Genomic DNA, 127,555 nt, shown 5'->3' on the forward strand with positions numbered 1-127,555 from the left:
CGGTTCATCAAACAATAAAAAGAATAGAAAAAAATAAAATAACAAAAGAATCCAACGGTAGAAAAGAATACAGGAATCCACTATAACAGGCCAATTCTGTGTGCGCTTGTGTATATGATGCTCTCTGAGATATTATAACATAAAAGGTAGGTCATGAAATACCATGTACAAAATTATAGCATGTGTATAGAAAGGATGAGGGATTCATATGTGGGCTTGGGTGAGATAGCTCTGAAGGCTACAGGAAATGCTTGGGACAGTGGTGGTCTCTGAGAAGGGAACTCTGGACTTGGGGGGAAGTACCTGTGAAGGAGAGGGGACTCCTATGAAACAGACTTGCTGGGTGGGGAGGGGCTGTGAGAGGAGAGTTTTGAGAATGAGCTGGTGGCCCAGGGAAGCATGAGGTATGGAGGGGGGATGAAGCAGAGGTTATAGGAGTTTTCAGTGCACATTTATTTTCAAAATTTTAAAAGTAATGTGGCCTTATACCAGCTTCCCAGGTGGCTCAGACAGTAAAGAATCTGCCTACAATGTAGGAGACCTGGGTTCCATCCCTGAGTCGGGAAGATCCCCTGGAGAAGGGAATGGCTACGCACTCCAGTCTGCTCCAGGAAATGAAACAGTTTTCACTTTGATGTGTTTCCAGTTTTTTTTATATGTACCAGTGTCCACTGTTTGTTCCTGCTTTGGCATTTAACATGTATTTCACGTACATGTTTCGTGTGTATTACAAGTAATGAATGCTCCTAACAGCAATCATTTTAAATTCCTTCATAGCGTTACAAGTGGTGACACAGTAATTTATTTGAACAATAACTCCGTCATTTGTCACTCCCATAGATTTCATTACCTTTTTCAGTGTTGTGTGTACATGGCATTTCTTCTTTAAAGAAAATTCCTTAGTACGGCTCCCCAGACATGGAACCTATGTTGTGTTGCTAAGGAGAACTTGAGGAAGTTTCTCATAGACAGTGTGAGAATCGGGAGTGGGGTCTGGAGTACGGTGATTACAGCAAACTGAAAGCAAAGCGTAACCTAACTACACTGAAAAGTACAAGACTACGAAAGAAACTATAGAAGACACAAAGAAATGAAAAGACACCCAGTGTTCATAGATCTGAAAGTTTAATATTGTTAGCTACCCATGGGCTTCCCTGATGGCTCAGATGGTAAAGAATCTTCCTGCAATTGAGGAGACCCAGGTTTGATCCCTGAGTTGGGAAGATCCCTTGGAGAAGGAAATAGCAACCCACTCCAGAATTCTTGCCTGGAGATTTCCACGGACAGGGGAGTCTGGCAGACTACAATAGGGTCTCAAAGAGTCAGACACAACTTAGCAATTAACACACACACACACACACACATACACACACAAGTCACCTATACTACACAAAAGCAATCTACAGATTCAATGCAATTCCTATCAAAATATTTCTGCTTTTTTGCAGAAATAGAAAAATCCATTCTTGGGATCATATGGAATTTGAGGGGATTCTGAACAATTAAAATAACCTTGAAAAAGAAGAATAAAGTTGGAGGGCTCACACTTCCTGATTTCAAAACTTATTATAAAGCAGCAGTCATCCAAAAAGTGTGGTACTGGCATAATGACAGACTAGGAAGTCTTTTCAACAAATGGAGTTGGGAAAAACTGAATGTCCACATGCAAAAGAATTAAATCAGACCCTTACCTAAAACCATGTACAAGGAAATTAACTTCAAGTGGATTCAAGACCTAAAACTGTAAAATTCTTAGAAGAAAACATAGGAGGAAAGTTTCCTGACACTGGATTTGATCATAATATATTGGGTATGACACCAAAAACACAGGCAACAAAAGGAAAAGTAGATGAGCCAAATAAAAACTACATCAAACAAGACTTCTGCCCATCAAAGGGCACAATCCTCGCAGTTAAAACTATGAATTGGGGGAAATATTTGTCAACCATATATCTGATCATGAGTTAATGTCCAGAATATTTAAAGAACTCCTACAACTCAACAACAACAAAACCAACCAGATTTATTAATAGGCAAACGACCTGAATCGACATTTCTCCAGAGATAAAATACAGATAACCAACAAGCATATGAAAAGATGATCAACAATACTGATACATTAGAGACATGGAAATCCAACTACAATGAGCTATCACCTCACATCCTTCAGGATGACTACTATAAAATAAAAATAATATGTTGGTGAGCATGCAGAGAAATTGGAACACTTGTAAAATGGACTTATTAGGCCTGTAAAATGGTGCAGCCTCTGTGGAAAACAGTATGGTAGTTCCTCAAAAGAATTAAAATAGAATTACCATATGATCCAGCAATCCCACTTCTGGTACATACCCAAGAGAATTGAAAAGATATTTGCACACCTATGTTCATAGCAGCATCATTCACACTAGCCTAGAGGTGGAAACAACCCAAGTGTTCATCAAGGAACGAATAGATAAAGACAATGTAGCCTATACATATAATGGAATAGTATTTGGTCTTTTTTTTAATTTTTTATTTTAATTGGAGGCTAATTACTTTACATGAATATTGACAAAGCTATACATTGACATGAATCAGCTATGGGTGTACATGTGTTCCCCATCCTGAACCCCCCTCCCACCTCCCTCCGCATCCCATCCCCTGGGTCATCCCAGTGCACCAGCCCTGAGCACCCTGTCTCATGCATCGAACCTGGACTGGCGATCTGTTTCACATATGATAATAGTATTTGGTCTTAAAAAGGACTGAAATCCTGTCTCATACTACAACACAGATAAACCTCAGGTTCATTATCCTAAGGGAAATAAGCTGGTCATAATAAGACAGACACTGTATGATTCCAATTACCTGAGATATCCGAAGTACTCAAAGTCTGAAAACAGAATGCTGGTTACCAGGTGCTAGTGGGGAGGGGATGGGAAGTTGATTAATAGGAACAAAGTTGTAGTTTTGCAAGATAAAAATGTTCTAGAGCTCCATTGCACAAAAATGTGACTAGTCTTAACATCACTGAACTGTACGCTTAAAAGTGTACATTTATTTTAATTTGGTAAAAAGTGATAAATTTTATGTTAAGAGCACTTCTGACCACTTTTTTTTAAAATGAAAGCAAACTCAGAGATAAAAGCTCCATCTCTGAAATGAGGTGAGCTCAAGACAAAGATGAGATGAAACCCACACTCCCTTAAATGAGCTGATTCACAGTGTTTAGTGTAGTTGTTAGGAATAGTTGGGAAATGACTTCTGAGTAGCACTATAGAGCAGCTCAGAAAAGCATCCAGACTGAAATGTGCCATGCTCAAGCCAGTTACCCTTCTGGAGTCCAGGGGTGAAGTGAGTTAAAGTCGCTCAGTTGTGTCAGATTGCCTCTGTAGCCCACCAGGCTCCTCTGTCCATGGACCTCTCCAGGCCAGAATACTGGAGTGGGTAGCCTATTCCTTCTCCAGTGGCTCTTCCAGACCCAGGAATTGATCTGGGGTCTCCTGCATTGCAAATGGATTCTTTTCCAGCTGAACTACCAGGGAAGCTGGAGTCCCAGAGAAGGAGTTAGAGAAGGAATAGAGACCCCTGTCTTCTGGGTGGGTCACAGCCAAGCTTCCTTGGCCCCCCACCACCATCCAGGGTACTTTGGAATCTTCTGGGCTTTCTTAGGGGAGGAGAACTTCAGGAGCCAATAGATCCAGAGGGTGGTGCTCCCTGCCTCTTGGGAACTCTTTTTTCCGCAAAAGTGACCAACTGCCCTTGGAGCTTTAACTTGCCCTTGGGAGTCTGAGTCCACCAAGACTTTCAAAAGCCCGTACAACCTGATGGATATCTGGAGTGCAAGCCATCTGTGGGTGAGAAGCAGCTCTTTCTCTTTGGAGATGGCGCATCTTCTGGGAAGCTCACTTCCAACATCTGCTGGCCTCCCACTCAAGCATGCCTGGCCTCCTGGAAATTCAAGGACCTGCAGCCCTGCCACCCTGACCACGGGGCCTGGGACATTGTTCTGTTTTCCACGATCAACTGCCGGAGTCAAGGAGGAAGCAAGAGGCAGGAGGCTGGGCTGTGCAAACAGCAGTGGGCAGAAACTTCTGGAGGAAGCGAAGAGCCTTAGAACAGTGGCCGTGGTGACCTGGACTTCGAACCTGGATTCGGATGGAACGTCTTAAAGACTCAGAATATGGCTATCTTGGCAGTCTCTTGACCTTGAGAGACATTAATTGGGGTCTAGAGCTGCCAACCATAAAGGGAGGGCGTCCTCCCTTCAAAGCAAAACCCTCTGGTTCTCTCTGATCCCCTAGTCAGCCTGGGCTGCTGACCCGGAGCTCCAGGGCGCCGCCAGCGCACCTGCCGCGCTCACCTGCCCCGCCCGTACCTGCCTGGCACACCAGCACACGCATCTGCCCGCCCTCCTTGCCGCCGGCCTGCCGCCCAGGGCGTGTCGCCCAGTGGTCAGTCCAGCCCTCGAGAAGCTCTCTCGGTCGCCCGGAGCTGCGGCCAAGGGTCAGAAGGGCCCGAACCGCACCTGGAAAATGCGCCCCGTGGCTGCCGGTGAGTGCAATCCCCCACTGGAGGGAGGCGGGAAGGGGGGCCCCGGCACTGGAGAGTCGCCCCCTCGCCCTTCCTGGGACCTGCCACGCGGAGCCAGAGGTGGAGGCAGCACGAGGAGGGTCTTCTCTTCAGGGATCAGGGATGCGCGAAGCGAATCCAGCCACGGCGCGAGTGGGCTGAGGTTTCATCCGCCCTCCCGCCTGTCCCCACCGCCCTAGCGGCGTGCAGGGCGGAGAAAAGGGGGGAACCGCCTGGAAAGCAGGCGGTGGCTGAGCGCAGCTGGAGCGGAACCCAGTGAGCCCTTAGGCGGGAGGTGCTCAAGTGCCCCCTCGCTCCTGAGCGGGGAGGAGTCCGCCCGTGCCGGTCAGAGGCCGTTGTGAACTGCACTTGGGGTCCCTCCGGCTGAAGCCAGGGATCCTGAGCCACAGGTCCACCTGACGAACCCAGGGAATTATGAAAAGTGCAGAAACTGAGACTGTTTTAAGTCACGTGTCTGCGGGTGGCTGGGAAGTGGGGGCTCATTAACAAGGAAGGCCCCATTGTCCCTTTTATGACAGTTCCGGTAGCATCTTTTTATAAGACTCCCTACTCCCCACTCCTCACCTCCAAACTACTTGAGCCTGCAGAAGGTTTGGGGAAAAAAGTAGGAAAGACACTATTTCATCTCCTAGCACTCGTTTTCCCAACAGTGGCACTCTGGGGTCCATGTGAACCTCTGGTTCCTGCCACACATTCCCTTTCTAATCGATTTTGCTGTTTCTTCCGTAATCTGAGGAATCTAGATTCCTCCCAGAGCATGTCAACATAGTGGGAAGAAATGAAAAGATCAAAAGCGTTCTCCTGGACTCTCTAGAGGTCAGCCCTCCATCCCTGGGTGGCAGGCGATCTCCTTCCTCCCTGAGAGGCTTATGGTTGTGTGACCACACTGCAGAGAGTCCCACTCACTGCCTTTCTGCTCCATGCCCAACATGTAGGAAAGCCCAGTTTTAAGATTTTTATTGTATTTGTGTAAAATATCCGTGCTTTCTACAAAACCATTTTCCTACGAACAGTACTGCCTTGGTTAACTTGCATGGCTTGCTGGATAAATGTGAGGAGATGCACCTCTTTGCTTGGGAGAAAATATATCTCTTGGGGCACCGACTTTTATTACAGCTATTTTGGAAGAATTTTTTTCATTATTTCTACATTATATACTTGGGCTTTCCAGGTGGCGCTAGTGGTAAAGAATCTGGCTGTCAATGCCAGATACAAAAGAGGCGCTGGTTCAATCCCTAGGTCAGGAAGATTCCCCGGGAGGAGGAAATGGACCCCAGTCTAGCATTCTTGCCAGAAGAATTCCATGGACAGAGGAGCTTGGTGGGCTACAGTCCATGGGGTCACAAAAATTGGGACACGACCGAGCATCTGAGCACAACATATTATTTGGTATATACTTATCGTATGATTTTGCTGCTGACTTGGTGGAAAATAATTGAATATTATTAGATTGCTTTTCCCCCCACCTACTATTTTTTCACACGGAGTCCTTGTGATTCATTTGTGAGCTATGTGGTCCTTTCATGTCAAGCTTTGAGGTCACACCGAGTTTGCATTTATCTGGGTGTGGCTGCCAGAGAGAATACTCACAAAAGGTCAAGGCTATGCCACTTTTGATTTTGTGAGCTAAGGATCTGGCAATGTGTGGAAGTAGCATTTCCCTAGACACTTCAGTCAAGCCCCAGATTCGCCCCGGGTAGGGCTCTAGGAAGGACCTAGGAAGGACACTCAGACTGAAGGAGAGGGCAGCCACCTGGAGCAGTCATCCTAATTCCTTAAAAGTAAGGGCGCTGGCGTGTGAACTCTGAAAAGTGGGTTACCTTGCAAACCTGCCGAGATGCTCAGGTGTGACACTTCCCAGCCCTACTGCCAAAAAGCCTCATCGACAGGACTGTGCAGTTGTGGCCACTGGGGCTAGCAGGGCCTGGAGCCTCAAAGCTGCGAAATCCAAGTCTGGTTCACCCGCCCCTCAGCGCCCCCAGCCTCTCAAGGACAAGAAGTGCAGGTGTGGCTGCTCCCGGGTCCAGGGGATGTGGGTCCCTGTGGGGAGGCTGCCAGTGACAAACAGCATCCTCGTCCACTTGATGTGGAAGGAGTGTGCTCTTGTGGGTTCGGGATTGGATGGGCAGGGGGATCCTGAGACCCTCCTCACCAGTATCCTGCCTTAGTGTGCACTGGCTTTGTCCTCCAGCCTAAGTGGTCAGTGCCAGCCTGAAACACCCGAGAATCTGAGGGGGAGCGGCGAGGGTAGGGCATGCACACATGTGCCCTAACAGAGGGTCTCTGAGGAGGAAGTTCCAACTTCCTACCTGTGCCCAGGATGGCCTTTGCTCTAATGCTCACGGGTGACTGCTGGTGGAAGTGCTCAGGACATGTCTGTGGGCTGATGACAACTTTATTGCTTTTTGAGGAAAGGCCAGATCCTGGTCACAGAATCACAGAAGTTCCTGCACTCTGTGTACTTCCTCTGTCTCCTCCTCCACGTCTGAAGGTGCTAGAACTCTCCTGCTGGGGTAGACCTCCCCCTCCCTGCCCCCCGCACCGGGGCTGGTCTTAAGCCCCCACCTTTCCCAAGAGGAATCCTCAGCCATGCTCCCCACCGTGGCCCCAGGTGCTAGCTCCACCACCTGCCCGTGCCTCATCTTACCGTAAACTGGTCCCAATGCGTGCTGTGGGTCTGCCCTCCCTCCCCAGGAGGGATCTGGCTGCAGATCCTGGCTCCTCCCAGCCATTGTGGGAAATCTGGCCTGGGGGTCAGCAGCTGCACCCCTCCCCCAGAGTTCCAAGTTCATGATTCTCCACGTGAGGATGTCTGGGCTTTTATTCTCTCTTCATTATCTTCCCTGTCACTGCCACCGGTTTGTCCTTGTTCACCTGAGGACAAAACCATGCCTCCCTTCAGAGTGAGAAGGCATCAGAGAGGTGGCACCCCACTCCCTTTCAGTCTCCTCCAAACCAAACAGCAACCCTTCGCTCAAAGATCTCACGTGTGACATTGAGAAGATCTGAATAACCTCCGCTTTGCCAGTTTTCTTCAAGTACAACACTTGTTTGTGAATTGACACATGGAACACAGTGAACTATTGTTTTTGAACCTGAGACTCTGTTGACACCAAATCCATGTTTCCAGCAGTCGCATCACACGGTTCACTCAGGGTGCATCCAGCAGCCTGTTTGAAACACCCTGTGACCCTCGCACCATCCCAGGTGTGCAGCACAGACCTGGAGGGGAGACGTGGTGGGCAGCGATGATGGGCTGACCTGAGGGTGGATGCGCAGGCCACACCCAGGAGGCCACAGATCCGCACAGGGGCCATTGAAGGAACAGATGGCCAGGGGTCTGGAGGTGGGCACCGTGGGGGCAGAGGGACAAACTCACCCCCAGGGTGCAGATGGAGAGGGCAGCACGGCAGCGGGTCAGGCGGCTGGAGCTCAGAACAGACAAAGGGGTTTCCGGGACAGCATGCCGGCTTCCCCTGGCCTCTCACTGAGTTTTCTGTGGCTGGTTTTTCCAGCTTGGAGATGTCCCTATGCCAGGGACTGCAATGACCACACTGTCTCAGTCATTTTCCAGCAGGAAGCCTTCTCTGCATTATGCTCTAACCTTCTCAGAAACTGCATGGTTGGAAAAAAGAGGGACTTGATGTTGAAATTATGCACTTGAAAAAAGACTAAATGATCCAGGTGAGGCAGAGGGGCCCTGTTTCACCAGGTGATTACCTAAGCTAACCAGACACCCCCCCACAAGCACCTGCAACAATGATGGATATAACCTACCCCATGTTAGTACAGGTCGGTGGGGGAGGGGCAGGGGAGAAGGGAATCCCTAGGTACTAGGAAGGAAGAGGGAGCTGAGATCCGGGGCTCAACACGGCCAGACTGACAGAAGTTTGCATTTCATCATGGCCAGAGAAAGAGGATACCCAGGGCTGGGTTCTGGAGAGTTGGAAAGGGGGCTGGGGAATACCCACTGATCTCTGCTCAGGGCTCTGGGTGGGGAGTCACCAGCCCTCTGACACGGACTAGGTGTCCAGCCATTCAGTTCACCTCTGACACCCACCACCCACAGGAGGTGCCAGAGCCCAGGCGTTAAGGGCAGTGCCCTCTGCAAGCTGCCCTGTCTTCAGATGCCAGCCACAGGCTCAGGGGCCACCCACACTTCTGAGCAGCCGGCTACAAAGCAGGGTTCCCACAACTCCTGGGTGGGGTTAGGGGGAGGGGTTCTGTAATTTGCTGGAACGATTCACAGAAACACTGCAAGTACCACTATATTTGCGATTACAGTTTTATCCTTTAGGATGCAAATCAGGAGGACCTGCCAAATGCAGGGCTTCCCAGGTAGTGCAGTGGTAAAGAATCTTCCTGCAATGCAGGAGACACAGGTTCCATCCCTGGGTTGGGAAGATCCCCTGGAGAAGGGCATGGCAACCCACTCCAGTATTCTTGCCTAGAGAATCCCCATGGACAGAGGAGCCTGGCGGGCTACAGTCTGCATGGTCGAAAAGAGTAAGACATGACTGAGCAACTAAGCACAGCACAGTGTGTTTACTGGAGTGGGCATTTTGTCTAACTGGGAGTCAGGAAGCTGGTTAGCAATGATCAGGGGGCTTATGGCAATGGTTACAAAGGGGCTCAGTCAGCTTCAGAGGTGACCTTGATTCAGGGTTCTGCTTCCACTTCCGTGTGATCTGTGCAAAGCCTCGCACCTGTGGCCTGCAGCAGAACTCAACAACATTCTTCGCCAGGAACCGTGAGTGTCCCTCCAGCCTTGTCTGAGGATACTGACAATCTGGGGACCATTTCCAGTGTCACAGGGGTGACTGCGTGCTCACGGGTACCAGGTACCACCCTCAGCACTGGTGACACGGTAAACACACCAGGGTGCCTCCGCCACCCTCTGGGTTTCTGTTTGCTTCCAGGAGCTTCCTAAGTCCCATGGGCTGTGGAGGGAAGGGCCTTGTCTGTCCTTAGGCCAGGCGTCAGGGCCGCCTGATGAGCCCTTGATGTGAGCCCGTGAGGAAGCTCTGAGACCCAGCACAGCAGCAGATGGGAACCTCAGCCCAACCGCCTTCACATCCCACTCCTGTCACCCGCTCACGTCACCTGATCCTGTTCCCCTCAGCAGCTGTGCTCAGAAGCCGATGGGCTCCACTGAGTGGCCTCAGGCCCTCGCCAGCCCACCGTCCTGAGGAATTCCCCATGGGGCATTCTGCTAAGACTCAGGGGTGCCATCAGGAAGGCCTGGATGGGTTCAGGAGAGCAGGTGGGGGCACCCACATGCATCTTGTCATCTGTCTGTCCACAGGCACCCTGAAGGCAGTGTTCTTCATCTTCGCCTCCCTGTGTGCCTGGTACTCTGGGTACCTGCTGGCAGAACTCATCCCAGACGTGCACCTGTCCAGCGCCGTCTACAGCATCCAGAGCATTGGCAAGAGGCCTGTCCTCAAAGGTGGGTACCACGGTGGGGTCAAGGCAAGGACTTGCAGCCCTGCTGCAGCGGTGAGACTGGGCTGTGGTCTCTACTTCCATTTATGTTGATGAAAAAGAGGAGGAGGAGGAGGAAGAGGAAGAATCCTCTCCCATAGTTCCCACTCCATTGCCCTGCTCACACCCCATGAGACCCCAAGCAAGCCATGATGTTAGGAAAACAAGCTTTATATGTGGGATGCATTAAAAATTCACACTGGAATTGGGGATGAAGTGAAATTACAAAATATCCACTAAAAGTTACATTGGAAAATGTGTGAGACCCTGAAGTCATCATCTGTACCTTTTTCCACAATCTCATTGTAAACAGGTAGCTGATATATTTTTAACAGAAATAAATGATACAAAATTAATTTTCACACATATAAAGAGCCAGGTAATGATTTTAAAATGTTATAAAAAACCATTCCTTTTCAAACTTGATTACCTTTTGTGGCCAGAAAAAAAAAAAAAAAAAAAAAACAAGAACTTTTTATGTACTGACTATGACTGAAGTGTTTTTATTTTAAGTAGGATCTTTCACAGTGAATTTGCTTGTAATCAGATGGATTTTACTGCATGTGGATTATGGATGAGGCCAGTACCCTGGGGGAGACCCTGAGTGTTCAGGGAATGGATCTGCTTTCAAAAGGCTGACTTTCTCGTTTTCTCCGATTTTACACAAAATGGGAAGTCTGTTCTGGGTGAGGGCTTGCCTCCAGGAGCTGCCTCTAACCTGATCTTTTTATGCGGGCTAGTTCATGTGGTTTCTGATTCCCACCAGGGGAAAGGGGAGGCCCTGTCACCCTCCCTTGTGACAAAGCATGTCGAGTTATTGGGAACTGAAGGTGGTGCTGAAAGCCAGCAGCTGTGTCTTGGATCCTACTGGCTTGGAGCCTCAGCTCTGGGGGAACTCATGACTGCTCAGGAGTCTGGTGGACCCAGAGTGTGGAGATTGTATCTTGTGATTCGTAGTCTAATGCTCACATGTGTTGACTTAAAAAATACTCACAACCTAAAAGTTGAGAGTTATGTTTTATTTGGTGGGAAATTTTAGGACTTCAGGTCCAGGAGACAGCATCTCAAGTAGCTCTGAGAGAGAAACTCTGAGGAGGCAAGGGGAGGAGTCAGTATATATAGAAGTTTTGCAACAAAAGGCAGGTAGTCTGAACATCAAAAGATGATGGTTAATGAAAGAGAACCAGATATCCCAAGTTAAGGAATTTAGCACTCTTCTATGTATGGGAAGATGCAAGAATCTAGGTGCACTGAAATCATTCATGTGCATCTCAGCTCTCTGGGGCCAGTATCCTGTTTTGTGTCCTGAGTTCCTCAGAGCTCACCGTAGGAAGTGGCTTCATTCTGATGGCTGCTAGATGGCAGGTGTTCTTTCCTTCCTGAGTTCCCTCAGGGCTCACCGGCTCTCATAGGAGAGCTGCAATCGCTGATGACTGTAACATCCTTGTTTACTGATGTGGCAGGAAATATACCATTTCTTACATGGATAAAAGATAAAAAGGGGACAGCAACATCCATGGGGTCAGGCTGGCTTTGTGGCCACACTTAGTCTGGGCTGTTATCCACAGTGTGGCTGGGGGAATGATGCTCCCCAGGGCCAGGTGCCCCCTGGCCAGGTGCCACCTTCAGAGCCCCTCTGTGCCTGGCAGACAGGCGGGTAGAGGATGCTTTCCTGGCCTCAGGACCAGGTTCAAAGACAGAGCACAACTCCTGCAGGCCTCAGGGCCCTGGAATCCTCTGTTACTTTGGGCTCCGCACAGAGTTTGACCTACATTCCTCAGTCCCCGAGGCTACGGGCCACTGTGAGTGACACACCCACCCAGAATCAGCAGCAAAGGAAGATCACGTGGAGGTGTGAGGTCAGTGTCGGGCACTGAGCAAAACGAGCCTTGAAACTGGGGCTCTGAGCACTGAAACCCTATGGCCAAGGCCCCGGAATGAGACCATCTGCATCCACCACCGTGGGCTGCCACCCCTTCATCCTGGGTTGGCTTTTCCCACTTCATTACCTATTCTCTTAAAATGGCCCATTTCTTGACATAGCTGTGGAGGCCCTTGATCATGGCTTTGGAATTCCACGAAGTTGACCCTTCCCTTTGTAAATCCAGCTCTCCCTGGGTTCACACCATCTGTCAGTAGATTGGGTGTAGCCTCCCCACCATATCCGTGTGATTTTGCATGCACGGGCAAGTCCCGCTGACTTGGCTTATTTTCTAGAGCCAGTCTCCTCCTGCTCAAGAACCTCGGCAGTGGTTGGAATCTGCCTGGACAGCAGGTTTTCATCCTCTGGCCTCCCTGCCTCCCCCTGCTGCAGCCAGTGCAGCACGTAGGGATCAAAAGTGGTTAACACACAGTTTGGAAAAAGGAAACTAGAGACAGAATTAAAGTTTTAAAGATGGGACCAGGGGACTCATGACCTCTAGGATCAAGGGCCCTGCTGACCAATTCCACATCACTTTTTTTGAGCTCTTAGTATGCAGAAGTATCTGGTTTTTAGATAACATAAGGTTCCCATGCCCCTAATCAAGTCCCAGAGTTAGTGCTCTTCTCTGTGTTTTTATGTTACCTCCTAGTACCTTATCACACAGCCAGGGTCAGCAATCTTCACAGGAACATCGGAAGAACCATCAGTATTTCCGCAAGCAGCATTCTGAACTTGTGCTGACCCGGAATTCCAAGGTCCACACCATGTTTCTCCTTAGCTCAGCAAGGCATGACAAGCCCAACTAATCAGCCCGATGTACGTTTTCTTTAGATTATACTTAATTGCTCTATCTCACTTTTATTCTTTTCCCATGGTGTTCTTCTCATGACTTAGCCAGAGTGACAGGTGGCTGACTCTTAACCCCTGCATTTCCCCCTTTCTGTTTTTGTAGCAGAAGTTATGTCGATCTCACGACTTCTTTCTTCATCAGTTTTCAGAGGACTTTCATGTGCCTCTGAAGACTAAACAGAGGATTATAGTGAAACAACAAAGCATGTGTAATGTTTTAATGAGACCACCTCTGATACCTCTGATCCACTCAAGAGGACTCAATGATTTAAGGCCCTCTGCTATTCCTTGAAGTGTATCTGTTCCCGGTAGTAGTCTAAGAGAAGCATGCTGCATGCCAATGATTTTTGCTTGTTTAATATCTAGAGTAAGGTTGTCAGCCATATAGCCCTGCAAGTGTTGTCTAATATTTTCCCAGGTATGTTCAGATTGCTTATATTCCTGGGGGGGTCACACAGAAAGTAGTAATGTTCCAGTCACACTTTAAATGCATTTGTAATTAAAGATTTTGCACTTCTTCCCCTAAGAGTAGCACTGCAGGATGTAGGTTCCTTTCTACATCCACCAACCTGTTGTTAATCTCCTCATCTATATGAGTTTGGGCTCCCCAAGCGGAACTGGCATTTTTATGCCACTCCTGCACAAAAGTGATGGTTTGTACCGTCTGATGGAGAGCTACTCCCGCCACTGCCACTGTGGTGGTGATGGCAATAATGACCATTATGGCGGCAATGAGGAACCCAATGAAATGCTTGGATCTTTTCAAAATGGTATTTAGTACTGTGAGCAAAGTATGCATGGCAGGGGAGAGTTCCCAAGGCCTACTTTGAGTTACTGGCAGCCAGACTCCTAAACATCTGCACAACATCACATAGGAATGGTTAGAGTTGAATCAAGCAGGTATATAGTTTGCAATCCTGGCAGGTTAGGTCCCTTTCTGTCTTGTTAATAGTTATAGTGCCAGTCATAATCACATATGGATCCCAAACACAAGTTTGAGTATAAAACGTCCAGTTTGTTGATGTATTGAGTGACAGAATATAAATTGTGGAATGAGAATAATTTCCATCCCAAATTCGATATTTCTTCAGGCTTATGGCCGCCTTCCATATTTATGTTTGAGCCCTACCTGATTCGAGCTGTGGCTGTGGCGAAGACATGCCACTGCCATGCCAGATAATGGGATATTCTCAGTGTGTAGTAATAATAGTGTGATTGCACTCACATACATGCCAATGCAACTTCTTACAAGGATTGCAGGGTGAGTCACGGTGTAAGCAATTAAGAGACTGTATACCCCTCAGGGGACCAGTCCCAGACAATTCCATAGGCACCATTAAGTCAGATCACCCCCTCAGTCCCACGACTGTTATCCCAGTGTATTTGGTCTTGTCGGTTGGCCCATATGGGTCTGTTCTCACTTGGGTCTATCTGATGTGGTAGATTATTTTGATTAGTTTCTCGATATCCAAAGCTCAATCCAGAAAGCAAATACTGTTCAGCCATAGTGTGATTTCTGTTCAAAGAATTTACAGAAAGCCACGCCTGCATTGATAGATTAAGACAGCCCTGGTCAGCACCCAGGCAAACAGGCCAAGGGTCAAAACCCAAAGTACTATTGTAGGGGGTCCCCTTTTCCTTTTTATGAAGGGCAAACGCTTCTCTTCTGGACCAGGGATCCAGGAGGATTCATTAACATAAACAGGGATAGATCCTTCACCCCAATTAACAGGCCTTAGCAATGGGGGAATTAGGTACATAGGCTCAATAGGTATAATTCTTTGCTTCTGCCAAAGTCAGGGGTATACTCACTGCAATGGTTATCAGGGCAAACATAGCCATGATCAGTTTGCCTGGAGTCACTGATTGTTTCTGCTCGGTTTTACTCTAGGAGCTGGAATCCACACAGGTTCTAGACTTAGAACCTTGTATCTCCTGGGGAGATACAAGCAAAGGCTCTTCCCCCATGTAATTAATGTAATTAATTACAATGTAATTACAATGTAATTAATTCCCATGTAATTAACTTCCCCAGTGACAGCATTTGTTAGTGGATTTGCCACCAAATCACAGGCTTAGTTTTATTTGTGGATGTAGCCTGAAAATGTCACTCAGCTGCAGTTTCCATAGTTGTGCTGAAAGATTCAAAAACTGAGAGTAAATAAAGCTTTATTCAATATTGTTTATTGTCCTGTGGCATCTCCCCCTTTTTTTGTTTTTGCATCATATGTTTAAGTGATTGATTAGCCCTCTCCACTATGGCCTGTCCTTGTGGATTATAGGGAATGCCAGTAGAATGTTTTATAGACCAAATTTTAAGAAATTGTTGGAGTGCTCTACTGGTATAAGTAGGGCCGTTATTACTTTTTAGAGTTTTTGGTAGTTTTATAACAGCAAAACAAGCATATAAATGTCTTTGTACACATTTTGTAGGCTCACCAGATTGAGTAGTGGTCCATATAAATTGAGAGAATGTATCAATAGTCACATGTATGTAACAGAGATTACCAAAGGAAGATATATGAATTATATCCATTATAACTATGGGTTTCATATGGAACTATATGCCATTATTATATCAGTGGCTTAGTCACACATTTGATAATGTAAGGGACAACACTTTTTGAAACAGGCAATATAGAAAGCAATATAGTTAGCAGTAATAGTAAAATCATAAGTAAGAACTTAAGTCAAGAACTTTCATTAGGTATAGCTTAGTAACATCTCCAGGTCATCTGACTTAGTTTGTTAAATGACTATGGCCTGTTGTTAATTTGCTGGTTGTAGATCCTGGAGCATCTGATCTTCATTCAAAGACTGGTTACTGATATAATCTTTAGAAACAAACTTAGAGTGTCCTTTTAAATAACTTAATTAAACCTCTTAGCAGTGTAACATAACCACGAGGAACTAGCCTTCCAGGCTCATCTGTCCATGAATTCTCCAGTCAAGAGTACTAGAGTGGGTTGCCATTTCCTTCTCCAGGGGATCTTCCCAACCCAGGGATTGAACCCAGGTCTCCCGTATTGCAGGCAGACCTCTATCATCTGAGCCACCAGGGAAGCCCCCTTAGTAAATACAGATCTTATTATCAAAACTAGAACTGAAGATTCAGTGAAACAGATGTTATAGGCCTGACATCAGTTGGGTGGATATTTCTTTTAGAAATCCTCAGTATACTCTGAGATTTTTGTAAATGTCTGGAGATAGTCCTTTTTACCTTGATGAGGCTGTTCACAACCCAAATGTTTCCAGTTTCTGGAGGGACAAGGTAAAGAGAAAAGAGAAAATGTTTTAATTTTACCCACAGATGTAAGTGACTAAATTGTTTTAAGCCATCAGTGACTTGAGGAGAAGAGCTTTTTTATATCTGAAAACAAAAATGAGAAGCCAGTAATATGTCAGACAAAAAGTCATGAAAACTTTAGTCATATTTAGCAGTCTATTCAATCTCATGTAACCAATGCCTTTGTTCTGTGGTCCTTGCCTGATGACCAAGGACATCAGTAAAAACGATAGTCTGCAAGAAGTTTGTGAAGTTTTTTGTCAATGTCTGTATGACATGTCCAGCAAAGTGGATGACCCGATCACTGGAGATTGTAGAAAACACATTTTAACCTTTTTTTTTTTTTTCTATTGTGAGATATCAACCCTGAAGCCAGGAAAGGCTTTAGCTTATGAAATAAAAGTGAGGTTTGAAAGGGACCCAGGAAAAGCCAAGTGGCTGTCTTGGACTTCCCATAGCCCTGACTGTTTGGTTTATGCTGCTGCTGCTGCTAAGTCGCTTCAGTTGTGTCCGACTCTGTGTGACCCCATAGACAGCAGCCCACCAGGTTCCACCATCCCTGAGATTCTCCAGGCAAGAACACTGGAGTGAGTTGCCATTTCCTTCTCCAATGCATGAAAGTGAAAAGTGAAAGTGAAGTTGCTCAGTCATGTCCGACTCTTCGCGACCCCATGGACTGCAGCCTACCAAGCTCCTCCATCCATGGGATTTTCCAGGCAAGAGTACTGGAGTGGGTTGCCATTGGTTTATAACCATTGTTTATCCTTTTTAAATTTCCTGATGAGGGGTTAATTTTGTAGAAGTAGAATGATCTTTGTCCATGTATGCCATAGTCTCCATAGATCACTGTGAAATAACACTCATTCATTTTATCAAAGTAACAAAAGATTTTATAAGCAAGTATGTACTTTGGCCACCTCATGCGAAGAGTTGACTCATTGGAAAAGACTCTGATGCTGGGAGGGATTGGGGGCAGAAGGAAAAGGGGACAACAGAGGATGAGATGGCTGGATGGCATCACCGACTCAAAGGATGTGAGTTTGAGTGAACTCCAGGAGTTGGTGATGGAGGGAGGCCTGGCATGCTGCTATTCATGGGGTCGCAAAGAGTCGGACACGACAGAGTGACTGAACTGAACTGATGAATCACTTAAAGACAAAGAAATTTATGTAATCTGTTATCAAAAGCCATATTCCAAACTTTGTTTGGAAGAGAAAACCAAATTCCAGCTTGGTACCAGCTTATATTCACTGTAAAATAATAGCTTTTTTACTTAGTCAAAGTAACAATAAGACTTCAAAGGCAGTGTAATGTCTTAAGAAAATGTAGCATGCACAAAACTCTTCTTTCACTTGCTACAAACCTTTTTCACACTTTTTTGTATTCATCACTTCATTTATCTATTTAGCAAATAACCACCGGTAAGTTTAGGCTCACTTCTTTTTTAATAGACTGTAATTTTATTTTTCATACCTTTTTTTATTAAAAACATAAATCTCATTTTCCTTAAACCATGAACTGTCTTTTATATTAGCATTTTGTAGAATGGTGAACATAAATACCAGTTTTAATTTTTTCTTAACAGAGAACATCTCGGGATGGCACTAAACATATTTATTAATAATCTAAAATCTCTTTAGTTTCTCTGTTAGTGGTCAGTAATTAATGTTTCAAAATCTTAATTTGTTTGGAAATGACCTAGCTATTTAATAAACTTTTATCATTTAGTTTAGCACAATCCTAGAAATTTAAGTTACCCCAGTCCTCAGATTACTTTAGATAGACATTTCTATAATATAATTATTTTAGTAGAGTTTATCTAAAAGTTTTCATCTCATATATATTTGTATGTGTGTGTTATTTTTGAAGTTTCTTCACTCGAGTTACTTTCCTTGTCGACAAATTTAGTTTACATTAAGCCTAGGCACAATCAAAGTATTACACAATGTTGATGACTCAAGACATAATTAGCTTAACAAACAAAACATTAATGTTAGATAGTTAATATTGAATATTTCTCAGTTCATGTGAACCTGAAATTAAATAGAGCTCATTTATAAATTAACCTCATATTATCCTAAAACAAAGACACACACTGAGATACAGATAAATTTAGACAGACAGACAGAGATCTCATAGTTTTCCTCTTGAAATTTAAAATGTCTCTTTGCCTCTTCTTTTTTTTTTTCTTGGTTTGAGTTCTACCAATTTGTTCATGGCTGGAGTCCCAGATAGAATGGGCTGTGTATCCCAAGGACAAGATAAGAATTAACTTCAGGTTTTTTCCCAGGCCTGTTTTTGTTTCTCAGGCAGAATTGAAGTTCCAAAAAAGTATTTTAACAAGTCAACTTTTTCCTAATAGTACATGCAAGAAGAACCGGTTTTGCAATTTCAAAAAAGATTTTATTTTAACCAGTTTTCTCTGGAGTATAAAGAATATCCTGGCCACTCAGTGTCAAAAATGTCATCTCTCTTTTTTGTAGTCATAGTTTCATAGCTAAAAAATAAACCAAAGCGTGTTCAAATGGGCTCTAATGACAGGGGTGGCCTGACCGATAAGATGTTCCAGCAGGGATTGTCTCTCTGGAGCGGTGAGGTCTTCTCTTAAAGTAAAGAAAGCCTGTCCTTTAACCTCTATTTTCTCCCAGGCTCTTCTGTAGTGTCGCCTCACCTGTTCTATAGCCTGATCTTCCATAAGCACTTGATCTTGAGTTCTCCCCCAATTTCCACTGCCTATCAATTGATCTGAAGAGATGGGGATCTACCTGACTTGGTCATGAGCTTCCATTATCAAACGGGAACCCTCAGCTAGTCCCTGCACTATTCCCATGATGAAAGGAGAATTGACTCCATAATTCTGAACAGCTTGCTTAGGTTCCTTTAATATTTTGAATCTGCTTGTGTATAGCCTCACACACCCTACTAGGATTATTAGGATCTGTCCCAGGAGCTATCCGTTCATGTATTGTCAATGGAAATGCCCTAGCCATAACCTCCAAATCACCCCTCATGTCGAGCGCCAAAAAACCTTTCTGGAGGGGTGACAGAACTGCTGTCTGCCCTAAAGAAGCAAAAGCTTGAGCCACTCCAGCAGTTAAGACAAGAGGGGGAGGAAGAGGAGGCAGAGGAAATTCCTTTCTTAAACAAAGGCGAAAAGGAACTGCAGCTTGTTCTACCCCCTTGGGCTCTGTATATTCAGGTCCTCCCTCTGATGGGGTTTCACATTCATCCTCACTCCCTTCTGAGCGTTTAGGGGTCGGAAGAGGTTCCAAAGCAGATTTTCAGTGTCCAATTGACCTGATAGATGCAGGCAAGGGCACTCCCTTGCAAAGAAGTTTCTCTGATTCACTACCTACCTTCTCCCATGTTCCTAAATCTAAAGAAGGGAACCGCCAGCAATGTTTCTCAATGGTTGGTAAAAGCTCCAATAGCCGGCCCTCACTGATTTTTGTCCCCTCCTCCACCCCGCCGCCTCACCTCTTAAAAGCTGCCTTACAAGGCATATATACGGCGGGTATTGTTCCGAGCTTTTTGAATTTCCCATGCTTAACCCCGGTTTCAATGCCTGAGAGAGTGTTACTTACTGCAAAGGGGGATTTCCAGAGGCCTCACCCCACTCTTCCTCGGGACCCTGCTACGATTGTTTAACTTTAGTTTCCCTCTCGGGGATCCTTCACTTTCGATCCCCACATTGGGCACTACTTGCTGCGGCCAGAGCAGCAGGTGGGGATCGATGACCCAGCAATCCCACTGCTGGGCATACACACTGAGGAAACCAGAATTGAAAGAGACATGTGTACCCCAATGTTCATCGCAGCACTGTTTATAATAGCCAGGACATGGAAGCAACCTAGATGTCCATCAGCAGATGAATGGACAAGAAAGCTGTGGTACATATACACAATGGAGTATTACTCAGCCATTAAAAAGAATACATTTGAATCAGTTCTAATGAGGTGGGTGAAACTGGAGCCTATTATACAGAGTGAAGTAAGCCAGAAAGAAAAACACCAATACAGTATACTAACACATATATATGGAATTTAGAAAGAAGGTAACAATAACCCTGTATATGAGACAGCAAAAGAGACACTGATAGAACAGTGTCTTTGGATTCTGTGGAAGAGGGAGAGGGTGAGATGATTTGGGAGAATGGCATTGAAATATGTATAATATCATATATGAAACGAGTCGCCAGTCCGGGTTCGATGCACGATACTGGATGCTTGGGGCTGGTGCACTGGGACGACCCAGAGGGATGGTATGGGGAGGGAGGAGGGAGGAGGGTTCAGGATGGGGAACACGTGTATGCCTGTGGCGGATTCATTTCGATATATGGCAGAACCAATACCATATTGTAAAGTTTAAAAATAAAATAAAATTAAAAAAAAAACAAAAAACCCACTGTGACCTGAAACTATCATTGACCTAGACAAATATTAATCTTTTATATATAATGTTGTTAGCACATATTATTTTTATAACATTTTTTATACCCAGCATTTATATTTGGTAACATTCTCAACAGTATAAAATTATAAAAGCAACCAAATGCATATATTAAAAACAAGAATTTTATACTAATTACCATCACATTTGTGTATTTTACAATGTTTTTAAGGCATGACTGTGTCTCTAAATAATACAAAATTCACTAGGGGTAAAATAATTAATTTGAGTAGCTGGGCAGATAAATTACCAAACATTTTAGTTTTTTTTTAATTTACTTTAATATTCATTATGTTTTTATCATCTGTAAGTCCTTGCTGCTTTCTACTGAAAATTTTCCCAAAATTTTCTATTCTGTAAATATAGTTTAATAGGACTACAATAGCTAACCTTTGGCAACCTTGGTTATTTTGATTATTGAATAACATTTAGGAGATTTTGAAATTAACTTCATAACTGGTATCATATTATCATTGGACATTAATTTTAAACTTGTAGTTAAATGTATGGCTTATTTGCATTATAGTACTTTATTTTCTTAGCTAAATCTTGACATATAAATGTATGAATATAGTATTTTTTTTCTGTTATTTTTTCTTTCTGTTACCTTTTTACTTTGACCTAAAATTACACTAAAAACACCTAGACCAAAATTAAAAAAAAAAATAAAAAAGAAAGTGGTTAACGCACAGTTTGGAAAAAGGAAACTAGAGACAGAATTAAAGTTTTTTTAATTAATTTATTCATTTTAATTGGAGGCTAATTACTTTACAATATTGTAGTGGTTTCTGCCGTACATTGACATGAATCAGCCATGGGTGTAGATGTGTTCCCCATCCTGAACCCCCCTCCCACCTCTCTCCCCATCCCATCCCTCCCCTCAGGGTCATCCCAGTGCACCAGCCCTGAGCACCCTGTCTCATGCATCGAACCTGGACTGGTGATCTGTTTCACATAAGATAATTTACATGTTTCAATGCTATTCTCTCAAATCATCCTACCCTCGCCTTCTCCCAGAGTCCAAAAGACGGTTCTATACATCTGTGTCTCTTTTGCTGTCTCGTGTATAGGGTCATTGTTACCATCTTTCTAAATTCCATATATATGTGTTAGTATACTGTATTGGTGTTTTAAAGATGGGACCAGGGGACTCATGACCTCTAGGATCAAGAGCCCTGCTGACCGATTCCACATTGCTTTTATTGAGCTCTTGGTATGCAGAAAGTATCTGGTTTTTAGATAACATAAGGTTCCCATGCCTCCAGTCGCATCTCAGAGTTAATGCTCTTGTCTGTACTTTTATGTTACCTCCTAGTGCCAAGGGCATCACACAGCCGGGGGGCAGCAGTCTTCGCAGGAACATCAGAAGAACCATCAGTGTGTGCGTTCTGAACTTGTGCTGACCTGGCGTCCCAAGGTCCACACCATGTTCCTCCTTAGCTTAGCGAAGCATGACGACCCCAACTAATCAGCCCAATGTACTTTTTGTTTAGATTATCCTTAGTTGATATATCTGGCTTTTATTCTTTACCTATGCTGTTCTTCTCATGGCTTAGCCAGAGCGACAGGTAACTGACTATTAACCCTTGCATCCCCTTTCTCATATTTCACGGGGAGATTAGGACTTCGTGGAAGGTTCTGTGCTCACCTCCAGGACAGGACAGACACACAGTCTCCCTCCCCCTGAGGGGTAAGGCTTCCCATGTCTCTGCTCCTTGACACACTCCTTCCTTTCCTCCCTGTCAGGCTGTCCCCCAGCAGGCCTACAAGCCCTGCACTTGCCCAGTTTCAAGACCCAAGAAAGCACCCAGAGTCAGCAACACAGACATCATTGGTTTAATGGATGGGGGGCTTACACATTGGAAGCAGGGTCCTGGGGTGACACCCACACTCACTGTGCTGCCAAGAGAGCAGGTCCTGGTGGCAGGTTTTGCTCCCGGGGGAAGGGGGAGGTTATCAGTTACAGGGGACACTGAACCAGGTGGGCTCATCGGTTACCAGGGAAACCAGCAGAGAGGCAGGCCCCTCACTGCCCCTTTAATAAGAACTGTCACTAGGTGGGCCTGGGACAAGTGTCGTAGGAAGGAAGGTCAGGCAGGTGAGTGGATGGATGTGAGGCAAGCACTGGTGGAGCCAGGGAGGGACAGAGAGCAAGAGGACAGTCATTTTCAGTGGTCAGAACCTCTGGACTAGGAGTAGAGGTGACCTGCCATGGACCAGGCCGCCCTCACTTAATTAACTAATTAATTAAAAAAAATTTTTATTGGGAAAAAATACAGTGTAGCCTTAGTTTCTGCTGTACAGCAAAGTGAATCAGCCACATATATACATATATCCCTTCCTTGAATTACACTGAGTAGAGTTCCCTGTGCTCTACAGTTGGTTCTTATTAATTATCTATCTCATACATGTGTTTGTGCTCAGTCCCTCAGTCCTGTCCGACTCTTTGTGACCCCATGGACTGTAGCATGCCAGGCTTCTCTGTCCATCACCAACTCCCCGAGATTGCTCAAACCCATGTCCATTGAGTTGGTGATGCCATCCAATCTCATCCTCTGTCATCCCCTTCTCCTCTTGCCTTCAATCTTTCCCAGCATCAGGGTCTTTTCCAATGAGTCAGTTCTTCACATCAGGTGGCCAAAGGACTGGCATTTCAGCTTCAGCATCAGCCTTCCAATGAATATTCAGGACTGATTTCCTTGAGGATTGACTGGTTTGATCTCCTTGCAGTCCAAGGGACTCTCAAGAGTCTTTTCCAACACCACAGTTCAAAAGCATCAATACTTCAGCACTCAGCTTTCTTTATAGTCAAACTCTCACATCCATACTTGACTACTGGAAAAACTATAACTTTGACTAGACGGACATTTATCAGCAAAGTAATGCCTCTGCTTTTTAATAAGCTGTCTAGGTTGGTCATAGCTTTCCTTCCAAGGAGCAAGTGTCTTTCAATTCCATGCCTGCAGTCACCATCTGCAGTGATTTTTTATTTTGGAGCCCCCCAAAATAAAGTCTTTCACTGCTTCCATTGTTTCCCCATCTATTTGCCATGAAGTGATGGGACCGGATATCATGATCTTTGTTTTTTGAATGTTGAGTTTTAAGCCAGCTTTTTCACTCTCCTCTTTCACTTTCATCAAGAGGCTCTTTTTGTTCTTCTTTGCTTTCTGCCATAAGGGTGGTGTCATCTGCATATCTGAAGTTATTGATATTTCTCCCAGCAATCTTGATTCCAGCTTGTGCTTCATCCAGCCCGGCATTTCACATGATGTACTCTGTGTGTAAGTTAAATAAGCAGGGTAACAATATATAGCCTTGAGGTACTCCTTTCCCAAATCAGAATCAGTCTGTTGTTCCATGTCCTGTTCTAACTGTTGCTTCCTGACCTGCATACAGATTTCTCAGGAGGCAGGAAAGATGGTCTGGTATTCCCATCTCTTTAAGAATTTTCCACGGTTTGTGGTGATCCATACAGTCGGAGAAGGCAATGGCACCCCACTCCAGTACTCTTGAAAATCCCATGGACGGAGGAGCCTGGTAGGCTGCAGTCCATGGGGTCGCTAAGAGTTGGACACGACTGAGCGACTTCACTTTCACTTTTCACTTTCATGCATTGGAGAAGGAAATGGCAACCCACTCCAGTGTTCTTGCCTGGAGAATCCCAGGGACGGGGGAGCCTGGTGGGCTGCCGTCTCGGGTCGCACAGAGTCGGACACAACTGAAGCGACTTAGCAGCAGTAGCAGCATACAGTCAAAGGCTTTGGCATAGTCAATAAAACAAAAGTAGATGTTTTTCTGGAACTCTCTTGCTTTTTCAATGATCCAACGGATGTTGGCAATTTGATCTCTGATTCCTCTGCCTTTTCTAAATCCATCTTGAACATCGGGAAGTTCACAGTTCACATACTGTTGAAGCCTGGCTTGGAGAATTTTGAGCATTACTTTGATAGTGTGTGAGATGAGTGCAGTTGTGCGGTAGTTTGAACATTCTTTGGGATTGGAATGAAAACTGACCTTTTCCAGTCCTGTGGCCACTACTGAGTTTTCCAAATTTGCTGGCACATTGAGTGCAGCACTTTAACAGCATCATCTTTTAGGACCTGAAACAGCTCAGCTGGAATTCCATCACTTCCACTAGTTTTGTTCCTAGTGATGGTTCCTAAGGCCCACTTGACTTTACATTCTAGGATGTCTGGCTCCAGCTGTGTGATAACACCATCATGGTTATCTGGGTCATGAAGATCTTTTTTATACAGTTCTTCTGTGTATTCTTGCCACCTATTCTTAATATCTTCTGCTTCTGTCAGGTCCATATGATTTCTGTTCTTTGTTGAGCCCATCTTTGCATGAAATGTTCCTGTGGTATCTCTAATTTTCTTCAAGAGATCTCTAGTCTTTCCCATTCTATTGTTTTCTTCTATTTCTTTGCATCAATCACTGAAGGAGGCTTTCTTGTCTTTCCTTGCTCTTCTTTGGAACTCTGCATTCAGGTGGGTATATTTTTCTCCTTTGCCTTTAGCTTCTTTTTTCTCAGCTATTTTATATATACATTATTAATGTGTATCTTATACACAGTTGTGTATAAATGTCAATCCTAATCTCCTAATCCATCCTTTCCCCCACTTTCCTCCTTGCTCTCTCATTTTATTTATTTCTCCCTTTATCCCCACTTCCCTCTCCGACATCACCCACCGTCCCCCAGGCCTCTCATGCATCTCCTCCTTGCTCTCTCATTTTATTTATTTCTCCCTTTATCCCCACTTCCCTCTCCGACATCACCCAGCGTCCCCCAGGCCTCTCATGCATCTAATGACACCCTTCTGATGAACACCTACTTGCATGCCAGCTTGTCCTGTTTTGCAGGCGTGTATTTCGGTGCTGCAAGGACCTGGTTCTTGGTGTCACCCAGCGCCATGCCTGAGGCCCTATCTGGCTGTGGGTGCCTCTCCTCTGAGGCTGCTCAGGCTGCATGGTGCCTGGGGCTTGAGTCTTCGCATTTTCCTCCTCTTTCTCTTTTGGGAGTGGGGGACAGCTCCCCGTTGCCTCCAGCTTGTCACCACACAGAGGCTGTGTAGCAGACATCCCCACAGGTCTCGTGGACATGGCTGAAACCGTTTTTGGTATTTACATATCCAGGAGTGAAACCACAGCGTACCTGACTCAGTCGAGCCTGACAGCTTTCCAGAACTGGCTCCTGTCTCCCGCCGTCCTCAGCAACAGGCACAGTTCCCAGCTTCCCAAGTTTCCCAGTGGGACAGGCACAAAGCGGCAAGTTGCCGCTGTGACGAGCATTTCTCAGGCTTCCAATGACCTTTGGAACGTCAAGCCCAATTGAGACAACTACAGTCATCCCCCCATCTGTGGGAGATTGATTCCAGGAGCTCTGCAGATGCCAAAGTGCACAGATGCTCAGGTGCCTCATATAAAATGGCGCAATTTCTGCATGTTACCCACCCACATCCTCCTTTATACTTCATCTCTTTTTCTTTCACTTTTATTGTGATATAATTGATATATAGGTGGATTCTTTACCAGCTGAGCTACCAGGGAATCCCGTAATTGATATACAGCACTGGATATGTTTGGAGGCTTCTCTGGTGGTCAGTAGTAAAAAATCCACCTGGCAATGCAAGAGACATGGGTTCAGTCCCTGGGTCGGGAAGATCCCCTGGAGAAGGGCATGGCAACCCACTCCAGTATCCTTGCCTGGATAATCCCATGGACAGAGGAGCCTGGCGGGCTACAGTCCATGGGGTCTCAAACAGTTGGACATGACTGAGCGACTAAACAATCAAGTATAAGTTTAAGGTGTGTAGCATGATGACTAGACTTACATACATCATGCGATGGTTTGCACAAGTTAGTAAATATCCACCATCTCATATAAACACAAAGTTAAGGAAATAGAAAAAAAAATTGTGATGAGACCTCTGAGCATTTGCTGTCTTAACAACCCTCCTACATACTTTAAATCATAGCTAGGTTACATACAATGCCTAGTACAATGTAAATGATATGTCAATAGTTGTAAATACAATGTAAATGCTATGTAAAGCATTGCCTGCCAGATGCAAATTCAAGTTTTGCTTTTCGGGTCTTTCAGAAATTTTTAAAAATTTTTTCAGTTCCTGGTTGGTTGAGTCCAAGATGTGGAATCCACGGAGAGAGGAGGGAGGGCTGACCTTATTTTTCTTTCTGAGGGAGGAACCCCAACTCCCTGGTGCCCAAGCACGCTAGGCCATCATGCAGCTGTGCTTCTCAGAGAACTGCCAGCTCCCGCTTTCCTTCCTGCTCTCAGCTGGCAGCCTGCTGCTCCTGCCTCAGGCGCCTGTCATGCAGGGGCACGCAGAGGCCAGACCTGGGGCTCAAGCGCCTGTTGCTGCCAGAACCGAAAAAAGAAGGGCGAGGAGTGACTGCCCGCTACTTCAGTGTCACAGCTTATTTCTAGGAGAAATAAACTTTATATACACATATATATATATTTAATATATATGTATGAAAGTGAAAGTGTCAGGCACTGTTTGTGACCCCATGGACTATAGCCCACCAGGCTCCTCTGTCCAAGGGATTCTCCAGGTAAAAATTCTGGAGTGGGTTGCCATTTCCTTCTCCAGGGGATCTTCCCAACCCAGGGATCAAACTCAGGCCTCCCATACTACAGGCAGATTCTTTACCATCTCGGCCACCAAGGAAGCCCATAAATATGTACATATAATACATATTATATATAATATATAGTGTATATATTATATATAATACATTATATATAATATATACACTACAACATTAATATATTAATAAAGTATATTAATACTTTAATATATTTAATATACTATAATATACTATCATTGAATATACTATATATAGTATATATAATATATTTAATATAGTTGATATATGTAACATGTATTTAATATATATATCATATACTTAATATACTATATATAATTTAATATACTATACTAATATAATATACTTTAATATAGTATACTTTAATAAAGTATAATAATAAAGTATAATAATATTACTATATATAAGGCTCCACTGGTAGAAGTATATATTAATAGATACATATATTAATATATACTATGTATTAATATGTTATATAATATATTAATATATAATACATATTAATTATTATAATGTATATGTATACAGGCATACTGTAGTTCATGGGGTCACAAAGAGTCCAATATGACTTAGCAACTGAACAACAAATATGCATATATATATGTGTGTATATATACACACATATATATACACATATATATATATATGACTGAAGCACTTTGCCATACACCTGAAACTAACACAACATTGTAAATCAACTATGAGCTATTCTTCCATAAAAAGGAAACCACTCACTGCTATTTTCTCAACATAAAAATGTATTTGAATCTTACTGAAATCATATTAAATACATAAAACTGCATTTGATATGTTTGCAGGCACAGCCCTTAGCTGAATCATAAAAAGACAGGTTATTTTTAAAATCTTCCCAACATTTTTGCAAAACGGGCTCTCTTGCCTTATGGCCTTCTCCTTCCCTGTTACTCAGAAGTTGAATTCCTCACCTGAGTTTAACTTCTCTCTGCTTTCTGGGCTGCGTCATGGAATCCCTTATGGAGCAGGCCTGCTCAGGAGACAGCTAGCACAGGGTTAATGGCTGGGAACATGGTTGGTTACACCCAGGACATTGTTGATAACCATGGACCCTCAGAAGCAGCATGGGTGATGCTTTGCCCAGGTTCCCAAAGACGGGCTGCCTCTTTCACCCTGTGGGAAGATTTGTCCCACTTATTTGTGATGTTACCAGGCCCTGTTTGCTTCTGTTTTTCCAGCTGGCTTAAAAATAGAGTAAAATACCATTTCCGGTTCCACACCCTGCCTCCCATACTAATCTGCTCTCATTCTGTCTCCAAACTACCACTTCCACTGGGGGTCAGGAGGTACAGTGTCCCCATGACCTTGGGATATTTTAAGCAACACTGGGGCTGGGCCGTATTAGACCTTCCATCTTGCTGGTCACACCACAGCTGTCTGCTCGCCCAGCACTCAGTGCGGACAAGAGGGTTATGTAGCAGGGCACCTGACAGCATGGTGATGATGGCAGAGGGCCTGGAAATGTTGCCTTTCTCCAAGAGCAGGGGGAAGAGTAATCTCAAAGAAGTCCTGCCAAGAAGAGCAGGGTCCACTGAGCAAGTCTGTGTCCTCAGGAAGAGGAATGCAGGTGGCAGGCAGGATGAGTGTGGATCCCACTTTAGGAGTGTTCTCTCTAGACTGAGTACAGAGCTTCTTTGGCTTATCTTTTTGGGGGCTGTGCTGGGTCTTCATTGCTGCTCGTGAGCTTCCTCTAGTTGCAGCAAGTGGGGGCCTCTTATTGCAGTGACTTCTCTCCTTGTGGAGCACGGGCTATAGACATGCAAGCTTCAGTAATTGTGGCTTGCGGGTTCAGTAGTTGTAGCTACAGGCTTAGTTACTCCGTGAATGTAGGATCTTCCCAGAGGAGGGATCAAATCCGAGTCCCCTACATTGGCAGGCTGATTCTTAACCACTGGACCACCAGGGAAGTCCCGCTTCCTTGATTTACAATAGAGTTGCATCCCAATAAACCTATCATAAGTTGAAAATATCACAGGTCAAAAATGTATTTAATACACCTGAACATCCTAGCTTAGCCAAGTTTACCTTAACTGGGCACAGAACATGTACATTAGCCGACAGGTGGGCAAACTCATCTATCACAAAGTCTATTTATAATTGTGTTGGTTATCTCCTGTAATTTGCTGGGAAAAAAAAAAAAAAAACCAGAATGGCTGTCCACATACCGGTTATTCACCCTTGTGATCATGTCGTTGACTGGGAGGAGCTGTGACTGCCACTGTCCAGCATTACAAAGGCACTGGACCCCACAGCACTAGGTGGGACAGGATCGTGGTTGTTGTTCAGTCACTAAGTTGTGTCCACGTTCTGCGATCCCATGGACTGCAGCATGCCAGGTTCCTATGTCCTTTACTATCTCCCAGAGTTTGCTCAAACTCATGTCCATTGAGTCGGCAATGCTATCTAACCATCTCATCCTCTATCGTTCCCCTTCTCCTCCTGCCTTCAATCTTTCCCAGCACCAGGGTCTTTTCCAGTGAGTCAGCTCTTCACATCATGTGGCCAACGTATTGGAGCTTCAGCAATAGTCCTTCCAATGAATATTCGGATTCTTTACCACTGAGCCACCAGGGAAGCCCTGGGAAAGGATAGAAATTCACAATTCAAAGTATAGTTTTCTCTGAATTCATATTTCTTTCACACCATCATAAAGATGAACCATCATAAGTCAGGAACCAACTGTACATACTCAGGATATCAGCAAAGTCTGATATCAGACTTTAGGCAGTGTGTTAGTTACATTTTAAAATATTATGCTCAGTGTGTTTTTAGGTAAACTACCCCTGAATTCAAAGTAATGAGCATTATCATTAATTTTTTAAAAAACTAAAATAAATACACTTTCATGATCAAAACTGAGAAACATTGAGAAGATACTGTATTTATAGCACTTTCACATGTTAATAGTTGGACAACTTGCTTTAAATTTAGGTAACTGGAGATTAAGAAAAAATGTATTTAGTATATTATAATATATGAAAATGTAAGTGAGGTAACATATATGTTTATATATGTTATAGATAAACTGTTTATATATTGTTAATCCATGTTTTCCAACTTTGCAGATGTCCTCTGCAGGCATAGAAAAGTCCAGAAGAAAATATACCAAAAGAGAAAACAGTGATAATTACTTAGAATAATACATAAGACTTTTTCCCTTCTTTTTGCCTTTCTATTACTTTCAATTTTTTTCTTCAGAAATTAGATTAAAAAAGATAAAATCCCAAGGTCCTTTGTTATTACTAAAAGCAAACCAGAGCTGCTGTAGCACATGTACAGAAAGCCCTAACTTCAGGTTGCTCATCCCTTTTGTGGTGGGGGAACAGGTTCAGTGGCTCTGAGTTTTCTGCCAAAGTAAGTACAGGTTTCTGCCTCACCAAAGGGCCAGATGTCCATTCACTTGTTACCAAACCAAACCTTGATATGCTCACCTTCTCGCAGTAAAGCCAATCTGCTGACACTGGGTTTTACTGCAGGAAAAGTACAGCATTTATTCCAGGTGCAAAGCAAGGAGTCCAGGCAGCTAGTGCTCAAAAGACTAGAACTTCCTGATGGGTTTCAGGGAAGCATTTTTAAAGGCAACGTGAGGGAGAGAGCCTTAGAGTACATGATCAACTTGTGCACAGTTCTCTCATTGGCTGATAGCGAGGTAACAGGACAGGGTACCAGGGGTTAACGTAATCACTCCTGAGGCTCCAGTAGGTCTGGAATATACATGCTAATAATGGTCATTGGGTGGCTTCCCAGGTGGCACTAGTGGTAAAGAACCTGCTTGCCAGTGCAGGTAGATTAAGAGACGTGGGTTCAATTCCTGGGTAGGGAAGATCCCCTGGAGGAGGGCATGGCAGCCCACTCCAGTATTCTTGCCTGGAGAATCCCATGGACAGAGAAGCCTGGTGGGATGCAGTCCATAGGGTCACAAAGAGTCAGACACGACTGAAGCAACTTAAAACACACACAGTAGTCATTGGGTAGTTAACCTCTTCCTTTTGGTGGTGGTTTTAGAACCTGGAAAACAACGCAGTGATGTGCATGAGATACTGTTAGCCCTGCTGTGTACTTCAGGGAGGAACTAAAGATTCTGTCACTGCCATATAGCTGATTTACTGTTTGAATTGTTACCAATTCTCCTGGCCCAACTGCTACTTTTGTCACTACATAATCACATACCTTCAATCATTAATTCTTGAGTCAGGCTTTTGTGACTCTGGGGAGTCCTGGGAGACTGAGCTTTTCTACAGATGAGAGGCAGACAAAGGACTCTGGGGCCAGGAGGAGAGTGGGGATCTGGCCCAGGAAGACCCCATAGGGTCCTGCTCCTTACATATTTGTTCAACATGTTGATGGAGCAGCTGCTTGTGCTGCACACCCACTAGGTGCTGGGGGTGCCGTGAAAATAAACAGATGACATCCTGTCCTCATGGAGAAGCTTTTAAAAAAGAAACTATGGGGTGTTAAACAGTGATGAGAGCTAAGCAAAAGAAAATAAAACAGGGCAAGCTGGACGGTGCGAGGTGGGTTGAAGCTTTGGTTAGTGATGGGGGTAGTGCAAGTGAGGGGAAGAAAGGTGTGAAGAGCTAAGTGCGATGTTGGGGTGCACTCCCCCCAAGAATTCTGTGGCCTCCTGGGCACCAGGACTGGGCGTGGACCAGCATCCGCATGATCCCCAAGCAGCTCAGCCCTGGTCCAGCTCAGCCCCATGGCACTCAGCCATCACAGCACTCACGGGTAGTCCTGACTCCCCCAGCAGGGCCTCCCAGCCACCCTGCCGGCCGAGCTTTCATCCAGGTAGATGAAACAGAAGAGCGCTGCAGGGATCCATAAGGCAGCATGTCCCCACTCAAACTGGAGGAGTGGGAGCACTTTCTGATTTTCTTTTTTTTTTTTTTCTGGAGACTCAGGATTAAAATTTAAGCCCAGCACAAGACTCTGGGTTCTGTGGGTGATGACAGATAGCTGCACCTGTGAAAGGAGGGAGACACAAGTGATGGCAACAAGGCACCCAGTAGTGGGAGATGCAGGTAGTGCCAGGGCTGGCTGACCCCATCCTCCCTGACTACTGCCCTCTATTGCTGGGCAAGACATCTCTGGGGCCTGCCACCACTGACATAGCAGCCCAGGCAGAAAACCTCAGTGTCTCCAGCTTAAGGGAAAGGAGAGAGGTCAGCCAGGGCCAGAGTGGTGTTGTGGAGGCAATCTGAACATCGGTTGGAAAAGAATTTCCAGACACAGAGCATCTCAGAAGGGAGTGAGTTTATAGAGACCAAAGAGCAGAGATAATGTGGGTGCTGTGAGCTAGCAGGCTGATACCTCCAGACAGACCAGTGAAAGCCGACCCCTTTCGTGGATTAGTAGCCAATTTTTATAGCCTCAAAACAAAGAAAATTCGTGCTGGAAGGGTGGCATTAGTTGATTGGTTAGGGTGAGCACTGGAAAGGGCATTTTTGCCTAATATGGAGTCAGGAAGCCTGTTCATGAGGATCAAGGAGTGGCTTTTGGCAACGATGAGGTGACCTTGTTTCTAGGCTCTACTTCTGGCCTTGGTACAAGGTCTTGCACCTGTGGCCTGGGGGCAGGACTAACAGTGATCAGGAGTGTGTGTGTGTGTGTGTGTGTGTGTGTGTGTGTGTGTTTCAGGTATGTAAATTCAGAAGCTGGATAGATGTTCCACAGGCTACTGGTTGGTTCACCAGCATGCTTAACGATTAAGAGTGATTCCCAACTCCTTTTAAATGGTTCCACCTACTCAGCATCCCCTCCTTTTGCATATTTGCTATTTGAAGACAATATCAGGTTCAGTTAGCTTCACATCTTCCCACTTTTCCTCTACCACTACTGGCATGGGAGGCCATTCCCTCCTCTGGGGGATCTTCCCAAGCCAGGAATTCAGCTGAGGTCTCCTGTGTTGTAGGTGGATTCTTCACCATCTGAGCCACCTGAGAAGCCCTCTACCACTCCTGGGATTTGCCAATACGAAGTCCTGGGACAGACAAACTGCCATTCATGGCCAAGCAGTGGTTTCTCCTGATCAATACTGTGTGGTGCTAACTGTTACATTCTTGTTTGTTGCAGCCCCAACCCCAAAAAGGCAAAAATGTGACCACTGGTCCCCGTGTCCTGCAGACACCTACGCTTACCGGTTGCTCAGCGGGGGTGGCAGGGACAAATATGCCAAGATCTGCTTTGAGGATGAGATGTAAGTATCAGTGCGAGAAAAGAAAGCCTAGCTCCCCCGTGTGGTTGTTTGCCTTCTCTGAGGCTGAAAAGTGAAAATGAAAGTCGCTCGGTTGTGTCTGACTCTTCCTGACCCTATGGACTCCTCTGTCCATGAGATTCTCCAGGGAAGAATACTGGAGTGAGTTGCCATTTCCTTCTCCAGGGGATCTTCTCAACCCAGGGATTGAACCCAGGTCTCCCGCTTTGCAGGCAGAATCTGAAACTGACTAGGCAACAAGTCTGTCCCAGGAGAGAAAGGCATGTCCTGGACTTCAGCCAGAGGCTAGGGGCATCCGAGGGGAGCTGAGAAAGCCTGCTGTGCCCACGGTGGGGTGGGGACACATGGATTGTCTCTCGTGGTTTTATGTGTCACATGTTGAGCTTCCGTTTGACAGCAGTCAGCACAGAACTCAAGGCTTCCCTGGCGGCACTAGTGGTAAAGAACCTACCTGTCAATGTGGAAGATGTAAGAGATGTGGGAGTTCAGTCCCTGGATCAGGAAGATCCCCTAGAGAAGGATATGGCAACCCACTCCAGTATTCTTGCTGGAGAATCCCATGGACAGAGGAGCCTGGCAGGCTCCAGTCCATAGGATCAGAGTCAGACATAACTGAAGCAAGTAAGCACGCTTGCACACACACAGCACAAACTTCAGAATGTATTTTGCACTCTAGCCCTTCAAAATCAGGGAAACACCAAAACTCAGGACATAGCTGTCCTTGCATTTGGGTTTTGAGTCTCACCCTCCTGAATAAAGTCAGTGTCATCTCTCCCTGCAGCTCACACCACTTGCTCAACTCAGTCCAGGTTCCCTGCAACTGCCTTACCCTTAATAGCCCACTAATCCCTGGCACTTGGAACACGCCTAGCCCATCGTGTTCCATGGCTAGAGCTGCATAACAAAGTACACAGACAGTGCAGCTTAAGCAACAGACATTCATTCTCTCACACTCTGGAAGCCAAACCTCAAGATCAAGGTGTGGGCAGGGCTGGTTCCTTCTGGGGCTGCTAGGGAATGTCTGTCTCAGGTTCTCCCCTTGACTTGCAGATGCCATTTTCACCCTGGGTCTTCACGTCACCTTCCCTGCTTGTGTCTTGGTCCCAACTTCCCCTCTTTGAAAGGACACCGTTCATATTGGATTGCTGTTGTTGCTCAGTTGCTAAGTCATGTTCAATTTGTTGTGACCCCATGGACTGCAGCACACCAGGATCCCTGTTCTTCACTATCTCCTGGAGTTTGCTCAAACTCCTGTTCATTAAGTTGGTGATGCCATCCAACCATCTCATCCTCTGTCGCCCCCTTCTCCTCCTGCCTTCAATCTTTCCAGGCATCAGGGTCTTTTCCAATGAGTTGATTCTTCGCATGAGGTGGCCAAAGTATTAGAGCTTCAGCTTCAGCTTCAGCATCAGTTCTTCCAAAGAATATTCAGGGTTGATTTCCTTTAGGATTGACTGGTTTGATTTCCTTGCTGTCCAAGGGACTCTCAAGCATCTTCTCCAACACTACAATTTGAAAGCATTAATTCTTTGATGCTCCTCCTTCTTTATGGTCCAAATCTCACATCCATACATGATGATTGCTGGAAAAACTATAGCTTGGACTAGACGGACCTTTGTCAGCAAAATGATGTCTCTACTTTTTAATACACTATCTAGGTTTGTCATAACTTTTCTTCCAAGGGTCAAGTGTCTTTTAATTTCATGGCTGCAGTCACCATCCACAGTGATTTTGGAGCTCAAGAAAATAAAATCTGTCACTGTTTCCACATTGTCCCCTTCTATTTGCCATGAAGTGATAGGACCAGATTCTATGATCTTAGTTTTTGGAATACTGAGTTTTAAGCCAGCTTTTTCACTCTCCTCTTTCACCCTCATCAAGAGGCTGTTTCATATTGGATTAGGGTCACTCTAAAGAACTTGTTTTAAATGAGTCACCTCCTTAAAGGTCCTGTATCCAAATGAGGTCACATTCTGAGGTTCTTAGGATTAGTATAACATTTGACCTTTGAGGGAACACAGGGTAACCCACAACACCCAAATTAAGGATGGTTTGGGTGATTAAGTGATTACTGCAGATAAAAGAAACTGAGTGCTCCTAACCCTGAGCAGGAGGTCATTTGGAGTCATCCCATCAATTCCCCAAAAGCCAGGCCCACCCCCCTTCTTTGTTGGTTGCTTGTTGCCCAGAGCACTTGACTCATCCGCATTTTCCTCCCTCCATCTCAGTCACTTGTCTCTGCATATATCTCGTCCACCAGGAAGTGGGCAGCATGCTCAGAGAGGGGGTCAGATTCAGTTCCACATGCCTTACTCGGTCCTGGCATATCCTTTGTTCAGTATTTGTGAGTTGGGTAGAAATAGCCCCTCTACAGGTCCATCCCTTCTCCAAGCCCCATTCACTCTGCCAGTTTATTGACAAACGTTCATCCACCGATGAACCCCTGGGGGTGAGGCACTCAGTGGAGGGACCCTGACATGGAACATGTGGCTCCTGCCCAAGAAGCTGACATCACAGTTCAGGGTTCTCCACCTCAACCCCATGGACACAAGGGCCTGCTGGTTCTGTGTGGTGGGGGCCACACTGGGCATTGCAGGCTTGGCAGTTCCCCAAGCCTCCACGCACTGGATGCCATAGAGCCTTCCCCACTCCCTCTGGCTATGACAACAGCACTCATCCCAGATATTGTCACATGTCCCCAGGGTGGCATAATCCTACTCCCCACCCCATTAAGAACCACTGGTATGGAGAGAACAAGTTGGCAGAGGAGTAGGTGGACGTGGAGTACATCTCTCTCCACAGATACATCAGGAATACACCTTCAGACACAGAAGTGCATGTGGAACACCAGCTGAGAGCCAACAGGAGTACCTGACCTGTGGAAAAGAATATATAGAACCATGCAAAACTCAGTAGCATGAAGGAACTATGGGGGAAAACTGGAGTGTTAGTAGGACTGGACCTCAGCGGGTGGGGGACTGAAGCAGGGGTCTGATCCCCACATCAGGTTAGTTGTCTGAGTCAGAGGAGAGACATTTAGGGCTGAGAGTGAAAAAGCTGATCTGTGGCATCCTAAATGGAATGAGAATCAGACAGTCCTTGCCACAGCCATACATACCCTGGACAGGGACGCAGGTCCTCTGGAAGACACAGCGGCTAGGAGCTGGAGTTTAGGGATTGTGGAGCAATCCCAGGGGAAGGGCTACTGATGACTATGGAGAGACGGATTGAGGGGATGTGAGGTAAGAGATTGTGGAGAAAAGCTGGGCAGCCATAGGAGCAAGGCGAAACTGCTGAGTCACATGTAGTGGGTGGAGCCATCACCATAGGCTTTCTCTCCCCACACGCCAGCACTGGCAGCTGAACAATAGAGAGGCTGGCCTGTCAAACGCCTGATGCACTGAACTACAGAGCAGGACCCCACCCATGGTGTGCCTTTAAGTGCCTGATGCGCCGATTTACAGAGTAGGACCCCAGTCAGAGGGGCCCCCTCTGTGTGCCTGATGCACCAAACAACAGAGAAGGACCTCAGGGAAGGGAGCCCTCTAAGTGTCTGAATGGGCAGAGTTATGGAGAAACAATGGCCAAAGAGGCCTTCTGATCGCCAGCTACAAGAGGCTCTGATAGAGCCATAACTCCTGCGGTGGAGGCAGTCTGTGTCCCTGCACACTTGGTGCCGCCAGGGTCGCCTCAAGCCAAGCAGCTGCACTGCCTTCATGTTCAACTCTCACTGGGGCAGAGCTGCCACAGGCAAAAAAAAGTCTTTCATCCATGTGCACAGGGTCTCTTCGGTCGTGTCTGACTCTTTGTGGCCCTGTAGACTGCGGCCTGCCAGGCTTGTCTGTCAGGGAAGGGGTTCTCCAGGCAAGAATACTGGAATGTATTGACCAATACTGGTTGCCATACCCTTCTAGAGCACTGTGTTTCCTGCTGCCCTAGCCGCCAACTCCCCTGAGTTACCTGGTGCTGCCAGAACCCCTGAAACCCAGGCAGCTTCACGACCTCCACACCTGGCCCTCACAGGGGCAAACCCAAGTGCTCCAGGCAAGCCTCAGGAGCAAACCTCAGTGGATGACCCACATGCAGAGGTGGAAATAAAACCACAATTTAAACCCAGGGGCAGTATGGCTAAGGAAAAAGACCCAAAAACCTTCCCACCAGCTGTACAAGCTGCAGACAAAATCCACACAATCAACTAGGCAGACTCTGTCTATGAAATATATAAAAGGGCACTGAGAGCTCCCAGAGAAGAAAACGCACTAGTTCTGATAGCTGTGGACATCGAAGGCAAGAACACACAGGAGTAGGACCAGATTACAATCTGAGCTGCCCCCACAGCAGGTACAGAGATCAGCACAGTGTTGGAGGGCATTCTAGGGAGGTGAGGTGGACTGTGACTCCAAGCGAAGGAAAGGACTCTGACAGCAGTGACTCAAGAAAAAGGTTTATTATTCTTATGTTTTCACTTGTTCTGTAGATTTTTTGGATTTTTTTCCCCTTTTATCACCCCTCTGTTGGAGTTGTTGATTTTATCGGCACTATGAAATCTAATTAAGCTTTTGAGCTTTTTTTTCCCTTCAGTCACATTTTTTATTGTTGTTATAAACCTCTACCTCTGTGTTGGGCTTTTGCAGTTCTGTGGAGTTTTCCTTTTTTAAAAAAAAAAATTTCTTTTTTCTTTTCTCTTTTTTTAATTTAAAATTTTTTAAACCTGTTATTATTTTTTTCTACATTTATACATTTGTTTGGCTTTCTTACTGTTCTTTCCCCCTTTAAGTTAATCTTTAATGTATAAAAATTTTCTTCATCTACCTTGATTTAACTTTGCATATCTATTCTTTGTATTTTTATTTCTTTCCTTTCCTCTCAACATATTTGTTACTTTTCTTTTCATTGCTTTATTTCCCACTTGGCACCTTGCTTTAGTTTTGTTTTCCAGTTTGTGCTTTAGTTAGCTTTGTTCTTATAACTAGTAAATATAATTTGGTATTTCTTTGTTCGCTGGGTCAATCTACTGTACTTTATTTTCGTTGGACTGTTTTCTCTTTGCTCATGGGTGTATATGCATATGTGTATATTTCATTATTTTAATTATTATTTGCCGGTTTTCAGACTGCCATTTGTCTGTGGTTCATCTTTGGTTTCTTATTTTTGGATATTTGTTTTAATCTCACTTAATGCCATAACAAACCACTTGTGGAATCGTCATTCCTGAAAAGAGATCAAGCCCTGAGCCTTTGGAGTGGGAGCACTGACTCCAAGACCCTAGACTACCAGAGAACTAACTCTAAGGAGTATCAAATACTGGGAACTCACATAAAGGAAACCAGTTGAATACAAGACCTGGCATCACCCAACCACCAGTAGCACCCTGTGCAGGATGCCTCATCTAAACAAAACAAAACAAAAATACAAACCCAATCATCAACAGACAGGATTACCACCTAACTCAACCTTGACCATCAGAGGAAAAACAAACAAAAACTCAGCACAAATCTCACCCTAAAAGAAACTTACACAAACCACTGGACCAACCTTAGGAGGACAGAAACCAAAAGGAAGAAAGACTTCAATCTTGAAGCCTGGGAAAGTTCAGTTCAGTCACTCAGTCATGTCCGACTCTTTGCGACCCCATGAATTGCAGCATGCCAGGCCTCCCTGTCCATCACCAACTCCCAGAGTTCACTCAAACTCACATCCATCAAGTTAATGATGCCATCCAGCCATCTCATCCTCTGTCATCCCCTTCTCCTCCTGCCCCCAATCCCTCCCAGCATCAGAGTCTTTTCCAATGAGTCAGCTCTTTGCATGAGGTGGCCAAAGTATTGGAGTTTCAGCTTCAATATCATTCCTTCCAATGAACACCCAGGACTGATCTCCTTTAAGATGGACTGGTTGGATCTCCTTGCAGTCCAAGGGACCCTCAAGAGTCTTCTCCAACACCACAGTTCAAAAGCATCAATTCTTCGGTGCTCAGCTTTCTTCACAGTCCAACTCTCACATCCATACATGACCACTGGAAAAAGCATAGCCTTGGCTAGATGGGCCTTTGTTGGCAAAGTAATGTCTCTGCTTTTCAATATGCTATGTAGGTTGGTCATAACTTTCCTTCCAAGGAGTAAGTGTTTTTTAATTTCACAGCTGCGATCACCATCTGCAGTGATGTTGGAGCCCAAGAAAATAAAGTCTGACACTGTTTTCACTGTTTCCCCATCTATTTCCCATGAAGTGATGGGACCAGATGCCATGATCTTCGTTTCCTGAATGTTGAGCTTTAAGCCAACTTTTTTCTCTCCTCTTTAACTTTCATCAAGAATCTTTTGGGGAAAGGAGACCTCAAACATAGTAAGTTTAAAAAAAAATAATGAAAAAGCAGAGAAATACTACACAAATGAAAGAAAAAACTAGAAACACAGAAGTACAAATAAATGAAGAGGAAATAGGCAAACTACCTGAAAAATAATTGAGAGTAATGATAGTAAAGATGATCAAAACCCTTGAAAACAAAATGGACAAAATGTAAGAATCAACTAATAAAGACCTAGAAGAATTAAAGGATAAACATACAGAGACAAACAACACAATTACTGAAACTAAAAATACTCTAGAAGGAATCAATAGCAGAACATCTGAGGCAGAAGAATGAATCAGTGAGCTGGAAGATAAAATGGTGGAAATAATTTCTGAAGAAAAAAAGTAAAAAGAATGAACTGAGGATAGTCTCAGAGACCTCTGGGACAATATCAAATGCACTAACATTCAAAATATACAGATCCCAGAAGAAGAAGAGAAAAAGAAAGAGTATGAGAAAAATTTTGAGGAGATTATAGTTGAAAATTTCCCCAACATGGAAAAGGAAGTAGTCAACCAAGTCCAAGAGGCACAAAGAGTCCCATACAGGATAAACCCAAGGAGAAACACGCCAAGACACAAACTAATCAAACTAACAAAGACTAAACACAAAGAAAGAATATTAAAAGCAACAAGGGAGAAGCCACAAGTAACATACAAGGGAAATCCCGTACACTTAACGGTTGATCTTTCAGCAGAAACTCTGCAGGCCAGAAGGGAATGGCAGGATATAGTTAAAGTACTGAAAGGGAAAAATCTACAACCAAGACTACTGTACCCATCTAGGATCTCATTCAAAATTGATGGAGAAATAAAAAGCTTTTCAGACAAGCAAAAGTTAAGAGAATTCAGTACTACCAAACCAGCTTTACAACAAATGTTAAAATGGCTTATATAGTCAAGAAGTACAAGAAAAGAAAAAAGATCTACAAAATCAACTCCAAACAATTAAGAAAATAGCAATAGGAGCAAATATATCAATAATTACTTTAAATGTAAATGGATTAAATGCTCTAACCAAAAGACACAGACTGGCTGAATGGATACAAAAACAAAACTCATATATGTGCTGTCTACAAGAAACCCACTTCAGACCTAAAAAACACTTATAGACTGAAAGTGAAAGGATGCGAAAATATATTCCATGCAAATGAGAAGCAAAAGAAAGATGGAATAGCAATCTTCATATCAGACAACATAGACCTTAAAATAAATATTACAAGAGATAAGAAAGGACACTACATAATGATCAAGGGATCAATCCAAGAGGAAGACATAACAATTGTAAATATCTATGCACCCAACATAAGAGTACCTCAATACATAAGACAAAACACCAACAGACGTAAAAGGAGAAATTGACAATAACATAATAATAGTAAACTTTAACACCCCACTCACATGAATGGACAGATCATCAAAACAGAAAATTAATAAGGAAACACAAGTGTTAAATGACACATTTGATGAGATGGATCTCATTGATATCTTCAGGACATTACATCCAAATACAGAAGAATACACCTTCTTCTCAAGTGCACATGGAATATTCTCCAGGATAGACTACATCTTGGGTCACAAATCAAACTTCAGTAAATTTAAAAAAATTGAAATCATTTCAAACATCTTCTCTGACCACAACGCTATGAGACTAGATATCAATTACAAGAAAAAACCTGTAAGACACACAAACACATGGAGATTAAACAACATGTCTCTAAATTACCAACAGGTTTCTGAAGAAATCAAAAGGGAAATCAAAAAGTTTCTAGAAACAAATGACAATGAAAACACGACAGCACAAAACCTAAGGGGTGCAGCAAAAGCAGTTCTAAGAGGGAAGTTTATAGCAATACAATCCTACCTCAAGAAATAAGAAAAGCATCAAATAGACAACCTAACTTTACACCTAAAACAACTGGAAAAAGAAGAAGAAGAACAACAACAACAAAAAAAAAAACACCAAAATTAGTAGAAGGAAAGAAATCAAAAAATCCAACAGAAATAAATGAAAAACAAAAGAAAGAAACAGTAGTAAAGATTAATAAAACTGAAAGCTGGTTCTTTGAGAAGATAAACAAAATTGACAAACCTTTAGCCAGACTCATCAAGAATAAAAGAGAAAACAGTCAGATCAACAAAATTAGAAATGAAAAAGGAGAGGTTACAACAGACAATGCAGAAATACAAAGGATTATAAGAGACTATTATGAACAACTATATGGCAATAAAATGGATAACCTGAAAGAAATGGACAGATTCTTAGAAAAGTTGAATCTTCCAAGACTGAACCAGGAAGAGATAGAAATTATGAACAACCCAATTATAAGCATTGAAACTGAAGCTCTGATAAAAAAAAAATCTCCCAAAAAACAAATGCCTAGGACCAGATGGCTTCACAGGAGAATTCTATCAAACATTTAGAGAAGAGTTAATGCCTATCCTTCTAAAACTCTTTCAAAAAATGGCAGAAGAAGGGACACTTCCAAACTCATTCTACGAGGCCACCATCACCCTGATACCAAAATCAGACAAAGACAACACACAAAAAAAGAAAACTACAGGCCAATATCACTGATGAACATAGATGCAAAAACGCTCAGAAAAATTTTAACAAACAAAATTCAGCAATACATCAAAAAGCTCATACACCATGATCAAGATGGGTTTAGTCCAGGAATGCAAGGATTCTTCAATATATGCAAATCAATCAGTGTGATAAACCATATTAACTAGTTGAAAGATAAAAATCATATGATAATCTCAATAGATGCAGAAAAAGCCTTTGACAAAATTCAGCACCCGTTTATGATTAAAACTCTTCAAAAAATGGGCATAGAAGGAACCTACCTCAACATAGTAAAGGCCATATATAATAAGCCTACAGCAAATTTTATTCTCAATGGTGAAAAACTGAAAGCATTCCCCCTAAGATCTGAAACAAGACAAGAGGGTCCACTTTCACCACTATTATTCAACATAGTTGTGAAAGTCCTAGCTATAGAAATCAGAGAAGAAAAGGAAATAAAAGGAATCTAGATTGGAAAAGAAGAAGTAAAGCTCTCACTGTTTGCAGATGACATCAAACTGTACATAGAAAGCCCTAAAGATACTATCAGAAAATTGCTAGAGCTAACCAGTGAATTTAGCAAAGTAGCAGGATACAAAATCAATACACAGAAATCATTTGCATTTCTATATACTAACAATGAAAAATCAGAAAGAGAAATTAAGGAATCAATCCCATTCACCATTGCAACCAAAAAAAAAAAAAATTAAATATCTAGGGATAAACTTACTTAAGGAGACAAAAGAACTGTACACAGAAATTTATAAGACACTAATGAAAGAAATCAACGATGACATAAACAGATGGAGAGAGATATTCCATGTTCCTGGGTAGGAAGAATCAATATTGTGAAAATGACTATACTACCAAATGCAATCTACAGATTCAATCTGATCCCTGTCAAATTACCAAGGGCATTTTTCACAGAGTTAGAACAAAAAATTTCACAATTCATATGGAAGCACAAAAGACCCTGAATAGCCAAAGCAGTCTTCTTGAGAAAGAAGAATGGAGCTGAAGGAGTCATCCTTCCTGACTTCAGATTATACTACAAAGCTACAGTCATCAAGACTGTATGGTACTGGCACAAAAACAGAACTATAGACAAATGGAACAAGACAGAAAGCCCAGAAATAAACCCATGCACCTATGGGTACCTTATTTTTGACAAAGGGGGCAAGAATATACAATGGGGCAAAGACAGCCTCTTCAATAAATGGTGCTGGGAAAACTGGACAGCTCCATGTAAAAGAATGAAATTAGAACACTTCCTAAAACCATACACAAAGATAAACTCAAAATGGATTAAAGACCTAAATGTTAGACCAGAACTTTAAAACTCTTAGAGGAAAACATAGGAAGAACACTCGATGTCATATATCAAAGCAAGATCCTCTATGACACACCATCTAAAGTAATGGAAATAAAAACAAAGTAAACAAGTGGGACCTGATTAAACTTAAAAGCTTTTGCGCAACAAAGGAAACTATAAGCAAGGTGAAAAGACAGCCCTCAGAATGGGAGAAAATAATAGCAAATGAAACAACTGACAAAGGATTAATTTCCAAAATACACAAGCAGCTCATACAACTCAATACCAGAAACACAAATAACCCAATCAAAAAGTGGGAAAAAGACCTAAACAGACATTTATCCAAAGAAGACATACAGATGGCTAACAAACACATGAAAAGATGTTCAACATCACTCATTATTAGAGAAACGCAAGTCAGAACTACAATGAGATATCACCTCACACTAGTCAGAATGCTGCTGCTGCTAAGTCGCTTCAGTCGTGTCCGACTCTGTGCGACCCCATAGACGGCAGCCCACCAGGCTCCCATGTCCCTGGGATTCTCCAGGCAAGAACACTGGAGTGGGTTGCCATTTCCTTCTCCAATGCACCAGTCAGAATAGCCATCATCAAAAAATCTACAAACAATAAATGCTGGAGAGGGTGTGGAGAAAAGGGAATGCTCTTGCACTGTTGGTGGGATGTAAATTGATACAGCCACTATGGAAGAAGGTATGGAGATTACTTAAAAAACTAGGAATAAAACCACCATATGACCCAGCAATTCCACTCCTAGGCATATACCCTGAGGAAACCAAAATTGAAAAAGATACTTGTATCCCATTGTTCATTGAAGCATTATTTACAATAGCTAGAGCATGAAGCCACCTAGATGCCCATGGACAGACGAATGGACAAAGAAGTTGTGGTACATATACACATGGAATACTCAGTTTCAGTTCAATCCCTCAGTCATGTCCAACTCTTTACGACCCCATGAACTGCAGCACGCCAGGCCTCCCTGTCCAACACCAACTCCCAGTTTACCCAAACTCATGTCCATTAAGTCGGTGATGCCATCCAACAATCTCATCCTCTGCCGTCCCCTTCTCCCACCCTCAATCTTTCCCAGCATCAGGGTCTTTTCAAATGAGTCAGCTCTTCACATCAGGTGGCCAAAGTATGGGAGTTTCAGCTTCAACATCAGTCCTTCCAATGAACACCCAGGACTGATCTCTTTTAGGATGGACTGGTTAGATCTCCTTGCTGTCCAAGGGACTCTCAAGAGTCTTCTCCAACAGCACAGTTCAAAAGCATCAATTCTTTTGTTCTCGGCTTTATGGTCCAACTCTCACATCCATACATGACCTACTGGAAAAACCATAGCCTTGACTAGACAGACCTTTGTTAGCAAAGTAATGTCTCTGCTTTTGAATATGCCATCTAGGTTGGTCATAACTTTCCTTCCAAGGAATAAGCGTCTTTTAATTTCATGGATGCAATCACCATCTGCAGTGATTTTGGAGCCCAAAAATAAAGTCTGTCTCTGTTTCCACTGTTTCCCCATCTATTTGCCATGAAATGATGGAACCAGATGCCATGATCTTAGTTTTCCGAATGTTGAGCTTTAAGCCAACTTTTTCACTCTCTTCTTTCACTTTCATCAAGAGGCTCTTTAGTTCTTCTTCACTTTCTGCCATAAGGGTGGTGTCATCTGCATATCTGAAGTTATTGATATTTCTCCTGGAAATCTTGATTCCAGCTTGTGCTTCATCCAGCCCAGTGTTTCTTATGATGTACTCTGCATATACATTAAATAAGCATGATGAAATATACAGCCTTGATGTACTCCTTTTCCTATTTGGAACCAGTCTGTTGTCCCATGTCCAGTTCTACCTATTGCTTCCTGACCTGCATACAGGTTTCTCAAGAGGCAGGTCAGGTGGACTGGTATTCCCATCTCTTTCACAATTTTCCAGTTTATTGTGATCCACACAGTCAAAGGCTTTGGCATGGTCAATAAAGCAGAAATAGATGTTTTTCTGGAACTCTCTTGCTTTTTCCATGATCCAGCGGATGTTGGCAATTTGGTTTCTGGTTCCTCTGCTTTTTCTAAAACCAGCTTGAACAACTGGAAGTTCACAGTTCACGTACTGCTGAAGCCTGGCTTGGAGAATTTTGAGCATTACTTTACTAGCATGTGAGATGAGTGCAATTGTGCGGTAGTTTGAACATTCTTTGACATTGCCTTTCTTTGCGATGGGATGAAAACTGACTTTTTCCAGTCCTGTGGCCACTGCTGAGTTTTCCAAAATTGCTGACATATTGAGTGCAGCACTTTCACAGCATCATCTTTCAGGATTTGATATAGCTCCACTGGAATTCCATCACCTCCACTAGCTCTGTTCGTAGTGATGCTTCCTAAGGCCCATTTGACTTCACATTCCAGGATGTCTGGCTCTAGGTGAGTGATCACACCATCGTGATTATCTGGGTCTGAAGATCTTTTTTGTACAGTTCTTCCATGTATTCTTGCCACCTCCTCTTAATATCTTCTGCTTCTGTTAGGTTCATACCATTTTTGTTGTTTATTCAGCCCATCTTTGCATGAAATGTTCCCTTGGTATCTCTAATTTTCTTGAAGAGATCTCTAGTCTTTCCCATTCTATTGTTTCCTCTATTTATTTGCATTAATCACTGAGGAAGGCTTTCTTATCTTTCCTTGCTATTCTTTGGAACTCTGCATTCAAATGGGTATATCTTTCCTTTTATCCTTTGCTTTTCACTTTTCTTCTTTTCACAGCTATTTGTAAGGCTTCCTCAGACAGCCGTTTTGCTTTTTTGCATTTCTTTTTCTTGAGGATGGTCTTGATCCCTGTCTCCTGTACAATGTCACAAACCTCAGTCCATAGTTCATCAGGCACTCTGTCTATCAGATCTAGTCCCTTAAATCTATTTCTCACTTCCACTGTATAATCATAAGGGATTTGATTTAGGTCATACCTGAATGGTCTAGTGGTTTTCCCTACTTTCTTCAATTTCTGTCTGAATTTGGCAATAAGGAGTTCATGATCTGAGCCACAGTCATCTCCCAGTCTTGTTTTTGCTGACTGTATAGAGCTTCTCCATCTTTGGCTGCAAAGAATATAATCAATCTGATTTCAGTGTTGAACATCTCATGTATTACTCAGAATGGATATTACTCAGCCATAAAAAGGAACACATTTGAGCCAGTTCTGATGAGGTGGTGAACCTAGATCCTGTTATACAGAGTGAAGTGAGTCTGAAAGAGAAAGATAAATATCATATTCTGACACATACATACAAAATCTAGAAGAATGATACTGAAGAACTTATTTACAGGTTAGCAACAGACAACCAGACATATGGACATGGGGAGAGGGGAGGAGAGGGTGAGATGTACGGAAATAGTAACATGGAAATTTACAATACCATATGTAAAATAGACAGTGGATGGGAATTTGCTGTATGGCTCAAGAAACTCAAACAGGGGCTCTGTCTCAACCTAGGGGGGTTGGATGGGGATGGAGATGGGAAGGAGGTTCAAAAGGTAGAGGATATATGTATCTTTATGGCTGATTCATGGTGAGTTTTGAGAGAAAACAACAAAATTCTGTAAAGCAATTATCCTTCAATTAAAAAAAAGAAGAACCATTGGTATAGATGGAGAGAACAGAGTTTGCCAATGTCCATGGTAATACTTTAAACAGTACGTGAACTGTGAACTTCCAAATGTTCAAACTGGTTTTAGAAAAAGCAGAGGAACCAGAGATCAAATTGCCAACATTCGTTAGATTATCAAAAAAGCAAGAGAGTTCCAGAAAAATATCTATTTTTTCCTTGTTGACTATGCCAAAGCTTCTGACTGTGTGGATAACAACAAACTGTGGAAAATTCTGAGATGGGAGTACCAGACCACCTGACCTGCCTCTTGAGAAACCTATATGCAGGTCAGGAAGTTACAGTTAGAACTGGACATGGAAAAACAGACTGGTTCCAAATAGGAAAAGGAGTACGTCAAGGCTGTATACTGTCACTCTGCTTATTTAACTTATATACAGAGAACATCATAAGAAACACTGGGCTGGATGAAGCACAAGCTGGAATCAAGATTGCCTTGAGAAATATCAATAATCTCAGATATGCAGATGACACCACCCTTATGGCAGAAAACGAAGAACTAAAGAGCCTCTTGATGAAAGTGAAAGAAGAGAGTGAAAAAGTTGGCTTAAAGCTCAACATTCAGAAGACTAAGATCATGGCATCTGGTTCTATCACTTCATGGCAAATAGATAGGGAAACAGTGGAAACAGTGACAGACTTTATTTTGGGGGATCCAAAATCACTGCAGATGGTGACTGCAGTCAGGAAATTAAAAACACTTACTCCCTGGAAGAAAAGCTATGACCAACCTAGAGAGCATATTAAAAAGCAGAGACATTACTTTGCCAACAAAGGTCTGTCTAGTCAAAGCTATGGTTTTTCCAGTAGTCATGTATGGATGTGAGAGTTGGACCATGAAGAAAGCTGAGCACGGAAGAACTGATGCTTTTGAACTGTGGTGTTGGAGAAAACTTTGAGAGTCGCTTGGACAGCAAGGAGATCCAACCAGTCAATCTTAAAGGAAATCAGCCCTGAATATTCATCGTCAGGACTGATGTTGAAGCTGAAACTCCAATATTTTAGCCACCTGATGCAAAGAACTGACTCATTGGAAAAGGCCTTGATGCTGGGAAAAATTGAAGGCGGGAGGAGAGGGGGATGAAAGATGGTTGGATGGCATCACTAACTCAATGGACATGAGTTTGGGTAAACTCCAGGAGTTGGTGATGGACAGGGAGGCTTGGAATGCTACAGCCCATAGGGTCCCAAAGAGTCGGACATGACTGAGCAACTGAACTGGACTGAACTGATGGTAGTGCTGTATGGTAATTGTGTCAGTCCCTTGGACTGCAAGGAGATCAAACCAGTCAATCTTAAAGGAAATCAGTCCTGAATATTCATTGGAAGGACTAATGCTGATGCTGAAGGTAAAGCTTCGATACTTTGGCCACCTGATGGGAAGAACTAACTCACTGGAAAAGACTGATGCTGGGAAAGGCAGGAGGAGAAGGGAACAACAGAGGATGAGATGGTTGGATGGCATCACTGACTCGATGGACATAAATTTGAGCAAGCTCCTGGTGTTGGTGATGGACAGGGAAGCCTGGCGTGCTACAGTCTATGAGGTTGCAAAGAGTCAGAGTGGACACAACTGAGCGACTGAACTGAACCTAATTGATATAATTTCAGAGGTGATGGCCTAATGAACAGAATTGTCAGTGAGATAGGTTGAAAACTTAGCAGGATGCCTTGGAAAGGAAGCGGTAGGAAGACCTAGGAGTACTGGGCACAGGCGGTCAGGTCGCTTATCTAGAATCACATCATCAGAAGGGGGTTAGTCAAGCTCAGACCCCAGAGCCTGGGAGTCGCCTGCTCCACAGTGCCGGACGCCTTCTCCAGACCATGACGTAGGAGTATATCATCCTACCTGGTGGTACACACCACCTCACTTAAACATTAACTTCATATGACTCCCTCTGAGGTAGTTACCATTATGATTCCCATGATACTGACAAGAAAACGAGTCACAGAGAGGTGAAAGGTTCAATCACCTGCCCCTCATCACACAGCTGTTAGTGACAGGGCCAGGATTCCACCCTGGGGAGCATAGGATCTGCTGAGTGGACCACCTTAAATCCAGTAGTCTAAAGGAACCACTAAATCTTTCTATGAATGTGTAACACCCAAAGGTAGCTTGCCTGCTTCCAACAATTATTCTAGATGTTTTTCAAAATTCAATGCAGAATAAAGCAGGATAAGCAGAAATAAAAGCAAATTAAAAGGAACAGGAATAAATGCGGCCCAGATGCCAAGACACTTGTTTGTGGCTTTAGCATTGTATTTTCTCTTACTGACTCCTGGAACAGACAGTTCAGGTTGTAGAGACCTCATTGTCTTATATAGAAAAGATGCAGATTTGTGTAGAATGACAAGTATTTTGTTGGTTTTTTTTTTTTTTTTTTTTTTTTGATTTCCTTCAGCCCTACAAATGTCATGGTCTGGGCACCTGCAGGCACTCCTGCCCTGGGAACAGCCCCTCCAGCTGTCAGCAGAGCTCCCTGCTCACTCACATCCCTGCCTCTGATCAGCAAGATTATACCATACTCTCGTTTTCCTGTTTTATCTGCTGCCTTGCCCCAGTAGGTCAGCTCTCTTCTACTGTACCACACAATTTCTGTTCTCTTTCCTTGGGCTTCCCTTCTGACACAGATGGTAAAGAATCTACCTGCAATGCAGGACACCTGAGTTTGACCCCTGAGTTGGGAAGATCCCCTGGAGAAGGGAACTTGCCCCTTGGGAGCTTAGCTGTCTTCTATTGTATCACACAATTCCTGTCCTCTTTCCTTACCATTGTTCTGATTAAGTCACTATACTGTCATTGTGGTTTGAGCAAAATTCAGCCTTCACATGATTATAACTGTGAGCATAAAATTCAGAGACCTTTACTTGATTGGAATATTTTACCAAGTGAGAACCCAACTTCTGGCGAACAAGAGTACTTCCAGCTGGAAGTTGGTTAGGAGGTGTGGCTCCCAGTGCTCACGACTGGGTTTATAAATCTTGAATGAATAAGTGCCTTGTCTTCTAGTGTGATTTGTTACTAGAAACTTACATGTCTTTGTATTGCATGAGCTGACTTGTTCATAACTGCAAGGTCATGATGACATGAAGAAAGTGTAGGTTTTGTTTAAGGTCAAAGTGAGCATTGGGGGGGGCATCAGGAAGGTTTTAAGTTTTGGTTATGTGGCTGTGAGGGTCTGTCTCAGGATATATTCAAACTCTAGCCTCTAGTTTGGTTTTTTACTAATGGGATGAAGCAAATGTTCTTCATGACTGAAGCGTGTTGTGTACAATAATTACATTTTGTTTGTGGTTGGCTCTCTTGGTTTTCCATGAACTTAATGTCCATTTAATCCCTAAATTTCCTCCAGTTAAAATAAATCTCTCACATCAGGTATTTGCCAACTTCACCTTGTGAAGCTTCTGTTCCGCTCCAATCAGCCAGGTTGTCCTGAAGCCACTGTGTGTCTGTCATCCCAGGACCCTTCTCTAACACCACTCTGGATGACCTCTGTCTCCTCTGCAGTTGGAGCCCCTGTTTCCTGGATACAGTACCTTCTGCTTTCTTAGTTTTCACCCATGTTTTGCTGAAGCACACCTTCCAGTAACATCTTGAGAAAAGGGTACAAGGGGAGGTAATGTTTTTTTTAAAGATTCTTCATGTTTAAAGTGTATTCATTCCCACTCACAATCAACTGATAGTTTGGCTGAGTATAGACTTATTGATTACTGCATACTTACTACAGTGTTACTATATAAATGGGCTTCCCTGGTAGCTCAGCTGGTAAGGAATCCACCTGCAATGCAGGAGACCCCTCTTTGATTCTGAGGTCGGGACGATCCCCTGGAGAAGGGATAGGCTACCCATTCTAGTATTCATGGGCTTCCCTGCTGGCTTAGACAGTAAAGAATCTGCCTGCAATGCAGGAGACCTGGGTTCAATCCCTGGGTCGGGAAGAGCCCCTGGAGGAGGGCATGGCAACCCACTCCAGTATTCTTGCTTGGAGAATCCCATGGACAGAGGAGCCTTGCGGGCTACAATCTGTGGGATTGCAGAGTCGGACATGACTAAGCACAGCACAGCACAGCACTGTATAAATAGCATCCACTTTGAATCTTAAGTCATTGCCTGGAATTAAGCAACTGTCCCTCCAGCAACATTTGAGTGAGGTGACTGTGAGATTGCACTTCTCAGATTTCTAGTGGCAGGAAGTTCATTGAGGAAGAGTTCCAGCTGCTGCATTTTGAAATCCCTAGCAGGTTTGCTGGAGACCAGGCTTCCCCTGTCTGCTTCCAGCCAGTGATTGAGGACTATTACAGAAAAAAAAAAAAAAAAAAAAATGTTCATGACACTTTGTGAAAATGGCCAGTCAGACTTTATTCAAGGAAGTGATGGCAGTAGATGTGGGGACGACTGCCGTGAGGTCCTGCAGTGAAGGTGAGAAATAGGATTCAACTCCAGATACATCGTGGGCAAGAAGTGAGAGCCAAGAAACAGTGTGGAGACCATGGATGGAAGCCTACCAAGAGGAAGCACTGGCGATTAGGGCATTCTGGCTAAACAGGCTAACAAGATTCTTGCTAAAGGCGGGCCAGGGTGATCAGACATCACCTAAAGGCTAGGAGGATAAGGAAACTGATGGGGACATTTAACCACACCTTTAAACTGACTTAGCAGAATTCCTACTTAAATTGGACAATGTGAAGATAAACACCGAAGTTTATCCAAAAGTCAAGCCTAGTTTAAAAAGATTTCAGGGCAGGGCTTCCTTGGTGGCTCAGTGGTGGTAAAGAACCCACCTGGCAATGCAGGAGATGTTCAGTCACTCAGTCGTGTCCAACTCTTTGCGAGCCCATGAACTTCAGAATTGTAGGAGACACAGGTTCAAATCCCTGATCTGGGAGGATCCCACATGCTGCGGAGCAACTAAGTCCGAATTGATCCTGTGCTGTAGAGCCTGGGAGCCACAACAACTGAAGTCGGAGCTTCCTAGAACCCATGCTCCAGAGCAAGAGAAGCCACGGCAATGAAAAGCCCACACACCGAAACTAGAGAGTAGCTCCCACTCACCACAACTAGAGAAGAGTCTGCGCAGCAACCAAGACCCAGCATAGCCAAAAATTAAATAAATAAATAAATAAGATGATTTTTAAAATTTGAAAAAGAGCTTGGAGAGCTTGAATACATTTTGGCCAAAAAGATAATAACCCTTGTCAGAACCTAGAAGCAGGAAGCTCCATTCCTGGGAAACACAAGCTCAGCTGAAGACCAGATTGAGGTCTCAGATGTCCAGTGACCTTGCTGTAACCTCCTGAGACTGCCTAGTGGCCTGGGACATGTCCACCCCAGCTTTTCCTCCCCTTAGAGTCAGGCTTGAGTTGGGTCTGCCCACCATCCCTGTTATCTTCTCTATTTTCACAACAAAAATTCTTGGCATTTAGCTCGGTTTCGTTATCTGCTTCTCAGAGGGCTCAGATGAACACAACGAGAATGATTGCTTCCTCATAGTCTGTCCAACAAAGCATGTTGACCCATATTTTTATTTTTTTCCATTCCAAGAGAAGAACGTTCATCTCAGATAGTGTTTTACTCTCATTATTCTTGCTGTGAGTGAACCCAGGTGAATCCAGGGTCTTTTCATGCTAAAAACACCTAGCTGTATGTCAGCTCTCCCCCTCTATGTCTATGATCTGTGCTTGGTTGAATCCACTGATGTGGATCTGGCAGATACAAGGATCAGCTATGCAACTTCAGCACTTGGATTTGGGTATCCATGGCAAATCCTGGAACCAACTCTTTGCAGAGACTGAAGGAGAATGGTATGTCCTGTGAACTGTTCATATCTCTTGCCCATTTTATTACTATCATTGGGCTTCTAAAATTGATTTCTTTATGTATTAAGGTAGTTAGCCCTTTTGTGTTGTAAAACTGTTCTCCATACTTTGCTTTTTATTTTTTAGACATCTTTTTTAAACATGCTTACCATGAGTTCTTTGGTGGCTCAGATGGTAAAGAATCCACCTGCAATGCAGGAGAGCTGGTTCTGATCCCTGGGTTGGGAAGATCCCCTGGAGGAGGGAATGACAAGCCTCTCCAGTATTCTTGCCTGGAGAATTCCTATGGACAGAGGAGCCTTGTGGGCTACAGGCTATGGGGTCACAAAGAGTCAGGCATGACTGAGTGACTAAGCGCAGCACAACATGATTTAGTTTTGGCTTCCCAGGTAGCCCAGTGGTAAAGAATCCTCCTGCCAGTGCAGGAGCCACGAGAGACATGGGTTCAATCCCTGGGTCAGGAAGATCCTCTAGAGTAGGAAATGGCAACCCACTCCAACATTCTTGCCTGGGAAATCCCATGGACAGAGGAGTCCATGGGGCCACAAAGAATTGGACATGACTGAATGACTAAGCATGTCCATGCTGTAGTTAATATAGGACCTTTAGCAAAGCAAATACACCCCATATAGTGAAAGCAAAAGTTTAAATATTTGAAAAGCAATGAAAACAACCCAAGTATAAAAGCATCACACACACACACACACACACAAACACCCAAATATATCTCACATGTTAATAAGTGGCCTATAAACTGCCAAGAAGGCGATTCTTAGATTGAATCACAGCACAAAAATCCCAAATTATGCTGTATATTAAAAACATGTACATACAAAATAATTGAGATCACAGGGCAAACAACTACCCTGAAAACTGGAGAGACAGGCAGATTCATAGAATCACAGCTTACCTGGAGCAGAGAGCTCAGCTGGAGCCTGCATTAGGTAGGAACCCTTAAAGGTAAAATGACTAACTGCTGGAGATTGAGCTTGGACAAGCTTGAGAGATTAACTCCTTGAAGACAAGCCTTGGAGGAGCTCCTAGGCCTTCCTGAGTTTTTCCTCCAAGAGCCCTACCAGGCTTTTGGAGTGAAGATCAAAGAAAAAAATCCCCTTGAGCTTCTGGCAGTGGCAATGGAACAGTGCTGTGCTGTGCTTTGCTAAGTCGCTCAGTAGTGTCTGACTCTGCAACCCCATGGACTATAGCCCGCCAGGCTCCTCTGTCCATGGGGATTTCCCAGGCAAGAATACTGAAATGGGTTCCCATTTCCCACTCCAGGGGATCTTCCCATCCCAGGAATCAAACTCAGGTCTCCCACATTGCAGACCGATTCTTTACCAACTAGGGCTTCCCTGATAGCTCAGTTGGTAAAGAATCCGCCTGCAATACAGGAGACTCTGGTTCAATTCCTGGGTCCAGAAGGTCTGCTGGAGAAGGGATAGGCTACCCACTCCAGTATTCTTGGGCTTCCCTTGCGGCTCAGCTGGTAAAGAATCCACCTGCTATACAGGAGATCTGGATTCCATCCCTGGGTTGGGATCACCTGCAGAAGGGGAAAGGCTACCCACTCCAGTATTCTGGCCTGGAGAATTCCATGGATTGTGTAGTTCATGGGGTCACAAAGAGTCAGACATGACCGAGCCACTTTCAGTTCTTTACCAACTGGGCCGCCAGGGAAGTCCAAGAATACTGGAGGGAATCCCTTCTCCAGGAGATCTTCCCCAACCCAGGAATCGAACCGAGGTCTCCTGCATTGTAGGCATGTTCTTTACCAGCTGAACTTCCAGGGAAGCCAGTAGAAAAATAGCCCTTTTGAAATATGTTCACAGTGTTCTGCTCTCCTTAACAATAGCCTGACTTCAAGGGAAGTGGTTTTACCAGAGTCTAACCAATGTAGATTTTAACAAAGGCTAACCTGTGTTGGGAGGAAAATACCCAACTCCAGGCCCCTCTGGCCTTTCTGTCTCACCTAAGGAGTGAAAGAAAAAATTAGGTCACTTGTGAAGGCCACAACCCAGGGGCACAGGCTCACTGAGAGACTGAGACCTAGTCACATGACTAGAGAACATGTCCTCATCCAACGTATCATTACCACATAATAGGACTCCTGTAAGATAACAAAGGATTAAAGCTGAGAAGAACCAAAAGTCTCAAACCCAGTGTTGAAGAGTCTGTTGTTGTTCAGTCCTTAAGTCAAGTCTGGCTCTTTGTGACCCCATGGACTATAACACACCAGGCTTTCCTGTCTTTCACAATCTCTTGGAGCTTGCTCAAATTCATGTCCATTGAGTCAGTGATACTATCTAACCATCTCATCCTCTGTCTCCCCCTTATCTTCTTGCCCTCAATCTTTCCCAGCATCAGGGTCCAAAAAGCCTATCAGATCAGATCAGTCGCTCAGTCGTGTCCGACTCTTTGCGACCCCATGAATCGCAGCATGCCAGGCCTCCCTGTCCATTACCAACTCCCCGAGTCCACTCAGACTCACGTCCATTGAGTCAGTGATGCCATCCAGCCATCTCATCCTCTGGCATCCCCTTCTCCTCCTGCCCCCAATCCCTCCCAGCATCAGAGTCTTTTCCAATGAGTCAACTCTTCGCATGAGGTGGCCAAAGTACTGGAGTTTCAGCTTTAGCATCACTCCTTTCAAAGAAATCCCAGGGCTGATCTCCTTCAGAATGGAAATGGACAGGTTGGATCTCCTTGCAGTCCAAGGGACTCTCAAGAGTCTTCTCCAACACCACAGTTCAAAAGCATCAATTCTTCGGTGCTCAGCCTTCTTCACAGTCCAACTCTCACATCCATACATGACCACAGGAAAAACCATAGCCTTGACTAGACGAACCTATAGGGATACTCAAGAAGGCAGGGAGAAATGTTAGCCTCTGACATTTACAGCTGTAGCAGATAGTACACATAACCCAGCTCCTTGCCAGATGAACATAAAGTTCATGTTAAACACCGAGTTATCCATGTCTGGCTTTCAGCAAAAAATAACAATGCTTATTAAAAGTAAAAACAATAACAACAACAATTTAAAGAGGCATAAAAAGCATCAGTAGCTTACCCAAATATAGCAGAGATTTTGGAATTAACACAAAAGGAATATTAAAACAACTATGGTTAATATACTAAGAGCTGTAATGGAAAAAGTGAGCAGAATGCAAGAACAAAATGAGTAATGTAAACAGAGACATGGAAATCCCAAGGAAGAATAAAAAGGAAAAGGCAGAAATGAAGAACACCTTTGATGGGCTCATTAGTGGACTAGACACATCCAAGGAAAGTATCAGTGAGCTTAAGAATATGTCAGTAAGGAGAAGGCAATGGCAACCTACTTCAGTACTCTGGCCTGGAAAATCCCATAGATGGAGGAGCCTGGTAGGCTGCAGTCCATGGGGTCTCAGAGAGTCGGACATGACTGAAACGACTTACCAGCAGCAGCATGCAGTTACAAGCATAATGTAGATGGATCCTAAACTACATATCGTGTGTAATTCATAAATGAGATTATCCTTACATAAAGAAATGATCCTCATAAGTGTAGAATTAATGGAGTTTTAGATATGCAGATGACACCACCCTTATGGCAGAAAGTGAAGAGGAACTAAAAAGCCTCTTGATGAAAGTGAAAGAGGAGAGTGAAAAAGTTGGCTTAAAACTCAACATTCAGAAAACGAAGATCATGGCATCTGGTCCCATCACTTCATGGGAAATAGATGGGTAAACAGTGGAAACAGACTTTATTATTTTGGGCTCCAAAATCACTGCAGATGGTGATTGCAGCCATGAAATTAAAAGATGCTTACTCCCTGGAAGGAAAGTTATGACCAACCTAGATAGCATAATGAAAAGCAGAGACATTACTTTGCCAGCAAAGGTCCATCTATTCAAGGCTATGGTTTTTCCAGTGGTCATGTATGGATATGAAAGTTGGACTGTGAAGAAAGCTGAGCGCTGAAGAATTGATGCTTTTGAACTGTGGTGTTGGAGAAGACTCTTGAGAGTCCCTTGGACAAAAGGAGATCCAACCGTCCATTCTGAAGGAGATCAGCCTCGGGATTTCTTTGGAGGGAATGATGCTAAAGCTGAAACTCCAGTACTTTGGCCACCTCATGCGAAGAGTTGACTCATTGGAAAAGACTCTGATGCTGGGAGGGATTGGGGGCAGGAGGAGAAGGGGACGCCAGAGGATGAGATGGCTGGATGGCATCACTGACTTGATGGACATGAGTCTGGGTGAACTCCGGGAGTTGGTGATGGACAGGGAGGCCTGGCGTGCTGCGATTCATGGGGTCACAGAGAGTTGGACACGACTGAGCGACTGAACTGAACTGAACTGACACAATATCTTTTCTGTGTTGGTGCTTGTATTTAAGACTAAATATCATCAGCTTTTACACAGTTAATGTCTCTATTAGACTCTTTAAACAAGTATCTTCTATGGTTAATAAAATGGAAAGACTGCACCTGCTATTATGCTAGCTTTCATTCTTACATATTTTCACAAGGAACCTGCTTTAATGAATTTATTTTGAAAAGTTTTAAATCAAATTGTATGTCAGGACTTTACATTAATGTCCAATAGGTGGTTAGATTTGTTCAGTGTTAAAATAGGTATTATGGTAACTTCCTCATCAGTTAAATTACTAAAGTATAACATGTTTTTTATTAAGAGAAACTAACTTATAGAGAAGTTTGGCTGAAAATAGACAACTGTTAAGGCCCTTTGTTGTACAGAATGCTGTGCTTTAATAAATCATGATGTTGTGATTAAAAAAAAAAAAGAATATGTCAGTAATACCTCCCAAACTGAGAAAAGGAGAAGAAGAAAATAAAAAAGAAAGAAAGAAAGAAAAACTTGGAAAAACAAAAAAGAAGAGAACATCCAACAACTCTGGGACATCTTCAAAAAGTTTAATAAATGTAATAAGAATACCAGGAAAAGGAAAAGAGAAAGAAACAGAAATATTTGAAGTAAGACTGCTGAGAACTTTTCAAAATTGGACACACACCAAACCAGAGACTCAGGAAGCTCAGAGAATTCCAAGTAGGATAAATACCCCAAAATGCACACCTATGTAAATTGTATTCAAACTAGAGAAGATTGAAGACAAAAAATAAAATCTTGAAACTAGCCAGGGGATGTGGGAATAGCCACAAAACAAAAAACACCTTACCTGTAAAAGAACAGGATAAGAATTACATCAGACTTTTCTTCGGAAATCATGCAAGCAAGCAGAAACCATGCAAGCAAGAAGAAATTGGAGTGAAATATTTAAAGCAAAGTGAGCATACCATTTTAATTCCCTATCAATGTGTAAGAGTTACAGTTTAGCCACTATATTCACCAGTGCTTGGTATGGTCAGTCTTTCTACTTTAGACATTCTAATAGGTGTGCAGACTGTGGTTTAAATTTGCATTTCTCTAATTACTAATAATGTTGAGCCTCTTTTTGTGGGTTTATTTGTTGTAAGTACTGTATTTTGTGAAATACCTATTCAAATCAGCTCATTTTTAATTGGGTTGTTTTCTTATTATCAATTTCGAGGTTTCTTTATATATTTTGTATTCAGGCTCTTTATTAAATATAAGATTTGCATACAGGTTTTCCCATTTTGTGTCTTGTGTTCTTCTCCTAGCTGTGTTTATCAAAGCCCAGAGAATCTTAACTCTAATGAAATCTAATTTACCAGTTTTTTTCCTTCTACAGAACATGTTTTTCATGGCATATCTAAAAACGTTCTGTCTAACCCAGGGTCACAAATTTTTTCTCCAAAGTGCTCCAAAGTTTCTTTTAAACTTCTGAAATTTTGATAGTTTTAGGTTTTCACTTTATATGAGATGATATATCCATTTTGAATTTTTTTTTCAAATGATGTGAAATATGAATTGTAATCATTTAAAAACGTGGCTAATTGTTCTACAACCATGTGTTCATCACCTGTCTTTCTGTACTGAATCCTCTATGGAAACTCTATTTCCATATGAGTTTTTGAATAAACTTATAAATATCTATACAAAAAGCCAACTCAATTTTTTTTATTATTATTATTGAGATTGTGTTGGATCTCTAGATAATTTGGGGGAAATTGACATCTTGGTAATATTGAGTCTTTTACTCAGCTCCATTTATTTAAATCTAATTTGTCTCAGTAATGGTTTGTAGTATTCAGTGTATGCATCTTACAGACATTTTGCCATTTTTAATCTCTAAACATCTCACACTTTTATGCTATTGTGCATTTTTTTTAATTAAAACCTACAAAATAAATTTAAAATTTTAATTTCCAATTTTTTGTTGCTACTATATAAAAGCAGTTGATTTGCATTGCTGTATAATATTGAATTGCATAAATATAGTACAATTTATTTATTCATTCTCCTGTTGAATGACATTTGGGTCATTTCTACTCTGGAGCTGTGATGAATCCTGGTGCTATAAATAGTTCTGTTCATACTTTTGCCACATATGCACATATATTTTGGTTGAGTATGGGGGGGGAGCATAAACTCCCTTAGTTTCAATGACTAGGACTCATAAGACTAAAAAAGAGTTAATACTACAGATAAAATTTGTTACAGCAAAAGACACGGAGCAAAAGCTACTGAATGGTTTGCTGGTGGAGAATTTTCTAAATTTCAAATCTCTTTATTTGAATGTCTTTTTCAAATATCTTTATTTCATCTTCATTGCTAAAAGATTTTTTTCTGTGGTGAGTTGGCTATTATTTTTCTTTCAACTCATTCAAGATACCATTCCATTGTCTTCTGGCTTCTATTGTTTCTCTTGAGAGGTCAACCAACAATCTAGAAGCTGATACTGTAAAAGTATCTCTTTTTTTTCCCCTCCCATCACCTTAAAGACTTTGTTCCTTGTCTGTGGTTTTCAGTACTTGCACCTTCTTTGTCCATTGCTTTTGTTGCTTTATCTTCTTTGGAATTTATTTGGCTTCTTAAATATGTGCCTATTGAAGTCCATCATCACCTTTAACAAATTCGTCATCATTGAATCTTCTGCCCCATTCACTGTCTCCCATACCTCTAATACTCTTGATGAAACGTATGCCAGACTTGATTGCTATGTTCTCTGTAGAATCAGTTCAGTTCAGTTCAGTCGATCAGTCGTGTCCGACTCTCTGTGACCCCATGAATTGCAGCACGCCAGGCCTCCCTGTCCATCACCAACTCCTGGAGTTCACTCAGACTCACGTCCATTGAGTCAGTGATGCCATCCAGCCATCTCATCCTCTGGCGTCCCCTTCTCCTCCTGCCCCCAATCCCTCCCAGCATCAGAGTCTTTTCCAATGAGTCAACTCTTCGCATGAGGTGGCCAAAGTACTGGAGTTTCAGCTTTAGCATCATTCCCTCCAAAGAAATCCCAAGGCTGATCTCCTTCAGAATGGACGGTTGGATCTCCTTTTGTCCAAGGGACTCTCAAGAGTCTTCTCCAACACCACAGTTCAAAAGCATCAATTCTTCGGCGCTCAGACTTCTTCATAGTCCAACTCTCACATCCATACATGACCACAGGAAAAATCATAGCCTTGACTAGAAGAACCTTTGTTGGCAAAGTAATGTCTCTGCTTTTGAATATGCTATCTAGGTTGGTCATAACTTTCCTTCCAAGGATAGACTCCATTTATTGTTTCCCATCTTTGTATCTCTGCCCTTCATTGTGGACAGGGATGTTTTCAGTTCCCTAATTCTCTTTTCTACTGAATATCAGATCAGATCTGTCGCTCAGTTGTGTCCAACTCTGCGACCCCATGAATTGCAGCACGCCAGGCCTCCCTGTCCATCACCAACTCCCGAAGTTCACTCAGACTCATGTCCATTGAGTCAGTGATGCCATCCAGCCATCTCATCCTCTGTCGTCCCCTTCTCCTCTTGGCCCCAATCCCTCCCAGCATCAGAGTCTTTTCCAATGAGTCAACTATTTGCATGAGGTGGCCAAAGTACTGGAGTTTCAGTTTTAGCATCATTCCTTCCAAAGAAATCCCAGGGCTAATCTCCTTTAGAACGGGCTGATTGGATCTCCTTGCCATCCAAGGGACTCTCAAGAGTCTTCTCCAACACCACAGTTCAAAAGCATCAATTCTTCGGTGCTCAGACTTCTTCACAATCCAACTCTCAGATCCATACATGACCACTGGAAAAACCATAGCCTTGACTAGACGAACCTTTGTTGGCAAAGTAATGTCTCTGCTTTTGAATATGCTGTCTAGGTTGGTCATAAATTTCCTTCCAAGGAGTAAGAGTCTTTTAATTTCATGGCTGCAGTCAACATCTGCAGTGATTTTGGAGCCCAGAAAAATAAAGTCTGACACTGTTTCCACTGTTTACCCATCTATTTCCCATGAAGTGATGGAACCGGATGTCATGATCTTCGTTTTCTGAATGTTGAGTTTTAAGCCAACTTTTTCACTCTCCACCTTCACTTTTATCAAGAGGCTTTTTAGTTCCTCTTCACTTTCTGCCATAAGGGTGGTGTCATCTGCATGTCTGAGGTTATTGATATTTCTCCCGGCAATCTTGATTCCAGCTTGTGTTTCTTCCAGTCCAGCGTTTCTCATGATATACTCTGCATATAAGTTAAATAAACAGGATGACAATATACAGCCTTGATGTACCCTACTTGGAACCAGTCTGTTGTTCCATGTCCAGTTCTAACTGTTGCTTCCTGACCTGCATACAAATTTCTCAAGAGGCATATCAGGTGGTCTTCCCATCTCTTTCAGAATTTTCCAGTTTATTGTGATGCACACAGTCAAAGGCTTTGGCATAGTCAATAAAGCAGAAATAGAGGTTTTTCTGGAACTCTCTTGCTTTTTCCATGATCCAGCGGATGTTGACAATTTGATCTCTGGTTCCTCTGCCTTTTCTAAAACCAGCTTGAACATCAGGAAGTTCACGGTTCACATATTGCTGAAGCCTGGCTTGGAGAATTTTAAACATTACTTTACTAGCGTGTGACATGAGTTCAATTGTGTGGTAGTTTGAGCATTGTTTGGCATTGCCTTTCTTTGGGATTGGAATGAAAACTGACCATTTCCAGTCCTGTGGCCACTGCTGAGTTTTCCAAATTTGCTGGCATATTGAGTGCAGCACTTTCACAGCATCATCTTTCAGGATTTGGAATAGCTCAACTGGAATTCTATCACCTCCACTGGCTTTGTTCATAGTGATGCTTCCTAAGGCCCACTTGACTTCACATTCCAGGATGTCTGGCTCTAGGTCAGTGATCACACCATTGTGATTATCTGGGTCGTGAAGATCTTTTTTGTACAGTTCTTCTGTGTATTCTTGCCATCTCTTCTTAATATCTTCTGCTTCTGTTAGGTCCATACCATTTCTGTCCTTTACCGAGCCCATCTTTGCATGAAATGTTCCTTTGGTATCTCTGATTTTTTTGAAGAGATCTCTAGTCTTTCCCATTCTGTTCTTTTCCTCTATTTCTTTGTATTGATTGATGAAGAAGGCTTTCTTATCTCTTCTTGCTATTCTTTGGAACTCTGCATTCAGATGTTTATATCTTTCCTTTTCTCCTTTGCTTTTCACTTCTCTTCTTTTCACAGCTACTTGTAAGGCCTCCCCAGACAGCCATTTTGCTTTTTTGCATTTCTTTTCCATGGGGATGGTCTTGATCCCTGTCTCCTGTACAATGTCACGAACCTCAAGCCATAGCTCATCAAGCACTCTATCTATCAGATCTAGTCCCTTAAAATCTATTTCTCACTTCCACTGTATAATCATAAGGGATTTGATTTAGGTCATACCTGAATGGTCTAGTGGTTTTCCCTACTTTCTTCAATTTCAGTCTGAATTTGGTAATAAGGAGTTCATGGTCTGAGCCACAGTCAGCTCCTGGTCTTGTTTTTGCTGACTGTATAGAGCTTCTCCATCTTTGGCTGCAAAGAATATAATCAATCTGATTTCAATGTTGACCATCTGGTGATGTCCATGTATAGAGTCTTCTCTTGTGTTGTTGGAAGAGGGTGTTTGCTATGACTGGTGCATTTTCTTGGCAAAACTCTATTAGTCTTTGCCCTGCTTCATTCCGTATTCCAAGGCCAAATTTGCCTGTTACTTCAGGTGTTTCCTGACTTCCTACTTTTGCATTCCAGTCCCCTATAATGAAAAGGACATCTTTTTTGGGTGTTAGTTCTAAAAGGTGTTGTAGGTCTTCATAGAGCAGTTGAACTTCAGCTTCTTCAGCGTTACTGGTTGGGGCATAGACTTGGATTACTGTGATATTGAATGGTTTGCCTTGGAAACGAACAGAGATTATTCTGTCGTTTTTGAGATTGCATCCAAGTACTGCATTTCGGACTCTTTTGTTGACCATGATGGCTACTTCATTTCTTCTGAGGGATTCCTGCCTGCAGTAGTAGATATAATGGTCATCTGACTTAAATTCGCCTATTCCAGTCCATTTCAGTTCTCTGATTCCTAGAATGTCGACATTCACTCTTGCCATCTCTTGTTTGACCACTTCCAATTTGCCTTGATTCATGGACCTGACATTCCAGGTTCCTATGCAATATTGCTCTTTACAGCATCGGACCTTGCCTCTATCACCAGTCACATCCACAGCTGGGTATTCTTTTTGCTTTGGCTCCATCCCTTCATTCTTTCTGGAATTATTTCTCCACTGATCTCCAGTAGCATATTGGGCACCTACTGACCTGGGGAGTTTCTCTTTCAGTGTCCTATCATTTTGCCTTTTCATACTGTTCATGAGGTTCTCAAGGCAAGAACACTGAAGTGGTTTGCCATTCCCTTCTCCAGTGGACAACATTCTGTCAGATCTCTCCACCATGACCCACCCGTCTTGGGTTGCCCCAAGGGCATGGCTTAGTTTCATTGAGTTAGACAAGGCTGTGGTCCTAGTGTGATTAGATTGACTAGTTTTCTGTGAGTATGGTTTCAGTGTGTCTGCCCTCTGATGCCCTCTTGCAACACTTACCGTCTTACTTGGGTTTCTCTTACCTTGGGCGTGGGGTATCTCTTCACAGCTACTACAGCAAAGCGCAGACAATGCTCCTTACCTTGCTCAAGGGGTATCTCCTCACCGCCACCCTTCCTGACCTTCAATGTAGGATAGCTCCTCTGGGCCCTCCTGTGCCCGAGCAGCCACGGCGTGGGGTTGGTCCCCCTGGCCACCGCCCCTGACCTCGGGCTTGGGGTTGCTCCTCCCGGGGGCACCCCTGGCCTCTGGCATGGGGGCGTGGGGTAGCTCCTCCTACCCACCGCCCCTGGCCTCAGGCTTAGGGGCATGGGTATCTTCTCCCGGCCGCCGCCCTGACCTCGGACACGGGGTAACTCCTCTCGTCGCGGCCCCTGACCTCAGACGCTGGGTGTCTCCTCTCGGCCACCCTCCCTGACCTCGGATGTGGGGTAGCTCCTCTCGGCGGTTCCTGCGCCTTCACAGTCTGGCACTCTCGGCTGCTGCCCCTGACCTCGGACGTGGGATAATCTGCCGTTAAATTATTAATTTTAAATATTCCAATATCAGAACTTTATTTTTCTAATCTATCTTTCTTTTGTAGTTTCCAGTTCTGAAATCTTCAGTCTTATCTACCATCTTCTTGAACATATTAAGTATGGTTGTTTGAAAGTCTGTTTGATAATTCACTATTTGGGGTCCATGAGTCTGTCCTTATCATCAGTTTTTTTTGGTTGTGTTGGTTCTTCTTTATGTTGGCTTCTCTCCTTACATGCAGTATGCCAGACAGTGCATTTGATAAATTGCTTTGCTTTGGGTTTTGTTATTTGTTTTGTTTTTTATTGAGGCATTAGATGGTATTATCTTCTTCTACTGAAGATTTTTTTTTTTTTGCTTCTGATAGGGATGCAGAATTTTTAGCAAAACAGAAGGATTGAGATTTGTTTTTCTGAGCCACCCATTGGACTTAAAACTGGACCACAGCCATGCAAATTCTTTTTTTTTTTTTTTTTCTGATTCACTTTCACTTTTAGGATTCAATTCTTTTTGACCCCAACCCAAACATTGGCCCTGGCTTCCAACCTTTGTCCTCCTTGCCTCAGATGGTTGTCAGAAATGCTACTCATCTTTTGTACTTTCTCTGAAATCAGCAAATGCTCCTAGTATTAAAGTGACTTTAAATGCTGGTCTCATCACCTTGAAATTTAGCCTTCTCAAAAATCCTGGCCTAAGAATGCTTTACTAATTATTAGGTAATCTAGCATACTTTTGGAGAAGGAAATGGCAACCCACTCCAGTGTTCTTGCCTGGAGAATCCCAGGGACGGGGGAGCCTGGTGGGCTGCCATCTATGGGGTCGCACAGAGTCGGACACGACTGAAGCAACTTAGCAGCAGCAGCAGCATACTTTAGCAGATCTTCTTTTTTTTTTTTTTTTAAGTTCCATTTAAAATTTTTTCCCTATAAGAGAATAGGTTTATAATACCCATTTTTTCTTTCTTCAGATTGTTATAGGATATTCTCTAAAATTGCCCCCTAAAAGCTACTCTCTGCAAAAGAACTTAGTTTGGAAGATCCATGGGGACTTTAGGTAAGCATGTCAAGAACAGAATATTCCAGGGCCGTATTTACTGTTCTAGAGCATGGAAAGAGGAGGACAGCTTTCAAATTCTTTTTATGAAGCTATCGTATCATTGATTCTAAAACTTGACAGAGGATGCATGCACACATACAGATGGACACACACACACACAATTCCCAAGGTCTTCAGTAATGTTTCCTATTTCCAGGAAAGTCAGTTTTCTCCTTGGTTTTAAGGCATAATCCACTTGAACCTGGGCATTTCATATTCTCCAATTTAAAAGTAAAAATTAAGTGAGGTAGTGAATGGAATTTATTTAAGGAGATAAACAGGGTTACTTTTTGTGGTTGGATAAAAGGATTCTTTGTTGTTCAGTCATTCAGTCATGTTCAACTCATTGTGACCCCCATGGACTGCAACAGGCCAAGCTTCCCAGGCATCAGCAAAAGCTCTGTCAGAGCAGTGAGTGGAACAGGATGAATAGAAGCTGACACCAGAGTTGGATCAGACCCAGCTCTTTTCATTCACCTCTTGTACCTCATTTTTTCCAGCCAGCCAGGCTGAATGTGTCAGTCATATTTGCCACCCCCTTCTCTTGTGTGTCTCACATCCCATCCATTGTCGAAGCCCAGCAAGTATACATCTTCAGTATCTCTTTACTTTGCCATCTCCTTTCTCTTACTATTTCTCACCTCCTTGTTCATGGTCTAGTAAACTTTCATTAGACTACATAAGTAACCAGGTAAAGTATGTGTGTGTGTGTGTTTGTCTACAGACTTTCTGGCTCCTAATGCATTCTATTGGTGGTTGTTCTCCATATTTATATGGTTGGAAAATTAATGCCCTCCCATGAGGAGGTTAAAGCTTCAGTGAGAGAGTGTTTGCAGAAAGGATGTGCTAAGCAAACACTGGTGTTTCTCTCCCTGGCTGTTTGTGTAGATTATGAGACTATATGCAATTCCCAGGTTCCCTGAGGGATTCCATCTACAGACATGTGTGTGGGGATGGATATGCATACAGCAAATGTAGGGATGACTTTCAAGGGAGCTGGGCCAAAGCCAGTGTGTATCTACAAGGAAATGATAAGTGACAAAGGATAAACAGTAATTCTGCCAAGAGAAGATCTTATAGAGCAGTGAGGGCTGCTCACTGCTCAGCAAGAAAGTTCTGTGATTGATACTTATTTACATTTCAGGCTCATAGGAGAAAAGACTGGGAATGTTGCAAGAGGAATAAACATTGCCATTGTCAACTGTAAGTTATTAAATGTTTTCTTTAAAACACCTCTAAAAGCTTTGTGATTGGGTATTCCGTGGTACCTTGGGTTTCTTTATGATTTTTGCACATGGTCTAGTCTAGGTTTATATTTTAATGCATTTAAGAGTATATATTTAACTATTTTTACAATGCCTCACTTTATAAATTTGTGGTTCTTCCCCCCAAAAAATGAAATCAGATATAAATTTACTAAGTTTTATTGGTGTATAATTGCTTTGCAATGTTGTGTTAGTTTCTGCTGTACGATATAGTGAGTCAGCTATGTGTGTATACGTATCCTCTCCCCCTTGGGCTTTGCTCCCTCCATCCCACCCTTCTGGGCCACACAGCACCAAGTTGAGCTTCCTGCGCTTTATAGCAGGGTCCCACTAGCTATTTATTTTACATATTGTATTGTATATATGTCCTAAATTTTCAACAACAGATGAATGGATAAAGAAGGTGTGGTACAGCCACTGAAAGGAACAAAATAGGGTCATTTGTACAGACATGTGGACCTAGAGTTTTTCATACAGAGTGATGTCAGTCAGAAAAAGAAAAACACATATCCTGTATTCATGCATATCTGTGGAATCTAAAACAACTTTGAGAAAACAAAGAAGGACCTGCAGAAGTCAGAGCTAAAACAGGATCAGCAGACCTGAGGACACAGACGCCCTGGGGGTGGGCCTCATGTTTGCTCTGCTGCCTGGCAGAGGGTGATATCAGTTCCTATCTTGTCTGATGGAAGGATCTCAGAGAAGCACAGCCTGTCCTCCTCTTAGGCCTGAAAAAGAACACCTGTCCCTTTTGCCACTGGGACCCCTGACAGTAAGGACGATAGCAGGTTTTGGGAAGGGGCTTCCAGTGGTGTCTGTCCCTGTGAGAGAAGTGAGCACAGACTCCTGTGATCGCAGGCTGTAGGAGCCTGAGGAATGTGCGCCTGTTCTGATAATCAGGCAGGAAGATATAGAGGGAGCAGAAAGGGCTGAGGGCGGCCCCAGTGTTCTCAGGAAGAGGCAAGCGCCCTGCGCAAGGGCATGAATGAGAATCTAACTGGAAGCAGGCAGGAGGGAGGCTCTGGGCAGATGAGGAGCCCTGCCTTCCTGACCCACATCATCGGGGGCCCCTCCAGGGAAGGCGGGCCTTTCCTTCAGGTGGGACCAGGCATCATGCTTTCTGAAAGACAGGGAGAAGGAACACACCATTTTCAGAACTTTGGTATTGTTGTTCAGTCTCTCAGTTGCATCCAACTCTTTTTGACCTCATGGACTATAGTTCTCCAGGCTCCTCTGTCCATGGGATTCTCCAGGCAAAAATCCTGGAGCAGGTTGCCATTTTCTCCCCTGTGGGATCTTCCAGACCCAGGCATTGAACCTGCGCCACCTTCATTGGCAGGCAGGTTCCTTACCCCTGAGCCACCAGGGACGCCCATTTTCAGAACCGCAGTACCACACATGCACCCTGAGTCTCCATGAACCGTCTTTCAAAAGCTGTTTCTTTCATTTCCAGATGTGACTGGGAAAGTGATAGCAACACAGTATTTCGATATGTACGAAGGTGGTAAGAAAACTCTTTTCCTCTTAAATTTAAAATGAATTATGTCAAATTAAAATGAATTAAGGTTAAAAACCCACAATCAAAAATGTCAAATGTTCTTATTCTGTCTACCAAGAAAGCTGCCAGAAGTGCACCTGCGTGCTCTAGAATGGTCTGACACAATCCTTGTGGTCTCTAAGTGACTTTGTATATTTCAGTTGGAAGCCATGATCTAGAGAGTGTCTCTTCTCTGCTCACACTTGTCCTGGAACTTTGCTTCTGCTCCTTCATCAGATAAAGGAAAAGAGAAAGCATCTCTTTTTGTTTTAAACCAGACATGTAGAATAACGTGCTCAGTGCCCAGTCCTGAATGTCATCATTTATATCGTTGTCTTCCCTGTGATGGGCTTGTTGGTCTGCACGACTTTGGAGACCATGTGCCCACCCTCCTCCAATGATCCCTCCATTCTGGGCTCTGAATCTCCACTGCAGTTATTTTTATTTAACCCTGAGAATTAACAGAAACAACTCTTTGTAAAAGTAATGGAGAGGAACAATTAAGAAGTTTCCCAATGCCCTTGGGAATACTGTGTTTTCACTCTGTCATTAAACTTGATCATAACTATAAATAACAAGCTCCAATGGTAAATAACGGGGTTTGAGCTGAGCCTTTGTTTTCTCCCTGTAAGAAACAGAGGGGTCTCTTAGCAAAGACTTACCTGTCTGGGTCAGGCGTGTATGCCTCCTATTGCTCTTCAGTGTCCTAGGGCCACTCAGCTCTCAGATGGTCACATCAGGTCTGGTGCTTTCTCAGTGATTGTAGAGAAAAGCCCACCTGATCTGTGAAGTCATTGCTCGTTGGTTTGAGAGTCAACCACAAGAGTCTTTATGATCTGATCGTGCTGCCCACTTCACGTAGCCCCACCGTGGAACCCAGGTCATTTATCATGAGAGCACTAGAGGATCAGGTGCATGGTGGAGAGACAGCTCTAGAATCAGAGGATTCAGAACACAGAGCACAGAGCTGAGAGCAGAACAACCTCTAGGGTCACAGCCTCAGCTGACGGAGAAGGTCCTAAATCTGATGTACATTGACCCGGCAGATAACTCTGGACCGATGACAAAGTTTATTCAGAGCGCTCCCTCGAAGTCCTTGCTCTTCATGGTAACCCACGATGATGGCAGCAGCAGGTAAGTGTACAGTTGTATCACCGCAGGGGCCAGAGTCAGAGATGCCAGCTGAGGGCAGAGTGCCAGCCCTGTCAGGGTCCCGCAGGACACCCTTTGGGAGAGAACAGAGCTCCAAGGAACAGGAGGCTTCTTCAAGGAGAAGGAATGGGAGGCCACAATGAATAGATTGCATTTCCACAAAAATGATGAGCTGGTGGAGCACATGAATCCTAGAAATAAGAACTATTTCCAGGTAGCAAGACAAACTCATCACTGACAGTAAATAAGATAGCAAAGCTAACCCTTGGCCAGAGAGCTAATCACAGAGTGGGACTTACACACACACACACACACACACACATGTGCACTCAGATACAGTGCTTTTATGAGAGAGAAAATGACCTGGCTCAGTGTTTCTCCACATGTGCTCGTCTAAGTAAACATGTGCATCTTCACTGCATAACTTCCGAGAATCTCAAGGTCCTGATTTGCAATGTGACTTCCCAAGATGGGACTACTGAATAAGACATTTCCCAGATGTGTTTGAATTCAGATCTTCTTCTTTAATAGAGTGTCTTCCCGGGTGGAAATTATTTGGCTTATGCTTTGAAAAACTTGGATTTAGCCCACTTAGGAAAATCTGAGCTTATTTTTTTCTTTTCCTTTCTGCCCTCTTTCCTTTTTGAGCTCTAAATGGCAGCTTTCTACAAAGTAAGATTGTTTAGGGCTTCCCTGGTGGCTCAGCTGGTAAAGAATCCGCCTGCAATGCGGGAGACCTGGGTTAGATCCCTGGGTTGAAGATCCCCTGGAGAAGGGAATGGCTACCCACTCCAGTATTCTGGCCTGGAGAATTTCATGGACTGTATAGTCCATGGGGTCACAAAGAGTCTTAACGAAACTGAGTGACTTTCACTTTCAAGATGTTTAGGTGTTTTTTTTTCTTTTTTGATACTGACTTTTGTGAATATGAAAGATACAGTTTTGACATTTGTTTTCATCTTTCAGCATTTTCTGTCTGTTTTATTCTGTGGTCAGTAAACAGGCAGCAGCAAGGACCGGAAATTATGTTGTTTGGGGGTGAGGATAATTGGACCATAAGCCCAGGGCTTTTCAGAATTGAGAATTAAAACTCTGTGCCCCAGATTGAATCTAAAACGGTCCTTTGTTGTTGCTGTTCAGACATTCAGTCATGTCTGACTCTTTGTGATCTTCCCTGTCCACTGTCTCCCAGTTTTCTCAAACTAATGTCCATTGAGTTTTTTATTCATCATCTAACCATCTCATCCTCTGTCGCCCCCTTCTCCTCCTGCCCTCCATCTTTTCCAGCATTAGGACCTTTTCCAAAGAGTCCTGGATGTGGCTTTATGTGTAACTAGAGGCTTTCCGGATGGCTCAAGCAGTAACAAACCTGCCTGCCAATGCAGGAGACACAGGTTCGATCCCTGGGTCAGGAATATCCCATGCAGAAAGAGATGGCAACCCACTCAAGTCTTCTTGCCTGGGAAACCCCATGGACAGAGGAGCCTGGCAGGCTACAGCCCATGGGGTTGCAAAGAGTCGGACACGACTGAGCACACATGCACACAAAGATGTGACACACTCAGCCAGTGTTCACGCCTCTCTCCTGCCCTGTGCCCCAGGATAGCAGATGCTGCTTTAGAAACCTGTCCTAGGACCAGACTGTGTTCTAGGGTACACACCGGAGTCTGCAGGTGAGACATTCACAGGCTTCCCCCCTTTGCATCCCTCCAGGATGAAGGAGGATGCCAAGAAGGCCATAGAAGCCCTGGGAAGTACAGAGATCAGGAACATGCGATTCAGGTCAAGCTGGGTGTTTGTGGCAGCAAAAGGCTTTGAACTTCCTGCAGGAATTCAGAGAGAAAAGGTGAGTGGTTGTTAAACATCGCTTCTTCTCAAACAGTTATCGTATGTCCTAGCAATTCCACTCACAGATGCACAGCCAAGAGAACACAAACATATTCGCACAAAAACTTGCACAGGAATGTGCTATTACTCCTAACAGCAAAAAAGCAGAAACAACCCAAAGATTGGATGAATGGACTTAAAAATGTATAAATAAAATAGATACAAGTGCCCACTGGAATATTATTCAGGCACATGAAGAAATGAAGTATTGATATATGCTGTGACATGAGTGAACCTTGAAAAAACACGGAGGAAAACCAAAACCAAAAGGCCGTATACCGTATGATTCCATGTGTATGAAATTTCCATAACAGTCAAAACCCAGAGACAGAAAGTAGATTAGGAGCTGACTGGGCTATGGGGCATGGTGAGTGGGTATGTGCTTTCTTGTTTCAGGGGTGAAAATGTTTTCGTTTGTGTTTTGCCAGTATGTGGCTTGCAGGATCTTAGTTCCCTGAACAGGGTTTGAATCCAGGCTCTAGCAGTGAAAGCACCAATTCCTTACCACTAGACTGCCAGGGAATTCCCAGAATATGTTTTAAAATTGAGTGTGATTATGGTTGCATGTCTCTGAATATACTGAAAACCACTGAGTAACCACTTTACCATTAAAACCATTAAAAACCACTTTAAATATATGAATTTTATAGATATGCAACAAGCAACACAGGTTTACTATATAGTACAGGGAACTATAGTCAATATTCTATAATAATCTATAACAGAAAATAATCTGAAAAATAATATATGTGTACATGTATAACTGAATCACCTTGCAGTGTACCTGAAACATAAGTCAGTTATCAGTTCAGTAGCTCAGTTGGTCTGACTCTGTGCAAGCCCATGGACTGCAGCACGCCAGGCTTCCCTGTCCATCACCAACTCCCAGAGCCTGCTCAAATTCATGTCCACTGAGTCGGTGATGCCATCCAACCATCTCATCCTCTGTCATCCCCTTCTCCTGTCTTTAATCTTTCCCAGCACCAATGTCTTTTCCAATGAGTCATTCGTCACATCAAGTGGCCAAAGTATTGGAGCTTCAGCTTCAGCCTCAGTCCTTCCAATGAATGTTCAGGCTTGATTTCCTTTAGGATGGGCTGGTTTGATCTCCTGGCAGTCCAAGGGGCTCTCAAGAGTCTTCTCCAACACCACAGTTCAAAAGCATCAATCCTTCAGCACTCAGCCTTCTTTATGGTCCAACTCTCACATCCATACGTGACTACTGAGAAGGCTGGAACAAATCCCATTCTAGGAAGTGATCCTCTTTTCTTATTTTGCTCACAGCTGGCACATTAAACATTGTTGATTAGATGAATGGATGCATTAAATCCTTTTCTTTCCTTTGCACAGATCAACCACTCAGATGATGCGAAGAACAGGTATTCTGGCTGGCCAGCTGAGATCCAGGTAGAAGGCTGCATACCAAAAGGGCCCAGCTAACACTGCCCCGCCTTGATAAATGGGCTTCTTATAGACAAATGCATCCTGAATGGACTATGGCCCTTTTCCAATGGTCAATATTTGATGAATATTTCAGGTTTGTCAACCAACCAAACAAAATATTTGCCAGTTGTATAAAATCTTGTCCCACAGACTTTTTATGCCAGTGTTTATAGAGTGAAGATGTTGAGCTGAAATGCACGGGAGTGTTCAAGAGGATTCAGTGACATCACCTGGGAAGCAGCCCCTGCCTGTCCAGGTGTGGAGCTATTTTATCATCACATCCAAGTTTGACCCATGTGGTCCAGATAGCTCTGCAGAGAGAAAACCTTTATTCTCTGACCACGGAGCACACCCTTGTTATGGATGGTCATCTCATAGGAACAATGAGCAGCAGCCATAGGTCTTAGCTACCTTCTTGGGTCAACCTTCTTGAGCTTTCCCTGCAGGTCCCTGAACTTATTCATTCATCCCACAAATGTGGGTGTGCCTAACTCAGGCACAAGCAATACGATGGTGAAGAGATTCAGTGTCTGCCTCCAGGCAGGGGTGTTGTTCCAGTGGCACCTTGTTTAACAGGATGGGGAGGAGGGATCTCTGATGGGCTGGGTGGGCAGGGGCTGCTCTCAGGAGGACCACTGTACAACCCAGACTTCCTAGGAGACACACAGTAGATCCACATACCAAGATGCCCAGTGCATTGGGGTTAAGAAAACCAAGTCATTGCCAAATGCTCTTTCTGACCTCCCTCCCAAGTCTGGCTCCCAGAAATGATAGGAAACTTTGATGCCAGCTTGATAGTGCTTATCTAGCCTCCAGTTTCTCATCTATCCATAGAGGGGTTGGAACAGATGAACGGTTTTCAAGTATGTTTATCAGCAGGCCTCCTTTTAAAAACATGGCAGTGTGTGTCACCCTGAATTTCAGCATCCTTGCAGGACCCGACTCCCCAGGTCTCAGTGGCTGACAGCAGCGCTGAGTCCTCCATGGTTGTAGACGGGCTGCAGGGCAGTGGAGGCTCAATTCTGAGCATGGGGGCCAGGCTGAAGGAGGCTCCCTATCGGGCATGGAAGCCAGAGAGAGCACAAGTGCAGATGTTTGCCAGAGCTCCTGCCAGGACACATGTGAGCCCTCATCATTGCATCCCGCTGCCAACCAGGGTGAACATCAGCCTCCTGGCAGTGGCAGGGGGTGACCGTCGGCCCCTCAGGGAGCCTGCATCTCTTTCTGCAGAGGAGTCTGCAAACCACTCGGTGGGATCTTGGCTGGGGCCCTGTTACAGGCTAGACTCTGTTCCTCCCTGACTCATGAGTTGAGTCATAACTAACCGGCAGTACCACAGAATGTGACCTTGTGCGGAAATAGGGTCACTGTTGGTATAATAAGTTCAGGTCAGGTGGCCCCTATCCAGTGTGACTGGTGTCCTAACAAAAAGGAGAAATTTGGACACAAACAGGCCATCAGAGAGAACCCCCTTCTGGGCTCTGGACCACCTTAGAGGAGGCCTGGAAGGGAACTTGAAACTCACTGAAAAGGCAGCAGAATGGAGACCCGGGGAAGGTGGGGGCTGGAGGAGGGAGGGGTGATCAGGACTTGAAGGGCAGCGGACTCCCCTCAGGACTCACGGTGGGCGCCTGGCATTACACACTTGTCCAGACCCACCAGGCGTCCAATCCCAAGAGTGACCCTACTGTAAACCGTGGGCTCTGCGTGATGACAATGTGTCAGTCCGGGGGTCACCCCTCTGGAGGGGGCGGTCGACAGAGGGGAGGCTGTGCCTGTGAGGGGGGTGAGGCAGGGAGTCTAGGGGAAATCTCAAAATCTCTGTATCTTCCTCTTTTTACTGTGAACCTAAAACAAATAAAGTCTACTACAAAACAAAGCTGTCAAGGAAACAGACTCAGATGGGCAGCCACCCGTCCTGAGCGTCTGTCCTCTCTCCCCAGACGCCCCACCCTGCCCCCATGTGGAAGTCAGCCTGAGCCTCCCCTACCCCCAGCCCCACCCTAAGAACTTTCCCAGCAGGGCCGCCCCGCCTCTCTCTGCTGCTGGAGAGTGGGTGGACCTGCAAGGACTGCCCCTCCCATGAGAAGGGAGGGCCTCTAACCTCCACCCTGTGAAAGGCAGGCACTTCTGAGCTCTAAGAATCCCTATTACCAATATGCCTGGATTTTTTGACAGGCTTCCCTGGTGGCTCAGCGGTAAAGAATCCACCTGTCAATGCAGGAGATGCGGGTTCAATCCCTGAGTCGGGAAGATCCCCTGGAGAAGAAAAAGGCAACCCACTCCAGTATTCTTGCCTGGAGAATCCCATGGATGGAGGAGCCTGGTGGGCTGCAGTCCAAGGGGTCTTAAAAGAGTGATTGAACACACACACACACACACACACAGACTGGACTTTAGACATCACAGATTCAGAAATGGAGCATGTTCCTGTCTAAGGAGCTGAGCCCCTCTACTGCCCAGCAGCCCTTTGTCACCCCCTAGCCCAGACAGACACTGCCCACCCAGGCCTGTCCTCCGTCCACAAGCACCATGCATGCATGAGGGCAGACAGCCTCCTAGCACCTGCCCTGAGATGGGTCAGCACCATCCCCCAGCCCCGCCCCTGCACTGCTGGAGCAAGGAGGGTCCAGACAGTGACGAGTTGGGGGATTTCCACCCACAGAGGCCTCTGCCACTCCACCACCCTGCACAGACACACACTTAGAACTCCTCACTTGTGCACAGGCTCCCAGGTCCTCACCTCCTTAATCCATTAGTGAGGGAGACACTGCATGGTCTCTGCGCAACTGAGAAAGCAAACTCAGAAGGAGCAGTCCTGCTGAGGGTGTATGAGCACCCGGGCCAGCCCTTCCTTGGAGGGTCAGTGGGCCGGGTGGGATGAGGGACCCCGGCCAGGGGTCATCACCAAGCTCTGGCCTGAAACCCCGGACAGCAGCTTACGAACTAGTCTGCTGAGGCCCTGATCCTTCCCAGAGAGACTTCCTGAAGGGCGTGCCGAGGGGCGCTGCTGTGCTGCTGGGGAGGGTGGGTCCTCAGCCACCTCCTTAGCGAACTTCCCTCTCTGCCTCCGTGGAAGTGGTCCCACTTTGTCTGGCCTCTGCAGTGTCTTCCCTGTGCCTTTCCTGGAGCTGCAAAGGCATCCACCCTGTGACACAGTTGATGAATCAGAAAACTCACTGCAAAGTCAGCTGTCCAGTTCTTCCCTCCATCTTTCCCCTCTGCCCAGGGGTCTCTGGATGGATGACCTGGGCATCAGGTCCTGCAGGACGCAGACCCTGGAAACTACCCCCAGGACCTCTTAATGCCAGGCTTTGAAAACCATCTTTTAAGCCTCCAAATTTCTTCTTTAGAGGAAATTTTGCCCACAGTCAGGTGAATGAGCAAAAAAGTGCTCGGGATTCATTTTCTTAATTTTCTAAGATTTTTTTGTTTTGTTTTAGAAAGACTCATGGGTGTGATGTTGAGATGGAGGCAGAATACCCCCATCCTGTGCCAGCCCCGATCCCCCAGGGCTCCTTGGGGCCCCCCATACTCTGGTGGTGGGAGTGCCCAACTCACCCTCACTTCAGTCACAGCGAAGGGAGGGCTTTGGGACCCTGGTGGGGGCGGGGGGGAGGTGCATGCCTGTAGTTTTGCAGGTGAAGTAACCCACACAGGACCAGGAAGTCAGGCTCACTCCTGGGAACCAGCCCAAGTGTGAGGGTACGCACTGCGCACTTACGTGAGGGATGCTGTGGAGGAGCTGTGGATGTCCCTTCCTGGAATGTTCAGAGCTTAATACGGGCAGAGAGTGGCAGCACACAGAATCTCAGAAAGGCCTGGACAGTGCTATGCTAAATGACCCATTCTCCAAGTGTGGTCAGCCCCAGCCTGCCGGAGAACCTGTTAGCCCCGTTACCCGCCCCCCACCCTGCCCCTCCCTGTGAGTTCACAAGCCCACCAGGAGACTGATGCAGCTGGAGTCAGGATCACTGTATGAAGCACCAGGAAATGGATGGATGCTTCAGGTTTCGTTTCTGTGGCAGGCTAATGGTTTCGTTTTCTATGCAAGCCATTAGTTTCATTTCCCTTACTTCTCGGAAAGCAAGCCACAAGGGCAGGAGGGATCCTATAAAAGGAAAGGGAGGAATGGGCAGAGATGACTTGCCGGCCTCCTACAAGTGCACAGGTAAGAGCTGGGTCAGTGCGGGGAGGGCTGCTTAATGTGTCTTCCTGCAGCAGATCTGCTTCCTGATAAACGTGGCTTGTGCCAGAAGGCTGGAGGCAGAAAGATGCTGTTTCTGAAGCTGCCTGCGTTGTGCGCTGGTGCTGGCCCCTAGCCATCCCTGCATGCACGCTCTAGAAAGGGAGCGGCGGGACTGGGAACACAGGGGGTGCCCATCTCCCTGAGTCTGGCCAAAGACCTTGAGACCACTCAGAAGTGGCTTCTGGAACTTCCATGGAAGTTGCACATTCTGAGGAGGGGAGAGAGTTTCATGCTCTGTGAAGCTGTGATTTATAATAAGAAATATACTAACTATAGTCACCTTGCTGTACATTGCATCTCCACAGCTAATAATGTGTAGCATTTTAGAAAGTTGCTAAGAGAGTAGAAGGCTTCCCAGGTGGCAGTAGTGGTAAAGAACCCGCCTGCCAATGCAGGAGACTCAGGAGATGCAGGTTCGACCCTCAGGTTGGGAAGATCCCCTGGAGAAGGGCATGGCAACTCACTCCACTATTCTTGCCCGGAGAATCCCATGGACAGAGGATCCTGGGAGGCTACAGTCCATGGGGCTGCAAAATAGTCAGACACGACTTAGAGACTAAACAATAACAACAAAAAGAGTAGATCTTAAAAGTCCTCATCGCAAGATAAAAAAGTAAGTATGAGGATAGATATTAACTCATCCAGGTGACTATATCATAATATTCACAATTGTAGGGGAAAAGGAGAGATTATTTGGTCTGTGTCAGTTCCAGCCTAACAGGTGTTCCTAAAACCCTCAGAAGGGAGGAGCGCGTCGGCTTCTGTTATGCTAATCAGGTGGTGTCAGGTCCCCGTGTTATGTTAATGAGGTGGGAGCCGGTTACCTAGGTGAGCGGTCACGTGACAGAGGACTGGCCCTTCCAGCCACTCCCTTCCTCCCGGAAGAGAAGCAGGGCAGGAGGTTGAGTTCAGTCTCCGATAGTCAGTGATGAAATCCCTGAGGTCTATGCAATGAAGCCGCCTGAAAACCCGAGTGTTTGGAGCGCACTGGAGATGCGGGAGAGCTGCGCTCGCAGACGGAGCGGAAGCTCCACCCTCGCCCCGCGCCTGCCCTCTGCATCTCTTCCATCTGGCTTTTTCCGAGCTGGGCTTCCCTGGCGGCTCAGCTAGGAAAGAATCCAACTGCAATGAGGGAGACCTGGGTTCGATCCCTGGGTGGAGAAGATCCCCTGACGAAAGAAAAGGCCACCCACTCCAGTTTTCTGGCCTGGAGAATTCCATGGACTGTATAGTCCATGGGGTCCCAAAGACTCGGACGTGATTGAGCGGCTTTCACTTTCACTTCTCCTGAGTTGTGTCTGTGTGCTTGCGATTTCACTCAGTCATGTCCGAATCTTTGTGATCCCACGGACTGTAGCTCAGCAGGCTCCTCTGTCCATGGAGATTCTCTGGGCAAGAATACTAGAGTGGGTTGCCATGCCCTCCTCCAGGGGATCTTCCCCACCCAGGGTTCGCACCCGTGTCTCTTTTGTCTCCTGCATTGCAGGCAGGTTCTGTAAAGAACTAGCGCCACCTGGGAAATCCTTTTATAATCAACCTGTGATCTAGTCTAAAAGGTTTCTGCTCTAGCAGATTATTCAAACCCAAGAAGGGCGGTGGGATGATGTCGGGGGTGTCTTTGCTAGCAGTTTGCATCTGAAATGGGCAGTGTTGACTGGGGAAAAAAATGCACATGAGAGTTGTGAGGTAAGTTCTATTTGGGGCAAAATGAGGATGGTAGCCTGGGAGACAGCATTTTGGATAGCTCTGAGAAGCTGCAACAAACAGCTAGTGGGGAAGTCAGTAATATATGATTTTAGTGAAGGGCGTACATGCAATCAAGCACGCATTTCGGCAGAAGCTCACTGCTAGTCATGAGGAGCAGATGTCACTATTACTGATTTTAGTGCTTTTCTAGATGTGAGGAGATGCAAAACTGTGCTCATAAAATCTTCTCCGGAAAATATCTATCTGAATACCTGTTCTGCCAGTTTTTCCCAGAGCACAGAGGGCCTTGTTCCTGATCTCCATCCTGAACTACTTTCAGGGGAGCAACTGCAGAGGCTCAGGATTTAATCCTTGTAGAGTTAGATGTGTGTGTGTGTGTGTGTGTGTGTGTGTGTGTGTGTGTGTCTGTGTGTGTGCTCAGTCACTCAGTTGTGTCCAACTGTGACCCCATGGATTATAGCCCAACAGGCGCCTCTGTTCATGGGATTTCCCAGGCAAGAATACTGGAGTGGGTTGCCATTTCCTTCTCCAAGGATCTTCCTGACCCAGGGATCAAACCCAAGTCTCCTGCATCTCCTGCATTGGCAGGCATATTCTTTGCCACTGTGCCACCCAGGAAGCCTAGAGACAGATGACAAGTGCCCATTTGCAATTGGCAGCAGGATGGGGTGGGGGCAAGTGAGTAGGGTGAGCCCCATCTGATAATAGTCCGCTGTCATCTCCCAGTAGATAGTGTCTGAATTGAGTCAACTGTTTGATGATATAGAATGACACACACTTTGGAACTCGTATCAGAATTGAAGCCCCAAAGCCTCAGAGCTTCAGGATCCCTCTTGCTTGAGGCAGTGGTGGCCAAGAGGGCTCCTGACACTGTTTCTCGAGGGGCAAGGACACCTGCTTTCTAGCATTTGCTGATTCCCATTGTAGCATGAACTGGTGGATTATCACACCTTCAGAATTTTGCTTAGCGACAGATATGATGCCAAGTCCACCCAGCAAAGAAAGGCACTTGGGGGGAACAGATTAGGTATAAACCATGATGCTTTTGAACTGTGGGGCTGGAGAAGACTCTTGAGAGTCCCTTGAACAGCAAGGCGATTAAATCAGTCAATCCTCAAGGAAATCAACCCTGAATATTCATTGGAGGGACTGATATTGAAGCTGAAGTTCCAAAAATTTGGCCACCGATGCGAAGAGCCGACTCATCAGAAAAAACCCTGATGCTGGGAAAGGTTGAGGGCAGGAGGAGAAAGGGATGACAGGATGAGATGATTGGATGGCATCACCGACTCAATGGACATGAATTTGAGCAAGCTCCAGGAGACTGTGAGAGAGAGAGCCTGGCATGCTGCGGTCCATGGAGTTGCAGAGTCAGACACGACTGACTGACTGAACAGCAATGGTGTGTGAGTGTCCTAGGCTTGTCATGGCACAGTATCCCAGACTAGAGGGCTTACAAAATGAAAATTTAGTCTCTCCCAGCCCTGGAGGCTGGAAGTCTGAGATGGAGGCATTAGCAGGGCTGGTTCCTCCTGAGATTCTGCATAGAGTCCATCCCTGTCTCTTCCAGCTTCTGCTCATTGCCAGCACTCCTTGGCACTACTGGGGGAAAATATCTGAGGATGCTGCCAGCAGGATGAAAAAGAAAAAGCAGAGGCCTTTTCATGGGATCATACTTTCTCTAGACACTTGCTGAAGGGTCAGGTATTTTGTAAGACGAGGAATTTCGTGGGGGAGACTGGCCCCATGGGAAACAATCAGATGTGGAACAGAGAAAAGGCTAAACCTCAGGGACTCAGAAATGAAGACCAGAAAGATGCAAAACAGCTGTAAAAACCCAGATTTAGTTTTAGTCCCCAACCAGTGGGAGGGGCTGGCTGAGAGTCTTTTCCTCTAAAGCTAGCCACAGGGCATTTGAGGGCTGTGTGCCAGCAATTCCTGGCCCGGAAGTGCCCACTTCATCCCCCCGCAGCCCCACACATCGGGAATTGGCTGACTATAGATTGGGGTTACCTGTAAGATTGGCCTTCCACCCAACACTCAGCTGAGCAGTCTTACTGCCCTTCATCCACAGGAGGGAACAGAGGTACTGTCTTAGGATTTCAGCACAGAGATAAGGTGCTCCCTCCACTGGACAGCCTTTGCAGGGCTCCCCCAGGAGCGGGGCTGAGCCTGGGGGGGTCTCCCTTTCCTTAGGGTCTCCAGGTCAGTGGGGCTGACTGCTCAGAAAAGTGCAGGTAGAAGACTTCTCCACCTCCTTCCAGCCCAAACCCAAATGTCAGGTCTAGCCCCAGCCATGTCAGGAAAGGCCAGGGCACAGCCTGGAAAGAGCAAGGCAGAGAGGATCAGAGGGGCCAGCCCCCAATCCCAAAGAAAGGAGTCGCCCCTGGGCTGGGCTTTCTGAGCCCCCAGGAGACAAGTGTGCTTCTCCCAGTTCCCTGAGCTCATTCTGACCTCAGGACCTTTGCACTTGGACTTGCTCTGCCAGGAAGGTTCCTCCCCAGGTCCTCAAATAATAGCTCCTCTCTTCATTCATTTCCTATTTCCTGTAAACATGGACATGCCCTCAAACAGCCCCTGCCTCCACCTCTGACACTGACCCCAGGATCTGTCACCCACACCCTTTCATCCAGACACTCCATCGTCACCTGGGGTTGCATTACTGCAGCTTTCTTCATTGGTCAGCTTTCTTGTTTTTTTTGGGGGGGGGTCCCCCTGACAGAATGTGTATACCGGAGACAGGGACTTCATCTGGCTTGCTCACCACTGAATCCTCATGGCAGGAACCACCTCGCACATAGTAGGTCCTCGTATTAGTTTGCTCAGGCTGCTGTAACGAAGTGCCGCAGGGTGGATGGCTTAGACAACAGAAATTTATTTTCTCCCAGTCTGGAGGCCAGAAGTCCAAGACTAAGGTGTCAGCAGGGTTACTTTCTCCCGAGGCCGCCTGGGCATGGAGACAGTGGTCTTCTCCCTGTGTCCTCATCCGCTCTTGCCTCTGTGTGTATTTGTCCTAATCTGTTTTTTCTAAGACACCAGTGAGATTGGATTAGTGACCTCATTTACCTCAATCACCTCTTTAAAGGGCATCTCTCCAGTATAGACATACACCGAGGTCCTAGGGGTTAGGACTCTGACCTATGAACTTGGGGACACAATTCACCCTGCATCAGTCCCCAAAACACATCTGTTGAATGAATGAATAAGTGAATGAATCACCCGCACTTTTAAAGCTAGGCCAATGGCACACACAAGGCGATGAATGTGCAGATCCAGTTTGAGGGAAGGTAAACAAACCTGGCCCAGCATTCAGAGGTGGCATCAGATAGGAAAAGGTAGGTTAGGACCAAATTCTTTAGGAACTTTGTTCTGAAAGAAAAAGACCCCAGAAGTTTTTAGAAAGGGTAGTGACAGGATGAGCCAGGGGTTAGATGGGAAAGGGCCACAGTGTGTGCAAGGGTGGAACCACTGTTGTGAGGTGGGGATGGATGGAGGGCTGGAAACGGGGTACACATGGATGCCCCAAGGGGCAGCTATGGGGTAGGCACCACCTCGAGACTCCAGTCCTCCCCACTGGTTAGTGCCCTGGAGCTGGCCTGACAGATGCCCCCAACTCAGACACACAGGACATCTATTCTCTCCCGGTTCTCAGGCCAGAAGTTCCAGGGCGAGGTGTTGGTAGAACTAGTTCTTCCCAGAGGCTCTGAGGGAAACCCATTTCAGGCTCCTCTCCCAGCTTCTGGGGCCCCTGATCCCCTCGGGGTCCCTGACGTGGGGCAGCGACCCTCCAGTCTCTGCCTCCGTTGCCCTACAACCAAGGGGCTCTGAGTCTCAAACCCTCTCCGCCTGTCTCTTCTTGCATTTCGGGCCCACCATCATCCCCAGATCTGCCTCAATGCCACTGCAAGTAGGCTTTTCCAAATAAGGTCACAGTCACATATCCAGGTGGACTCGCATGGGAGGGGAGCGAAGCCATTCAACTCACTGTCTTCACTCTGGTCCCAGTAGGGGGGTGGCTGGGGGCTGGTCATAGTGGGAAAGTGTTCATGACCCAGAGTCCCTGGCCGGCCTCTGGGCCCTGACTCAGGCCAGTATCTAGACCTCTGTGCTTTACCTTCTTGACCTGAAAAAGTACATATTAGGCACTGACATGCAGGGTTGCTGTGAAAATAGCATCATAGGTTGCTGTGAAATGAGCATCTCAGAGCAGTGCTGGGTGAGGCCAGCTGTCTCTAGGCGGAAGACCACCTGATTATACGTCCCACGGAGAAGTAAGAGACCCCAGAACCCTTTTCTCCCAGAATCTCCAGCAGCCTGACCCAGCCTGGGTGAGAAACAGTGATGGCGGGGCAGAGATTGGCTACCAAGGGACCCTAGAGGGGCTCCCTGTCATCTCTCCACGCCTTACTGCTTCTCTTCGTCCTGAGCTGTAGGTGACGACGCAGAGCCCAGCAGAAGTGACAGCAGAACCTTCAGACTCTCCCGTGGAAGCGTGGAGTCCACTTGTCCCCAGGCTCTGGGGGCCCACCAACGCCCCTTTTGTGTTCTGCGCCCGTTTGCTGCCATCAGCCCCTCCTGCAGACAGGCCTGAGCTGGGCTGCTGGTCTCCCCTGCGTCGGTGAGCAGCAGGTGGGTTGTAAGGGATTAGGTGAGGCAGAGATGGAAGAAATACAGCCCCCAGGAAGGTCTGCTGGGGGACCTCTGGGCCACATTCCCGTCTTGCGTCTTTGCAGAGCTTGCTGAGAAGACCAGAGGCGCTGAGCCCCGGAGACCACACACCCCAGCTCTCCGAGCAGACAGTCATGTCGCTGTCCTTCAGGCCTTTAAAGTACAAGAGGCACACTCCGACTTCCACTCAGCACCACCCAAAGCAAGACATTTACTTCCATGAGCAGCCACCAGGGCCACCACTGGGGCAGACAATGAGTCCCCCACAATGGCAGGTGGAAGAGAGCAACCCGGGCTTCCTTCCCAACAACTTCAGTCAGCTGAATTTGGACCCTCAGCAGCCAGAAGCAAACGGAGGCCAACAGAGGTCAAAGGTAAGCTGAGAGGAGGGTGGGTCAGGAAGGGTGCATGCATGGGGAGGGCTGGGGGGATGTGGAGAGAAATGTGTGTGTTAGTCACTCAGTCATGTCAGACTCTTTGCGACCCCATGGACCGCAGCCCGCAAGGCTCCTCTGCCCATGGGATTCTCCAGGCAAGAGTACTGGGGTGGGTTGCTGTTTTCTCCCCCAGGGGATGGATCTTTAGGACCCAGGGATGGAACCTGGGTCTCCTGCATTGCAGGCAGATTCTTTACCATCTGAAAGAAGGTGGAGGGGTTGGGGGAAAGTGAGGAATAAAACTTGCCAGTCTGGTCCAGTCCCCATAGTACAGCTGGTGCCCTCCCCCTCCCCCAACCTTCTGGGCACTTCCAACAAGCCCCAGGGGCAGACACAGTCTCTGGGGCACCAGTGACCCTCCTGGACATGGATCCGGGGCCTCCGTTCTCTGTGCTGGGGTCTCCTGCCTGGGAGCTTTCCCTCCCACTGTGACTGCCACAGTCATCACTGCCAGCCACCCCCCACCCCAGCCCTGCAGGCCCGGGGTGGGCTTCTCCCCTCCCTCCAACTGGGAGCGCCTGCCCTCGCAGGGCCATCTCCCAACTCACACGGGCACCTCCACCTCCAGCCCACAGCAGTGGAAGCCAAGCCTCTGCAGGAACAAGTGCAGGGGCCTTGCCTCTGGCACACCTGGGTCCACATCTCGCCCCTCCTGTCTCCAACCTAGCATGAGCAGATTCATCAATTCAGTCGCAAATTCCAGAAAGCGATGGGAGTCCATCAAAGGCCAAGGCTGTGAGTCTGTCTGTCTCCTCCAGGGGCCGGAAAACAACCTGTACAGAAAGTATGAGGAGAAGGTGCGGCCCTGCATTGACCTCATTGACTCCCTGCGGGCCCTGGGTGTGGAGCAGGACCTGGCCCTGCCCGCCATCGCCGTTATCGGGGACCAGAGCTCGGGCAAGAGCTCCGTGCTGGAGGCTCTGTCGGGGGTTGCCCTCCCCAGGGGCAGCGGTAAGTACTGCTGGGGCAGCCTCCTGCAAGCCACAGAGCATCCCAAGACCAGTAGGCTCGGGAGAGGTCACGGGAAGCCCCCCTGGACTGGTGATGTGGGCAGGGGGTGGTGGGGGGGTGGGCCTGGATGCTCCTGCTGCCCCTAGGTTCTGAGTCCTCTTTCATGTGGCAACAGTCATTGCTGGACTTTGTATCAGTTGGTTTCTTTCTAGTCCTCTGCTGCTGCTAAGTCACTTCAGTCGTGTCCGACTCTGTGCGACCCCATAGACAGCAGCCCACCAGGCTCCCCCATCCCTGGGATTCTCCAGGCAAGAACACTGGAGTGGGTTGCCATTTCCTTCTCCAATGCATGAAAGTGAAAAGTGAAAGTGAAGTCGCTCAGTCGTGTCTGACACTTAGCAACCCCATGGACTGCAGCCTTCCAGGCTCCTCCATCCATGGGATTTTCCAGGCAAGAGTACTGGAGTGGGGTGCCATTGCCTTCTCCCTCCAGTCCTCTAAGACTCTAGAAACATTTCTATGTTAATTTGTTAGTTTCCGGTAACATGTAAAGTCTTTTTGAAGAATTTTCTCAAATTTGAGAAGCTACTAGCCAGGATCATGGTGTGATAAGACACAATGTTTCATTTTAAAAAAGAAATTTTTTTTTTTGGTCACTGTCTCAAGGCATGTGGGCTTTCAGTTTCTCAACAAGGGGTCAAACCTGCACTCCCTGCATTGGGAGTGCAGAGTCTTAACCACTGGACCACCAAGGAAGTTCCTGTTTCCTTTCAAAAAAACAAACAAACAAACAAAAAAATTTAAGCATGTGTAGAATTAAGCATGGCAACCCACTCCAGTATTCTTGCCTGGAGAATCCCATGGACAGAGGAAACTGGCAGGCTACAGTCCGTGGGGTCTGAGAGTCGGACAGAACTAACTACTATTATGATCGTCTGGGCTTCCCTGGTGGCTCAGTCGGTAAAGAATCTGCCTGCAGTGCAGGAGACCTGGGTTCAATCCCTGAGTTGGGAAGATCGCCTGGAGGACGGCATGGCAACCCACCCCAGTATTCTTGCCTAGAGAATCCCATAGACAGAGGAGCCTGGCCGGCTACAGTCCATGGGGTCACAAAGAGTCAGACATGACTGAAGTGACTTAGCACACACGCATTCAAACACAGAATTAAAAAGCTGTCATACATTCTGACAATGAAAATAATTATAAAGGGGAAAAAAGGATGGATCTGGCACCCTAAAGTGGGTAGTTTCCCCTGTCCTGATTCCCTCTCTCATACCCATCTTCTTCCAGCACTGCCCATCCATCAAAAACAACTGGAACCCGGGGAGCCAGGGCTGCCTCCTGGGCACAGAGGAGGGTATGGGGGCTTCATGGACCCTGCACAGCCCTCAACAACCACCCAGACCAGGCGCCCCGGCCTGTGTGTCCTCCCAAGCATGGGCAGCCAGTCCTTTACTCCAGGGTCTCCTGTGAGATCCCCATCAGCCCAACTCTGGTGTGTGATGGAGTCAGAGTGGGGACCAGCAGCTCCTCCTCTCCACCCTGGGTTCAGCATTTCCAGGAGAAAAGCAACAGAGCAAAGCATCTGGAGGCCGGTGTGGCCCTGGCAGTCTTGCGGGGCAGGCAGGAGCCCCTTACAGTAGTGCTTTGGGCTCCCTCCATGCCCGAGTGTGAGGGGCTGGGAGGGCTGGATGGGGTCAGGTAGATCTCACTGCTTCCCTCCCACTCCTACCCCAGTCCTGGCCCTTGGCTGCCACCTGGACTGTGCCTGAGGCCTTCCTAGGGCCGGGGGTAATTAGTGGGGCTGGACTGAGTCCTCCCTAGAGAGGGATACAGAGTTCAGACAAGGCCTCTGCGGACACTGGGGAGGATAAGAGCAAAGGGTGGGGCTTCCCTGGTGGTCCAGTGGTTAGAACTCCATGCTCCCAGTTCAAGAGATGGGGGTTCGACCCCTGGTCAAGGAACCAAGATTCTACATGCCTTGTGGTGCAGTCAAAAAAGAAAAGAAAAGGGCACCTGTGAATGCTTCTTTTTAAGGGAAACTTAGAGGCTGTTTGGGAAACTCTCTCTCAGGAATCATCACCCGGTGTCCGCTGGTGCTGAAACTGACAAAGCGGGAGTGTGAATGGACCGGGAAAATCACCTACCGCAACATTACGCAGCAGCTGCAAAACCCTTCAGAGGTGGAGTGGGAGATTCGTAGAGGTAGGGCCCTGCGGGCATCTGCAAGTCGGCTCCTTATCCCCCTGGGATCATCAGCGGTCACCCTGGCCTCTCCAGCTCCACAGTGAGCACCGTCTCTTCTTTCCAGGCTTTCCCATGTGCCGGCCCTCTGCCTCTCACATATCCCTTCTCCTTGCTACATAACCCTACCCTTTCATGACTGTCAGTTTACCTGCCTCTCCTCTGGGAAGTGTCCCGGGCAGCACTCCTGCTCCAGCTACCCTGGTTAATGCTGAGGACGTGTGTCCCAAGGTGCTGCTCTAACCTGAAATGTCTGGTTGCCTGTGGCCGCATCCCTGTCCCCGAGCCGTGAGGTTTTCCCCAAGGCAAGCCCTGCGCATCCATCACTCCTAGAAGCACATCCAGCTCTTGAGATCAGCCTGAAGGAACCACCAAATGAGAAGGCTCAGTTGCTCCTGGAATGTCTTCCCAGGTGGCGCTAGCAGTAAAGAACCCGCCTGCCAATGCAAGAGACATAAGAGACACAGGTTTGATCCCTGGGTGGGGGAAGATCCCCTGGAAGAGGGCCTGGCAACCCCCTCTAGTATTCTTGCCTGGAGAATCCCATGAACAGAGGAGCCTGGTGGGCTACAGTCCATAGGGTCACAAAGAGTCGGACATGACTGAAGTAACACGCACACACGCTCCTGGAATCCACTTCCATACCCACTCAGAGGGGACCCTGGAGGTCATCCCCTCGAAGCCCTGCCTCCAAGGTCCCTGAGCCTGCCTACCCCTTCCCAAGGCATCTTCCCCTTCCTGCTCTCAAGCTAGGCTCAGCCAGACAGGCAAAAATTCCCTCTGATCATAACAAGAAACTCTGTGGCCATAGCTTCCATTCTAGGGAGATGGGCTTATGCCTCACTGAGCAGCAAACTGCATCTGAGGCTGGGGTTTTCACATGACTCCTTAGGCTCAGCTCCCTGAGAACCCCGTGTCTCCAGCTAGCTCACCAGAGGGATCGCTCCCCAAATTGCAAAGTGCTGCCTCAATTCTAGATCCACCCCCAAAACAGGAACTTCCTGAGATCTTCACCTGGCAAGTTTCCTAGCTTCAAATGATAAAAGCTCTGCACTGCCATGCCTGCTACACCCGTCCTGTCCACATGTGCCCAGCACAACCTTCAGCGTGGCTGAGATCTGCCCAGTCTCTCTAGCTGTGAGCTCTGTGGGCAGGTCTGGGAGGGTACGTTCTGTGAATGTGGGTGAATGTTCTGTGTAAGGATGAGTAATGAGCATCTTTAGAACAGCATCTCTAAAGCATCTGGGAACTCTGGTCCACTGCAGGTAGGAGTGTGAGTTGGTGCAACTACTTTGGAAAATTGACAAAATATCCACTAAAGCTGTGTGCACACCCCATGACACCTCAAAACTCTAATCCTGAGTATCAGTTCAGTTCAGTCGCTCAAGTCATTTCCGACTCTTTGCGACCCCATGAACTGCAGCATGCCAGGCCTCCTTGTCCATCACCAACTCCCAGAGTTTACCCAAACTTATGTCCATTGAGTTGGTGATGCCATCCAACCATCTCATCCTCTGTCGTCCCCTTCTCCTCCTGCCCTCAACCTTTCCCAGCATCAGGGTCTTTTCAAATGAGTCAGCTCTTCGCATCAGGTGGCCAAAGGATTTCAGTTTCAGCTTCAACATCAGTCCTTCCAATGAACACCCAGGACTGATCTCCTTTAGGATGGACTGGTTGGATCTCCTTGCAGTCTCCAAGGGACTCTTGAGAATCTTCTCCAACACCACAGTTCAAAAGCATCGATTCTTCAGCGCTCAGCTTTCTTTATCCCAAGTATACCCCAGCCAAAATGTGCACCCAAAGTCAGCTTCTAGAATCTCTATAGCAGCACTATTGTGATTCCCAGATGGCGCTGGTGGTAAAAGAATCTGCTTGCCAATGCAGGAGACATAATAGATTCAGTTCCTGGGTCGGGAAGATCCTCTGGAGGAGGGCACAGCAACGCACTCCAGCACTCTTGCCTGGAAAAGCCCATGGACAGAGGAGCCTGGCAGACTCCAGTCCATAGAATCGCAAAGAGTCAGACATGATTGAGTGACTTAGCAAGCAAGCAACTATGATTACCCATCCCCCACCCCCCAGCCCCAACCCCTCACACCCCACAGACTGGATCAAGACACAGAATGGCAATGAAAAGGAACAGCCCTCAGCCACAAGCACCAGTATAAGGTAATCACACAAACGAAATGTTGAGCTGAGGAAGCGGGACCGAGAGAGGGCTTCCCCAAGTGGCTCAGCGGTGAAGAATCCACCTGTGATGCAGGAGCCGCAGGAGACTCGGGTTTGATCCCTGGGTCGGAAAGATCCTCTGGAGGAGGGCATGGCAACCCACTCCAGTAGTCTTGCCTGGAGAATCTCATAGATAGAGGAGCCTTGCAAGGTACAGTCTATGGGGTCCCAAAGAGTCAGACATGACTGAGTGACTTAGCACACATGCATACATGCATGATATCAAGAGAAGACATAGTTTACGATCCCTTTTATAATTAGGTAGGACCACAGGAAAATGCTCTTCTTGTAGGTCAAAAGTGATTATCTATCAGCAAATTCACTTAGCTCAACCAAGTATAAAGTACAAAAATGGGCAAAAGAGTAGATGCTGGTAAAGCTTAAGATAAGCGCTACTTTACCTGAGGGCTAGTGATCCACAGGGAGAGAGGGGCTTTAGCAGGGTAGGGGGCGCTGACCATGTTCTGTTTCTTGATACGCGTTTCTGTGACACCAATGGGTCTCGCCTGTGAAACTCACCAAGTCACAGGTTTAAGACAAAGGGTACTTTCCTGTATGTATGTTTCACTTCAATACAGAGTTACAAAATCATAGCTTAAGTAGTGACTTGGAGTGATAGCTAAAACAGGAAATGTTTACAAAGTAGCCTGGTTGCCATCATTCTCCCACCTCCTAATCTCTAAAGAATTAGGCAATTCATCATGGCTGTGCTTAAATTGCCTCCCTGTTTCTCACCTTAGGACTGTCCCCAGATATAGGCAAGACACATAAATAGGTGAGAGACATAAATCTGCCCACAGATTCCACTGCTTTTGCTTGGTTGGGTTCTTCATCTGGACTCAGGGTTTCTCCTCTCTTGGTCTCCACAGCCCAGAACATCATAGCTGGGAATGGAGTTGGCATCAGCCATGAGCTCATTAATCTGGAGGTCACCTCCCCTGACGTCCCAGATCTGACCCTCATTGACCTTCCTGGCATCACCAGGGTGGCTGTGGAAAACCAGCCACAAGACATCGGACTGCAGGTGAGCCTCTCTGCAACTTGGGAGTGGGCCCCACGCTCAGCAGGGGGCACTTCTGAGGTCTCTGCCGGCAGCCCCCAGGGCTCTGGTGCACCTTCCCAGCCTGCTCTCAGTAGTTCAGGAAGAGACTGAAGAGGACAGTCTAGGTCTGGGGCCTCATACTCGGGGTCTGACAAGGGCCCTGCAGTCATGGAAACAGGCAAAGCTGACTCTGTAGGCCTGGAGGTGTATACGCACACCCTGCCCAATGCTGTCCTGTGGAAATATGGATCCAGTGTTACCACTATCCTAATATTTAAAAGAAACCAGACATTGGATTTTTACATGGGACCTGCCAATTTTAGCCACAAGTTTTTTAAATAATACTACGTAAGTCAATCAGGACACAGATTGTGGTCTCTGGCTGGGGACAAGAAGGCTGGTACAGTGGAGGCATGAGAACCGCAGAACAGTTCTGACTGATACAAACCAACAGCTGCTGAGCCTGGGGCTTCTTTACCAAAGACCTTCCCACTTAAGGTTGCCTGAGAACACAGGCATCACAGGGATGCCAGAATCACACCTGATCTCTGGCTGGGTCCACCCTGAGACCAGCCTTGTCAAGCCTTGCTGAGCCAGCTCACATGGAGGCCAAGGAGGCAAGGACAGTCTCAGAAGCAGGGTTGCTGTCCAGGGTGTAAAGAGACAGGGTGGAGGAGAGGGAGAAGATGAGATCCTCTTCCCCTGGGACTGAGGTCACAGATGCCCTCTTGCCTTATCCGAAGGAGGGGAGGGCACTGCCAGTGTTGGGAACCCAATTACAGCCCAACTAAGACCATGGCAGTCCCTCTTGGAAGGGTCTCTGCTGGCCCCACTGTCTTGGGCACTTGATTACTCTTTCTTCCTCAACATCCAGATCACCATTCTCTGTCTCTGGGAGCCTTGTAATTAGGTCATTCCCCTTCCTGAGTTAAGGGACCAATTCCACACTTCTCACCCTGCTTCACTCAGCAAATGGGTGGAATTTCCCAGGGCATGACAAAAATGCTTGCCTGGGGTCAGAGCATGCCTCTTCCTCCTGCTGTCAGCTCAGAAGCATCCCAGGGAAGATCTGTCGAGGAAGGAGGGGTCTCATCTGACCACGGGAATCAGGGAGCCTTTGGGAAAGAAGAAATATCAGTGATGAGCTCTGGAGGATAAGCAGGACATCAACAGAGAGCTCAGTGAGGGCAGGTGGTCAGACATTCTAGAGGAAGGGTATAGGCTAAGCCAAAGCTCAGAAGTGTGAAAACTGGGTGGTGCTCTGGGATGACCAGCTGTGCTCTTGGGTGACCAGTGATGTGCTCTTCCTTTGTGACTCCCTGGCATCAGATCAAGGCACTCATCAAAAAGTACATCCAGAGGCAGGAGACCATCAACTTGGTGGTAGTTCCCTGCAATGTGGACATCGCCACCACAGAGGCACTGAGCATGGCCCAGGAGGTGGACCCTGATGGAGACAGGACCATAGGTAAGGAGGTACCAAGATTCTTAGAGGACAGGAAGCCGGGGGAGACCTGTCAGATATTTGGAAGGTCCTGGATGTAATAGCTCTGTTAGAGGTGCCCACATCCTGCATCAGATACAAACTCTGTTCCCAGGGAAACTCCGTGGGCTCAGGGTGCAGTTGAACACAGCAGACGGGTCACCCTCACTCATGGTCAGGGCTGGATGTATGGCCAATATTTGGAGGTTCTTTGCCCTCCTTCCTATTGTCCCTTATTTGCATTCTCGACCCATTCTGGATCAGGCAGGAGAAATGCCTTATTTTCTCTCCCACAATGGTCCAGAAAGGAGGAAATGACTGGCCCATCAACTCTGCAAGTCCACAGGAAAAATTCTTGTGAGTCTTTGGTTCTTGGAAAAGATCTTGCCAGGGCATGTATGAACATATTCCGGGAATACACTTCCAGGTTTACACTGCAGCACAGGTGTCTACAGAGTTTAGAACTCTTCCTTGGGGATATGGGTGCTCTTAAATTCCTTTTTAAAAAATGTCCCCCACAGAAGGCATTATAGGGGATTTGGTTTAAGAGCACAGATTGCCTGTGTTTCAATCCTTGCTCTACAACTTACTGGCTACATATCCTTGGGCAAATGAGAGCTGCTATTTTTTAAAATTCTAATAATATTACTTAATATCACTTCTCCCCAGTCACTTCACTTAGCCATTGAGTTTACCTTCCTGAAAACGTGCCAGTCATTTTCTTTGACTAAATGGATACCCAGTATATTACTGCCTTTTCCACTTTTTTTCCAACAAATGCCCAGGTTTCCAGTAAGGATAAAAATAACAGTAGGGGAATACAAGTTTAATGTGTTATTATATGCCAGACTAGACTTGGACCCTGTTACCTGCTGACTTCTACAGGCGTCTAGAATACATTGAACCAGAGAGAAAACTCAGGTTTGGGGTCATCCACCATTATGCAATCATAAGTCATTAGGGATGTCTCATTAATGACACAGAAGACAGTTTCATCTGTTAAGTAGATAGATCTATTTGGATATCAATCTCTTTATAGAAATTGAGTAATACTTCTTACTAGTAGTTTTCTGTTCTTCTCATGGGGCTTCCCAGGTGGCTCAGTGGTTAAAAAAAAAAAATCTGCCTGCCAATGCAGAAGACACAAGAGACGTGAGTTTGATCCCTGGGTAGGGAAGATTCCCTGAAGAAGGAAATGGCTGCCCACTCCAGCATTCATAAGCCACAAACTCTGATAATCTGTAAGCTTTTACTAAATATTAAGTATTATTGTTGTAAATTCAGTTAAGTACTATACACAAAGAGTATACACAATAAGGCCTTAGTATATTCCAAACAGCCTTATAACAGTGTGCAAATTTTCCATGCATTCAAGATTAAGTATAGAAATAGAGAAAAGTATGCTAAATTTTAAAAAGAAATGGAATATACACTCAAGTACACAGCAGCCAAAAGGTGGAAGCAAGCCAAGCATCCACCAAGATCACAGTCGCTTGGAATTCAAAGCCTTCAGTCCAGTGTGAGTGAGAGGAGTAAGGGCAGGAGAGTGGGAGAGGAAGGCAGGGAGGATCTCAAAGGAGGTACCAGAGGGGCAGAGTGAGTCTGTGACAGGAGACCCTAGAGAGTCACAGACCCTCCTTACAGTAGGGAATGATGTGCTTTTGGAGACATGGTGATGGAGTGAGTTGATTCTGATGATGCGTGCTGCCTTAGTGTTGGGGACTCAGCAGCAGGCACCCAAGAGACATTTGTTAAATAAATTACACAAGGCAATTAATGAGTTGAGTGACTGGATGAGCAAATAAAAATACAAGTGATAGGAATGAAATGGAATGAAAGAATGAGCTGAGAGGCACTGGGCAGAAAAGACTCTTGGTCATATCAATCTTGATAAAGAAGAAGAAAGTTGGAGGCATCATAATTCCTGATGTTAAGTATATTACAAAGAGACTGTGATTAAAGCAGTATGGTGCTAGCAAAAAGACAGACATATATATCTGTGTGACAGAATAGCAAGCCCAGAAATAAATTCATGTCTGTATAGTTAGCTGATTTGGGGCAAAAGTGGTAAGAATATACAATGGGAAAATGATAATCTGCTGGTCTTGGCCAAAAAAGACCCCATAGCCTAGCAGTGTTCAATATATTTGAAGAGAAAATTGACCTTTCCACTGCCCTCCTCTAATCATCTCACAGGGATCCTGACCAAACCAGACCTGGTGGACAAGGGCACCGAGAAAGGTGTCCTGAAGGTCATGCAGAACCTCACCTATCATCTCAAGAAGGGCTATATGATCGTGAAGTGCCGGGGCCAGCAGGATATCACCAACAAGCTGAGCTTGGCAGAGGCAACCAGGAAAGAAACGATGTTCTTTGAGACGCATCCGTATTTCAGGTAAGATTCTTTATGACAGCCTTGGACTCGATGGAAACCAGCCCTGCCTACCAGAATTGGCCAAGATGATTACCATATTTAAAAATTATACAATTAACATCAGTTCAGTTCAGTCACTCAGTCATGTCCAACTCTTTGTGATCCCATGGACTGCAGCATGCCAGGCCTCCCTATCCATCAATAACTCCTGGTATTTACTCAAACTCATGTCCACTGAGTTACTGATGCCATCCAACCATCTCATCCTCTGTCGACCCTTTCTCCTCCTGCCTTCAATCTTTCCCAGCATCAGGGTCTTTTCAAATGAGTCAGCTCTTCACATCAGGTGGCCAAAGTACTGGAGTTTCAGCTTCAGCATCAGTCCTTCCAATAGACATCCAGGACTGATTTCCTTTAGGATGGACTGGTTGGATCTCCTTGCAGTCCAAGGGACTCTCAAGAGTCTTCTCCAACACCACAGTTCAAAAGCATCAATTCTTCAGCACTCAGCTTTCTTTATGGTCCAACTCTCACGTCCATACATGACCTACTGGAAAAACGATAGCTTTGACTAGATGGATCTTTGTCGGCAAAGTATTGTCTCTGCTTTTTATTATGTTGTCTAGGTTAGTCATAACTTTTCTTCCAAGGAGCAAGAATCTTTTAATTTCATGGCTGTAGTCACCATCTGCAGTGATTTTGGAGCCCCAAAAAATAAAGTCTGTCACTATTTCCACTGTTTCCCCGTCTATTTGCCATGGAGTGATGAGACTGGATGCCATGATTTTAGTTTTCTGAATGTTGAGCGTTAAGCCAACTTTTTCACTCTCTTCTTTCACTTTCATCAAGAGGCTCTTTAGTTCTTCTTCGCTTCCTGCCATAAGAATGGTGTCATCTGCATATTTAAGGTTATTGATATTTCTCCCGGCAAACCTGATTCCAGCCTGTGCTTCATCCAGCCCAGCATTTCTCATGATATACTCTGCATATAAGTTAAATAAGCATGGTGACAATATATAGCCTTTTCCTAATTGGAACCATGTCCAGTTCTAACTGTTGCTTCCTGACCTGCATACAGGTTTCTCAAGAGACAGATCAGGTGGTCTGGTATTCTTATCTCTTTCAGAATTTTCCAGTTTGTTGTGATCCACACAGTCAAAGGTTTTGGCATAGTCAGTAAAGCAGAAATCGATGTTTTTCTGGAACTCTCTTGCTTTTTCAATGATCCAACGGATATTGGCAATTTGATCTCTAGTTCCTCTGCCTTTTCTAAAACCAGTTTGAATATCTGTAAGCTCACAGTTCACATACTGTTGAAGCCTGGCTTGGTGAATTTTGAGCATTACTTTACAAGCGTGTGAGATGAGTGCAATTGTGTGGTAGTTTGAGCATACTTTGGGATTGGAATGAAAACTGACCTTTTCCAGTCCTGTGGCCACTGCTGAGTTTTCCAAATTTGCTGGCATATTGAGTGCAGCACTTTCACAGCATCATCTTTCAGGATTTGAAATAGCTCAACTGGAATTCCATCACCTCCACTAGCTTTGTTTGTAGTCATGCTTCCTAAGGCCCACTTGACTTTACATTCTAGGATGTCTGGCTCTAGGTTAGTGATCACCCATCATGATTATCTGGGTCATGAAAATCTTTTTTGTATAGTTCTTCTGTGTATTCTTGCCACCTCTTCATAATATCTTCTGCTTCTGTTAAGTCCATACCATTTCTGTCCTTCACTGAGCCCATCTTTGCATGAAATGTTCCCTTGGTATCTCTAATTTTCTTGAAGAGATCTCTAGTCTTTCCCATTCTATTGCTTTCCTCTATTTCTTTGCACAGATCACCGAGGAAGGCTTTCTTATCTCTCCTTGCTATTCTTTGGAACTTTGCATTCAAATGGGTATAACTTTGCTTTTGTCCTTTGTTTTTTGCTTCTCTTCTTTTCACAGCTATTTGTAAGGCCTCCTCAAACAGCCATTTTGCTTTTTTGCATTTCTTTTTCTTGGGGATGGTCTTGATCCCTGTTTGCTATCATGAACCTCCGTCCATAGTTCTTCAGGCACTCTATCAGATCTAGTCCCTCGAGTCTATTTCTCACTTCCACTGTATAATCGTAAGGGATTTGATTTAGGTAATATCTGAATGGTCTAGTGGTTTTCCCTACTTTCTTCAATTTCAGTCTGAATTTGGCAATAAGGAGTTCATGATCTGAGCCACAGTCAGCTCCCAGTCTTGTTTTTGCTGACTGTATAGAGCTTCTCCACCATTAGTTGCAAAGAATATAATCAGTCTGATTTTAGTGTTGACCATCTGGTGATGTCCATGTGTAGAGTCTTCTCTTGTGTTGTTGAAAGAAGGTGTTTGCTCTTGTGTGTGTTCTCTTGGCAAAACTCTATTAGCCTTTGCCCTGCTTTGTTCTGTACTCCAAGACCAAATTTGCCTGTTACTCCAGATTTTTCTTGACTTCCTACTTTTGCATTCCAGTCCCTTATAATGAAAAGGACATCTCTTTTGGGTGTTAGTTCTAGAAGGTCTTGTAGATCTTCATAGAACCATTCAATTTCAGCTACTTCAGCATTACTGGTTGGATTACTGTGATATTGAATCATTTGCCTTGGAAACGAACAGAGATCATTCTGTCGTTTTTGAGATCGCATCCGAGTACTGCATTTTGGACTCTTTTGTTTACTACTATGGCTACTCCATTTCTTCTAAGGGATTCTTTCCCACGGTAGTAGATATAATGGTCATCTGACTTAAATTCACCCATTCCAGTCCATTTTAGTTTGCTGATTCCTAAAATGTCGACACTCACAATTAGCATAACCAACTGTTTTCATTAGTTTGGTATTAAATGCATTGGCTTACTTAAATCATTTTTTCTTGAATTCCGATGATGACACTGAATAAAAATTGAAGTAGGGCATTTCACAGGGCAAGGGTCCCCAGCCCCCAGGCCATGGACCATTGCAGGTTTGTGGCCTCTTAGGGACTGGACCACATAGCAGGAGGTGACTGATGGGTGAGTGAAGCTTCATCTGTATTTACAACTGCTCCCCATTGCTTATGTTACCACCTAAACTCCATCTCCTGTCAGATTAACAGCAGCATTAGGTTTTCATAGAAGCACAAACTCTACTGTCAACTGCTGATGTGAAGGATCTTGGTTTCAAGATCCTTATGAGAATCATCCCAAAACCATTCCCCTCTGTGGAAAAATTGTCTTTCAGGAAACCAGTCCTTTGTGCCAAAAAGGTTGGGGACCACTGTCATAGGGCATAGCACACTTTGGTTTCCCAAAATGTTTTCCCTTGCTCTCTCTTTTGAGTCCCACAAACTCTTGAAAGACGTTGGGATTTTTTCCACTGAACTGGATACTTTTTTCCTTTCCTTTTATTTAGGAACTTGCTGTTCCTGAACCATGGGGGAGAGGGTAATAAGATATAGTGGTCACTCCCACTTTAAGGAGTGACTGTGGGAAACTGGTGAATTTTTGCAGACCTGGTTTACTACTTACTCTGTGCCTTTGGGAGATGGCTCAACCTCTCTGAGCTTCTGCTTTTTCATCTGCTCAGAGAGTCCTGCTACTGCTTCATGGGATTAGGTTTAGGATTAAATAACATGGCACATGCAAATGTTCTGGCCAGCACACCATAAATATCACCTTGGTTCCTTCTTTCTCTCTGCTCTGGCCCTGAATGAAAGAAATAGAAGGTTTTCAGAAGTATTGAGGGTTACAGCAGAGAAGACTGCTGCCAAGCAAAGAGAAGATTCTGTAACAATCACACACGTGGTTTTCAACCCTGAGCAAGCAACAGAATTTGTGAGTTATTGTTGTTCAGTCACTCAGTTGTGTCTGACTCTATGTAACACTATGGACTATAGCATGCCAGTCTTCCCTGTCCTTCACTATCTCCCAGAGTTTGCTCAAACTCATGTCCATTGAGTCAGTGATGCCATCCAACCATCTCATCCTCTGTCATCCCCTTCTCCTTCTGCCCTCAATCTTTCCCACAATCAGGGTCTTTTCCAGTGAGTCAGCTGTTCATATCAGGTGGCCAAAGTAATGGAGCTTCAGCTTCAACATCAATCCTTCCAATGAGTATTCAAGTTTGATTTCCTTTAGGATTGACTAGTTTGATCTCCTTGCTGTCCAAGGGACTCTCAAGAGTCTTATCCAGCATCACCATTTGAAAGCACCAATTCTTCAGTGCTCAGTCTTCCTTATGGTCCAACTCTCACATCCTTACATGACAACTGGAAAAACCACAGCTTTGACTCTACAGATTTTGTTGGCAAAGTGATGTCTCTGCTTTTTAATATGCTGTCTAGATTTGAAATAGTTTTTCTTTCAAGGACCAATTTGTGGGAGAGTTTGTTAAAATTCAGCTAGCTGTGCCATCCCAGAGTTTCTGAGTTCTAAGGTAGGCCCCCAGACTTTCTAACAAGTTCCCAGACTTTCCTGGTGGCTCCGCAGGTACAGGATCCACCTGCAATGCTGAAGACTTGAGAGACTTGAGTTTGATCCCTGGGTCAGGGAGGTCCCCTGGAGGAGAAAAAATGGCAACCTACTCCAGTATTCTTGCCTAGAAATCCCATGGACAGAGGAGCTTGGCAGGCTACAATCCAAAGTGTCTCCAAGAGTCACATGGCAGTGACTAAGCATAAGCACAACTTCCCAGTTGAGGTCAACGTTGCTGGTCCAGGGACTACACTTTGAAAACCCTGTTCAAGGTCTTTGGGAAAGTTAAGGCTTGGATGAAAAAGTGTGCTGAAGGTCTTTGTCACTGAACATCTGCGTTTCAATCCTTGTGTGCCCAAGTGCTGGGACTCAGCTCTTTTACAGCAAAGATGCTCGCAGAAGCACTGGAAAAAATGATCCTACTGGGTCCTTTGTGAATTTATGTTAAAGGTAAACACTTTGCAGCCAGACCACCTGGTCTGTGACTCTGGGCAAGCTGCTTAACATTCCTGTGCCTTTGCCTTTCGCTCTCTAAAATTGGTTGTTCAATGATTAAATATTTGTAAAGCCCTTAGAATGGAATAGGCACTTAGTACAGACCATGTAAACATTTTTTAAATTTAATTTTACTATGGAAAGAACATTTAACATGAGGCTCACCCTCCTAACAAATATTTAAGTGCACAATGTGGTATTGTTAACTACAGGCACGATATGGTTCGGCAGCTCTCTAGAATGTGTTTATCTTTCGTAACAGAAACTTTTTGCCCTTTGATTAGCACTCTTCATTTCCTCCTCCCCACAACACCTGGAAACCACCATTCCTCTCTCTGATTGCCTGAGTCTGACTGTTTTAGATACAGCACATAAATGGAACCATGTAGTATTTGTCTTTCTGTGACTGGTTTATTTCACTTAGCATGACATCTTCAAGGTTAATTCATGTTGTCACTTACTGCAAAATTTCCTTCTTGTGAAATGCTGAATTATATCCTATTGCGTGTATCTACAATTTTCAATCCATTTATCTTTCCATGAACATTGAGATTGTTTCTACATCTTGGCTCTTGTGAACAGTGCTACAGTGAACAGAGGAGCCCTAATAAATCTGTGAGATCTTGATTTCAATTATTTTGAATAAATGCCCAGAAGTGGGATTGCTAGATCATATGGTAGTTCCATTTTTAAATTTTTACAGTACTTTATTACCGCTTTCCATAGCGGCTGCATCATTTTGAGTTCCCATCAATAGTATACTAGTGTTTCAACTTCTCCACATCCTTGCCAACACTTGTCTTGTTTGTTTTTTTTTTTAATATTATCCTAACTGATATGATGTGATATTTAGTTGTGGTTTTGATTTGCATTTCCCAGATAATTAGTGATGCCAATCATCTTTCCATGTGCCTTTTGGCCATTTTTATGTTTTCTTTGAGGAAATCTCTATTCGAGTCTTTTAGCCCATTTTTAAATTGGGTTATTAGGGTTTATTTGCTATTGAATTGTGGAGTTCTGTGCATATTTTGAAAATTAACCCCTTATCAGATACATGGTTTTGCAAGTGTTTTCTCCCACTTTGTCGGTTGCCTTTTCCTCTGTTGATTGTTCACTCGCAGTGCTGGAGTTTTTAGCTGGACATCGTCCTACTAGGTCTATTTTTGCTTCTGTTGCCTGTGCTTTTGGTGTCATATTCATGAAATCATTTCCAAGGTCGATATGATGAAGATGTTCCCCCATGTTTTCTTCTAGGAGTTTTACAGTTTTGGGTTTTACATTTAAGCCCTTAATCAATTTTCAGTTGACTTTTGTGTCTAGTGTAAGAAGAGGCTCCATTTTGCTGTGGTTATCTAATTTTCCCAACACCATTTGTTCAGGAGGTTATCCTTTTCCTATTGTGTATTCTTGGCACTTTTGCAAAAATCAGTTAACTGTATATGCATGGATTTATTTCTGGGCTTGCTATTCTGTCCCATAGGTCTATGCTGTTGCTATTTAGTCACTAAGTCATGTCCGACTCTTTGCAACCTCATGGACTCTAGCCTGCCAGGCTCCTCTGTCCATGGAATTTTCCAGATGAGAATACTGGACTATATCTGTCTTTATTCTAGCTCCATACTGCTTTAATTACAGTAGCTTTGCAATATAGTTTAAATCAGAAATATGATGTCTCTAGCTTTCTTCTTCTTTTCAAGATTGATACACCTAATCAGGGATAAATATTTGCTATAAGAAATAAAATACTAGTTTGGGCAAGTCACTTAACCTCTATGAAATTGTATTGTTTTGCTTTTCCTGAAAAAATGACTCACCACCTGAGTTTATTGGGACACAAAAAGAAAAAAAAAAGTAACCTCTCTAGTACTATGCTTGCGTAGGTGTGATCTTGCTCCTTAATTATCAACTGTCCTCATGTACCACCTGGCTTTTCTGATGGTGTGTGTTGCTCCACAGAACTGAGCTCATCTACCCACTGATAAGGTACAGTACTGGAAAGTGATCCTACAGGCCCTTCTTAAATTCATGTGTGCTCTGTGTTGTTTCAGAGTTCTTCTGGATGAAGGAAAGGCCACGGTGCCTCTTCTGGCAGAAAGACTTACCACCGAGCTCATCTGGCACATCAATGTGAGTCAGTAGTTTAAGTTGCAAGCTATAAAAAAAAAATGACAGCCTTGGGTACTTCCCTGGTGGTCCAGTGGTTAAGACTTAACCTTCCAATGCAGGCGATACAGGTTCAATCTCTAGCTAAGATCCCACATGCCTTGTGGCCAATAAACCAAAACATAAAAGAGAAGCAATATTGTAATGAATTCAATAAAGACTTTAAAATTATCCACATCAAAAAAAAGTCTTAAAAAAAAAAAAATGACAACCTGTCCAGGTCACTTTCTTAGTCATGGGTTGACTAGGACACTCCAGTGAAATGTCCAAACCAGCAGATAAATAAGAACATTCTGAAAACCAAATCACTCCTGGTCAGAGGCTCACAAAAGAGCTTCTGAAACAGAAAAGCAGTAACTGCATAGTGCTGAAATAAAGAATTGAATCTGTCAATTTGGGGCAAGCAACGAGAGAAGGAAAATGCTAATACCAGGTTAGCAGTGTAAAAAGGAGTGAATATCGAGTTAGCAAATTTTTAATAGTTTGTGAACAATTCACAATATAAAAATCACTTTCCTTTTAGACTTCCTGATGGAACACTGGTTAAGACTTCACCTTCCAATGCAGGGGTGCAGGTTGGATCCCTGGTCAGGGAACTGAGGCCCCAAGTGCTTCAAGGCCAAAAATCCAAAACATAATACAGAAGCAATCTTATAACAAATTCAATAAAGACTTTAAAAATGGTTCACCTCAACAAGTCTTTAAACAATAATTTAAAAATATAAATATAAACCATTTTCCTAGCTTCAAACTTGTAGGAAATAAATGTTCGGTTTTCAGTGATTCTCAAAATAAGAAAACCACAAAGTTCTCATGATGTCATTGAAGGGGGACTCTGGCTTAGTGCTTATTGAGAAATAGAATATTTATAGCCATCACCATCGCCACTGTGGGCTCCAGGACCGGGCACCAGCCACTGCATCTGCACACCCCCATCAAGAGGATGACTTGAGAGTTGGACCATAAAGAAGGCTGAGCGCCAAAGAATTGATGCTTTCAAATTGTGGTGCTGGAGAAGACTCTTGAGAGTCCATTGGACAGCAAGGAGAGCAAATCAGTCAATCCTAAAAGAAATCAAACCTGAATATTCATTGGAAGGACTGAGGCTGAAGCTGAAGCTCCAATATTTTGGCCATCTAATGTGAAGGTCTGACTCATTGGAAAAGACCCTGATGCTGGAAAAGATTGAAAGCAGGAAGAGAAGGGAGTGACAGAAGATGAGATGGTTGGATAGCATCACTGACTCAATGGACATGAGTTTGAGCAAACTCCGGAGCTGCAGTCTGGGCAGTTGCAAAGAGTCGGACACAACTTATAGACTGAACAGCAAATCAAGAGGATAATGGCCAGAACATGCAGAGGAAAGAAGTGGCAGGTGTCCATACTAAAAATAGTCCTCCTATTAAAAATATTAAACCCACACAAGCTACACAAGGACCCTTTCACATCAAAATAGCCCTCTCAGACCACAGTAGATAGTCATTTCTCCTAAACTCTCTAAGTAAGAGAAATACAAGTAAAATGAAGATGCAGAAGAGCAACTCTCAATTAAAAGGCCAAGAGAATGCCCTGAAAGAACAATGAAACAGACTTCTTTAGTCTGATAGATGCCGAGTTCAAAAGGGAGATAATGAAAATACTGGAGGCTACTGCAGATGGTGACTGCAGCCATGAAATTAAAAGACGCTTACTCCTTGGAAGGAAAGTTATGACCAATCTAGATAGCATATTCAAAAGCAGAGACATTACTTTGCCAACAGAGGTCCGTCTAGTCAAGGCTATGGTTTTTCCTGTGGTCATGTATGGATGTGAGAGTTGGACTGTGAAGAAGGCTGAGCGCCGAAGAATTGATGCTTCTGAACTGTGGTGTTGGAGAAGACTCTTGAGAGTCCCTTGGACAAAAGGAGATCCAACCAGTCCATTCTGAAGGAGATCAGCCCTGGGATTTCTTTGGAAGGAATGATGCTAAAGCTGAAACTCCAGTACTTTGGCCACCTCATGCAAAGAGTTGACTCACTGGAAAAGACTCAGATGCTGGGAGGGATTGGGGGCAGGAGGAGAAGGGGACGACAGAGGATGAGATGGCTGGATGGCATCACTGACTCGATGGACATGAGTCTGAGTGAACTCCAGGAGTTGGTGATGGACAGGGAGGCCTGCCGTGCTGCGATTCATGGGGTCGCAAAGAGTCGGACACGACTGAGCGACTGATCTGATCTGATCTGATCTGATGGATAGAAATGCAGGTTAGTGTAAAAAAGGAACTAAAAACTATAAAGAGGAGCAAAAAAATAAAAATTCATTTGCCAAGATGAAAGCTGATCTAAAGACAATAAATAGAAGAGTGAATAATGAAGAAGAATAAACAAGTGATCTGGAAGATAGAATAATGGAAATCACTCAGTCAGAACAATAGAGAGAAAGCCAAATGATAAATGGAATATTTGTCATGCTTGCCTGAACCATTGTACATGACAAGATAAACCTTGAGAACAGAGGTGGAACCTAAGGGCTGGATCCCAGTCCGTGCTAAATTGCATGTTGCATGGAAACTGCATTCTTTTGAACCAGAAAACACATACTCAAAATATTTGTTTGTATAGGGGCAGCATTTCTCAAACTGTGTATGGTGCTTGTGGTAAAGAACCTGCTTGCCAGTGCAGGAGACAGATGTAAGAAATGTGGGTTAGATCCCTGGGTTGGGAAGATTGCCTGGAGGAGGGCATGGCGACCCACTCCAGTATTCTTGCCTGGAGAATTTTTGCCTAACACACAGGCAAAAATGTTACCTAGAAAATTTGTTTAAATTCATATTCCTGGGCCCCGGCTGAGCTTCTGAGTCAGTAGGTCTGGGGTGGGGCCCATGAATTTGTTTTTCTTAGGTGATCTTTGGGAACATACTTGGAGAAGTACTGATTCTGGTGAAATCCCTTCAGTTTGCAGCAGAGAATTCTAAAAGAAATAACCCTGTCTAAAAACTATGCTGCTAGTACTAAATCACTTCAGTCGTGTCTGACTCTTTGCGACCCTATGACCTATAGCCTGGCAGGTTCCTCTGTCCATGGGATTCTCCAGGTGAGAACACTGGGGTGGGTTTTTGTGCCCTCCTCCAGGGGATCTTCCCAACCCAGGGATCTAACCCACATTTCTTACATCTGTCTCCTGCACTGGCAAGGACTTTCTTTACCACTAACACTACTGGGGAAGCCCGTCTAAAAGCTCTATCTCCTATCTAATTGACAAAAGCATCTTTTTAAAAAAGATGTTGCATTTTGATAATATTTTTATAACAGTTCTCAACATTTAAATATTGCACTTAAAATTTTGAATTTCAGTTTTGTACTATTTTAAATTAATTTTAAAATTTATATCAAGATGCAATCATGATCATTTGAAATACCAGGAAAAAGATTAATACCTTTCTGCCTACAGATGCAAACTGTCCAAAGAGAGAGAGGAGAGACCTTATCAACTTCTTGGTACGCTACTCCACAAACTTCCTCTAAATCCCAATAGCTCATTCTGCCTGGCTGACTACACTAACGTCCTTCACTCAGATATCTTTACCTGCAGTTTTTACCTGCTCGGGCTGTAAAGGTGTGAGCAGCTGTGAAGTGAAGTCTGCTGCTTACCACCTCAGTGATGATATCAAACAGTTTGTCTCTCTGAGCCTTTTCCTCTCTTGTGAAAAACAGGCAACGAAGTCACGTGCTTTGTACCACAGCGCGGGGCTTCACCAAGATGTAAAGGACTTGGAATGATGCTCAACCCAAAGACAACCCTCCTCGGTGCCCCTCTCCATCGTTCCTGCTCCTCCACTTTGTTAAATTGTCATCGCGACATTGACTGCTTTGGACCTTTGCCAGTCGACACCGACACACAGGCATAACCTCTTCCAAAGCACCGTTTATCAGTTTATAACACTCAAATGTTATAGGGAACATTTCACTAAAGAAACCTTCCATTATATTCAAAGGTACTTGTTTGAAAGCTCTGAGTCAAACAAACAAAAGACCCCAAACTGGCCACCACCAATCCTCTCCTCACTCTGGTCACATGACAGAGCTGCAGAATTCTCAACACCAGATCGTTCAAGTGTTGCATCCCGAGTCCTCCTTGAGTTCTTAGCAGGAGTCATGCTCAACAAGAGACACAGGATAATAGAAGCTGAATGCATTCAAACGGGACCCTGCCCATACACCTAAGATACCTGTCAGCTAATTTCAGCAAGTGGCAGCATTTCCTTGTTTGCTCTTATCAGGGAAGATCCCCTGGAGAAGGAAATGGCAATACACTCCAGTGTTCTTGCCTGGGAAATCCCAGAGACGCCTGGCGGGCTGCAGTCCCTGGGGTCACAAGAGTCAGATAGGACTTAGCGACTTAAAAACAAAACAAGTTCATCACACTGTAGCCTTTCATTTCTTGCTCTTGTTTTGTTCAGAAATCACTCCCCTTGTTAGAAAACCAAATAAAGGAGAAGCACCAGAGGGCGACAGAGGAGCTGCAGCAATACGGGGACGACATTCCCAGCGATGAAGGGGATAAAATGTTCTTCCTCATTGAGGTGGGGATTACCCAGGACTCCCTGTTGCCCTGCCCTCCTTGTTTCTCATGAGGTGGTGGGTGTGGGGAGGGGGTGGGGTGGGGGATGTATGAGGTGGCTGGTGGGTCATCTCACCCCCTTGGAGCCCCAGCCCCCACACCACCATGCATGGCTGATCCAGATCCCTGCTGTTTAATATAATTACAACACAGATTGATGATTTTATCTCATCTTTTCAGAAAATTAAGGTATTTAATGAGGACATTGGAAAGTTAATAGAAGGAGAAGAAATTGTAATGGAGACAGAGTCTCGCTTATGTAACAAAATCAGAGAGGAGTTTACAAGCTGGATACTCATACTTACCACCAATATCGAAAAAGGTAAGTCCTGGGACAGGGCTTCCCCAAAAGCAACATCAGGTTTACCAAGACCAGAAGCTACTTCTGGCACATAAAAATTGTGCGAAGAGCAGACTGTGCCCACACTAGGGACCTCTTAGTATCTATAACAGCTTCCCAGCCATTCTTGTGGAGCACGGCCCTTGCCAATTCAATAGTAGACCATTCCACCACCTACTTCCAACTATCTCCTTGCTTCTGTGTTTTGAGGCTCGGCAGTTTCACTTACCCTGTCTCTTTCCTCCTCTTTACCCCCAATCCAAGATCAGCAAGGTTTATGCTTTGACAACCAACTCCTTACTTCCTCTGGCAGAGTTCCAACTTCTATCTGCTCCAGCCCAAAGGCCAATAGGGTGTGTGCCTGTGTGGTGTTGTAGTGTGTGTATGTGTATGTATCTTTGCTTTGACACTTTAAAATACATATTTATTTATTTATTTTTGGCAGCACTGGGCCTTCATTGCTGCACACAAGCTTTCTCTAGTTGCAGAGAGTAGGGGCTTCTTTTGTTGTGGAGTACAGACTCTAGGACACTCGGGCTTCAGTCACTGCTGCATGTGGGCTCAGCAGTTGTGATTCATGGGCCCTAGGGCGTGGGCTCAGTGGTTGTGGGGCATGGGCTTAGTTGTCTTGCACCATGTGGGATCTACCTGGACCAGGGATCGAACTCGTGTCCCCTACATTGCAAGGTGGATTCTTAACCCCTGATCACCAAGGAAGCTCTGTTTTGACATTGAATAAAAGCAGCACTATTCCTTCCATGGTAAGAGCCTTCCAGCTATATGTAGTCTTGGAAGAAGAACTGTAAGGGCCACAAGAATTTTTTGTTTCTATTTTCATTTAATTAATCAGATTTTTTTTCCTACCAATTATAAACACTCAGCTTCTCTCCTGGCATGATGACTTGCAACTGAAACACAATGGAGTATAAAAAGATTTTTGTTTCTTAACAGTCAATATTTCTCAAACTGGCATTATCAGGCCACAGATAATTATTTTCATGATTAAAAGAAACTCTATTTAGAAACATTGCCATAGGATTCATTGGGTAAGCAAGACTTGAAAAAAATCCCTATCTTTAAACTGTCTGTGAAATTATTAGAATTTATCCTGGTGGTTTGTTTTCGTTGCAGTTAAAAGTATCCTTAACGAAGAAGTCTCAAAATATGAAAAGAAGTATCGAGGCAAAGAACTTCTCGGATTTGTCAATTACAAGACATTTGAGACTGTCGTGAAGCATTACCTGGGGCAGCTGATAGACCCAGCACTCAAGATGCTCCAGAAGGCCATGGGTGAGGAACTCTCATAAAAAAAACTTTCAGATTGTTACCCTTGTACCTCCCATAGGTCTCAGTGCTTAGAGGGAGAGATTGGAATGGAAGTATCAAACACAGCCTGCAGATGTTTGTCCACTTAGCGGGAGGGGGAGAGTGTTGTCAAGGCTGTATATTGTCACCCTGCTTATTTAACCCATATGAAGAGTATATCATGTGAAATGCCAGGCTGGATGAAGCACAAGCTGGAGTCAAGATTGCTGGGAGAAATATCAATAACCTCACATACACAGATGACACCACCCTTATGGCAGAAAGTGAAGAACTAAAGAGCCTCTTCATGAAAGTGAAAGAGGAGAGTGAAAAAGTTGCCTTAAAACTCAACACTCAAAAAACTAAGATCATGGCATCTGGTCCCATCATTTTATGGCAAATAGATGGGGAAACAATGGAAACAGTGACAGACTTTATTTTGGGGGGCTCCAAAATCACTGCAGATGGTGACTGCAGCCTTGAAATTAAAAGATGCTTGCTCCTTGGAAGAAAAGTTATGACCAACCTAGACAGCATATAAAAAGCAGAGACATTAACTTTACTAACAAAAGTCTGTCTAGTCAAAGCTATGGTTTTTCCAGTAGTCATGTATGGATGTGAGAGTTGGACTATAAAGAAAGCTGAGTGCTGAAGAATTGAAGCTTTTGAACTGTGGTGTTGGAGAAGACTTTTGAGAGTCCTTGGACTGAAAGAGATCCAACCAGTCAATTCTAAAGGAAATCAGTCCTGTCTATTCATTGGAAGGACTGATACTATAGCTGAAACTCCAATATTTTGGCCACCTGATGCAAAGAATGGACTCATTGGAAAAGACCCTGATGCTGGGAAAGATTGAAGGCAAGGGGAGAAGGGGACAACAGAGGATGAGATGGTTGGATGGCATCACTGACTTGATGGACATGAGTTTGAGCAGACTCTAGAAGTTAGTGATGGACAGGGATGCCTGGTGTACTGCAGTCCATGGGGTTGCAAAGAGTTGGACATGACTGAGTGACTGAACTGAACTGAACTGAGAGTGTGTATGAGCTTTATGTACCTCTTACCTAAGCCTGGATGACGACGCAGTGTGTGGAATAATTAGCTGCTAACCCTGCAGAAAGGGGCTCCCAAGTGGCACTAGTGGTAAAGAGTAAGCTTGCCAATGCAGGATACACAGATGTCGTGGGTTTGATCCCTGGGTCAGGAAGATCCCCTGGAAGAAGAAATGACAACGCACTCCTATTCTTACCTGGAGAATCCCATGGACAGAAGAGCCTGGAAGGCTACCATCCATGGAGTTGCAAAAGAGTTGGACATGACTGAGTGACTAAACAACAGCAGCAATCCTGCCGAGAATGCACACCCAGGAAAGGACCAGAAGTTGACAGGATCTGCTTAGGATGGGGGTGGATTTGGTGTCTCCATGGTATTATGTGCCATCCCTCCTTCTTTCTTGGTCTGTAATCTGAAGAGCTCAGCACCAGAATGGGGCCAGTGTATCATGATTTATCCTCCTGTATCTTTAACCCATTTCATTCCTGCTTGCATTTTGCTGATGTTTTGTTCTTTCCTTGATCAGAAATTGTCTGGCAAACTTTCAAGGACACAGCCAAAAAGCATTTTGCTGAATTTTGCAATCTGCATCAAACAGTCCAGGTAAGCACCCACAGTTTGCTTGCTTATAGTCTGCCTGCCAGTGCGGGAGACGTGGGTTTGATCCCTGCCTGGGAAGATCCTCTGGAGAAGGAAATGGCAACCCACTCCAGTATTCATACCTGCTGCAAGCATAGGCTGTTCTGGGGCCAGGAAAGTTCAAAGGCCTCTGTCCCCTGTAGCATCCTGGGATCAACAGAGGTCTGGGTGAGGGATGAACAGAGGTCTGGGTGCAGCTTCCTGGCTCCCAGCCAGCCATTTCCCTCTACCATCTGTACCTTCTTCTCCTGAGTCTCATCAGAAGCCAGGATCTTGTGTCCTCCCATAAAACTCCTCTTGAAAGTGACGCACAGTCCATTTCTGCTCTCAGGCCCCCAATCTGCAAGGAGAGTGAGTTGTCACATAAGTATTTGTGGCCACATACACTCCAACGAAGAACCTGCCCTTGTGAAGCCCTCACTTTCTCTCTTCTCGCAAACTGTTGTCTCTGCCTTCAGTGCACAAAAATCCCTTTGGAACTCAAAAGTCAACCTGTAACCCAGTTCCACCAAGTCACCTCTCCCTTTCCTGGGATGCCCTTGCCCATGTGCATGACTCAGGAGTCGCAGGATTTCTGGGAAGCAGAGATGGAGCTGTTATCCCATGGTGTTCATTAGTACCAGATGCATTCTTGAATGCTTTGATTCAAGCCAACAACAGAGACGAGAGTGATGGGCTTGAACATGTAGACTAAACCGTAACTGAGGAAGCAGAAAGGCAGTAACGTGCGAGGAAACAGGTTGGGGCCAAGAGAAAGAACAGACAGGTGCTCGCTTTGGCAGCATATATACTGACAAACACACAACAGGCAGGAGAGAAGGTGAGCATGGCATGTGCAAGGCGGGGAGCCACAAGAGGCAACAGGTGAGGACACAGCGGAGAGCAAAGTGGGAGCTTCTGAAAATTGCTCGAAAAGCCTCACACCTTCGTTGACCTAGGATTATTTTTAATTCAGTGTTCAACGGTACTATAATAATAGTACAGTATTATAAGTAATAATAGTATGGTATTATAATAAGTAATAATAGTACAGTATAATACGGTACTATAGTAATAGTAATAATACTTCCTAAGCTGTTTAAACAGCAGGGGAAGAAAAGGGAAAGTAATGTATTTCTCTTCCTTATTTGACCAGAACAAGATCGAAGACATAAAAACAAAACAAATGGCAGAAGCAGCAAATCTGATCCAACTTCAGTTCAAGATGGAGAAGCTGGTTTTTTGTCAAGACCAGATTTACGGCGTGGTTCTGAACAAAGTCCGAGAAGATATTTTTAATTCCATGGGAAAGGCTTCAGAGACACCTCAGTCAAAGCAGCCCTTTTTAAATGATCAATCTTCGATTTCCTCCATCGTTGAGATTGGGGTCCACCTGAACGCATACTTCATGGTGAGCATGTAGGGATACAGGTCAGTGTACTGTGGTCACTACCGAGCAGAAAGCAGGTATCCTGGTGGACAGCTGCTTAGCTGAGCAAAGAACAGGGCACTGCTGCGTACAAAGCCCTTTAGGCTGTGAAAACCCACTCATATATCATCTCATCATAGTTTTACAATAACACTGAAAGGGAAAGAGTTAGTTGCTCAGTCAGGTCCGACTCTTTTAGACCCCATGGACTATAGCCCTCCAGGCTCCTCTGTCCATGGAATTCTCCAGGCAAGAATACTAGAGTGTGTAGCCATTCCCATCTCCAGGGGATCTTCCCCACCCCAGGATTGAACCCTGGTCTCCCACATTGCAGGCAGATTCTTACCATCTGAGCCACCAGGGACAATAACCCTAATAAGACACTTTTAATTAATTTGCCCCAAATCAGATTTTTCATCTTAGCAGAACATGTACTCAAAATTGGAGAAGGCAAGGGCACCCCACTCCAGTACTCTTGCCTGGAAAATCCCATGGATGGAGGAGCCTGGTAGTCTACAGTCCATAGGGTCGCTAAGAGTCAGACACAACTGAGTGACTTCACTTTCACTTTTCACTTTCATGCATTGGAGAAGGAAATGGCAGCCCACTTCAGTGTTCTTGCCTGGAGAATCCCAGGGACGGGGGAGCCTGGTGGGCTGCCGTCTATGGGGTCGCACAGAGTCCGACATGACCGAAGTGAGTTAGCAGCAGCAGCAGCAGTACTCAAAATTAATTCCAACTCCAAAGTTCATTATATTTTATTCTCTGCATAAATTCCTAAATTACTATGATCAGAATACAGCAAAACATAAGCACTAACTTTACTGGCTATGTTTTAGCTTTCCTGCAGGTTCTCAGAGGGTACCCAGAGTGCCTCAAACTCAAACTAAGTCCCACAAAGTGGAAGTGAAAAAGCCTGTCCCTAAATTTTGTGGTCCAGTTGACTTCATGGTTTCTAAGGCTTTATCCATTGATTAAAGTATTAGGGTGCATGGATAAGAAGGTAGCTTTTTATTTTAGTTGAATTTTTATTTATTTATTTGGTTGCATGGAATCTTAGTTGTGACATATGGGATCTAGTTCCCTGACCAGGGATCGAACCCAGGTTCCCTGCATTGGGAATGCAGAGTCTTAGCCACTGGACTACTAAGGAAGTCCAAGAAGGTAGCTTTTAAACTACCCAACTCCTGAAACCCTTTCTTGATTAGGATAGAAAGTAGAGTGACCCAGATGTGGGGTCCAGCTGTCAGGCAAACTGGAGATGCTGATGAAACAAGTGAATGAAATAAGCATTGAAATATGTCCCGATCATCTCCCAGAAGGGACCCGGGGTTCACTGCCAGGAGGTCTCTCCAGGGAGGAGAGTGGAAGTGAGGAGGAGATCCCTTCCAGGAAGACTGGGATGTCCAGAAGGTGGCTGGTTCTGCTGGCCTTCAGGTGGATCTTAGTGTCAGAGGGAATACCTGAGTAGTGAAAATGAGGCAACCCAAATAGATCCTTCCCTTGGTTGGTACTGACCACTGGAGTGGAGGTGGACAGGACCCCAGGACTTAGCATGCATCCAAGGAACTTCTCTCTGCAACCATAGACCCCTCCAGCTGACCCCTCTTACCCCTTCTTCCAGGAAACCAGCAAACGTCTCGCCAATCAGATCCCGTTCATCATTCAGTATTTTATGCTCCAAGAGAATGGTGATAAGGTCCAGAAAGCCATGATGCAGCTACTACAGGACACACAGCACTATTCCTGGCTGCTTCAAGAACAGAGTGATACAGCTACCAAGAGGAAATTCCTGAAGGAGAAGATTTTTCGGCTGACTCAGGCACAGCAAGCTCTCTACGAATTCCCCCATTTCAAGGGGTAAATGCCAAAGGAACAGCAGTCCTTCTGGGTTTTGCTTATGTGCATGATCATTAAGGGAGGTGGTCCAGGAATTGGCCTCTTGTTTGGGGCTAGAGCTTTCTGCTGCTGTCTGCATCCATCTCTGCTGTACTGCACTCAGAACAAGAGATTATATCTGAAGTCCTGAGCCGCTCAGAGCTGTCACCTCCTCCAGGAGGTCTTCCCCGTCCTCTGTGAAGAGGGGTCTCTCCAGTACTTGGGTCCCCTATCCCCCAGTTACAGTATTCTTAAATACTACTGCCATTCTTTGTTCACTTGTCACCCCTCCCCATTAGATTAGGAGACCTCAGAGAGGTAAGGTCAGTTCTTATTCTTTTGTATTTCCAGAATCTTTCGTGGCCTCTGGTGCATAGTAGTTCACTTAATAAATATCTCATTGAACAAATGAATGGTGGGGATTACCTGAGGCTGTGGCTTAAATCCAGTTTGGTTGTTTGGAATGGTGTCCCTTAGCTGGTCCTTTTCTTATAAATTCAGTCGTACCACCTACTTCCCATCATTTGCTGTGATGATGTTTCCCAGCCCCCCAGAGATACCAGCGGCTGAGTGATACCATTTTTAATTTAGTTTCTCTGAATGCAGTGAGCTCCATTGCTGTATTAAGTCTTAAAGAGAAATTTAATAATGAAAAACATTTTTTTTAAATATAGAGCTTCACAACAGTGGTCATCTCTAGATTGGGGGATTATGGATAATTTTATTTTCTCCCTCGAACTAAGATAATGACTTCACAGCAATTTTAGGAGGGTTAAGTGAAACCATTTTTACAGACTATGTGTCCCAAAGCAGGTGTTCAAAGCTGCCAGCAATTTTTCCCTCTAATTTTTCTTTACCTCTAGGTCTATAGAGAAGTCCTCAGCTCTAAGACTCTTCCAGTCAATTCTTACATTTAGTTCTTTGATATTTTGACAATTTTTGTATATCATGTTAGATAAGCATCCTTTTGCATATGGATATCCAGTTTTCCTAGCACCATATTTTTTAATGACTGTTCTTTCCCTATTGATCTTAGTTCCCTTGTCAAAAATCATTTGACCATATATGCAAGGACTTGTTTCTGGGCTTTCTGTTCTATTCCATTGGTCTATATGACTGTCTTTATGACATTACCATACTGTTTTGATAATTGTAGACTTGTAAGTTTTGAAATCAGGAACTCTGAGTCCTCCAGCTTTGTCCTTTTTTCCCATGAGTTTTGGCTGTTCAGGTTTCCTTGAAATTCCATATGCATTTTAGGATGAGTTGTCCTATTTTTGCAAAAAGACAAGGTCATTGGGATTTTGATAGAAATTGTAATGAATCCATAGATTGCTTTGGGTAGTGCTTGCATCTTAACAATATTAAATCTTTCAATCCGTGAACATAGGATGTCTTTCCATTTATTTGTGTCTTCTTTAATTTCTTTTAGCAATATTTATAGTTTTCTGTGTACAAGTTTTTCAGTCCCTTGGTTACCAAGTATTTTGTTTTTTTTGTAAATGGAATTGTTAATTTCCTTTTCAAATCATTCACTGCTAATTTACATACATGTAAATTTACATATATCATTTTTATGTGTTGATTTTATATCTTGCTACTTTGTTGAATTCATTCTTAGTTATAATAGTTTTGTGGTATATTTATGGTTTTTCTAATACACACAAGGTCATATCATCTGTGAAGCAAAATCATTTTGATTCTTCATTTCTGACTTGGATGCCTTTTATTTCCATAAATTGCCTAACTACTCTGTCTAGAACTTCCAATACTATGTTAAATAAAAGTGGTACAAGTGGGAATCCATGTCTTACAAATTTACTCTGATTTTAAAGAAATGTAATATCAAAATTGAAGATTATGAGAAAATTTAAAAGACAAACATTGGTCTCAGTTTAGGTATCATACTTTTCTTATTTTTTACTTTTCCCCCTCATTTTATGAATTGGGTCACAGGTACAAATAGTAGCAGAACTAAAGGAAAGAAAAGAATCAAATCCCTTCACAGTATAAATGCAGTTGTGAACAATAGAATCTGAGAAAAATGAAATCTGATGTTATCATTTCTGTCATAACTTGTATAGTCAAAGCTGCACCTAAATACTTGGTACATTTCACACATGTGTACACATGCATTCACACCTGTGTGCACATGCACACAGCTTCAACCAAGCCTTCTCACTTACCACCACAGGACTGACCCCAAAACTTAGGTGCGAGGCATCTGGGGAAGATGCTCAGTATCAGGTGTGTGAGTTTCCGGGGAGACTCCAACACAAGGTACCACGACCTGGGTGGCTTAAAACAACAGAAGCTTGTTCTCTCACAGTTCTGGATGCCAAGAGTCTGAAATCCAGGTGTGGGCAAGGTCAGTTCCTTCTGGAGGCATTCCTAGTCCACAAGGACAAGCAAAGTTACTCATTTACAGCTGGCTGTAGCAAGCGGGTCAACCACGGTTGCTTACATTTTGGCAGAAACTCAAGGACAGGCAGAGGAGTGGGAAAGCTTTATAGTGGGGGTGGGTGGGGTGGGGCGGGGAATGAAGGCTCAGATTGCACTGAGAAGCTGCTCCAAAGAGAAAACAGGATATTTGTGAACATTTTTTGCTAGGAAAAACATGTGTGTTGCATGCATGCTCCATCATGTCCAACTCTTTGCAACTCCCTGGACTGTAGCCCATCAGGCTTCTCTGTCCACGGGATTTCCCAGGCAAGAGTACTGGAGTGGGTAGCCATTTCCTCCTCCAGGGGATCTTCCTGACCCAGGGATCAAACCTGGCTCTCCTACATTGGCAGACAGATTCTTTACTGTCTGAGACACCAGAGAAGCCCAAGAAAAACATGTGGTCAAGCATAAGATGATTACTGCTGGTCACAAAGAACAGATATCTCAAGTTAATGATTTCAGTGCTTTTCTAAATAGGAGAAGATGCAAGAATCTGGGGCCATTGAAACTTTTCCTTGGTGTACATCTTCACGATTGGTATCTAAGGGCTGGTGTATCCAAGCACAGAGTGCTCCTTGTTTCTTCCCGCTCCTGTGTTCCCCTCAGGTGCACTGTGGGTGGGCAACTGTGCTGCCCAATGGCTTGATCCTTGAGAACTGGAATGTCAGGCAACAATTCTTTTTCTTTACAGTCTTAAGTTAAAAGTGGGGACAAAAAAGTGAGACTTCATTTGGTAGGGACAGAGTACAGGGAAGAAAGAGGTGATTAAATAGTTAATCCCACTAAGGGATTGTAAGTAAAGAAAAAGTATGGGAGACCCTTGGAAGTGAATGATCACTCAAGATAGCACTCAAGTGGTTTTCTAAACCTCAAAACCAAGCAGGCTCACTTAGCAACAAAACCATGCAACAGAAACATGAAACATGCCCCCAAACAAAAACACAATGGTGCATGAGACTCACATCCTGCCCAGTGAGCTCAGTAAGTTAATGATTCCTAGGATACCATCCTCTGCACTGCTGTTGCTGCTGCTAAGTCACTTCAGTCGTGTCTGACTCTGTGCGACCCCATAGACGGCAGCCCACCAGGCTCCCCCATCCCTGGGATTCTCCAGGCAAGAACACTGGAGTGGGTTGCCCTTTCCTTCTCCAATGCAGGAAAGTAAAAAGTGAAAGTGAAGGGGCTCAGTCGTTTCCAACACTCAGCGACCCCATGGACTGCAGCCTTCCAGATTCCTCTGTCCCTGGGATTTTCCAGGCAAGAGTACTGGAGTGGGGTGCCATTGCTTTCTCCGAGATATATATATATATATATATATATATATATATATATATGGAAAAGGTGACATTATACTAAAACCGAAGATGATTTTCTATTTTTAGCATATGTTACCACCTTTTTGCTCATTTCTGTTGCACGTGACAGTCCGGACTTGACCATGTAGGCACAAGAAAATTCGCCTGCCTGAAGTGGAGCTGATGATGGAAGTGTGATGTCTATTCAGTAAAGAGGAAGAAAGTGGTCTTTTTCCCCTCCCCATGTTTCCTTTGATTATAGAACTGGATCCCACTAATTTCTTGAGGTGCAGCACCCTCTTGCCTGCCTGCTTATAAGTCACACAAACTTCATATTCTAATAAATCACTTCATATCTATCACATTGCCTCTTGCTGAATTCTATCCTGCGCTCAGACACAAAGGACTTGGAGGCCCCAGAAATGCCACGTGGTGGTTACATTATAACCGAATTGAAACTGTGCACCCCGTTCCTCCTCCGTCCATGGAATTCTCCAGGCAAGAATACTGGAGTGGGTTGCCACTCCCTTCTCCAGGGGATCTTCCTGACCCTGGGATGGAACCTGGGTCTCCCACATTGCAGCCAGATTCTTTACCATCTGAGTCACCCGGGAAGCCCCACACAGAAACCAGTGATAAATGGATTAGTTCCTGCCATATCAGTAAACAGTGATGTCACAGTGATCAGTGACTGCAGCCACAGCTGATGGTGAGCCCGTGTCCCCAAGGGAAGTCAGGAGGGAAAAGAATATCTGCCACCTAGCAGCCATCAGACTACAGCTACACCCTAATTGAGCCCTGAGGAAACAGTATGTGAAAACAAACAATCCTGGCCCCAGATAGGTGAGGTGCATATCAAAGGAATAAGATTTCAGTGAGCCCAGACTCTTGCATCTTCCCATACTTAGAAAAGTGCTCAACTCCTTAACTTGAGATATCTAGTTTTCTTTTAGCAGCAGTAATCTTTTGATGCTCCAAGTACCTGTTTGCTGCAAAAACTTCTACTGATCCCGGCTCCCCCCATTGCCTCCTCAGAGCAGTTCTCTTGGGTTTACTTGAGATCCTGCCTCCCGGGCTTGAAGTCCTAAAAATTCCTGCTGAATAAAATGTAACTCTCAACTTTTAGGTTCTAAATAATTTTTTAGTCAATGTATGCAACCCAGACATGCCTGTGCAGAATGCCAATGACCTCAGCTTTTTCCTCCATCTCCACCACCTTTCCCCAACTCTAAGACCACCCTGCTTACCCCATAAATATTCCAACTCCCTCATATTCTGGGAGGTGGATCTGAGACTTGTTCTCTCTTCCCCACTCTTGGCTGCTTTGTGAATAAACTCTTTCTCTGCTGCAAACAGACCTGGTTTGGTAACAAATCCCTGGTCATTTGAAGCTAATTGTTCCAGGAGTTACTGTTTGACTTCTCAGACTATTGGAAACGGCGATCTGACTTCCTACAAGTTGGCCTAAGACAGGCTGACTTCCTTGGTTGGCTACCGAAAAAATTGATTGGTTTCCTAGACAAGTCGCTCCAGCCTGAAGGTCAGATTTTTCACATGTGGTCTGATCATTCACTGTATGTTAAGCCTCTGACAGCTTACAGAGAAGGGAAAGAGGTGAGGAAGTAAAGTAAAAGAAGTCCTGTAAAATATCTCCTGGTTTCACCAGTCTTGGGGAGGGGGAGGTTAATTTCTTCTTTCCTGCAGCCATTCAGAGGTGGGTAGGTCAGGGTGTCTCCCTGTGAAATGAACAAAAGCAGTTATGTTTAACATTCAGGCAGAGGGGCAGGGTTCCCTGAGGTCTTGTGGGGGCCTTCCTTTCTCCTCTACCCTTGGACACTGCAGACCTGCTCCTACAGGTGAAATCTGCTTTGATCAAAATCTGGTGATCTGCCTATGCTTGAATATGATCCCTCCTGAAGCTGATTCCAGCCTCTCTACCCCCACACTGAATTAATTTTTGGAGACAGATTTGGATGAAGTAGAAAAGAATAGCTTTATTGATTTGCCAGGCAAAGGGGGCCACAATAGGCTAATGCCTTCAAAACTGTGTGTCCCAACGTGGAGAGGGGAGTGAGAAGTTTTAGGGTAATGGTTCAAAGAGGACATGGTCAGCTTGTGGACATTCTTCTCATTGGTTGGTGATGAATCAACCTCTGGTTCCAACTATACTGGGGTCTATGCACTTATGGGCATACCACTAATTTCTCCCACCTGGCAAGAGTTTCAGTATCTGCAGAACAGCTCAAAGATATTGTTTTATACATCCCTTGATGGGGAACCAGGACCTTGGTCCAAGGCTGTACTATTGCCTCTTAACTGTTTCTCCCTTGTCTCAGCATCACCTCCCTTCCCTAATCGGCAACTGCTGGAACTCAGGAAGGGAGGCTGAATGAAGCCTATTTTCTGTAATCAAGAAACAGGGGACACAGAAAGGCTTTTGTGCTCAGGAACCCCACAAGATCCTGCTCAGTATCACTCTCTCCCCTCCCTTCCCTTGAGATTCCATACTGGGGGGGAGGTGGGGTGGGGAAGGAATATTCTCCCCAATCAATGGTGCAGTGATAATATAACAGACAAAATCTGACTCCATGTTGGATCTGTTTCTTTTACTTTGACCTCTGCTTTTCATTGCTTTTGTTCTGTCTATAGCTATGTTGTCATTGTTTAGTCTCTAAGTTGTGTCCAACTCTTTGTGACCTCATGGACTGTATCCCACCAGGCTCCTCTGTTCGTGGCACTTTCCAGGCAAGAATTCTGGGGTGGGTTGCCATTTCTTTCTCCAGGGGATCTTGCTGACCCAAGGATTGAACCTGAGTCTTCTGCATTGCACGCAGATTCTTTACTGCAGAGCCACCTGGCAAGTCCGTAATGGCCTGCCTTGGGGATGGTGCCCCTCTACCTGAATGTTAAACCAAACTGCCTTTGTTCAGCTCACAAGGAGACACCCTGACCTGCCCACCTCTGAATGACTGCAGCAAAGAAGAAATTAACACAACTACTCCCCAAGACTGTGAAACCAGGAGATGTTTTGCAAGACTTTTGGCCTTTTTATTTCACTTCCTCACCTCCTCCCCCTCTCTGTTCTATAAAAGAAATTAGCATCCAGACCCCCGTAAGATGGTCCTCTAGAACTCTAGTTCACCATCTTCTTGGATGGCTAACTCTTTGATAAAGTCACTATTTTTTGTGATAGCTTACAGCGAATGGTGCCCAGCTCGTGGTCTCTAAAGGAGAAAATTTCTCTCCGGGACCAAAGACACAGTCTCAGTCACTCAGAGCTTCATGCAGCATATATTTTATTAAAGTGAAAGGATAGAGAAAGCTTTTGACATAGTCATCAGAAAGAGGTAGAAAGAGTACCCCTCTTTTTGAGGTTAAGCAGAGCTTTATACATTTTTCAGTTGGCAAAGTAATGTCTCTGCTTTTAAATATGCATAGTGACATGGTATAATGGTTATTATATTTTTACATAACCAATTACTCCAAATTTTAGCCCTGAAATTTCCTCATCATTTCTTGACTCAGAAATTCACATGAGCCTCAGACTGGTGCCTCTGGCCCAGGGTCTTTCCTGAAGTTTCAGTCCAGCCGTGGGCCAGTCAGCTGCACTTGAAGGCAGAAGATAGATGGGTTCCAGGTCAGACATTTGAAGATGAAGTTCCAATACCCTGACCACTCAATGTGAAGAGCCGACTCATTGGAAAAGACCCTGATGCTAGGAAAGCTTGAAAGCAGGAGGAGAAGGGGATGATGAGGATGAGATGGTTGGATGGCATCAGCAACTCAATGGACATGAGTTTGAGCAAACTCTGGGAGATGGTGAAGGACAGGGAAGCCTAGTGTGCTTCAGTCCACGGGGTCGCAAAGAGTCAGACATGACTTAGCAACTGAACAACAATAGGTTAGATATTTACAGACAGAAATAACTTCCAGATAGAAATAATAACAGGAACAAGGTCAATAGCTGGCTTTGCCTCTAGATAGACAATTAAGATTAACAGTAATGGCATTGGCAAGAGCCCTGTCCAGATAAGAGACAAAGACCACATATTTCTCATCCTCAAGGTCAAGACGACCTTCTTGACTGCACATGCACAGGAAGGCTCCTTGGGGGGTCAAAAACGGAGGGAGTTGGCACCCTCCCTACAGGTAGTGATGTCAACCTACCTGGGGACCTCTTAGCTGTAATCCAACTTGGCTAAGAGATGTGTGCACACATGGGAGGTTCCCAAGATATACCAAATACAGCCACAGAACCAGGTAAAGCAAGATGATTGGCCAGAGGAAACCTGGAAGAAATGCCCCATGTAAGTAATTCAAACTACCATAAGGGCGTGACTCTGAGCCCACCCGTGTGTGTCTATTCACACCTACTCTTTTTTTCTCCTAATAAACACTTTACTTGTTTCACTCTTTGTGGAAATTTATTTCTACACAGCCAGTGGGCCGGGGCCTTATCACCAGCCACTGGCCCCGGTGGTCTAATGGCTAGGATTCAGTGCTCTCACTGCCGGGGCCTGACCTCACTCTCTGGGTAGGGAAGCCAACCCTGCTGCAAGCCGCTGCAGGCCAAGGCCACCCCAGATCAAGTCCGTTTCTCTGAGCTCCATTTCCCATTTGATTTATTTTTGCAATCTTCCAGATCATGTGTGTAGACAAATTAGCCCAACACCTGATGTGGTCACTCCACAGATGCTCCATAGCCAAGAGATGGCAATTTTAACACAGAAATTCAACTTTATTCCATAAAGCATGGAACTCAGTTGCAGACAGAGGAGGAACTGAGTTGGAATTTGCAGGAAACGGGTATAAAGAACAGCCTGGATGGACCAATTTCCATTCCCCTCGGGAGAGTTCCCCGGAAGGCAGGTAACATGCACTGTTGCCTCCTCCATTGGAATATCAAACCTTCGCCAAGTGATCACGATGAATGCCAGCTAGACAGCTGGCCCTTATCCAGGACAAAATGATTTTGGAATGGCCACCAACCGTCCCCAGAGACTCCACATTGGGCCACATGAGAGCTTCTCAAGTAGCTCAACAGTAAAGAATCTGTCTGCAACACTGGAGATCTGACAGGAGATGCGAGTTTGATCCCTGGGAGTTCCATTTCTGGGTCAGGAAGATCTCCTGGAGGAAGAAATGACAACCCTCTCCAGTATTTTTCCTGGGAAATCCCTTGGACAAAGACGTCTGGTGGGCTACAGTCCCCGCGGTTGCAAAGAGTCCAACTGGGCGACTAACACCACCACCAAGCCTCGTCCCAGGGCCACCAACTCAGCTCCACCAGTGACAGACCCTGCGTTTCTAATAAGCTCCAGGGTGAAGCCGATACTGCCGGCCGGGGGACCTTCCTTTGAGAAGCACGGATATATGTCACCCGCACAGAAGAGAAAACGCGGCAGTGACACCAGACTCAGTCTTCAGCAGGGACTGACAGGGCCCTGACCAGCATCAGAGAGGGGAGCATGACCCTAGTGGGTCAGTTCCCAGGCCCCCCGGAGCCCCGCGCAACCCTGCGCTCCGGAAGAACTGCGTCCGGGCTGGATGCAAGGTCCTAGCAGCAGCGCGGCCACAACGCGCAGCGCACAAGACAGCCAGGCTGTGAAATCATCCGGGGGGCGGGGGGCGGACCCCTAACTCCACCCCTTCCACCTCCCTCGAGTCCTTCTGTCTCCTGAGGCTCCGCCCCCCACCCCGCGCACCGCCCCCTCCTCTCCGGGTCCCTGGACTCCGGGGTGGCGCCAGTAGGACTTTCTTTTTCTGAACAGAGAAGAAGAAACCGAAACCCAACTTGAATAGACTGGGAAACCGGAGATCAGAAACTGAGAGGCCTGGGGGAACTCTCCGGAGGTCATGTAACCTCCGGAGTGGTCATGCAGGCCACTCTGCAGGAACAGAGCCAGTCCTCCGACTCTTCACTCACTCATTCATTCTAGAAACATTTATTGAAATGCTGTGTGTCAGGAACTGTGCTGAATCACAAGGATAGCAACAAACACCACCGACTTGTCCGCCCTGTTGATGGCCTGGTAGCAGACAGGGCGTTCAAGAAAAGACCAAGACGGTGTGATGAAGCCATGGTCCCGGGAAGCCGGAAGCTGGGGCGGGGAGCTCCCAGAAAGCAAGTCCATTAGGCCTAGAGAAGGACGGAGGCTGGCTGACTTCAGGGGAGAAACCCAGGTGGAAGATGAAAGCCCTGAACTGGAAGTTCTTGTGCAGTGAGGAGGCATTACATTCAGGCAATGGAGGTGGAGCAAGGTGAGGCTGGGCATGCCAAGCTGAGCAGGTTGGAATGCCTCTACCCTCTCCCACCCCTGCAGTGGGGCACGGGGGTCCGTTCGCTTCCCACAGGTATCTGAGGAAATGCACCAGTTACAAGTAGGGAGTGATGCATAGAAGACTGCTCAGCCCGGCTTCCCATTAACACCAGTGCCGGGGTCCAGCCCCGGCTGATCCAGGGTATTCGAAGGAGAGACGGCTAGGCGACCTATTCAAATGTTAATTAGATATAATAAAGAGGAATAGAATGAGGATAGCTCAGTAGGAAAATTCAGTGGAGAAAAGAAGCTGAGTGGCTTGGTTTACGCGGAAAATCAATATAACCCGTGACACCAGGTTAGCTCTGACCACGGAGGCCGCAGGCGCCCTCTCGAATAGCGGAAGGTGCCCCACCTTAGACACCTTCTCGAGTGGGTCTTAGAAGCCCAGGCAAATAAATGGTCGCAGAGGACATCCACGCTCCAGATGGACACTCAGCTAGAAGTTAAAGGGAAGAATGACATGGGGAGACCAAGCGTTGGTGAGCAAGGTCCATAGCTTTATTTTCAACAGGGGCTTTTATACCCTAAGTTACACATAGAGGACAATAGGGGATGCAAAATCAGCAGTCTTTGATGCTTATCAAAAACCAGGGTTTCTTTCCTGCAGATTTATCGTATACAAATGGTTTAGGTGATTTACATCATCTTCTGGCCAGAGGCCTATTAACATTTTATGACTCTTGACAAGGACTTATCAACAAAGACTTATTTTCTCTAAGAGTAATTATTTTAAGGTTTGGCGCCATCCTCCGAAGATAAGATTACGTTCCTATAGGGTGGATGTGTAATGGGTTTACAAAGGAAAGAATTTACTACCTTAAGGGTCTAAAGTTACTAACACCAGGCCACTACTTATTTTTTCTACATACCAACTATATTAATTAATGCACATTCAAGGATACAATTCAGGGGATGTGAAAACTTGGCAACAAACATTGGCTCATCAATGAAATCTTTTACTAGTTTTATTCTGACAGTTTCTAATTCTCTGAGAGGCTCTAAGCTATTTGAATATCTTAAGCTTCCCGTGCCTCTGGAGGCTGGGAGACTGTAAACAATCCTATGCATAGCTGTAGGTGTCCGGGTAAACTTGTCAGGCGAGTTAGAGAGCCATCTGAGGGGTTTGGATTTAAACACTCCTAATTGCCCAGGAACTTTATTAATTGGAGCTGTAAGTTAACTCTTTGACAGAGAGAGTGAGATGGTGGTGGGGGACAGCCCCCAGTAAAGTCAGAGGTGAGAGCACAAAGCAATAAAGTAGGCAGACTCTGGTTTTTGGGGGGTAGATGCTCGAGAACATCCGGGGGCACTCCCGAGGCTCGATCCCGCCTGTGCGTATGCCGAGCCCCCTTCCTCATGACCTTTGTCACGAGTGGAATGTCTCTCGCCGGCTCCCGGCACACCAGTGCACCTCTCCTCTGCAGAGCCAGGCCAGCAGGTGATGAGAGGGCTGGACAAGGGCCAGAGAGACCTACAGAGCCCTGAGCACCCAGGACAGCACAGGCAGGAGGGGTTCTGGAGTCAGCATGATTTTTTTAGCCTCTGATATGCTTTCCTGGAAAAGACCCTGATGTTAGGAAAGATTAAGGGCAGGAGGAGAAGGGGGAGGCAGAGGATGAGATGGTTGGATGGCATCATCGACTCAATGGACATGAGTTTGAGCAAACTCTGGGAGATGGTAAAGGAGAGGGAAGCCTGGCATGCTGCAGTCCATGGGTTGCAAAGAGTAGGGCACGACTGAGCAACTGACCAGCAACAAATGCTTTCCTGTGGATGCTGTGTTTTTGCCAGACACTTTAATGAAGTTAGGAAACAGTAAGAAGAGGGTAGAGGGCTTCCCAGGTGGCGCTAGTGGTAAAGAACCCGCCTGCCAATGCAGGAAACATAAGAGACATGGGTTCAATCCCTGGGTGGGGAAGAGCCCCTGGAGGAGGACATGGCAACCCACTCTAGTATTCTTGCCTGAAAAACCCCCATAGACAGAGGACCCTGGCAGGCTACAGTCCATGAGGTCGCAATGAGTGGGACCCGACTGAGTGACTAAGCACACACATGATTACTAAGCAATCACTGTTGGTAAGTAGTTAGGCACTGGAGCATCCAAGCTTGATAGGCCTTTATCAAGATGACAGCCTCACCGAGGAGGTGGCTGTATCCGCACTATGCAGAACATCCATCTAAAATGCAAAGCATCTTTGCCTGAGCTAATTAGGCCCACGGAAGGGGAGAGGTGGAAGAGGTGCGACCCAGGCTGGAAGAGGTGTGACCCAGGCTTAGAAGGAGCTGTCCAGGGTAGCTGCAGAGACAGGAAACACACAGCTGGGGCTTGACCAGAAAGGAGCATGTCTCTGGGAGCCCAGGATGACAGTTAGGTCAGCAGAAGTGGGATCAGGGGTGGTGGGTGGTGAGTGGGGTGCTGAGGCTGGAGGGCAACTCTCAAGGGCTAAGAGTTTGACACTTACCTGGTAGAATATAGTGTCTCTCTAGTAGGGGAAGAGTAGTCCACAAGTCAGGTAAAAGGTTGTGAACTTCCCAAGAACAAGAGCTGCATCTTGTCAGCTTTAGCATGGAGAGAAGATGCTAGGGAACCCAGGCTTAAGAACAAATGTCTTGATTGCAGTCTAAGCTCCCCCACTTCCTAGTCAAGGGGCCCAAGAGTAACCTAACTTGTTGGCCTCAGTCTCCTCATATGTAACATGAGCGTGATGATCTTACTCCCCTCACAGGGTGGTTCTGAAGGTGAGTTATTTCCTCAGGGTGGCACCCACATACTATGGCCTAGAGCATACAAGCTATTATTGTCTTATTATTGAATTACGTCCCAAACAAAACCCTGGGCTCTTTAGGGAACTACCTTCTAAGGTGCATATAGAAGCAGCAGGTACCAAAATCCCAGACCAGGAGGCAAGAGGGGGAGGAGCGTGAAGCATCTGGGCACCAATGTTAAGGATACACTTGACCTACTGACAGGGAGTGATTCTTTAAACACTGAACTCCAGGCACCTCACTCACCTGTTCCTAGTTCTGGCCTGGGCAGTGACTTTTGCCCTGGCCAATTTTCACTTTTGCCAGTGGCTCTTCCTGAGTTCATTTGTGTACAGGAGTCAAGGGGAGAGCCTCCTGTGGTTTGAAGAATTAGGATCATGCCTCAGATTTAAGTCTTCACTCTTCTTTGTGTCAACTGAAAAAATACATGCAACCTAAAAGTTTGGAGGTATGCATTATTCAACAGAAACTTTTAGGACTGCAAGCCCAGGAGACAGCATCTCAAGTGACCCTGGGGAAACTGCTCTGAGAACAAGGGGGCTGGGGAGAAGCCAGGTTATATAGATGTTTTGCAACAAACGGCAGGTAGTTTGAATGCCAAAATTTTTTTTTATAAATTACAGAAAACCAGATAATTCCAAGTTAAGGAATTTAGCAGCTTTTCTTTGTATGCGCCTAGTCCAAGCTATAGTTTTTCCAGTAGTCATGTATGGATGTGAGAGTTGGACCATAAAGAAAGCTGAGCACCAAAGAATTGATGCTTTTGAACTGTGGTGCTGGAGAAGACTCTTGAGAGTCCCTTGGACTGCAAGGAGATCCAAATAGTCCATCTTAAAGGAAATCAGTTCTGAATATTCATTGGAAGGACTGCTGCTGAAGCTGAAACTCCAATACTTTGGCCACCTGATGTGATGAACGGACTCATTGGAAAAGACCCTGATGCTGAGAAAGATTGAAGGCAAGAGGAGAAGGGGATGACAGAGGATGAGATTGTTGGATGGCATCACCAACTCAATGGACATGAGTTTGAATAAACTCTGGGAGTTGGTGACGGACAGGGAGGCCTGGTGTGCTGCAGTCCATGGGGTCACAAAGAGTCGAACACGACTGAGCGACTGAACTGAACTGAACTGAACTTGAACATTCTTTGGCATTGCCTTTCTTTGGGATTGGAATGAAAACTGGCCTTTTTTAGTCCTGTGGGCACTGCTGAGTTTTCCAAATTTGCTGACATATTGAGTACAGCATTTTAACAGCATCATCTTTTAGGATTTGAAATAGCTCAGCTGAAATTCCATCATCTCTACTAGCTTTGTTTGTAGTGGTGTTTCTTAAGGCCCACTTGACTTCACACTCCAAGATGTCTGTGAGTGATCACACCATAGTGGTTTTCCAGGTCATTAAGATCTTTTTTGTATAGTTCTTCTGTATATTTTTGCCACCTCTTCTTAATATCTTCTGCTTCTGTTAGGTCCATACTGTTTCTGTCCTTTATTGTGCCCATCTTTGCATGAAATGTTCCTTTGGTATCTCTAATTTTTTTTGAAGAGATCTCTAGTCTTTCCCATTCTATTGTTTTCCTTATTTCTTTGCATTGATCACTGAGGAAGGCTTTCTTATCTCTCCTTGCTATTCTTTGGAACTCTGCATTCAGATGGGTTTATCTTTCCTTTTCTCCTTTGCCTTTCACTTCTTTTCTTTTCTCAGCTATTTGTAAGGCCTCCTCAGACAACCATTTTGCCTTTTTGGATTTCTTTTTCTTGGGGATGGTTTTGATCATTGCCTCTTATACAATGGTACGAACCTCTATCCATAATTCTTCAGGCACTGTGTCTATCAGATCTAATCCTTTGAGTCTACTTGTCACTTCTACTGTATAATTGTAAGGGGTTTCATGTAGGTCATACCTGAATGGCCTAGTGGTTTTCCCTACTTTCTTCAATTTAAGTCTGAATTTG

At 45.0% G+C, this 127,555-nt stretch overlaps 2 protein-coding genes across 3 annotated transcripts; both read left to right on the top strand.

The window, feature by feature from the left end:
- Positions 1 to 4,517: 4,517 nt before the first annotated feature.
- On the top strand, positions 4,518 to 73,174 carry FAM3B (FAM3 metabolism regulating signaling molecule B). Its single transcript, XM_055569730.1, has 8 exons — positions 4,518 to 4,536; positions 9,881 to 10,024; positions 33,303 to 33,426; positions 66,903 to 66,961; positions 68,477 to 68,527; positions 69,607 to 69,694; positions 71,426 to 71,558; positions 72,950 to 73,174. The coding sequence occupies exons 1-8, from the start codon at positions 4,518 to 4,520 to the stop codon at positions 73,037 to 73,039; spliced, it is 708 nt and encodes a 235-aa protein (XP_055425705.1). The 3' UTR covers positions 73,040 to 73,174.
- A 3,939-nt stretch (positions 73,175 to 77,113) lies between these two features.
- Positions 77,114 to 114,563, top strand: MX2 (MX dynamin like GTPase 2). 2 transcript variants are annotated; one of them, XM_055569723.1, is made up of 15 exons: positions 77,123 to 77,213; positions 83,432 to 83,627; positions 83,732 to 84,040; positions 84,862 to 85,054; positions 87,128 to 87,259; positions 90,397 to 90,551; positions 91,899 to 92,037; positions 94,249 to 94,447; positions 101,429 to 101,507; positions 105,985 to 106,107; positions 106,326 to 106,467; positions 107,617 to 107,775; positions 109,370 to 109,446; positions 110,618 to 110,872; positions 112,515 to 114,563. In XM_055569723.1, exons 3-15 carry the CDS (start codon positions 83,801 to 83,803, stop codon positions 112,752 to 112,754), a joined length of 2,133 nt encoding a protein of 710 aa, XP_055425698.1. In that variant the 5' UTR covers positions 77,123 to 77,213; positions 83,432 to 83,627; positions 83,732 to 83,800; the 3' UTR covers positions 112,755 to 114,563. The 2 variants fall into 2 exon arrangements, with proteins under 2 accessions (XP_055425697.1, XP_055425698.1); XM_055569722.1 differs by lacking the exon at positions 83,432 to 83,627 and having other exon boundaries at positions 77,114 to 77,213.
- Positions 114,564 to 127,555: the final 12,992 nt, after the last annotated feature.

The sequence above is a fragment of the Bubalus kerabau genome, chromosome 2 (assembly GCF_029407905.1).
Source record: "Bubalus kerabau isolate K-KA32 ecotype Philippines breed swamp buffalo chromosome 2, PCC_UOA_SB_1v2, whole genome shotgun sequence".
NCBI lineage: Eukaryota > Metazoa > Chordata > Mammalia > Artiodactyla > Bovidae > Bubalus > Bubalus kerabau.

Excerpts from the sequence above, each read along its gene's own strand:
- MX2 (XM_055569722.1), top strand. The coding sequence starts at position 77,184 with ATGACTTGCCGGCCTCCTACAAGTGCACAG. Across the intron at positions 109,447-110,617 it reads ATCTGCATCAAACAGTCCAG|AACAAGATCGAAGACATAAA; the intron begins GTAAGCACCCAC and ends TTATTTGACCAG. Across the intron at positions 110,873-112,514 it reads ACCTGAACGCATACTTCATG|GAAACCAGCAAACGTCTCGC; the intron begins GTGAGCATGTAG and ends CCCTTCTTCCAG.
- FAM3B (XM_055569730.1), top strand. Across the intron at positions 68,528-69,606 it reads TTTCGATATGTACGAAGGTG|ATAACTCTGGACCGATGACA; the intron begins GTAAGAAAACTC and ends TTGACCCGGCAG. Across the intron at positions 69,695-71,425 it reads CACGATGATGGCAGCAGCAG|GATGAAGGAGGATGCCAAGA; the intron begins GTAAGTGTACAG and ends GCATCCCTCCAG.